Here is a 113,497-nt window from a genome sequence, read left to right as displayed (position 1 = left end):
CTTCAAATCAAACATTCCCTTATCTATAACCCATACTCTCAATTCATACAAATAATTTATTCAATTGAAATGCTAACAAAATGAAAGAAAAAACCTTTATTATATCATCACATACGAGATAATAAAATATAAAAATTCAGTTTCTTCATATAATATCAACTCAACAAATTTATTATGCCAAAATCAAGTTCAGGTTTGTTATTAATCGGTCTTATTTATTACTCATGTTAGCATGTTTGTGTGTGTGTGTGTGTGTTTTTTTTGGTTGCTTGGTGGTGTCATTTTTGTATTCAAATTAATCAAGTAGTAACTTCCTACTATACTTATCTCACTAACTAGCTTGCAACTTGTTCTCAAAGGTAATTAATGAGGAAAAGTTGGTTAATTATGGATTTATCCTGTTGTTCGTTTCCCCTCATAATGAATGGAATTTTAAGGATTGCATTGCATGGTCTAGGTATTTGCTAATTAATATAATAAGGGAAAAATGCATTTTTAGTTTTTGTGTTTTACCTTGCAATTAATTTTTGTCCTTGTGTTTTTAAAATTATCAATTTGGTCCGTGTGTTTATGTTTGCAAGCAATTTTAGTCCACCACCATCAATTATGGCGGCGAATTTGTGGTGGATTTTACCTATTATGCCCAATAGAGAGAGAAAGAAAGCTGATGGGGGGAGAGAGGGATAGAAGGAGGGTGAGGATGGTGATGGTGTGTCGCTGTCGGTAGTGAAAGGGAATAGAGAGATGTTTTTAGTGATGGTGGATTAAAATTGCTTACAAATATAAACACAAGGACCAAATTGACAATTTTAAAAATACAAAAACGAAAATTGATTACAAGGTAAAATACATAAACTAAAAATGCATTTTTCCCATATAATAATATGTATGTACCTACAAATATGAGTATGATACTATAACTAAAATGTTTCTTAATTAAAAGCAATAAGCAAAAATATTAGACCTTGTACATTCACATCGTTCATATAGGTAATATATAGTTTGCATTAAATTTAAAAAATACCCATCATAATTAATCTTAGTAGGGATTTGTAATTACTGAGGGCTAGGGGTTGTCAATTTGTAATTTCTCACCAACAACGCACCGACATGTCAACTTGTGCTACCTCCATTGACTTGTTGTCATGTGTAAAAATAATTTCCTTCTCTTCTTTGTCTGGATATCTTCTCTCTTTATTCGGAACCTTTCCACTACCCACTCTGGTTTGAATTTTCATGACAAAAAAGTAGGACTCTCTCTCCTTCAAGATTAGAATGAGAAGAACTAACCTGCAACCTGATGACACCAGCTGAATCCCCATCCCTCCCTACCTCTTTATCTCTCTCCTATCTCTCTTTCTCTCTCTCTTGCTTTCTTTCTCTATTTTTCTATTTCTCTCTTGAGATACCGCTATCCCCTAACACATTGATAGATAAGTTATTCTCGATCGGAATATATGATATTTTATATATACAGGGCCCTTCTAATTGAGGATTCATTTTATGAGATCTATACAAGTGGTTTTGTGTCGATGTGAATTATTCATTTTTTACATCTCTATTGATAAATTATGCTTGCAAAAATTTAGCCAAATTGAAAATTATTTGCATATCTAACTTTAATTAAACAAATAGACAATTTCATTGAAAATATTTGATTCATCTATTTGTTTGATGAAAGTTAGATAGACAAATAATTTCTGATTTAACTAATTTTTTGTAAGAATGATCTATTAATAAATATGTAAAAAATAAACGATTCGGATCGACACAAAATAATTCGTGTGGACCCTTATAAGAGATCCCTCATTTAGTGTTAAATGAGAAATTCCTCTTTGAAAAGCCCCTATTGATATATATATATATATATAATTTGACAAAGAGTGTTCTCTTTATTATAAATATAAGTATAATACAGAATGATCCTAATTAGAACAACACAGTTTTGATTAAAAGCACAATATTAGGAAAATATAAGCAGAGGACCTGAACTATCTAGTTTTTAAATGGCTGACGCATGAAACAATTTGTCCTTGTGAGACCCATTTGTAGAATTTCACTACAGATACATAATATTCATTATGTCCTAATCTAATAATCTTAAGATTATCTAAAAATTTTATATTCTTGCAATCAATGCTTTGTCCTTGGACAACATCGCTTCTATTTGAAATCGGTCCAATATGATGCATCTGGGTCAAATGAGCAAGCATTTCAAAATACTAACATCCTTGGGTATAAGTGTATAACTCAACCCAATCTCTGGCAGATTATGCAGAAATTATACTGCACCTAAAGAAGAACCTGTCCGCTGAGGCTTTTCCGGTAATTGTCATTGGAGGCTCTTATGGTGGAAGTAAGATATTATGGAAGTAAAAAATTAGCCAAATCGAAAATCATTTGTCTATTTAACTTTGATCAAACAAATAAACAGTTTTGTCAAAAATATTAGGTTTGTCCATTTGTTTGATCAAAATTAAATAGACAAATAATTTTCGATTTGGCTAATTTTTTACGATGATGATCTTTGAATAGAGATTTAAAGAATATATGGTTCGGATCGTTGAAATATTATATAGAGTGAACTCTATAAGAGATCATACAAATAAAATTATTTATGGAATCTCATACTTGAAGGGGGATGTAGGATAATTGGATATATATATAATAATTCTTTAATTAAAATGTCTTCATTTTGAGAAAAAAAAAAAAGGACTATGGTGTGTGAATCATCTTGCAATACAGTCTCCTAATCCAAATCATTTATTTCTTACTCTCTTTAAATATTATACCTATAAAAATTAGTCAAATCAACGAAATAGACGAAATCATCACTACTAGTACTAATTCTTTAGATTGATTAGAGTCAACCAACATAAAAGAAATTAAGTACTAGAAATTAACACCAATTAAATTACTCTCATAATTAACACCAATTAAGTACTAGAAATTAACATCAATTAAATTACTCTCATAATCTTCTTTGCCCAAAAAAAAAAAAAGGGTTAATTACATATATATACCTCAACTATACATCACTTATCAGTTGGGTACCTCTAGTTTAAAAACTTTCATTAGGGTACATCAATTTATGTTTTTTGTCAATTGAATACCTCCGTTAGTCTGACCGTTAGTCTGACCGTTAAATGCTTACGTGGCGCTGACATGGCACACGCGGACCCCACCATTAAATATTAATTTAACATTTAAAAATAACCACTAAACCAAAATTAATAAAAAAACAAAAAAAACCATTAAAATTATATAAAATTGAAAAAAAATAAAAATAAAAAGCCAACCCCCAGCACCCTCCCTCCCCTTCCTCCCCCACCCTTTCCCCACCCAGGCCACCGCCCCTCCCCTCCAAACCCAAGCCACCCCCCACCTCCCCCGCAAACCCAGGCCACCCCCTCCACCTCCCTCGCCCCTCCAGACCCTCACTGACCAGCACCGAACCTGAGCTCCACTCTCAGATTGTCGTACGGGTACACTTTCGGCGCAAATGGGATCTTCGACGCCGTGTCGTTCCACACGGCCAACAAGCCCAGCGATGCGAAGAAGCTCAAACCCCCGCAGAGCCAGGCCAAAGCCTCGTACTTTCCGACGGTGTCGGCGATGCGATCAATGCAGGGCTCCGGAAACGGCGTGCCGTTGTCCTAGACGAGCTCGTCGTTTACATGGAGGGGTCGGTCGGGGACGATGTGCTTGCCGACGGGTAGGCCCATGCCGGCACGGAACAGTAGAGAGGAGGCTGCGGAGCGCGAAACGACGCCGTTTCGGCCCGGGCTTCGACTTCCTGGGCTGCGCCGTCGACGGCCTCGGCGACTTCGTCTCCATCACTCTCGACCCGCAGGTCCTCCCGGGAGAGATCTCCATCTCCGAGATCTCCGGCAACCATTCCAAGAAGCTCAGCAAGAATCCGATCTGGAACTGCGCCGGCATCGCCGCCATCGAGGTCATGAAGATGCTTGGCGTGCGCTTCGTCGGCCTCTCCCTCTCTCTGGAAAAGGGCCTGCCACTGGGAAGTGGGCTGGGATCCAGTGGGTTGGAGAGTTCCTGCAGATAAGGCTTGAGAGAATGGATTGGGAGAGAATTGTTTAAGGGTTTGGGGGGGAGGGGCGAGGGAGGTGGAGGGGGTGGCCTGGGTTTGCGGGGGAGGTGGGTGGTGGCTTGGGTTTGGAGGGGAGGGGCGGTGGCCTGGGTGGGGAAAGGGTGGGGGAGGAAGGGGAGGGAGGGTGCTGGGGGTTAGCTTTTTTTTTTTTTTTTTTTTCAATTTTATATAATTTTAATGGTTTTTTTTTATTTTTTTATTAATTTTGGTTTAGTGGTTATTTTTAAATGCTAAATTAATATTTAATGGTGGGGTCCGCGTGTGCCACGTAAGCGCCACGTAAGCATTTAACGGTCAGACTAATGGTAAGACTAACGGAGGTATTCAATTGACAAAAAACATAAGTTGATGTACCCTAATGAAAGTTTTTAAACTAGAGGTACCCAACTGATAAGTGATGTATAGTTGAGGTATATATATGTAATTAACCCAAAAAAAAATTACTCTCATAATCTTATTCATACATCTAACACAAATTTGTGACTGTGAGATAAAGATTGAAATGTTGATCTGAAATGAAAGCAAGAAACTAACATATATATATATATATTAGGTAATAAAATCCCTAATTTAGGCCTCAACTTTAATTTTTGCACATGCCCCTCATGGGCCTCATAGATCGTAATTAGGACCGACATGGTCTAAGTTGACCTTTCCGGTTCTAATTTCTCACTTCTACAACCTTGTTTCAGTACACCAGTGGCCAGTTCTACTTTAAAATTGCTAGTCATTAATTATGGGATACCTCTCCACACACACACTCTTTACATTTCACGTACGAACTTGCCGACAAGTAGTTGTGCATGAAGTGTCAATCTTTAATTGCATGCCTCTTGGCTCTAGACTAGCTAGCCTCCAAATTTATCTCACCAACCCTCCCCTCTTCTTACTTTGATCAATTTTATATTTTAATAATGTTAATTATTTCACTTTTTTTTTTCACATTTGTATCACATCTGATGTGTCATTACTTTACTGAAAAGGTATTTCTTTTTTCTTTTTTAAGTTTTATTTTTTAATTTTTAGTGTACAATGTATGAATGTCATGTAAGATGGTATGAAATTGTGGTATAAAAATATGGTAAATATAGCATTACTGTTTATATTGTATAATGTGTACCCACCATTCTAGCCAATAGCTAGCTAGAACCACCACCTGTATATAAAAACCAGTATACTTTTGTTCATTATTAATTACTACATGCAAATTAATTAGATGGGCAGCAGTAGAGCTCCAATGATACAAGCAGCACTACTTGAGCTTCTATGGCTACTTATTATGCTTTTCCTCATTTCAACCACCACTTCTTCTTCTTCTTCTTCTCCCTTAAACAAGATACCAAGACTCCGCCGCCTGCCACGAAATATAGCCAACCAAAAGCTTAACCCTTCTTTTGTGGCTGATCATGTAGATGAGGATGTGAGGACATTCTATTACGATCAAACGCTGGACCACTTCAACTACCGGGCGGAGAGTTACGCCACGTTCCGGCAGCGATACATGGTGAGCTTCAAGCACTGGAGAGGCGCCCATGCAGCAGCTCCTATATTTGTGTACCTTGGCGCGGAGGAGTCCTTTGACGAAACTAGTATTGGTTTAGTAGGACTTGGAATTCTCACTGACAACGCGCCCAAATTTGGTGCTCTAACGCTCTACATAGAGGTCAGTAGTGGCCGCCAATTAAGGCTAGCTAGTAATTACTAACCAAAACTTAATTGGTTAACCATGGATTAATTTCGTTTCATAATTAATGCACTTTTAAGGTTTGCATTGCATGAATTAATTAATATCCTAGGTATTTGTTGATTAATACCTACATAGCTTCAACATGAACTGAGAAAATATTTAATGGGCAGTTGTGTCAAGTCAATTGGTGCGACCTTTCATTGACCTGTTGCTATGTACGTATGGTGTCAATTTTTTTTTTTTCACATAATATATCCAACTGTTTTCTCTTCTCTATTTGGTTATCGATCTATCTCCAAAAGGTAGGGGAAATTCAAACTCTCACCTTAAGTGTAGGGATAAATGTTCTTAACCATTAAATCGATCTACAAGACCCTATGTTATCTAGCTTCTCTCTTTCGTTCGAAATTGCAACTTGTCATCTCCACTACTCACTCTAATTTAAATTTTCAAGCAAATCTGAAAGCTTCTCTTCATCTTTTTCTCATTCTGCTTTTCTCTTATTCATTACACTGAATCGATCGGCCATATCTTATTTATAAACAAACTCAACTATAATTGTACCACAATCACTACTTATTTATTGAACCACAATCGATCTATTTTATTAGTTGTTTATTCAAAATTCTATCTATTTACGAACTTAATTGTGACTGTACGACAATCACACAATAAATTTTTTTCCCTCTTGTTATGTGAACAGGGTGTTGAATATTACTATAGAATACAGATATTATGACATAATCTAATAATCTTAAGACTATCGATCTAAAAGTTAATATAATTGTTACAAATATTAATGCCTCTAATATTGCATATGCTTGCTTTGCTTGATAATTTAAGGCGATTTACTTTATCACTTTGATTTTCCTTGGACATGCAGCATCGCTTCTATGGGAAATCAAATCCATTTGATGCATCAAAGGAGGAGCAAGCATTTCATCAAAATGTTAGCAGTACCCTTGGGTACTTCAACTCAGCCCAAGCTCTGGCAGATTATGCAGAAATTATACTGCACTTGAAGAAGAATTTATCCGCTGAGGCTTCTCCAGTAGTTGTCTTTGGAGCATCTTATGGTGGAAGTAAGATATTATATATTATAATAATTCTCTAATTATGAGAATGTCCTTGTTAAAAAAAAAAACTGTAAGTACATACCACATTATGTGATCCATCACGCAATATGATCTCATCACATCCAAACCGTTTATTTTTAATTTTTAATTTTTAATTTTTGAAATATTTTAAGTTAGTGATCAAACTAGAAACCCTTTAATAATTTAATTGTGGCGATCAACTAAACAAACCAACGTAGTATTTCTTATAAACACATAAATAATCATGATCCTAAATGACTAAGCGGCGCTGATCATGACATTGCGAGGTGCACGATCTAATTGTTGAGAGTAATGTGGAGCAATGTCCTACATCGAAAAACTAGAGCTTAGTATATGTATTTATAAGGTCTTGGGTCTTTCCACCCATTGCCAATTGATTTTGGATTGAATGCTCAAATTCTATCATGGTATTAGAGCTTGGTTATCTGCGTGTAAGGCCCAATGGCCACAAATGCTCCCACGTCACCCAATACAATTTGTCCACGTGTTAGACTCTAAATCTTGCCACACGTGTAGAGGCGTGTTGAGAGTGATGTGAAGTAATGTCCTACATCGAAAAACTAGAACTTAGTATATGTGCTTATAAGGACTTGAGCCTCTCCACCCATTACCAATTGATTTTGGATTGGATGCTCAAATTCTATTACTAGCAATGTGATTATTACTTTCTTAAATTGAGGATATCATTGTCAATTACGGATTAGAGATCCTCTCATTGCGAGGTGGACTCCAACAATATGATCTTCAATCACTTCTCTAATTATTTTTTTTTCAGTGCTCGCAGCGTGGTTTCGCCTTAAATATCCCCACATTGCCATTGGGGCATTAGCTTCTTCTGCCCCACTTCTTTACTTTGACAACATTACACCATCAGATGGGTATTATTCTGTGGTTACAAGAGATTTCAAGGTGAGTTAAATTAATTAATTTGGAGGCCTTGATGCAATGGAGTTTTTCTTAATTAGTTTAAGTTTCTGGGATTAAGGTCTAATTAATTAGTTTGTTGATTGATACAGGAAGCTAGTGAGAATTGTTACAATACCATCAAGCAGTCATGGTCTGAAATCGATAGAGTTGCTGCTCAAGCCAATGGCCTTGGCATCCTTAGCCAGAAATTTAAAACTTGCAAGTAATGATATATACCAAGTGTTTAATTTTATCTCTCTTTATGGTACGTCATTTTGGTATGCTTATCTCTCTCTACGTACTATTGCTTTTTTTTCTTCTGGCCATTAGACCTCTCCAGGATGCACAAGACTTGAAGGACTACTTAGAAAGAACCTATGAATATGCAGCTCAATATGATAGGATTGATAGCCCTTTCGTCAATGAGATCTGCAACAATATTGATAATGCAACATCCCAAGGAAATGATATCATTGATCGAATTGCCTCGGCAGTTGTCACGGTGACTACAGGAAACAATCAATGCTCCAATCTAAGCGAACCACATGTTGATTGGATGTGGGGCTGGCAGGTATTGCATTATTTTAAACCTGAAATTCTATTCATACCCACTCCCATTACTAACTACACCCCATTCAGCCTTTTCCCACCCAATTTCCAGTTTTACCCTTAAATAAAATTAAAAGGAAAAAAAAAAAATTAAAAAAAAAAAAAAATTATTGGCCTCCACATATATCGGATTGTTGGTAGTGGCATGATGTTATTGAGTACAATAACAATCATATTTTTAGAGTTTTAAGGTTGTTTTTTCTTTGGATTTGTGTATATTAGTTTGTTGTATTAGTGGATAATATTACACAAGAAACATATAAGAAATAAGTCATTTATATAACTACTATGTTGATGTAGTTATTTAATGCTACTCATCAGTAATGACGTTAAACATTCGAACACTTATAAAGAGTCTTTGAAAGCTCGACCTTACTTAAGTAAGGTTGGATTATCTACCAAATTATTATTTTTTATATTATTAAAAGGGAAAAAAATTGAGTTGTTAGCTTTAATTAAAGAAATAAGGGGCATAACGAGCAATTTTGGCCGTATGAGTAGAATTTTCCAAAAAAAAATTCTAAATAAATTTTTCAGCCACCACCTTTCATCATAAACTTATATTGTAAAATTACGTTGTTTTAATTAATTAGTATGAGATTAGCACATAAAAGATTAGTAGAGGATCCAAATCCATAAGATATTTATCGATCTTTTCCAACACTCTTCATAAATTTAGTCACTTTTTATCTTCTAAAATATTTTAGTAGCATTTAATAATTAATTACTTGAACTCTTTTTTGTGGGCTTAATTTGTAGACTTGCACGGAAATGGTTATACCAATCGGTGGTGGAACAAACGACACTATGTTTCCAGCTGCACCATTTGATATGAATTCATTCAGCGACCACTGCAAGCAGACATATGGAGTCCGCCCCAGATCACATTGGATCACAACATATTATGGTGGTCATGTATGTTAACAATAACTTCAATAATAATACTCTTAATTTGAATTATTAATTATTATGGAAAAAGAAAATATAATACATCATATCTTCTCCTTTTATTTTTTTTTTTTTAATTGCAGCATATAAAACTGATATTGGAGAGATTTGGCAGTAACATCATCTTCTCAAATGGCCTTCGTGATCCTTATAGTAGTGGCGGGTAACTTTATTGCAAATTACCTACATATGATCATCGTCTAGAATATGTTATATATATAGAATGAAATATTTATTTATAAGACGGTCTTATATGTTATATGTTGTTAAATTAATAATTTAAACCACACATTAAACAACAATTCATTTAATTAATATTCCAAATTGACAGTTCAATAAATTAATATTCTTGGTTTTTCATTTTCTTCCTGCCCAGTGGCTGAGCCACTTGTAACCCAGGGGTCATGATGCCCCAAAATATTTGGTCTTGTAAATAAAAACTTTCTAAATAAAATATTTACATTTTTATTGCAATTTATTATGAGTTGGGAGCTAGATGGATTTTTTGAAAAACTATTTAAATTAATACATAAACGTGAAAATGTTTAATATAAGTGATAATAATATAATCAAATAGACTATAAACATTAGAGAGATCATCTTAATTATTACTTTCTTTTCTTTTTCAAATATTTCACTAGATATATGATCAGAATTTTTGTATAATTGTGGATGATAATTGGAAAGTTGGACTGGTATAATTGATTTATCTTTCTGAAGCTTTTTATTTTCTTTTTGGTGATATAGATTATTATAGAAAAATAATTATTCTATATTTTAGTTATTCAAAAGAAATTAATTCATGCATAGTTTTATATTTAATTTTATTATTTTGGCCCCTCCAACATAAGTTTTCTTGCTCCACACTTATTAGTTTGTCTCTGGCATATATATCTAATTGTGGCATAAAATATGCTAATGAAAAAAAAGTCATGATACATTGATAGCTATTGTTTCTTACCACAGGGTATTGGAATCTATATCACCCAGTATAGTAGCCTTGCCTACAACTAGAGGTAATTCTCAATGATCTCAAGAAAACCAAATATTAATTATTAATATAAATGAAAAATTTTACTTGAATATTTGGGTTATTAATTTCCTGTGTAGGTTCTCATTGCTTGGACATATGGCCTGCTAGTAAAGACGACCCTGGATGGTTGGTTGCACAGAGAAACAGAGAAGTGCAGATTATCAGGGGGTGGATCCACAAGTACCATAGAGACTTGCGTATACATTATTCAGAGAAATAGTGTGTTTGAAATAAGGAAATTACATTGAAGTCCTTCAGTTGAACTTCCTGTTAAACTAAAGTGGGCCACAAAGAATAGGGAAAAGTGTAATTGCCACTGTAATGAATAAAAGTTTAATCACTATTTTAGAACTTTATTGATTATAGCTCAATTAGTTCCATCTGGACCAATTTCACCACAAGAACTATTTGGAAGTACTTGAATTAATCTCAGCTTTTGTTTTTTTGGCCAATGAATGATATTCTTATTAAAAGAAAACAGAAACCTTACAAAGAGAACAACCCAAGAGGAAAAAAAAAACACACAAAAAAAAAAAAGGTAACCAAAACCAAAAGAAAGAACAAACAAGACATAGCAAAACAGAGAACAAACTAACACTACTGACTATAGCAAACACTAAACAGAGCAAAAATAAAACCACATCCTTATCCAAAAGAAGACCATCTGCAACCATTACTACTACTACTTTCTTCAGATCGAATAAAGCCAACCAACATAAGAAAAATTATGTACATGGAATTAATTAACACAAAAAATACATAGTTTAATATTGTTATAGAAAACATAAAGTGCAAAACCAGGAACAAATTAATTAAAGAATTCACATTCATATGTACAAAATCAAAATTACAAATTAATTTAAAAATTCAAGTTCAGATGCAATAGCAAACTAATTAATACATCAATTAGATCCATTAATGAATTGGCCTAGTAAAAAGAATGACAATTTTGCTATATATCATCACTCATCAGAAGCCACTCTACTAATTAAACCCTGCTAGTCTGCAGCCACTCTACAATGCAACCTTGATGGTAAAGATGTGAACGTGGCATACGAGTAGCCTCCGAACCAACCACAATCTCCTCCATACAAACCGAACAGGTTGTCGTCGAAGTCTCAACTCTCACCCTCCGCAACTTCTCGATCGATGATATATTGACTCGCCGGAACAAATGTAGGCTCACCTTGATCAAAATTCGGCACGCCTGAGCCGACAACACAAACATGAATCATGGCCTCCATATGAAGAACTTTGTGGCTGTTTATAACGACTCGACCCAAATTTCACGAGAAATTTAAATCCTTAATCCTTATTTATAATGACCATTTAGAGGCGTGATGAAAAGTTGAATTGTGAGATCCTATATTTTTCTTCAAAGATTTATTTTAAATATTCAAAGAATTTATTTGGAGGAATAAAAGGCTTTAGATTTAGTTATTTTATTTATTTATTTAAGTTTTAAATTGGGTTTGACCAAAAAGGTTGACTTTTATTTAAACAGGCTTTTGATTTAGAATTTGGGCTTGTTAGGAAGGTCTCGAGTTCATGAGCACGTAGACACGAACCGTGCATCAAACGAAGTTTCGGTTTAAGAATTTCGGACGACTAAAGTAGAGGGCATTTTAGACTTTTTGATTTAAGGACTTTTAAAATCACTTAAAGTAAAAAAAAATTTAAAAAAATCAGAATTTGTTTTTCTCTCTAGAATTTTCTACAAACTTCTCTCTCCTCTCTTATATTTTTTCTTCTCTCCCTGCACCTCACTCACTTTCTTTCTCCTTCTTTTCCTCGAGCCCACTCTCCCCCTTTCTTCTCTCACCGGCGCGGCCAGCTCTGGCCAACTTCCTGGCGACGGGTCCCTCTCGTCGTCGCCGACACCCCCTCCAAATTCCCCAATTCTCTCTCTCTCTCTCTCTCTCTGTGACTCTCTCTTCACTCTCCTTCACTGTGTGCAACCAGCAGCCGCCAGCAGCACCGACTACCTCCCGCCGACCTCGACCACCGGCGACCTCCCCCTTTGGCCGACCAGCTCAGCCCGGCCTTCCTCCAACCAACCCAGCCCCCTGCACGCCGGTTCTGCTCAGAAAAGCCACACAGACCGCCGACCTTCCTCTCCATTTTCAGTCGAATTTTCACCTCAAATCTTTGAGATTTTTGGTGGGTAATCCTTCATTTGATGTAAGATTTCTTTTTCCTATTGAATTCATGTTTAAATTGAGTTTTGTAGAAATGAAAAATTGGGGGTTTGATGCCATTTCGGGTTATCTTGGGTTTTCGGATTTGAGGGGTTGTTATGGTGTTGTCTAGGACAAATTTCGTCCCTTGGAGACTCAATAATTGTCTAGGACTGATCGAGAAAATTTGTGGGTTTGGTTGAAATTAAATTAAATTGGTTGATATTGGATTGGAAACAGTCACCTCGAGCGGCACACGCGGTGACTTCGAACCCTCACTACCTTTTTGCTACTGTAGGTTTATTTTAGGACGACTTTAGAGTTGGTTATTGATCTTAGTTAGGATGTTTTTGGTTAGGATGAGCCGGGGAGATTCCGGAATGTTTACGTAGGAGTTTTGTGTCTATGAGTAGGTGTGGGGAATCGTCTAGTTAGATTGAGAGTTGGGTGTGACGTAAGTTGAGCACACATTTACATTTAAGTGTCTTGAGTCGGAACTAATTGTATTCTTTGATTTTTTATTCTATAGGCGACACGGCTGTGACTCGTGACGATTCGGCGGAGGATCGAAGCTAGGGCTATCTCTGTGAGTGGACTTTTATTTTTTCAAAATGTTTATGAAAGTTTATAATTTAATTTATACTTATTTTCTAGTTATTGTTTGAGAAATAAGAATCTTTGAGTTGATGGTTTAATTCTTGGTGAGTTATGAAAATCATATCATTTCAATTATTCTATAATGTCGAGTTTATTTGGGGATTTGATGTTTAGATTGGAAAATGTTTGGCTTTTAAAACCATATACAAGTGGTTGTTTTAGCATAATATTTATATGTGATTTTTCTTGAATGAGGGGTTCTTGACATTTATTTCCACTCATCTTTATTATGTTTATAACTCATTTTATTCTTGGGCCTTCTATGAGAAAGATGGAAATTGGGGTTTATATCGACCCATTATTTCATTTTGAAAAGTTTCGAAAAAGGTTTTGGAAGTTGACATTCTAAGGAAAAGCTATGTTATTTGTTGAGTTGTTATCTTTCAAAATCCACTCTTGCAGTACCCTCCAGAATATCAGATTGGATAGGTCTTTGGGACCCATCACGTCACACATTTAGGCTTTGGGCTGTGTGCCGGGATGCTTTTGCTCTTTGGGGGCCACTCTGCGTGCACGTACGACCAGGATTACTTGCACGTGTTGGATTTTACTCCACGCTTATGTATGGCCAGGATATTGCCTGTGTGATAGGAATTCCTCACAGGTGTATGGCCAGGTTATTCAGGGAATAAGCATGATGGTAATTAAATGGTTATCTTCAAAAATTGTTAATTATGAAAGTGAGGAATTCTGTCGAATTTTATCAAGATTGCGGTTATGATGCTTTTATGGTTATTTTATTTTATTTTAGAAAGTTGTAATCTTAAGAAATTATATATTGTTTTATTGAATTTCTTAAGTTTAAATAAACTTTGTGGTTTTTAAAACTGGAGGATTTCAAAGAGTGACGTGAGGTCTTAGAGCTAAACGTGGTTTTGAAGGATTTTCTGAAACATGAAGTTTACCTTTGTTTTCGTTTCCATAAATCTATCCACTCACTGAGTTATCTCACATTTTCTCTATTTTTGTCTAAATTTTTTCCCCAGGTAGTAGCTTAATTTGGTGGAGGTCGAGCCAATCACGTCGAAACATTTACGTCTATTTCCTTACTCGGACCTTGTAGGTGCCAATTTAACTTTGTAAAAATCCTTTGTAATAGAATAGTGGCTCTGATAACCACATTTAAATTTTAAGATGACTTTCTTTGTAATTGTTGGGTCTGAGACCCTTTTTGGTTGTGGTAAAGGTGTTGATGTTTTAGAAGTGCTTTTACTGGTTTTGAAATTTTTGGGTTAGTCCATTTTCAGGGGAGGTTCTGCCGAATTTTCAGTAGAATTTTCTTTGATTTTAGATCCCACAGGACCTCTCCGGGTTTCAGGGTGGCATCTGGGGACGGTCTTGTCACTACTGGCATTATGTCTTCTTGCTATGGAAAAGACATATTGTATCCGCCATGGATGGATGCAACTGGGGCGGGTCGTCCAGGCTAGAAAGCTTGTCGATAATGGCAGCCCTTGATGACGTGGCATCATCGATATCCATATATGGTAAATAGGTCAAGTTCGAGTTGGTCCTCATCATAACGCACGTAGCAGTTTTCATCTTCTAGCATCATACTGTTATCCTCTTCATCCTCCTTAGAGGGCAGAACTGTAATGTTGGTTTGGTTTTGGCATATATGTAACATGATTTTTTGATAAAAAGTAAAATGGGAAATATGCATATATATATATATATATATACACACACAATACTAGTAAAATACCCCTCGTTTGGCATGTTCTTATATTGTGAATTAAGACTCTAAATCCAGACATGATTTCACCTTATAATTAATGATTCTAATATATGGACTATAGTTGACTAATTTATAAAAATTTTATTAAATGAGATATTTTCTAGTATTTAAATGGAAATTTGATTAGGCAAGACTAAAATTATGGCCCTTTATTTACATGTGCTTAGCTTTCTCTTAAATCTTCTTGGCTTCCTTTTCAATCTCTATCCCAAACTTTGTTTTCTTATCATAATGGATTTGGGAACTAGGGTTTAAAGGTTTAGTCTAGAAATCTATTAAAACATTGAAAATAGAAGGTTGAGAATCTTGGTTTTACTTGTCACTGGCTTCCTCTTCAATCTCCTTCGATTCTCTTTCCATATTTGGGAATTTTGTAGACTTTGAAGCTTAGAGACAAGTTGAGATGCAGAGAGACGAACGAAGGAGAAGGAAAAATGATGTATAAGACAAGAATGTTTATTTTTTTTCTTGGGTTCGACAATCTGATCTTATGTGAATTATCATATCATATCATATTAATTTTATTATTTTATTACAAATTTACAATACAAATAAATAAAATAATAAAGAGGCCTATTAATCCCACCATTAATAGGCCTAATTTTTTTTTCTTACAAATAGAGAGACAATAAGCCCAAATTGCTTGAACATTATATAAAAAGTCTTTTTTTTTTTTTTTTTATTGAACTAATGGGTTAAATATCTTATAAGAGGCCCTATACTAGGCCTTCAAGGTAATTGCTATGCTTCTGGCTATTTGGGGCTTTGCCTCTTATATTTATCAGAACTACCTTGATGATTCTAAGGCAAGAAGAAGACAGGCAGATGTTAGCGAATCAAACCATGATTCTTTACTTTGATATATTATTTAAAAATGCAGTAACTTTTCTTCTTGGATTATTTTTCATCAGCTACTCTTTTCGGCATTAATCAATGGCATATCACATACACATGTAAGCCATATTGTTTATTATTATTATTATTTTTTTTGGTAAAATGGCGGGCCAAAGCCCAAAGCCATACTGTTTATAATTACATTGGTTGTAGAAGTATTCTTGCCTTTAAAATTAGACATTTTTTACATTTTAACCGCTTGAATTTTAGAGTTGATCTTATTTCATCATTTTAAAAAAAATTGTGTCAAATTATTAACTAAATTAAAAATTTTATTGCAATGATCACTTTTGGCTCATTTTGTCTAAACTTGTGTTAAAAAAAAAAAAAAAAAAAAGGTGTTTTGGTTTTTTTCAAGTTCTTTAGAAAAAAAAAAAAAAGATTTTTTTACACTTTATCCATTTTGATTCAATAGAAAACTAACTTGAAAAGACTAAAACACCCTTGTTTTCAACAAAAATTTAGCAAAATGAGCAAGAGGTGGTACATTGCAATAAAGTTTTAATTCATATGGTAAATTGACATAAATTTTTTTAGGTAGTGAAGTGAGATCTGCCTCAAAATTCAGGTGGATAAAATATAATAAAGTCTTGAAATTATATTAGCTTTTCATGGGGCTTATATGGTCTTTTGAAGGGTTTCTAAGGAAAAAATTGTGAGGGTGTTGTTTGTTTGGAAGAATAAAATGAACTCGAAAGAAAAACTAGATGGTTACACGAGTTGGAGGAGAAAGGATGAGGAAGTATTGAGTTATGTTTTAAATGAACTTAATTACACAATTGGGCCTAAATAATAAAATGAAGTTAGAAAACCCCTTTCCTTGGGATCACTACTCCAAGTGAGACACAGTTCGTTGATATGTAGTGAACAATTAGCGTTGTGCTTCTCAAGAGATGTAGGATATCTCTAAAGGTGTACAATGGGCCTATTCATGCTTCGTGTCATATTCGGATCAACCCATTTAATAATCAGGCTGGGCCGACCTGACTTAATTATGTTAAACCTTAAGCCCAGCCTAGCCTATGGTCCGATCTATAATGGCTCGTGCCGGGTCGACCCAATTATTTATTTTAAAATTTTAATAATTGTTCAATAAAAATTATTAATTAATTTTTTTTTTAAGTTGTGACATCTTTTCAATAGAATTATAGGGAAATTAATACTTCACTTATAACGATTAGTTGTACAATTGAAATATTGCCACATGAAAAAAATAATTTTATAAACAAACATTATGATAATATGTTTTTTTAAAAATTGGCAATTAATAATGAATACTAGCTTTGGAATAGAATAATGCTATTAAAACATTGAAAATAGAAGGTTGAGAATCAGGGTTTTACTTGTCATTGGCTTCCTCTTCAATCTCCTTCGATTCTCTTTCCATATTTGGGAATTTTGTAGACTTTGAAGCTTAGAGACAAGTTGAGATGCAGAGAGACGAACGAAGGAGATGGGAAAAGGACGTATAAGACAAGATTTTTTTTTTTTTTTCTTGGGTTCGAGAATCTGATCTTATGTGAATGATCATATCATATCAAATTAATTTTATTATTTTATTACAAATTTACAATACAACATATTAATTTTCCAAATTGCAAAAACTTCTTCTCATCTCTCCGTGATATTAATCTTTGTTGATTCAATGATTCTTCCTGTTTTGGCTATGTAGCCTTTAAACACACAATTCATTCTTAGCACACAATTATACAAAAAGGTATTCATATAATCAATTGGTCATATGTATGATCGCCTAGCTAAACTAGTGCCACTCATATAATCAATTGGTTCCAAGTAATTAATTTTGTAATGTAGCACGCTATTTATACACGTAGCTTCTCTAAGTTAATTTATAATGTGAATTCGACCAATAACTACGTTCAGTTCATGTACGTAAGTAACAAATGTCATCCCAAAGTGTAACATAAAAGGGACAGATAATCATTAACCAAACCATATGGGCAAGGGGCTCTTTGGATTCTTTGGTGTAGGATCCTCTGCATGGGGGGTTCCAGGGTACACTCACTGAGCTTTACCTCCATGATAAATATATAGGCCATTCCTCCCCTGCCCAGCTTATCTCATTTCAAAGCTAAGCTAGCTAGCCTTTTTTGTACCATCATCCCTCATCATACCAATCTAACGATTCTCTTTTCTTACCTTGAACCTCGGCCCCTGTCTTTGAATCCTGAAACTGCTTTTAATTCTGGCAGATAAGGAAGGAAAATAAAAACCTTTGGGAATTTGTAATTGTACCCAACACAAACAAATAGTATTAGTGTAATTGTAATACCCACTTAAAACCCTCTCTGTCCAAAATTCCAATCTTAATATAGTGGTGGTCACCGTTTAGTGCGTTCTACACTTAAAAATCTTCCCTTCAGTCACGCCTGCCTCAAACAACATGCCACCGCCAGGTCTCTTTCTCGCTCTTTTTCTCTCTCTTGCTCTCTGTTTTTGGGTTTTGTTGTGTTGAATTTTAGTGGTTAAAGGAGAAGATTAGATATGGGTTTTGTTTGTTTCGATCAATATGTTGTTGGGTTTTCATCAGAATAATAAAAAATCCCAGGCTCCGTTTGGTTGCTGAGAAACTGTATGTATGGGAAGAAAAGAATATGCAGTCTTAAAATTTTGGGCACTCAATTTCAATTCAGCTGGTTACAATCAATCACTGACTCACTTTGAATCTTTTCACACACATATTCTTTCTTTATAGTATTTAGTTCCTTTGGTGGTTAATTACTGTTGGAATTTGAAAGTTTCAATTGGATTGGGATTTCTAGATTCTGAATTTCAATTGTTAATTACTGTTGTTTATTTATTTATTTATGTGTTTTTGGTGAATATTAATGCTTTTGACTAGTTAGTTATGATGATTCACATTGATATGGTCCCATTGCTGAACCATTTCTAGTAAATTTAGGCATGAATTTGTGGACCAATCTTCAGCATCTTCGTTTCCGACTTACCTTTTTGTGCTGAATATTTCAGTAGGCTTGTCGTTGCTTCAATGTGTATTTGATTGAAAACTATGCTATATGGACTCTGAACCTTTTAAATGTTTGATTAATTAATGCTTGGCCTCCTCCTCCCTTTAATATTAGAAAGAGGTGTATGCTTAAAAGCACCTTTGTACCTGCAGGAGAAGATAATGAAATTCAAGGATGCAAAATGAAATTTTCAAGCATGCTATTGTTACTTCTAGATATTGGTATCGTAATGCTTATTCATGATATATTTAATTTGAAGCGTGCATGCTATAGTCTGTTACATATAGTCTGTTACATCAAGGGATCAAAGGCTCCTGGCATGACCCTTTCATAGTTCTTTGGTATATATATGTGTAAGAGCACAAAAGCAATGACCAAATAAAAAGGCCTTTTTTGTTCTGTTTTTTAAAAAGGCTTATTATGATTTTTGCCCCCTGAACTATGATCCCATTCCTAATGTGCCCCCTGACTTATTAATTTTATCAATTTACCCCCTAACAGTTACAACGTTAGTCTAATGTACCCCTTCGTCCAATTTCCGTCTCAACTTCCGTCTATTTTGCTGATGTGGCAGGGTAAATTGGTCATTTCGACCTCCCTGGGACCCACCCCTTTAATTTAATACAAAACTTAAAATTTAAAACAAAAAAAAAATTTTAAACTCTAATATTTAGAAAAAAAAATAATAATAAAACAAAATAAAAAACCAAACCCACCATCCCAACCTGTGCCCAGAAACTCACCCCGATCAGAAACTCACCCACACCACCCTCTCCTCCCGATCAGCCACCTACACCAGCCCCACCACCATTCCCAGCCAATGACCCCCCTCTTTCCCTCTCTCTCTCTCTCTCTCTCTCTCTCTCTCTCTCTCTCTCTCTCTCTCTCTCTCTCTCTCTCTCCCTCTATTTTCCCCTCTCTAGATCTGCAAATTCAGCTTTGTCTTCTTTGTTTGGGAAGGGCGGCGAGGACTGATGTCTGGGCTTTGGTGGGTGGCCGTCGGAGGGGATGATGAAGGTGACGGTGAAGTTGTGGTGGTGGACAAGAGAGTTGGTGGGTGGGTGCGACAGTGGGGCTGGGTGGGTGGGTGGGTGCGACGGGGTTGGGTGGGAGGGGGGGTGTGATGGGGCTGGGAGGTTGGGTTTGGGGGGAGGTGCGACGGGGCCGAGAGGGGCTAGGTTGGGGTGGTGGGGGGGGGGGGGGAGGGAATTGCAGAAGAAAAAGAAGAAATAAGGAAGAAGGAGAAGAAGAAGAAAAGGTAGGGTTCGTGGGTAGGGGGGAGGGTTTTATTTTATTTTTTCTTTCATTTGTTTATGGCTGGAGAACTGGAGTCCAAATCATCCCAGTGGAAAAGGTGGGTTCCACTTCTTTTGGGTCTATGTGGCAAAATGAAGGGTGCTGATTGGTTTAGAGAGGTCGAAATGACCAATATGCCCTGCCAGGTCAGCAAAGCTAACGGAAATTATGACGGAATTGAGTCGAAGGGGCACATTAGAATAACGTTGAAACTGTTAGGTGGTAAATTGATAGAATTAAAAAGTAAGGGGGCATATTAGGAATGGAATCATAGTTCAGGGGCAAAATTGATAATAAGCCTTTTAAAAACGAACATTTTCAAGGTTTTTCTGTTCTGCTTTGTTTTGGGACAACTTGATAAACGCTTGCATATGTGTTTGCGATTGCAAGTAAAGAGATACAGGAAAACATTGAATCATTAGTAATTTCTATCAAATATTATTGGAGATTTATTTTGACTATAGGTGTGAGGAAACGAGGGTGTATCTTTCTTGCCTTTCAACCAATAAATTCAATCTAATTGTGCCTCTGACATTTACCTGGTCTATAAAAAGACTTGAAATGTAGAGAAAAATATCTGTATAGATGTTGCATTTTGTGTGTGCATGTTTCATAATTCCCCATAAGTTCAAATGCTTTTGTAATCTATTGTTTGCGATCATTTGCTGAACCCATAAGAAAACTAATCTGTGTACATGTGTGTATATATATGACTACAGACAGCCAAGAATCGATCTTATCCAAAGATGAAACTGTGATGGACCAAACACTATTTGTCAAACTTGGCCGCTGGCAATGGTGGTTTTTGGTGGCACTCAACATATTCTTCCTCGTTGTGGGGCAGGCTACTGCTGTTTTACTTGGGAGATTTTATTATGACAAGGGTGGTAATAGTAAGTGGATGGCTACGCTTGTCCAAACTGCAGCCTTCCCAGTCCTTCTCATCCCACTTTATTTTCTTCCTTCATCCAAAGATCAATCAACTTCTTCGACCGCACCTTCAATTGCAGTTCTTGCCTTGGTTTACTTCTCTCTTGGAGTGCTCATAGCTGGTGACAACATGTTGTATTCTGTCGGACTCTTGTACCTATCTGCCTCTACTTACTCCCTCATTTGTGCAACTCAATTAGCTTTCAATGCAGTTTTCTCCTACTTCATCAACTCTCAGAAGTTCACGGCATTGATTCTTAATTCAGTGATCATCCTGTCATTTTCCGCAGCTCTAATTGCTGTTAATGATGACTCCGATGGACCAGAAGGAGTCTCAAAGTGGAAACATATCATTGGCCTCATTTGCACCCTTGGAGCTTCTGCACTTTACTCCCTTCTGCTTTCCCTAATGCAGCTTACATTCCAAAAGGTTCTGAAAAAGGAAACTTTCTCTGTAGTTTTGGAAATGCAAATCTATACATCACTGGTTGCCAGTTGTGCTTCAACTGTGGGTCTTTTTGCAAGTGGGGAATGGAGGAGTTTGCACGGCGAAATGGAAAATTTCAGTACAGGCAGAGTTTCTTATGTGATGACTTTAGTCTGGATAGCTGTGGCTTGGCAAGTTTGTTCTGTTGGTGTTGTGGGTTTAATTTTCGTGGTGTCTTCTCTCTTCTCCAACGTAATTAGTACCCTCTCTTTGGCTGTTACTCCTATAGCTGCTGTGATAATTTTCCATGACAAGATGAATGGTGTCAAGGTAATTGCTATGCTTCTGGCTATTTGGGGCTTTGCCTCTTATATTTATCAGAACTACCTTGATGATTCTAAGACAAGAAGACGACAGGCAGATGTTACCGAATCAAACCATGATTCTCTACTTTGATATATTATTTAAAAATGCACAGCAACTTTTTCTTGGATTGTTTTTCATCAGCTACTCTTTTCGGCATTAATCAATGTTATTTCACATACACATGTAAGCCATATTGTTTATTATTATTATTATTATTATTATTTTTTTTTTTTGGTAAAATGGCGGGCCAAAGCCCAAGCAACTATTTATAATTAATTACATTGGTTGTAGAAGTATTCTTGCCTTTAAAATTAGACATTTTTTACATTTTACCTACTTCAATTTTAGGGTTGATCTCATGTCACCATTTTAAAAAAAAAAATTGTGTCAAATTATTACCTAAATTAAATCTTTATTGCAATGTATCACTTTTGACTCATTTTGTCTAAACTTGTGTTAAAAAAAAAAAAAAAGGTGTTTTGATTTTTTTCAAGTTGTTTAGAAAAAAAAAAGAAGATTTTTTTACACTTTATCCGTTTTGATTCAATAGAAAACTAACTTGAAAAGACTAAAATACCCTTGTTTTCAACAAAAATTTAGACAAAATGAGCAAGAGGTGGTACATTGCAATAAAGTTTTAATTCAGATGGTAAATTGACACAATTTTTTTTAGGTAGTGAAGTGAGATCCGCCTCAAAATTCAGGTGAAAAAAATATAATAAAGTCTTGAAATTATATTAGCTTTCATGGGGCTTATATGGTCTTTTGAAGGGTTTCTAGGGAGAATATACTGAGGGTGTTGTTTGTTTGGAAGAATAAAATGAACTCGAAAGAAAAACTAGATGGTTACACGAGTTGGAGGAGAAAGGATGAGGAAGTATTGAGTTATGTTTTAAATGAACTTAATTATACAATTGGGCCTAAATAATAAAATGAAGTTAGAAAACCCCTTTCCTTGGCATCACTACTCCGAGTGAGACACAGTTCGCTGATATGTAGTGAACAATTAGCGTTGTGCTTCTCAAGAGATGTAGGATATCTCTAGAGGTGTACAATGGGCCCATTCATGCTTCGTGTCATGTTCGGATCAACCCATTTAATAATGAGGCTGGGCCGACCTGACTTAATTATCTTAAACCTTAAGCCCAGCCTAGCCTATGGTCCGATCTATAATAGCTTGTGCCGGGTCGACCCAATTATTTATTTTAAAATTTTAATAATTGTTCAATAAAAATTATTAATTAATCTTTTTTAAGTTGTGACATCTTTTCAATAGAATTATAGGGAAATTAATACTTCACTTATAACGATTAGTTGTACAATTGAAATATTGCCACATGAAAAAAATAATTTTATAAACAAACATTATGATAATATGTTTTTTAAAAAATTGGCAATTAATAATGAATACTAGCTTTGGAATAGAATAATGCTATTAAAACATTGAAAATAGAAGGTTGAGAATCAGGGTTTTACTTGTCATTGGCTTCCTCTTCAATCTCCTTCGATTCTCTTTCCATATTTGCGAATTTTGTAGACTTTGAAGCTTAGAGACAAGTTGAGATGCAGAGAGACGAGCGAAGGAGAAGGGAAAAGGACGTATAAGACAATAATGTTTTTTTTTTCTTGGGTTCGAGAATCTGATCTTATGTGAATTATCATATCATATCAAATTAATTTTATTATTTTATTACAAATTTACAATACAAATAAATAAAATAAATAAAATAATAAAGAGGCCTATTAATCCCACCATTAGGCCTAATTTTTTTTTTCTTACAAGTAGAGAGACAATAAGCCCAAATTGCTTGAACATTATATAAAAAGTCTTTTTTTATTTTTATTTTTATTGAACTAATGGGTTAAATATCTTATAAGAGGCCCTATACTAGGCCGGGCCCCAGGCAATCGCCCAACCTACCCACCTTCAGGGCCGGCTTCGAGTTTCCAAAATGCTCGTACAAAATATTAACGATTTATGTTCTTACCAATTTTTGTAAATTGTGTAGGATTACAGATACATTATACATATTGTATTTAGGATAATGTATCTACACGAGTAACACGACATACATGAATCAGTTTTTCTTCCACATAATTTCTTTTTTACATCGTTGACTAAATTTAATTTTTACATCTTTGCTAGATATCTTAGTTATTTGTGTTTTAATCTTGTATATATTTCAAACAATGGATATGAACCAATATATATAGTAACAATTATCTGCCAAACCATCTTTCCATTTATGCAACAACGGCCTGTTTTCACTTGGACTACCTCTTCACTCCAAAAAATATATCACCCTATAAAACCCTATTTTCCACTACCCAACACGCCGCCCCACCCAAAAACCTTAATCTTCATCACCAACCCTCACAGTATTCAATATACTCCTCTGCAACAACAACCACAACAACAACAATGGACTTTTCTTCGTTCTCTTATTCCTTCTCATCCCTATTTGGTCTACTTGGCCGTAACCCGGTCCAAGTGTCGCAGGAAGAGTTTAATCTCTTCCATACCATCGACCATAAACTCTATACCTGCTTGGTCCTCCACTTGCGACACGACCAGGCCGAGTCGGCCCAGGTCATGGGCATGCAGATGCATCTCGAGTGCATGGGTAAAGAGTCCACTTGGTGTACAGGACACTGGCGACTCTCTCTGACTGCATTCTTAGTGAGAGCCATTCGGCACCACAGTAATATGAACCTACCCGTGAATAACAGGTCGGCCATAGACGCAATCAACTGTGTAATATATATCCATTTGCCATGTGTTGTTTTTAATTTTTTTTTTTTTTGTCTCAATCCTAACTATGTAATATAAATCATTTTGTACAATTTCTCGATCAATAAGATGAGATCCATCTGTGTGGGTCTGATCTAGTGGTACACTATATATATAGTTTTATTTATGCTTAACTGTACACATCATGCATAATAACTTTTGTTCATATAATATGAATTAGTTTATGTTTTTTTACAGGAAATTTGGGGACATTATTGATGCTATCTATATGCAAGAAGTCCCTGCAGCGGAGCAACCTTTGTCTGCCCGGCTTGTTGTTCATTCAGATATGCTTCCACCATTCTGTTTGTGATTGATTATAAAAGTAAGGCAAAATAGGAAGCATATTTGGGCTAGGAAATACGTGTGTAAGCCTCCAAGAGAACTAAGTTCACCAAGGGATGCTGCAGTGATGTTGCAACTTAATCTTATTGATCATAGGTGTAATTGGGTTTAAGAACATATATTTCGTTCTCCATATAATAAGTTGTACCGTTTGACAGTTAATTTGTACTCTAGTCAGTTGTTTTTTTTTTATTTTTTATTAGGGGGTGGGAAATCGAATTTGAGTGCAAAGACTGCAAGGGCAGTAATTCTACGGCCCTTCCACCTAGTCTACTCCAACAACTGCTTAGTTGTTATTTGTTTAGATTATGATGATGGATAAATTTTGTACCCTCTTGATATCATATTGCAATATGAAACATGGAAATTAAATTATGATACCTTAGAGTGATGATTCAATATTTTTTATATTATTATGGCAATTTTTGGTACTTAAAGAACTTAGCACAAGTAGCTCCAAACATTGCTAGCATCCAAAATACATTATCTATAGCTTTCCTTCATTTATATCATATGGTAACCACCTTGCAACTTTTGAGCGATTTTGGAAACTCCTTGTAGAACAATTCAACTTGTCCCCGAAAATGAAATGCCTCTCCGGCCAATTCCCACAACCAATAGTAGTGCCACGAGCCACAGGGCTTACATGGGCACCACCAAACCGGAAATGAATGATTAATTAGTCAAGTCAATGACCGTACCACTCTAAGTCATCTACCAATATCTATTTGAAACCCCTTTATTTGTAAGAGTACATCTTCGATCTATAGATTATATTATGGCTGGAGCCCTACTCATGGCGACTCCGTCAAATTGGGAGAAGCTTGGTCAACCTTAACTTGACCAACAACTGTAATACTATGCAGACTCATCAAACAACGCTTTTTAATCTCATGCGTTACGCACCCGTTCGTCACTTTACTGTTTCTACCTCCTAGGAGAAATAAGCTACCATTAGAAATATCAATAACTCGTCGTTTTCACTTATGAAAAAAACAAAAATTCTATATTAATATTGATTTATGAAGCTCATGTTGGAAAGCAAACATGTGTAAGAACTAATCATGATACAAATCTGGGGTCTTCCTGGATGGATTGACTGCTACTGATTAGTGATAATTAAGAATTTTCTTGTTAAGACCCTATGAATCAATTATAATCTTATATTCATACTAGAACCATGATGATTTAATAAAACATTCTCAAAATGTCCCAAAAACCCGATTAGTCTAACAATGTGGATGAGATGTTCAATCCCTATTCGTTGGCGACGTTAGAGGTCTTCCATTGATATTTTTCTATTTAGGTAGTATAAAACGATCAATTATGTAGATGGAGATGGCAGTGGCTAAAAGGTTGGAGACTAAGAATGAATCAGCAGAGATTGTGAAAAGTGGGACAAGGTGCATGTGCATTGTTCGAGTTTGGAGTATAGTAAGACTGCTAAAGATACCAATTGGAGTGTGTCACGTCCCAAAAATCAGGTACATAACATCGGCACCTATCTTGAGAACACTCAGGACTATAACACATGAACCTTGAGTATTATAATCCTACATATTTCCAAAATAGGTTAAGCACTTTTGGTTAATTAGATAGGTTGGATCAGATATTTAAAACACAACGAAAGTATAGAGGAAAATGCTTTTATTAAAAAAACTCAACCTCCAAGGTTACAATTGTTCAGGGTAACCTTGAACACAATACAGGACTCGAAAGTCTATAGTCAGAATAAGGATTTCAAAACTTCACCAAATAGTTCTATAATAACAAGGAAGAAGACCGAGGATCGAATTGACAGGTCCAACAATTCTAGACTGCACGACCTTCGTCCAATTCTATCTCTTCTCCATATACAATGCCTACAAATAATCCAATAAAGCTAAACAAGATATATATATATATATATACATACATGGAGTAAGCATGGGCGAATCTACGTTATGGGCTGCCTGGGCTGCAGCCCAGGTGATTTTTTTCATTTTTTAAGCCTAGTACCTATTTTTAGACAAAAAAAAAAAAAGCTTAGTACCTATTTTTTATGTTTGTTGTGCATTAACCATCATTATAGTCTTGACTCTTGTAGACTTGTAGCCACGTGGGATGTGGAAAGATTAACCAAAAAATAAAATATTTGTTTTTTTATTTTCTGCTGAACATTAAATAAAGAATAAAGTTTCATAAAAAATTTGTTTCCTTCTTCCTTTCCAATTCCCCTAATCCCCAAAAGCCGAAAGGATCAAAATAGAAAAATTCAAAATATTTGATTCCATTGCTACATTATGTCAACTATAGTGGAAACAGGGTTGATAGAAAACTACCACTTAATTGTTAGATTGATTCATCTGGTATTGACTCTTATTGTTTCTACATTAAAGACAAAACGAGCATTTTCATCTATGAAGTTTATTAAAAATTGACTTCGAAACAAGATAAAGGATAAGTTTCTTGTTGATTATATAATCATCCATATTGAACGAGAATTTTCTAATAGTATCGATAATGAATCGATAATTGATGATTTTTACTCAGTGAAGAAACGTAGGGCCCAACTTAGATAGTCTTTATATAGTATTTGCATTACATGTTTAATTGTTATTATGTTATCTTTTTTTGTGTGGTTTTTTATATTTAGATATGCATTTTGATGGGTAAGGCTCATTACGTCCCTCCTAATTATGTGTAACTTTTATTTTATAACAAAAATATTTGGTAAGCTAAGTTTAGGCCGGTCTATTTAGAAATCCTAGATTAGCCCCTGAGAGTAAGTATCACTTATGATACTTACATACGTTCATTGCTTCCAGGGGACCCTATTCAGGGTTGATAGCATTTTAATAGTACGCATAGGAAAAGGTGTGTCTAGAGCAATAATGCACAAAAATACCTTTGATTGAATTCTTCAAGGACAAAAACATTTATTATGTTCACACAGCTTTCACAAAAGTTTATTCCAAAATAGAGCGCTCAAGAAATAGGCCAACTATCTTTATAAATAAACCCAACTTGGCAACTTGGTAAGGTAGCGAGAGTTTTCATTCTTGGTTAGTATTGTTTAGGTTAATTGCCCATACAACCACCTACAGAGGTCAAGAGGATTGAAACCCAAGGTCATTGATTACGTGACCCCTTACTCTCAAGTCATCCAAAATATCACAACAGATATCACAACCGCTCATATCATAATATTATAAAACCATACAACAAATTATTAACAAAAACAATACAACTTTTGCATGCAACAACATTTAATACATGCACAAAAGGGCGTTTAAACAGGTGTGAGATTCTCCCTACCTAGAGGTCAAAGAGGAGGGAAAATTGAAACTCTGACTTTGGGTGTAGGGGTACCTATATAATGAAAATAACCTAACTTTCATTATACATGTTCATTTACGTGAAAAACAGTTATATTATCCTAATGCAATGCAATTCAATTTTTTTAAATTAAGAATTGTAATGTCTCAACATTATAATGATGTATCTTTCTCACAAATACATTAATTAGCATGATGCAATATAATGCAGTTTCTGATTTTTGATAATGTATATGATAAAATAAAATAAAATGAGACAATGAAAACCTATACCCCTTCATTTTTTTTTTTTTGGTTGAGAGAGTACTGGGCAGAGGCTTATTTTCTATTAACTGATAGAGTCTGATCTGCCTTCCAAAAAAGGTACTCCTACTTCTTCCCAGATCCCATGTGTGTTGGTTTGTTACTTTCGATGATATCAAGGGCACCAAAATATCTTCCACCATGAAATTTTTCTTGAGGAATATGGTATCCACTCAGAATAGGCTTTATTCATTTATTTTTCGGTCTGAAACTTAGAATATGGTATGGACGGTAAGCTTCCTTTTACATATGAAAATAATAAGAAAAGTGCTTGGCTCCATGCAAGCTAGAGTCCCCTTATCCATAATCAAGAATACCTCATAAGTTGGGTGAAGAAATTTAGACACATACACAACGTATTCCGTGGCTTTCCGAAGACAAATTCAACTCAATTATACATGTGTTTTGAAAAGTAAGATGCTGCTCCACTACATTTCTGCGAATGCTATATAAATCGCAAAATGAATAATATGTTACACAGGCTTCGAATGACTGGTTTAGCTTTGAGACTTAAAAGAGTTTCAGTTTTTGTCATGTTGCCAATGCTACTTCCCGTGGGTGGTAGAGAGTGGATAATAAAAAACCTCACATATCTACTGGACCCCAAATATTTCTATCATCATTAGACTGTGAATCTCTTAAAAACGCTCCAAATTCTGGTCTTTCTGGCTGGTTTCTTCCGAGAGGGAAGTTCCAAAATGAATCAGATTTCTGGAAGAAGATGTAAAATGCAACAGCGGATGCCAAAAACAGTCCAAAAAGCAGCAGATAGATCTGCCACTCTGCAAATTTGGAACAAGAGTAAACAAAAATGTCACTGTCACATCACACATGTATACAAGAAAAAGCGGAGAGGGAGAGGGAGACGGAGAGGTACCTTTCCAATCTGCAGGGACATTTAACTTGGTCACCACAGCTCCCCATTCATTAGAAGTAGTAAGCACAACCCTGAACACAAATGGTTTGCAAGGACCGCAACCAAGGCACAAGTGAATATCAAAGAGCCAAAAGGGCAACCAATTGCATATCTACATGACTATAAAGGCTCATCTCAAAGTTGAATTTCATTAATGGATCTCTATAGTTGACATAATAGATTAATTTCATAAAATATTTTAATTTTTTTCTTACAAAAAACTATAATCAAATAACCACACTCACAACAGCAGCACTTGGTATTTTAGCATTCCCATGGAGAAAAAAAATTAAAAAGTTAAATTCCCTTCTTGAGCGGGACTCTAATTAATTGCTATTCAGTGAAGACCAAAAGCAGCATTAGAAAATTAAATGAAGAAATAAAAACATCATGCTTCTGATCCTAAAGACATTCAAGAGAATGAATACCCAGAAAATGACCTTTGAAGAAGCACAATGTTTTTAATTGTAATTCTAAATTTTTCATGGTAAAAAGAATACTATAAAAACACATAGGAGGAGAAACTGGTTATGTAAACAAGATCAGCTCTGATAACACAATAAAAACCTTCTCTATAACTCATGCATCAATTTATGATGCAAAACATATGCAAATTATCCAGCAAACCTATCTGTATTGCAAAATAAAGTCAAATTCAAATCTATTTAAATAATGGTCAAGGAATCCTTTGGTTTTTAAGCATCCATTAATCAATTATGGTATTTCAAAAGACTACAACATATGTCTGTACTCTGTACTAATTCACAGAACTATATTGGTTGAAAGGCCTTACCTTTCAGTGGGACAGAACTCTAGAGTTGCAATGCATGTACCCAGGTGTAGCCTCTTACTCCAGTGGCAAATCTCCATTTTCTTAACTTCAACCACACATACATCGCCATCTTTGCTTGCCCTACAATTTAAAAAATAAAAAGTTGCATATTAGCCAAATCAATATCATAAACAATGTCACAAGACGTGATACAACATTCAGAATCTTTGCCAGGTCATTAAGAACACTGTACCCTTATGTGGTGTGAGTCTGTGACTCATCATTCAACCAAGAAAGAACATAATGAACTGTAATTTATATATGTCTTTGTTTTAAGTAAATAACACAACACATTGCACATTTGGAAGACCTGTCCCCTCTTATGCATGTGTGTGTACAGTAAATACATAGATATATATATATATATATATGTATATGTTTATGTGTGTGCATGCACGCACATGAGCGCACAGCGGTGTGTGTGTGTGTGTATTAATGCAATTATGCCTTTATAAGTATCAACCAATCTTCCATAAAAATATATAATTACTGGCAACATTTAATTTTCAAATTGATGCACTAGAAGAGGAATTTGTTGTTTAACAAATTGTCATATAAAGTGTAGTGTATAAACAAAAGATCATGCAAAGTTCAGTACTTACAGAGCAAGATATTTCCCATCCTTGCTGACAGACATAACAGAAGCAGACTTTTTAAGTAGCCTCTTATGCCCAATTTTATTCCATGTACTTATGTCCCAAACTGCAGTCAAAGCTTTATCACCTGTTTGATTCATACAAGTACATTTAATTGTCTGACAAACAATGATAGAACGAAATATAGTTATTTACTTCAGAGAGGTAGACCTTTTTGGACAGTGCAAAATAGAAATGGTTTTGTCCCATCTTTAGAAAACCGACAGAGTTCAATCTTTTCATCCTGCATGAATCAAGCACTAAATATTACACCAAAATAGGAGAAAAAATGGAAAAATATTGCCAAAAGTTAAATAAATAAGACATACTGAGTTGCGAGTCAAAGTAGTCAAAGGAACACCATCTTCCGTCTTCCATATTCTTGCTGCGCCATCAGTAGATGTTGAAGCTAAGAACTCTGAGTCTAGGCTAGAGAATAATAAACATAGAAGGCCAAAATATTCAATATCTAGAATAAAAAAATGTGCAAATCTACTTAAAAGTTTTCAGTCCATAAAACAAATGAAAAAGAAAAGTCCATTAACACCTTTCTATTTTTATCATATAATCAAATCATATTTGTTTATACTAGATTCAGTCAAGACAGATGGTTCACCAATGAATTTTAGAGAATCTTTGATGACTAGAAGAAGTACTGCAAGAAAGCATAATGGTCTTCTCCTATGTAACTGCACTAACGTTTATTAAAAAGCACAACTCTTCTTACATGGTCATATGATTATGCCAATCCAACCAAATGTAGACAAATTTCTGACTTAGCATTTTTTATGAGTTATTGTCCTGTATTTAAAATCACAAGAGATATGGCTTTGCCAGGCCCACATTAATTTATTGTTAGCTATGGGCATCTGCACCTGCTTAACCAAAAAGGCACACAATACACAACCTAACAAGCTTGCTTCTCACCTGAAATCCATATCACGAACAGACTTGTGTGCTTTTGGTTCATCTAAAATTATGCGCAGGCTTGGCCACTCCAATATTCTCAAATGCCCATCCTATAGTTGATTAGGAAATAAGTAAACACATTTTTGAAATAAAAAAATTTAGAAATGCATAATGAAATGTCAAATGATAATATAGACGGTATTATAGAGTTTGCTTACCACACCACCAGTAGCCAATTTAGATCCATCAACACTAAAAGCTAGACACTTCTGTGGACCAACTCCTTGCAGAGGAGCTAATTCTTTTGCCAACAGCTTTGCATTTGATTCGTGGCCACATAACTCAAACGATCTACATAAATCCCGAAAAACATCATTCAATGTCAAATACTAGATGTAGCCAGACCTGAGGGACTACACAGTCTCCACTAAAATTTTAATAAACAGAGCAGCTAACACAGAAGGCGAAGAGGGTAAATTGGTCAATGAACAATGGCAAGTTGAACAAAAACTCATACAAGAAAGTATCGTCGTCATCCTTTTGTCTCTATCTTTCCCTTATCTATAAACCCCATCATGAATTTGTATGATATCTTGATACAAAAGTAATGTTCTTCAGATGAAAGTGAAATCAAAATGTGCAAACAAAAAATGGCAATACTAGGCCAATAAAGAATCTGGAAGAGCAAGGCCAACTTGACTTCTGGGTTCTAAATTTCAACTGGTTCAACAAAACCAAGATATTGAACCTTGCCACTGAAATAAAAGACCACTTCAAAGAGCAAATATTCCACAGATACATACTCTGAAAATCCTATCCAAGCCCTAATGATTACAGTTTTCTTATAACATTCAAGTAGTGAATCAGATGGTAAAGGGGTGGGATGGGTTGAGTTAAAGCCTTAGGTTCAATTTTTAGAAATCAAACAGAAAATTGCAGTTTCTGTTCCGACAACATCAAACAACATTTCCACGAGAAATTTGAGTCCCTACTTAGATTCCAAATTGGTTTGTAATACTGTAAAATGTGAATACTAGTCCATTTGGTAATGACACCAGGAGTGGATAGAGCCAGAAACCATGGTAAGCCTCTTAAGCTGTTACGCCTTGGTAGCAGGAGCATCACACCACATTAACAGATCAACTATCAAAAGATCCGATCCAGACACTTGGTTCATATTGATGGTCAACAACATATAGTGGTGCAACATAAGACAGATACTAATGTTTTACCCTTATACCATATTAGACATAATAAAAATTATTGGTGAATAGTATTCTCCAGAAACTTTCCTCTTCTACATTCATAGACAAACTCTTTGTATAAGACAACAGAGCTCAAGACCAAAAAGCTATAGCTACCATAATGATTCACCAAAGCTAAAGATTGTAAGGATACTAATTACTAATGACAGTACCAAATCTAAACTTCCCCTTAAGAAACACCGCCCCCCAAAAAAGAATATCTTTCCCTGAATAAATAACAATAAATAGTAAAAAAGTAAGAATTGAGAGAGAGAGAGAGAGAGCACAGTAAAAGAAACCTAATATTTGCACAGTAATGTTTCAGTTCAGAACACCATAAACATTACACAAAATGCAAACAAGGGCAGCTAATATGACAAAACAAGAGTTGTATACATTTAAAAAATTATAAAAATGAAGTCAACCAATAATTATGATTAGCATCAAATTGGGAAACAAAAGAAACCCGAACTAACTGTCATGAGGTTGATGTAAAAAATTGTTAAATAACAAAAAAAAAAAAAATATATAGAGAAGAGAAAGAAGGAGCTTACTTGCAGCCACCATTAGAGGTAGAGCAAACGATGTCGTCCCCGGTTGGGTGCACCGCAATCGAAACTGGATCACCTTCCACTTCTTCAAGCACATATGTGGCCTAAACACCAACCAACCAACCAACCAAAACATATGCACAAAAAACAAAAGTCAAACCCCAGCAAAAAAAAAATAAGTCAACTTGTTCTTCAAGCTATTTTGGGTCTTCAAAAAACAAAAAAACAAAAGTTCCCAATTGAACAGAGAGAGAGAGAGAGAGAGAGAGACCAGGGGAGAGGAAGAGAGAGAAGTGGTCTTGGGGTCGAAGGAGAAGATCTGGACCACTGAAGAAGGCGAAGAATCCTTAGGCCTGGACCTCCCATAAACCACCCAAGTGACGTTGTCGGGTCGTCGGATCCACGACCCGCACGTAACCGGACCCAGTTGTTCGGACCCACCGCCCTCCATACAATTCAATCGCAATCGGTGAGGAAAAGAAGAAGACAGAGAGAGAGAGAAGCAGATAGAATTGAATTGAGTCGCAAAACGGATATCGAGGTTTGGTTAGTGGGAGAAGCTTTGGACATTTATGTGTTTATAACCGCGAAATCCTAATGTAGCACGACAACTACAAGCATGGAGGAGCAAAGCATGTTCTCCTTCTGCTGGGTCCCACAGAAGACATAAGGTACGACGTCGATGATGTTGATGATATTGTTTTTGTTGTTGTTTAACGACGTCGTCAACTCTCAACACTCTCTTGCGAGTGTGTTGTTGATGGATATTCGCTGACAGATTCTATTCTCCGCGTTATTTATTTATCTACTTTATTTTTAGTCCTTTTAGTTTCGGTTAAATTTTATTTTCGTCTTTATATTCTCAATTGTTCTATTGCAATCTCAATCACTTCACTGAGGGTGTATTCAATTAAGATTTTAATGGACTTTTGTAGAGTTTTTAAAAGTCATTGACTTTATTAGAGTTGATAGATTTTTAATAACTTTCATAAACTCCACATAGATTTTGACAGAATTCTATTTAGAGTTTCTCTGACTTTTCTCATAGAATTTGAAGGATTTTTATAGACTTCTAATAACTTTGATATAATTTATTATTATTTATTTTAGGATTTCTCTAATATTTTTTTATTTTTTTGTCCTCCGTGAGTGAGTGGAATGGGGATGAGCTTCAAGACCGAGATTCATGTGTTATAAATTGTCCTAATATTGCAAACAATATAAAAAGTTGGGGCTAGAATTGTAGGGACCAAAATTATTTTGTTCCATAATTTATTATAAGTGTTCTGAATTTTATGTTTTTATGTTGTTAGACTATCAAATATTGTGTTTTAATGAGTTGTTAGAATTTGTCTAATTGAATAGACAGGTTAAGAACATTATATGATGTGGTGGTAACATTATTTCTCAAATTATGAATATATAATCTTGTGATTTGTTGAGTACTTAAAGACTGTGAAGTGGTTGGTTTGAATATCTTACTGTTACATTGCATTGTGGCAACGTTGTTAGTTCCAACCCAGGATGAGAAGTCAATTAAATATAAGAGCAAAAGAAAATTAATATAAGAGGATATAGTAATTAGAAAAAAAAAATTAAGAGGTGGGTGAAAAAATAAGATTAGGGGGTTTAGCATCACTCTTTAAAAAATAAATAAATACCACTTTTTTAATAGTTTTTTAATATTTGAAATCTGCAGGAAAACGCTGGAGAATTATTGACTTTGATATAACATAATTTACACTACAAAGTCCATGAAAGTTTTTTAAAATTTATCATTTAATAAAGTCAATGACTTTTTGAATACCATATCACTTTTATAGACTCTCTAAAAGTCTTAATTAAATATCATAGACTTTTTAAAAGTATTGATTGAATACCACAAGACTTTTATAAACTCTTTAAAAGTTTTGATTGAATACCACCATACTTTTTAATTCCACCAAAATCATTTAAAATTCTAATTGAATACACCCTCCTAAATTTTTCTTTGAATTGGTAACCGTTTGTAAAATATAAAACTAAAATCACAACAATTTGTAAAATAAAATATCAAATCTCAACTAGGAGTGGGCATTGGGTTGGAAAAATCCAACCAACACAAACACACCTGCAATTTTGGGCAATTCGGATAAAGGTAATTGAGAAATTAAGCAAATACAATCATAATTTTTTACCATAAGTTAGAATTTGGGTCAGCATTGGTTGAGAAATCTCTAACCCAAGCAACTCGAACAACTTATATTTATTTATTTATTTATTTGAATTATATATTATATATTATATAATATGTACTAACAAATTATAGTCTCACATATGTAGTAAATACATATATATCTATTGATTAAATTCCAAGTTTTAATATATTTGAACAATAAAAAGTATTTTGGAATTTTATTGTTACTTTTTTATCAAACATATTCAACATGTCATAATTTAGGCAACCTGAAAAGCTTGATAAACTAATTTAGACAAATATGAACAAACCTTCTATGGATTCCTTGAGTTGCACGGGCGAAATAAATTTGTAACTTGAACATATATGGTTAGACCTTCTAATTTGCCCATGTCCACTCCTAATCACAACTGTTTTTAAAGTAGAGGACAAAAAATGCAATAAATTTGACAATTTAATAGTCGGAAATTTTAATGTGTCATTAAATTACAACAATTTGTAAAGTACTTAACCAAATTCAGAACAATCAGAAGTAGAAGGACAAAAAACTTGACTTAAACTACATAAACCACAGTGGCCAAACAAAAAATACATAAGCCTATTTATTTGACCTAAAGTAAAATTGGGCCTATTTATTTGCTTAACACCTGTGTTTGGGCCCGTTGGCCCATGATAGACGAGCCCAACATTTATTTTTTTCATTTTTGTTTTTCAGTAAAACCTCTGCATCACTACGAGTCTGAAACTAAACCCTACCGTTTTCTTGGTTCTCCGTCCGTAAATTGCAACTCTTTTGCCCCAATTTTTCTCTTCCACCTGTATTCTGTGTATCTGTATTCGTCATAGACGCATTAGTAGGCTGAGCGTCCTCTCTCTCTCTCTCTCTCTCTCTCTCCCCAACAGCAGCAGCAGCACCTAAATCATAGTCATAAAGGTATGTCGTAATTCACTGAGTTTTGTATCATAAAATGCTCCAAAGATGCACACCATCTGTTCGATAATGTGTCTTCACGAAACAGTTTGTTTATCATTGTTACGAGTAATTTTCGTACTACTAGCACAAAGCATACTCCCTTTGTACCTTTTGTTTAGCTAATGCTTTCTGTACAATTTTCTAAAACTCGACTATCTCAAACTCAGTTCAATAATCATTTCTTAATCTATTTTTTGCTTACTTAGAGCTCGGTATTTGGTGGGTTTCTCTATGTTTGTTCCCAAAATTTACATTTTTTTCTAATTTTTCAGTCTATTTTTCACTATTCAACATTTGAATTGGGTTTGTTAATTTGTACGGGATGCATTGGGTGTGGCATTGGAAATGATTTGGGTTTTCAGTTGACCACGTTTTTTTTTTTTTTTTTTTTTTGAAAAGAAACAATATTTGAATATTTCAGTTGGATTGCATTACTCATCAAGTTTCTGTTCATTTTGTATTTCAAGGATACGCAGCTGGATTAAGCAAGATGCGTGCGAAACAAGATGATGGCACTATTCTGCCTCCAACCGAACTAGTACGCATCAATTCTCAATTTATTGTCTGTTGATTCTTTTCAATCTCATAGACGTTTGTTCTGATTTTGTATTGGGTTGAGATTTAAGATTGTTAATATATTGCCATTTTTGTTATTGTAGTTCTTTTACTGAGCCTGATGTTAAGGCCATTTCTTCTTTCCTGCTTGTGCAACTGTCTTTATTGTTTCCTGCTCTCAAACCACATTGGCCTTTTAGCTGTAACACTTGTCAAAATTGTTAAATTCTCATCGATTTTGTTCCTAGCTAAAATTCACAATATGCCTCATCATTTAGGCAATCTGAGCTGTAATCATGTCACCTTTTTGTGCATATTTCCACTATCTAATTCTCCAAAATGAGTGCTGAACAGTAGGCTCTTATGTGTATATTATACCTTTAAAAATGAGAGAGAGAGAGAGAGAGAGAGAGAGAGAGAGAGAGAGAGAGAAAAAAAATTGGTGTGGTTTTCTGTTAAAAAGTTATAGAAATAAATGGGAAATATCTTAATTTGCAGGAGAAGATCTCTGATGAGTTGGATATGAGAGTGAAGAAGTTTCTTAGAGGTGAAGAAGCTAATTTGGAGGTATGGCATTGGAAATTTGATTTCTCATGATACTTTTACTTGTTTATTTTTCACTGCATCTTAATTTTTCATGTTTGCAGGGCTTGCAAGATAAAAAATTGAAGGGTCAACTTGCTGTTAGAGAAGAATTATTTGGAAAATCTGCACAAGCTGCTGCCAAGGCTGAGAAGGTGAGTTTTTGTTTTATGTGATGTCAGTCTATTATAACCGTTAAAGGGGAGAAAAATCTCACATAGACTCATGCATAAGCAGTGCGTTGGGTTTTGATATATGGGTTCAGTTATGGTTTCAAATCTATTTTTAGCCTACTACTGCTTATTTTCCTTTAAGAATTTTGTCTGATTTACTGGGTTTAGTTGAATTTCATACAAGCTGATCTTTCACATGATATTTTACTTGTCCTTTTCTCTTAGTACATTGAATGATTTTTCATTTTTGATTAAATTATCAGTGGCTTCTGCCAAGTGAGGGAGGTTATTTGGAGGCTGAAGGTATAGAGAAGACATGGAATATCAAACAAGAATCAATTGCTCGTGAAGTAGATATCTTAAGCTCAAGGAGTCAATATGATATTGTCTTACCAGGTTGAAACCTGAATTTTTTTTATTGATTTCAAGTGATAATTTAGACAATAAGAATTTTTCGTTGAAACTTTACTGTTTTCCTTATTGAAGTTAAAAGTTTGCATACCCTATATTGCTGGTTGCGCGGCTTTCTCATATCAGTTATGCAAATGCTGGTTCAATTGGTCTAAGAAAAATTGGTTTTGGGATGATCTTTATTGACTAAGAAGAGAGAAGAAATTGGGATCTTCTAATTTACCATCAATATGGAAAGGAAAAGAAACTTGATATTCTCCTTTCTATTTACAGGGGTTTCAGATAACACCATTGATATATGGTGGAAAGAACAAAGCATAGGTTTCAGAATGAAAGTCATGTAGAGAATTACGTGGACTGAAAATAATGAACGAAGCGAGTTTGATAAGTTGAGAAAAAACATGGCTACTGTTTGATATTTTCTTTTTTGAAATTTACTTCATAGTTGTTAATTGTTATAATATCTTGTTAATGAACTTAGTTGCTCCATTTTATCTTCAAAGGATCATCTGCTATACTGCTAATAAGTGATGGGGGCTTTATATAACTCCATTTTAACTTGAAACTATTTTGAAGTTGGCCTCAAATAGTTCCTTACCTTTTATGTAAACATTAACAGGAGCTACCATTTTATGTTTTTTTACTCTCTGTGTGGTGATTGTTATGATGCCTCATTTAGTAACTGTACTCTCTGTGTGGTGATTGTTATGATGTCTAATTTAGTAACTGTACTCTCTTTGTGGTGATTGTTATGACGTCTCATTTACTTTATGCATTTGTAAATAACCGCTATTGTTATTTAATGTTAGCCCTTGCTTGCTTTTAGTTCGTAAAATTCTTAATCCACCAAGGATTGAGCTTAAATTATTCAGTAATATGTCTAGATGACTTTGACTATATTCTTCATTTCTGGCCTCAGGTCTGCCTAATCTTATTCTAATATTTACAACTGAATCTTAACTTTTATCTCCAGATTTTGGTCCATACACGCTGGATTTCACCTTAAGTGGCCGGTATATGGCAGTCGGTGGACGAAAAGGCCATTTGGCTATTTTAGACATGAAGAATATGAGCCTGATTAAAGAGTTTCAGGTATGCTATGCAGTATGAATGCAAAATAAAATAGCCAAATTATAGTTTTGATACTGAGTAGTGATACCTTTTTTGTCTGATATTATGACCTTATTTTACACAAATTTATATGCCTCTTGCTAATTAATTAGAGGTGCTTCTTGTAGCCATGTTCACATGTCCTGTTCTTCATACGTGAAGTTTGAATATACTAGTTATGAATTTAATGCACCAACTAAGATGGCGAATTTTGTAACAAAAATTAAGAATCTTTTTTGTTTGTTGAAGTAATTGACTTTGCTGTATATTGTTTAAACATTTTTTTGGGAGAATTGAAAGGCATCGTGCAATTGCATTTTACACAATTTAATCTTTGAACCTTGTTAAGTTGTGTGCTCCACCTTCTGCTTTTAAGGTTCCAGTGCATGACTTTCATTATGAAATCTTGATATGCATATAGTTTTGAGTCAAATTATTGTAGTTTTCCACTGTCCAAATATGTAGGTAATCCTATTAGATGGGTGAATGTTACTGTAGTCAATGCTGTAAATGGTGTCCTGGATGTACGTTTGGACCATTATTGGGAAACATTTTTTCTATGTATTTTAAATGATGTGCTGGAATGCTGGGTGCTTGTTTTATCTGTAGTTCAGGGTTTGACTGGAACATTGGACTGATTAACTAATTGTTGATTTGTTCAGGTTAGGGAAACAGTGCGTGATGTGGTGTTCTTGCACAATGAGTTGTTCTTTGCTGCAGCCCAGAAAAAGTATAAAACAGTTTGCTTTTCTTATGTTAGTGTTATCTATTTTGGTTAACTTTTGACATTTACAGGGTGGATTAGGCAATTGATTTGTTATTGTTGGAAATTGTCTTCTGTTGCATGTGACTGATATCGCTAAGCATCAATATCCCCATTTTACATATTTTGTTTGGACTTTTGGGAGAATGTTGATGTTACTTGACCCTGCTCAATCTACTTTAAACTGACTTCTTAATCCAACATGTTATAAATTTCTCTCACAACCACATTTTACTTATCCCTGGTGGTTGCATGGTGATAAATTTTGCTCCTATTTGATATACATTGACTTAGCACTTTGTCCTTGTTGTAGGAATCATATTGAGTTGTTTTTGCCCATGTTCTCCATAAAGCACCATTCTTCTTGCTAAATTATTAGCACTTAGCTCTTTTTCTTTGTTTTTTTTTTTTTTTTTTTTTTTCTGTTTCCTACTTAACTTAGTGCTACTATGTGACAGGTGCAATGCTTGGTTCTGTTGCGCAAAACTACTTTTGTCATTACAGTTATCTTTCTGCTTTCTGTTTCGAAACAAACTTTTCTTGGACTCATTGTTATGTTCTTATTTAGCCAGTATAATTTAAACTCATGTTTGTTGACAACCCATGGCCTTTTGGTTGTCTACAGATTTTTTTTTTCCTTGCAATGTGTCGAGAATATGTGACCACACTTGTTAAGTTGTTTACAAGAGTTAGCTTTATAAGCAACACTCTCATTTTGTGTTCTGCACTAGTTTATCTTCTGTTTAAGTTATCCCAAATATCTTTGTTTAATGATGTTATGCTACTTAAGAGTGATGTTTTATCTTATTTAGTATGGCTAACCATTTTAATTAACAACAGGTATTCATATATTTATAACCGGGATGGCACTGAACTTCACTGCTTAAAGGTTAGCATACTGCATTAAATGGACCATGTCATTGAGATTAACTGCATGGCTCATAATCCTGCCAACGTTCTAAAGGCTTTGCCCAACCATTAGTAACACATTACTAATTACTCTGATATGGCAAGCAAGTGTTTAATTTCTTTTCTCATGTTTATTTGTTTGAATTGTCTCATTACATTATGTATTATGAACCTGCTAATCAATTATTTCTTCATTTCCTGATGATTTCATATAAATGATGGAGCATAGTATTTAAAGCTCTCTGGATAGATTAGTGATGGTTTGGAAAAACAGCTGTATTTTAAGATTGCTTCATTTTTTCTTTTCTCATATTATAATCTGTGATTCCCTGGTCTTTTCATAAACAGATGATTAATCTTTGCTGGGCTTTTAGGTTCAGCATATAGGCAGTTCAGTTATTGCCAACAAAAACAGATAGAAATATATGTTTATAAACACAGCTCCATCAAAATCTTGTTAGTTAATCCTCTCTTTTTATCATGGTATTTCTGACAATGCCTTCCATTTCCACACCGATGCATGCCCTTGAATTGGCTGTCTTTTTTCCCTAATATGGTTCCGTACTTTCCAATATGGTTTCAAGATTTATAAAACCAATTTGAGTTTTACTGAAGTAATCTCATGCTGGAAGTGGCGTGGCTTCTTGTATGTACATATACATATACATATACCCTAGTGTCATGACAAGTGCATTGCATTTAATCCTTTTCTGATCAAGTTTTGAACCTATTCTGATTAAATATGTTAATAAATACTTAAACATTTGTTAACAAATATTTTACATTTCTATTTCAATTTGATTGAATTACTATATTTTTCTATATTATTGCCAAATTATAAGTTCAGACATCCAATTTATAAAAGTATTGATCTGGAATTAATTTCAATTGTGGATTCAGAATAATAGATCTTTTCTTCATTGTTTTCTAAACTACTGTATGATTTGTTGTGTCTACTGTTTCTTAGCCATTAGATCAGATTTGAACAGCTAAAATGTGTTGAAATGTTTCTCATTGACTGTGTATTTCAGTGGTCCATATGTGAACTAAAGGAGAGAATAGCTATATATATTCACAATTAAAAATCAATTTTCTGAAGTGTGATTTGCTGCCTGTAAATGAAAAGCCTGAACAATTTGGTTCGCCCATTAATTAAAGGTTTAGGTAAATGCTTAAGCAGGTCAAACATGTCGAAGAACACCAGATGGCACATCCATAAATGGGACAGAATATGTCAGTTACCTAGCCTTTATGTGTAATTTGTGCTCTAGGCTTTCAACTTTACGAATCCATGTTGTTCCTAGTATATGTGCAGCTCATTTTCATTGTTTGCTCCAATATTCTGGCAAGTCAAAGAGTTCCTTGTTCTTGTGTTATCGGTCTCTTTTAATAGTTGAGTAAATAGTTTTGAGATGCATCAATATAGACCTAAAATTATACTTCTTAACATGTAGGAACATGGCGCAGTTTTAAGGCTTCAATTTTTGAAAAACCACTTCCTCTTGGCATCAATAAACAAATTTGGGCAGCTTCTTTATCAGGATGTAACAATGGGTGCAATGGTAGGTAATTACAGGACTGGCTTAGGCCGTACTGATGTGATGCAGGTGAATCCCTACAATGGGGTTGTTGCTTTGGGTCATTCACTTGGTACAGTTTCAATGTGGAAGCCGACAAGCGCTGCTCCTCTTCTCAAGATGCTGTGTCACAAGGGACCCATCTCAGCAATGGCATTCCACCCTAATGGCCATCTCATGGCCACAGCTGGGAAAGAGAAGAAGATTAAGCTTTGGGACTTGAGGAAACTTCAGGATGAGCCACTCCAAACTATACCACGTCATGCACAGACGTTGGATTTCAGTCAGAAGGGTCTTCTTGCTCATGGAACTGGATCATCTGTTAGGATCCTGAAAGATTTATCTGGAACCCAGAACTACGACAAGTATATGAAACAGCGTATGGCTCATGGTTTCCAAATAGGAAAACTGTTGTTTCGACCTTATGAAGATGTTCTAGGCATAGGGCACTCCATGGGGTGGTCTAGTATTCTGATTCCTGGTTCTGGGGAACCCAACTTTGATTCTTGGGTGGCAAATCCATTTGAAACATCTAAACAGAGAAGAGAGAGGGAAGTACACTCTCTGCTTGATAAGCTCCCACCTGAGACAATCATATTGGATCCCACAAGGATTGGCACAGTGAAGCCTCTAAGAAGGAAAGAGAGGTCGACAAAAGAGGAGAAAGAGGCTGAGATGGAAGCAGCTCTTGAAGCTGTTAAGGGCATTGTCCCGAAGAATAAAACGAAGGGGAGGAATAAGCCAAGTAAGATGAAGAAGAAGAAGCAGGATATAATTGCGAATGCCAAGAAGCCTTTCTTGGAGCAACAAATGAAAGAAGAACAAGTGGCTAAAAAGAAGCAGAAAACAATTGAGCAAGTGGAGCTACCAACATCTTTGCAGCGGTTTGCACGCAAGAAAGCAGCTACATGATTGTGCTAATTTAGGTATCATTATTAACCCATTGTATTTTCTTTCAATGTCATTCATTTGTGATTTGTGTTTGTCTTAGAAGTAGAATATATTCTAAAATTTTGTTTGCTTTTTATCTATTGGTGAAAATACAAAGCCAAAGAGAGTGATTATCTTCTAATTTTCTGTAAGAAAGAAGAAAAACCTTTAAAATTATCCCAAAAGGCCAACATTAGAAAAGGGAAGGAAAATGCCAGTCTTGATATTGGATAAAATGAGCTAGTTTTTTAAATTTTCAACCTTTTTTACTATTGGCAACGACTCATGCAAGGGCCAGTCTAGATATTTTAATTTGTTGATAATGATTTGCTCTCTTATTATATATTTATAATTTCTACATTTAAATTTGCTGTAAATAAAATTGACTGTAGGTGTTTAGACCTTGAGAACATGTACTGGTAAAGTCCATCAATTCGATAGTTAGTGATCATTTCACAACCACCATAACAGAAGGGAAAAGAGAAACCTTAAAATTTATCCCACCAAAGGTTCAGCTTCAAACTAAGTTAACTGACCCATGGTAAAAAACTCATGAGAGAAGTATCACTAGTAGTTGGAAAGTACATATTTTAAAAAACATTAAGTTGGATATCGCAATGTTTTGAAAGTCTTAGACTGGGAATTTCACCCTAACAACATATATGTGCAAAGTGTAGTTATCCTTAGAAGGTATACAAGAAATTGGCGTAAATACAAAACTTTCACCTATGCCTTCATGATCCGACTGTGAGTGATTGTCCGAGCTCTGACTTCGAAAGAGGCGTCCTGAAATTGAAGGGATTGGTATTGACGGTGATGATGATGAGATTGCAGGCTTGCGGTCGAGACTTGGGTTGGTTTTGAAAACTCAGATTCTTTACACGTGGCACAATCCTATCTCTTGAATATTTTAAAGAGATAATTAGACTTAAGTCTTTTAGAAAAATAGTTTTTAGATAGAGATCGGAGGTGTTTTAAAATTTATAAGAAAATCATTTTAATTTATAATAAAATATTTTCCCGATTTGAAGGGTATTTCCCTCTATTTGAAGGATATTTCCCCTTCTAGGGTGTAAAGTGGGCTTTGTAGAGGCTGCATGTTAGTTTTAACTCTGAGATTTTGGACGAATCCCAAAATCTTGAAGTTAAAACCTAACATAAAGCCGTCAAAAAGAAAAATAAAAAGACTTAATTAAAAACCTTAAATCACTACCGGTCTTAGTCTAAGAAAAACTTATAAAATAGACTAAACTCTAAGTCTCCCTATTTTAAATGACTATGATTAAAAGCATGGTAATTTGGTAGAGAAAAACCTGGTAGAGGATCCAGTCCATCTCAACAATAATATAATATACCTTTCACTTTCAGAGACAAAAGTAGAGGTATCAAACGGGTCAGGCCGGCCCGAGCACGACACGGCATGACACAGTACAGTACGATTAAATGGGCCAAATCGGTTTGAATTTTTTAGCCCATCGAACACAACACGGGCACGAAATGGGCCCGAATTAGGCACGACTATTTTAACATTGTTTTTTACATTTTTAGAAAACTTTTTAACAAAAATATTCAATTTTTATGTAAAATAATGTTAATATTCAATTATAAATAATAAAAATATCATAAGATTAATTTTATTATTATAAACAATAAAAATAAAAAATGTCTATGAGCCGGCCCGTTTAAGACATGATATAAGCACGAATGGCTCGCGGGCCATGAGCCGTGTCGGATTTAAGTCTTAACTATATAGACCGGTTCGAGCACGACACGAAAGCACCAGGGCTCAACTTAAATAGACTGGGACGTGCTTTCGTGCCGGCCGGCCGGGCCCGTTTCAAACAAAAGTGGGAAAGGTTAAAAAAGAATGAAAGAAAGCTGTCTGTCAAACTGAATAATGCACAGTACTAAGTAGCTCAGCTCTCGCTATCACTCTCATTATGACGATCCTCTCCCTCTCTCTCTTATCCTTCGCCCCTACCACTCCCTCTCGCCACCTCATCACCCTCTCTATCGTACGCCACTGCCACCTCTCCCCCCGCTCTATCGTACGCCACCGTCGCCGCCACCTCAACTCCTCACCTCCTCCGCTTCGTCGTCTCCAGATCCTCAACCGTCCACCTCCGCATGCAGCAGCAGCTCATCCTCCTCCCCCACGCGCCTCCCTCTCCACTCGCGCCCTACCCTCCGGCGCCGAATACCTCCTCCAGGATGCCGGAGCCACCGCGCTCGTACTTGTCGGCGCCTACGCCCTCGTACTCGCCTTCGACAATCTCACGCAGCGAAACCTCCTCCAACAGGTCTCGTCTCGTCTCTCTGTTGAGAAATTCTCATCAGTCCTCTCCGATAATCTCTTTTCATTTTTTTTGGTACACGTTCTTTTCAACCTTTTCATTTCTCGTACTCTTTTGAATGTTTTTTTTTTTTTTGGTCAAATGTACTCTTTTGATTTTTTTTCTTTGGGTCAAATTTACTCTTTTCCTTTTTTGGTAAATGTTAACTGGTAAGTAACTAACATCTACTGTGTTTTGTCTATCTTTGGTAAGTACTAAGTAGCATGTAATGTTCATCAAACAAAAAAGAAATCATTCATGTCAAAAAAAAAGCATGTAATGCTTATCACAAAGAACAATGCAATACATCTAATTTTGATGACATTTGAATATTAATGAATTCACTTTTTTACTATTAAGGTATAGATTTCTATCATTAGATGTTGTTGTATGTACGGTGACTATACCAAAAACGAACTTTTGAAATGAATTTTGGTGTCTCTAATGCTAAAACTTGCCCATAAATTCAGTAGCATGTGATTTTTTTTTTTCTTTGTTTTTTGGGAAAGTAGGAATGTAATGTTATTCGCAATTCATCTTTACTTACCCAATAATTTATAGCAGAGTTTAAGCAGAAAATTGGTGCATATATTGTCTGGGCTGCTCTTCATGCTTTCCTGGCCAATTTTCAGGTAACCCTTTTGCTCTTTTCACTCAAAATCTCTCCCGCTTGTGAATTGTTCATTCTTTTCTATCCCAGTTAGCAGTGCCACAAGTTTGCTTGACTTGTTGAGTCTCATACAGTCATACTCTCATGATCATTTTAATCCTAGAATAGCATCTCAACAGAGGCTCGCTACTTTGCCTCTGTGGTCCCCCTTGTCAATTGCTTGAGGCTTCTTCTTCATGGCCTCTCCTTGGTCACCAATGAAGGACTAGTCAAATCTGTCACTCGAGAAGGAAACCCAGAGTAATTTCTTTTAATAAACCTTATATATATATATATGCAGCTTGCTATCTATGTCAATTTTTTCTAGCTCAAATAATTACACCTTTTCTGTAGTTTGGGCCAAGTTCCACTAAAATCTTGTAGTTTCAATCTTCCATTTTGCCTTGTAGTTTACTAACAATTGCAATTCGAAGACATCCTTTATTCTGTCAATATGGTTGGCGGAACTAGATGTGATGTGCATGATTCTGGGTATTTTAGACATTGACAATAAAGCTAAACAAGCCAAAACCTCAAATACTCTCACTCGTGCGGAGTTATTGTTGTCAAGCCAATTGACGAAATTAAGGGTATGCCCACGATTGCAACCATTAGAAAACTACATGAGCAAAAATTGGCAAAATTGAAACTACGCCTTTAGTAAAACCTGGCCCAAAATACATGTACCAAAAATGTAATTTGGCCTTTTTTCTAAACTTAGAGTGATTTAGCTTCCGTTTTTCACATCTGCGCGCAGGGAGTTGCTTAGAGGCCCTTTGTATTATGTTCTGATATTGATCTTATGTGCTATTGTGTTTTGGCGTGAGTCTCCAGTTGGAGTGATCTCCTTGGCAATGATGTGTGGTGGGGATGGTAACTCCTCCTCTACTTTCTCCAACCAAATTCAGCTGTCTCTCACTCCCTGCAATCATAACCTTTTCGGTTTGGTGGTTTATAGGTGTTGCTGATATCATGGGCAGAAAATTTGGGTCCACAAAGATCCCTTATAATCAAAAAAAGAGTTGGGCTGGTAGCATATCCATGTTACTTTTTGGGTTCTTGGTTTCCATTGGGATGCTTTACTATTACTCATATCTGGGATATTTTCAGCTGAATTGGGTCCAAACAGTGGAAAAGGTGGCATTGGTTTCTTTGGTGGCAACAGTTGTGGAGTCCCTTCCAATTACAGAGGTAGTAGATGACAATATATCTGTCCCATTGGCAAGCATGGTAGCAGCATATCTGAGTTTCTCTTTGTAGCTTTCTCATCCTCCACTTTTACTCCCCAATTCCATATAGTTACTGCATATTCTGTTTCTGAGTTACAAGATCAATTCTGGCTTCACTTTAGATTGTTGAGAATCATTGCTTTAGCTGAAGATAATTTGCTCCTTCTGTGGCAATGTTTTCATCTATCATGGCATTCCTAATGTTCATGATTTTTTCTGGGTTTTTGGGGAAAAATGGAAACTAGCAAGAAAAAAAAAAAAGGTTGGAGGGGAGAAGGGGATGAATCCCAACAGTACGTATAAGCACAAAGTTGAGACATGAAGTTGTAAATGGATCAACAGGTGTAGTATGCAAAGCACTGTGGTAACTGGGAATGTATGCAGAGTCCAAAGGCCAATCCATTGAGCTCTGTGACAGAGATAGAGCACAGCAGAAAAGAGAAAAGCAACCAACTTGGAAATCAATAAGAACAGCCAACAGCAGTCCCTATCTTTCAGACCTAACAAGGCTGTAGTGTCTTTAGGTGATTTTCATGTCTTGTGTCCCTCAAAGATAATGGGAATACTACTTTGTAATAAGATGCTTGTCCTAAATTTTAATGACTTATTTTACATCTTAAATTTTTGTTTTTTTTTGTTTTTATTTTTTTGAAGCTTCACTTCAAGTGAAGGGCTAATACGCAAAAAGACAAATTTCTCGCTCCAGATGAGTCTCAAGAAAACTCAAATAGTACCCACGATATCATTTTCCATTTTCAAAATCATATTTGGTAGCACAATTCGTATTGTACCAATTTTTGTACTCTCATTTCTTTCCATTGAGATGATTTTTTGTTAGTGCTTCTATTTGCACATTCCATTTCCTCTCACTACACACGCCTTTTTCACTACACATCTTTCTAACTTTTAAAAATTTTTAATTTCTCATAACATACCTCTCACAATACCAAAATACCCTTATTTCATTCCTCTCACCAAATTCCCACTACACACCCACCCAACACTTCCAAATACTACACACCCCACCCCCCCCCCCCCCCCAAACAATTCCAAACACCACACACCCCACCCCCCTCAACACTACCAAACCTCTACTAGCAACACAACAACACACGCCTTGCTAGTTCTTTCCTGTCGTCTTTCGAAGCCATCAACACACGCCTTAAAATTTTTTGATTCAAATGTAATCTAAGGTTTTTCTATCTAATTTCAATTGTTTAATCCATCCCAACACTTTTTTTTTGTTTAAGATGATTTAGAACCATTTGGCCCTGGTTTGCCGAACGAATCGTGATAAAAAATGAAAGAACACGAAATTTATAAAAAAAAAAAAAAAACCTCAAAAATTTACTAACATATCTCATTTGAAGATGTATAAGGGACATATAGAGGCTTCATTCATCAAAACTAATGTATTTTTTTACAATATTATTACCTACATAGAATAAAGAGAAGGTTTAGGGTTTAGTGGATGAAAGATGAATAAATGGGGAATGGGGTTATGACTTATGAGAGGAGAGAGTGTGCCTCAAAGGTCGGGGTTGGGGAGTGTTAGGTTTGGGGTGCGTAAACTGTAAAGAGAATTTTTTTTTTTTTTTTTCCAAATAATATGGGTTGTCCTTTAGGGTCTTTTCACTTTGTGTCAATTAGGTCAAGTCACAAATTAAGTGTGGGGGGTGTGTAATGAGAGGAAAGAGTGAGGTTATGTCGACTACCCTCAGTTGCTGAGTTGATCAGCCTAACATATTTTGTCCAACTTTCCTATTTTACCCTTTATTGCAAAAACATGATAAAATTATCCAGATCCATTCGATGGTTATCTACCAAAACATCCACCAATATTCGGCAGATAAGTGTCAAATAAACACAAACATTTCGGTAGATAACTGTGAATGCTTTTTTCATTTCTATTTGGTAGTTATCCACCGAATAATTCACCAATGTTCAGTAGATAACTGTCGAATAACCATAAATATTTCGGTAGATAACTGTCAAATGAACCGACGAACAAAATTGAAATTTTTTGTTTTAAGGGTGAAGTTGAAATTTTGAAATAGGGTGGTCAACTCAGTAGTTTAGGGTAGTCGGAATAGCACCGGCGGAGAGGAAATTGGGTGTGCAAATAACAACCCTCTTTTTTTTTTTTTACTTGGGCTATCAAAATTGGAAATGGAACTTCCAATTTGGTACCATGGATATACTCTTTACTTAACCAGTTTTTTTATTTTTGGCCAGGGGCTCTTACTTAACCAGTTAACTCCAATCATAGCTCACATAAATTGAGAATTTGGGCCACACAGCCTGACACCACATCTGAGCCCAAAAATCTTTTCTGCCTAATATCAAGAAGGGCGTGCTGGGCTTGTTTCCTGAGCCTGCTTAGCCCATATTAATGATAATATTTGAAAGCTAGGGTGAGCACTGAGCAGGTACTTGGTTGGTCATGCTGAAAATACAACTTTAATTTTAATGGATAATTGTTGTCATGGAATCTTACCTTACACCTTCTGCATAGTATATTCGTTTTTTTTTTTTCTTGTGTAAGGGCCAACAAATAACAATGGTGGTATTCTAAATCATATATATATATATATATATATATATGGAAATTAAACCCAACAGTGCTGAAAAATGAAACTCTTGAAATGGGTATGGTTACTCATTGTGCCATCCCTAGCCATAAGCATCCTATTCCGATTATCATTGTACAAATTAAATGTATTTTAAAGACACTGTTTTTGAAGACAATATTTATATAATTACTTAAGTAATGTACCGGAGATGGCCAGTAGTGACCTGCATGCATGTGGGATTTATCAAATAACCATCTTTTCAAGATCATATATACCTTGTCAATTAAAGATACCCATAAAGGAAATTACATAATATAAGAATAAAAAATGTCTTGGAATGTTTGTATATCCTTTTAGCATAAAAAGGAAAGCAAGTTGAACTTTGTGAGATGGAATCTGCACAAATTTATGTGGTGAAAGAAGATGCTGAGAAGAGAGAGCCACTAATGACAGTTATATATGTATAGCATGTTGACTATTGAGTATTGAGCCATGCAAGTTCTCTATTTTTTATATCAATTAATGGTTTCAAGCCAATGGTTTTTGCACCAAGTCAGGCCTACTGCTCTGGTGAGGCCATGATACTCTTTGGTCTTTTTCATGAGGAGTTGTATTCATCTATGAAAAGAGTAAAAGTGCAAAAGAGAAAGAGAAAAAGAGAAAAAGAGAAGTGGAAAATGCACCAGGCTGAGATAGTGTTTATGTAATTATGTGCCACCAAATTTGACGATAATAATTGGAAGGTTTATCTTGGGCCACAAGTTACTGAACAACGTGCCAAAACTGACTATATATATATGAGCTCCATGGGATGGGGCTTGGGAGTTGGGACCAACCACATGCGTGACTGCGTCATATAGTGTTAACAACTTCCCACCATGGCAACAACCCCACATTTCAAATTATACCACTGGCCCAACATTGGGGCTCCCTGGAAATATACGAGAAAAATGCTTGACTCCATCCCCCGATGGAAGAACTCCCTATGTCATTTTTGTCTTTTTATTCTAAATAAACAAAAAATCAATTCATATATAAGATAAAAAGATAAAAAAATGATATGATTTTATGAGATGGGAATAGGGAGTTCCTTTGTCTGGGAATGGAGCTAAGCATTTTCCAATATGAGCTGTATTAGGGATTTCAAATTTAAATCTCAAAATAATGTATCAGTATTTTGATTAATTTATATATACATAATTCATATTAAAGATTATTTATTTCACAATAAGTAAAACACTGACAGGTGTAATGACACATCATTTAAGATCTAAATTTGAGATATAAATTTAAAATCTCTAACATTATTGTTCCAATATATATATAATAGGTTATCTCAAACTTTTGAGCTGGAAAGCTTATCCTAACAAATACTGAATAATTAATTTGGGCCGATAATCCATAATCCCAGTCCAAATTCATTCAAATGACCAAACATGGGATTAGGTTAAAAGTTTTTCAATCCTTGCTGGCTTTATCCACATCAAACGCCCCTAAGAGAGAAGGCTAGATATGAAATTTGAAATTTGAAATTTGAAATTTGACATGCTTAAATTCATAGCTCGCCCATGCAAATTAATAACACCTATATTATAATTACATAAAGCCACCACTTGTATAAATGAAGCCTAACACTTGTATAAATGATAAATTGTTAATTGAAAATATGAGATCAGTTATAAAAGTGACCGAAATATAATTTTTGCGATGAGGAAAAGCACCATTCAGTTTCATTAAGGTTGCATTTGCTTTACTGGCCGGAAAGCTAGAGAAAAAACATTATGATAAAACTGAGGCTTGGTTTGGTTCGCGATTGAAAAATTCGTTTTAGGATATTTTTTTTATCTATAAATATCATAAATAAAATAAAAAACAATGTTACGAAAAAAAAGGGTAAACGGTCCCTAAACTTCAACTGACATGTTACGTATACTTAATTTAGTTGACAAAGTTTGTAAAGGGTCTTTTAATTAGAAACACAAAATGATAAAAAAAAGTTGAATCAAACTTTAACCGGTTGAAAATTTAAGTAGAAATTTAAAGGGTTTATTTCATATTTAGTACATAAACTTTGACCCTTATCTTAATGTGGTACCTAAACTTTTATTTGTCCCAATTGAGTACCTAAATTTTTATTTTGTGTCTAATAGGTACCAAAATGAATTTCTGTTAAAATTGTCAACAAAAGTTAGGGGCAATATAGTTAAAGTATATTTTAATTATTTTCTTTATATGTTTAAAATTATTATTAAAAAAAAAACACAACAACCAAAAAAAATAAAAAATTATAATTAAAATATAAATTTTTTGAAGTGACTATATTGCCCCTAATTTTTGTTGACAATTTTAACAGAAATTCATTTTGGTACCTATTAGACACAAAATAAAAGTTTAGGTACTCAATTGGGACAAATAAAAGTTTAGGTACCACATTAAGACAATGATCAAAGTTTAGGTACTAAATATGAAAAAAACCCAAATTTAAATTGTCCACTGAGTGTTCGACAAATTTACTGAGCGCTCGGCGGCTTACAAATACACTCGCATCTACAAGCAAAAAAGATGCATATGTATGCACTGAGCTCTTGGTAGGCTGTCGAGCGATCAGTAGTGTAGTTTTTCCGCTCCGTATTCGCGTACACGGATAAATTAAGTTGAAACTTAATTTTTTATTTGGCTGTGATTTAGTTAAAAATCTAGAGAGAAGACCTTCATTACTGATTGGTGTTTCTAGATTATAATTGAATGGACTTTGTTAATGACTTTTAGTAAGGATGATTCTTAAAAAATAACTTAAAGAATGAACTGTTCTATAAAATTATAATGCAAACTAACCGAATGAAGGATGTTTACACTTTTCTTAAAATCTGAACATCCTATTTTGGTCGTGCCTTAAGAGATGATGTTACATTTAATTAGTACATCAATTTGTAACCTAACATTATTGCTTTTAAATTTTGTCGACTTTAAAAAGGCATTCAAAATTAAAGCCTTAAAGGCCACGTTTGAAGCAAGTGCATCTATATATGCAAGAGTGTGTTTTAAAGCATCTCGAGCTCCACGAAATTTACACAGACTTTGACTATGAGGGTGCCTAACGTCGACCTTCTATCGAAGTATCCACAAAGTGATCTTTTATTAATTGCTTGGTAATAAAGAAGCTACTTTACTCTACTCTAGTCTCTACTCCAGCTGAGTATGTACGTAGCCCCAAATCAATTATCAACACCTTTTTTTTTTTTTTTTTTTGCCTCAATTATCAACACCTTTAAATTAAGAAGGCCACATCAATTTAATTGCTAGCTTCTCCATTGCATGTCAATCATCAATCAATATTTATGTTTAAAATTAAAACATTTGCTTGATATAAGTAATTTTTTTACTAGAAAACAGTCACATGGTGTTAATCCGCATATATTATAACACGTTTACATTTATTAATATTATATTTTAAAAATATAAATTGAACGTTCATTCATATTAGAGATAATTAGTCTTAAGTCTTTTAGAAAAACAATTTTTAGGTGAAAATCAAGGGTGTTTTAAAATTTATAAGAAAATCATTTTAATTTATAATAATTTATAAGAAAATTCTTTTAATTCATAATAAAGTCCTTTTAATTTATAAAAAAAAAATATTTTTAATTCATAATAAAGTCCTTCCCCGATTTAAAGGGTATTTCCCCTCTTAGGGTGTAGAGTGGGCTTTGTAGAGGCTGCATGTTAGATTTTAACTCCGATATTTTGGGCAAAGAAGAAAAATAAAATGAATTAATTAAAAAACCTAAATCACTACCAGTTTTAGTCTAAGAAATACTCATAAAATAGACTGGACTCTAAATCTCCCTTCATATTATAACACATAAATTAATAAGATCACCTAATCATATTAAACACCTTCTCCAATAAAAGGGATTTTATATCTTATTCACATATATGGTTTTTGCACCTTTTAGTCTATATAGCTAGGTTTTGTACGTGGAATCAGAATTTAATAATTCTAAACTCATTTGTCAAAATGGAGTTGTTAGAAATTGATGAGTCCAACATTCTTGTTCCAAGTGGTTGGAAATACTGGAAATATAAATATTTTGTTATGATATGGATGAAACTTTTTATTTGTAATTGGATGCATAAATATAAGAATATGTAAGTATTAGCCTTACATTGGAAGAACTGAGCCCTCTAATAAGGTCATAAATACTTAATGGTCAGTCTAATGCCTTCAATTTTTGGTACTTAATTAACTTTAACTTATCCCAATTTAGTACCTAAATTAAAGAAAAAATATCAATTATAATTCTATTCCATTAACCAATAATAATTCATTTAAGAACTAAGATTAGTGTAATATATACACATTACCTCACTTTCTATCTATACTGTGCTTACCTACTCATGACTTTTTCAGTTTTTCTTCCATACTTTGTTTTGGTCTTCCTACTATTATTTTCATCACACAATATACACGTTAGTACGTTACTAAGATTACTGGTATATGATGCTACTTCTAGTCTTCTAGTATCAAATACAACAAGAAGACAGTGACCAAAAAAAAAATACAAGAAGAAGACAAGAGAAAGTTGACAAAGAGTTGTATGGAATTTCCTCGATGTGAAATGCATATATGTGAACAGATAGTGTTATTGATTTTTGAATCACCATCACATACTATGATTTCCTTATGTCCTTATCCAAACTGAAACTTCCAACTCAAGGCCAAATGAGAAAAGAATAAACTTTCGCAGTTTCCATACACTATCCCACAAAACTCCAAAAAGAAAAACGGATATTAGTGGGGCCTTGGGAATCTTTTTTGTTTGTTTTTTTTTTGCTACCGGGGCCTTGGGAATCTTAGATCAGGGCCATATATACAATATATTGGGATAGGCTTAAAATCGTTTTACCCTTAAAATTACAACCATGACTCACTTTATCCCCTAAAACATTTTTTTTTTCATTTTATCACTCACAACTTTTTTGTGTGTCCCATTTAATCATTTTCCGTCAACTATGTGAGCCAGTCCATCAATTTTGATGACATGACAGAGATTTTTCGTCTTTTTACCTTAGTTTTGTCCACTTGGACCCTAAATAGCCACCTAAACCATATGTAAACTGCCATATGTAAAAAAAATAATAAATATTTTAAAAAACCGAATCATTTTTTTAAAAAAATCTCTATGTTCTTCTTCCCTTCCCTCCCCCACCCGAGCACCCCCACCCTAAACCACCATCTTCTTCATTGTCAGTGGGAGGGAGGGAGGGAGGGAGGAGAGGTAGAGAGAAAGAGAAGAAAGAAAAAGTGGGTCGAGGCTGGGAAGGGGGGGTGGGGCGGGGTTGGGCGAGGGGAATGGGGGAGGGAGGTGGGTCGAAGCTGGGTAGGAGAATGGGTGTGGAGGCGGGGGTGGGTGGGGGGGGGGGGAAGTGGAGAGATTTAATTTCTCTTATTTTTTTCAAATTTTAATATTTTCTTTTAATTTTTTAAGTTTTTAATTTTGTATTTGTTTAAATAGATGAAAAGACAAAAATGCCCATGCCAAGTGACCAATTTTAATGAATTGATAGATGGAGTTGACAGAAAAGAATTAAATGGGACGCGGAAATGAGTTGTGGGTAGCAAAGTGAGGAAAAAAAAATTTCAGGGGGTAAAACAGATTTTAAGCCTATTGAGTTATGTTCATAACTTGAGGAAGTTTCATTTGAGCCAATTTTAGGCATATCCTACGCGCAACTTGTTCATATCATTAAAACTTTTTGACATAACTAAAGGCAAGAGTACCCACTCCCTGAGATTGAATTATAAAAAAGCAAACTTGAATCAAATTGTACAACATTATCCTTTCATACTAAATTTGAAGGAATTTTTGGTTTCTTTTCAAAGAATCCAATCACCCCAAATAATTGTAGGCAAAACGATAGGAAGTGGCCGGCCAGAGAGTGGGTTGCTTTTGATTAGGCTTTGGACCATAAACGCCCCCAAGTCTAAAATGTATTCATTCATAGGCTGTTTTAAAAAAGAAAAAAAATAAAAAATAAAAACTAAGAGAAAGTGTAAGTGTAAGTGTGTAACTCCAATGAGCAAAGTAAACACATTAATTGAGTTGAGTTAGTCAAACCCTTGCTTAGTTGAGTTTTGAATAAAATTAAAGCAATTTAAAATTGTGCAGCAAACCCATCTTAGATTTAAGTACCAGTCAACCGCACCCCAAATACTCCTTCCTTATATTCCTTTTGTTTTTTGGCCATTCGATCGCCTTCAAACCAATTGCTGTATTAATTAGCGGGAGAAGACAACTTTATTGTAACCATTAATATACATTTTTTTGGCGACCATCAATATATATCGAAAGGTTTAATTATAGCAACACCCCCTGGCCCTTAACTTTGGTTTCTAAGTTTTAAATTGCATGGAGATGCCTCTTGAATTTCAAATCAAGTTGCAATGTGGGGTTTACTGTTACTCCTATCGAGTGGCAGACCCATAAATTTTTATGGAAAATTTTTAGCAAAATGATTAAATAATTTCACTTATATTCTATTTCGTAGTTGAGGATGCTACTTTTACTTTGTTCTAATTAAAAACTCTAAATTATTATTTATCTCAATTAAAGATTTTTCATCAAATTTGTTAAAACATTTGTTAAAAATCAATCACATGATCAACTTTTAGGGGCAAAATTTGTTATCTCGATTACCAATTAAAACTAACTCTAAAAATAATTTTAAAAAAATTAAAGGAATTAAAGAGAAAAAAAAAAAAGCAGGGAGGATGCAAAACCCTCCCCACGCCCCAGCCTCTCCGGCCACTACCAACCCCTCCCTCTGCGCCGACAACTCCCTTCCCGCGCCAGCAACTTTTAATGGGTCTGTTCCTGCTTCCATCAAACTAATTTTCCGTCAAAATTTATTACATTAGTGCATATAATTTGTTTCGCATTAATTTTGACAGAAAATTAGACCAAAATAAACACCCACTTAAGTTGCAACTCGATTTGAAGTTGGAAGGACATTTTTTTGCAATTGAAAATTCGTAGACCAAACTTAGATAGGAGTCTAATCCATAAGGTATTGTATATGGTGGCAATTTAAATAAGGAACTGCAGATCGAGCATGCATAATTGCTAGCAAGGTCTGTATATATTTTATAGATTGACCATGTTTCTAGCAAATTCTAGGCTAGTGGTCAATTTGCCTCTTTTGTAATAATATGCCCAATGACCATTGACCTTATATTTACAAGCTTCTATATATTTACATATATGCTTTACTTTCTCATAGCGATGGACCATTGACCTTTTTTTTATAGTGGTTTCAATCAAATGTTGAGCCCATACCAGATTGCGAATACTGAATAGTCCGACTATTACCTTTTGTGATGATTTTTATCAAATGCATTGGTTCCTATATTTTCTGTCACTATCACATCTTGTTCCTATCACATGAATTGGGTTTTTAATGCATGGACCAAGTAGTTATCATATGTGTATGGTTTTGAAATGAAAAATCGATAGATATTTTAGAAGAGCAATGCTATATATATATATTATATGTGACATTTACTAATTAAGTAATAAAACCACAATTTTTTTCTTTTATGCTCAAACCATATTAAGGAAAAGGAATTTGATTAAACTCGAGATCTTGAGTGTAGAAAATATTTTTAACTGCTAGAGCTATAAGTCTTATAAGTCGCATCTTTAATAGAGGTAAATCTCACTCTCTTTGAATATGTAATAGTAAGAAAATATGTCAAAATAATTCTATTTCTTTGGAAATAAAAAATAAAATAATCAATTAACTTATAGGGAAAAATACGAAATCTTACAAATTGTCAATGGTGGTTGATGACCATTGTATCGCAAAGTCTTTGAGACGTTTATCAAACAATTCACATTTGATATATAATTGGGATATTTTTCTTTTTGATGAAAATTCAGATATAAATACGCAATCTAGCTTACATGAAAGGGCATCATTTAAACATCTTTATACTCTTTCAAATAATTGGGTCTAAAAGATCAAAACTTGCCCATTTAGGACTTAGATGAATTAAACCTAAAATGTAAGTCCTAAACAATGTTCTAACATCTAACTATGCAAAGAATAATAAATCATGTCAAAAGTTAGAAGGAAACTTCAAAAGAACAAACATCTCACACAACACAACATTGAGTGGCTAGGAACGAATTATGACAAAATAATGAGAATTAATAAAAGAGAAAAGGCAAAAAAAGACAAGACAAGACGTTTATTATTTTTTCCACGAGGACCATGACTCCATGGTGACACTTTCTAAAATTCCAAGTCAATAGATAAAGAGCAAGGTCCTAGTGTCCTACCAAAGTTGTAATTGCATTGAGTGAGAAATTGCATCGAGTGAGAGTCACCATTGTCTTCTTCCACTTCCAAATCACATGTCGTTTTAGACACTCTCTGGCCTCTGCCATCACTTAAGAGGTGAGAGAAAACAGATAAAGAGCCACAAAAGTGTCTACTCATCATTTTTTATTCTTTCCTAACAGTGCTTACTAATATTATCCATTAAGGACAATTTTGCAATTAGTTATATGGAAAGAAATCGAATTTTAATCTATTTTAATTCTTACTTTATCCATTATTATTCAAAAGTTTACAACACAAATAATTTCTTAATCTTAAATTTTGACAAAGCCAGCTTTCTATTAATACGAATATACGGATATATACTTTTAACATTAAATATATTTATTTGTCATATAAATATTGTCCCAAAGACGAACTCTATTCTTTATAGGTGAACATTTGCATGTGGTGGATATTGGATTAGAAAAATTCAACCAACCGAATCCAACACCGCATGAAAAGTCGAATTTGACATTGCAAAAGAAATTTTTGATTTTCAAATCATACACAAAAGCCAAATGAATATTTAATTACCATCTGATTATTATTTAACAATCAACCTGCTTGTGAATAAGAAATTCCACTATTGGTGTATAAAGTATGACTTCCGACTTTTTTCTCTGTCTTTCCTTATTTTTGGCTTCCTTAGCAGCAAAGAAAATGAAGTTCTCATAATTCAAGGGTCAAACTCTTGTTGATAGAAACGAAGTGCGCTATTAATTTCAAAGTGCCCTCGAGTTTATATTGAATAGGGAATATATGAGATTCAACTCAAGGGATACACACAATTAATAAAGTATTGTCCACACAATTAATAAAGTATGATCCACACAATTAATAAAGTATTGTCCACACAATTAATAAAGTATTATCCACACAATTAATAAAGTATTATCCACTAAGCGTTGATTCAAATTGTGCTCTAGTTCATTCCTTAATTCACAGTCCAATCTTATTATAAGTCTTTGATTTGTCTGACATGATCCTAAACAGGGATAAAGATCAGACATAAAGAATGTATATATATCTGTATCATCCTAAACAGGGATGAGGGACAGACACAAAAAAATTATATATACCTATAAATTTTTTTTCCTGCAATAAAATTTAGGGTGATTTCTATATTAGTCCATTAAATTGTTTTTTTTAGAGTTTAACAACATTATTTTTCTTTTATGAATGGCTGAAAAAAAAAGCACCCTTTATGGTTTGGTATATATATGTATCTTTTTCAGACCATGATTAAGTCAAATAATTAACCTACAACTTAGATTTGTCTGTAGGTTCATTATAAATTTATAATGTAGGTGTTTTAATTCATATAGCCATATAGGTTCTTTAATTAATTTGTTTAGGTTATTTATCACTAACAAATAATTGTATGTAGATTCATTAGTTGTTGTAGGTAATTTATTTGTTAATGATTTAGTTCATTAGAATTTTGTATATGTTCATTATATTTATATAGAAATTTTTTTAGGTTCATTATTTATTATTAGAATTATTTGTAGGTTATTTATTTATTAGAATTATTAATATAATAAAAAAAACTCATATATGGACATTCATGATTGACATTCGAAAAAATGTCCAACAATGAATCATTAGCATTTAAAGCACAAAAAATTGTAAGAGTAAAAACACAAACGTTACCAAAAATAAAAAGTCAACAAAGGAAAAAAAGTTTTAGATAAGATTAAGGGCATATGAGAAATTTACAAAGTTTAAAATTTAAGAAATACGCATTAAAAATCTAAAAATAGAAAGAATGAAGAGTTGGCAAAACACACGAAAAAAATAATGACAGGTTTTAGTATAGAAATTATGAATTTAAAGGGGATTTTTCTAAGTTACAAATTTATAGATATAACTTCAAATATTAAAAAATAATACCTACGGGGTTTAGTAATGTTAATCTTCCCGTGATTCAAAAATTTGGATAGACTTAAACTTCACTACAAATCTCATGACTTAGAATTTGACACTTATTTGGTCTTTTATTCGTGGGATGTCATTTATAATCTTGTAATGCAACATTGAGTGTAACGGATTTGGATCCTCTCCTATCTCCCTAATCTCCTAACTTAACTAATTTTTAATTAAAAAATGACAAGTGTTTTATAATAGATCCTATGGCTGAAATTATTTTGAGTGTTTTTTTTTTTAATCTTTTCAATTTGTAAACGTGTTTGTTAAAATAATACCCTTATCCCATTTTATTAAACCAAAATATGAAGGAAAAATTATTTGACCATTCGAAATCTCTTCCCCACCCTTCTCCATCTTTGTCCATGCTATGACATAGATCTGCAAACATGGCTCCCTTGTTGAACTTAATGGCTCTCTTTATTACTGTCTTATTTTATTATGTACCATATGAGATTAGGGCTTCTAAAATTAGATGAAGTTTCAAGCTAGAATAAAAATCAGATTAATTGTTATGACAAATTTGTGAATGAGGGAAATTGATCCAATAGCCAAAAACTAATGCTATCGCAAGCTTTTTGGGTTGCGCACGATTTTGCAATCTGGGTATTCTTCATATAATCTAGTTTATTGGGTTTATCGAAGTTGATGACTGGATTCTTCAAAAAGTTTTTGTTACTCTAGTCTATAGGAGAGATAATTTCCATATTTTTTTTTGTTTCTCAAACAATAAGCCATGGCAAACAAAGATTTTGGAGGAGACGAAGTCATGGTGTAGAGAAAAAGTCAAAATTTATTATGATATCTAATTCCATTACAATGTGAGGATAAAGCCTAGAGCTTTTCAACTATATGAGAGACAGAGAGACAAAGACCTTACAGAGAAAATAAAAATTATGGCAACTAACAGTTGACTATGCAGCCAAGGGTGAGGAGACGGAGAATAAAAGGCCAAGCCAAATTGTTAAACTCATGTTTTTTATTTTGAAAAAAAAAAAAAGTTATAATCTCCCTAAATTATTATAGACCATATGATTTTATAATGGACACTTATCATTTATTAGTTAAAAGATTAATTAGGTTAGGAGATTAGGGAGGTTAGGAGAAGATCCAAATCCGAATGTAACAAAGGACGATTATCTGTTGTGACATAATACATACATATATAATTAAAAAATACGAATTAAGAAAAAGAAAGAAAGAGAGAGACCAACTAGAAAATGATCATAATATATAGCTAGTGGCTTTGGTTTATACCATAAGCCAAACTATCATCAATTTTCCTGCATCCCAAAAGAAATTTTCGTTTTGAAAGTGATTAGCATTGTGCGGAGTCTTCTATGTATAAAATTGCAACTTGTTGGATTAAACATGTTGGCCCTATAATATTCTAAAATTCGATTTGAACTACCATCGACAAAGTCAAGAAAGCTAAAAGTTAAGTCCTTTCATCAATTCTGTTCTTTTCCTCTTAAGTCTTAACTTTCTTTGTTTATTAATTTCTCCCATTTTCTCTTCCAATAATGGGGAAACAAAATGCGACCTAGAAATTGTCAAGAGCTAGCACATACAGACCATTTTATATTCTATAATCAATATGAGTAATACTCGGTTTTAAATTTGTTTAAATAATATATATATACAAAAATGTTCTAAAACTAACTAGTTAGTAAGTTAATACAAAACTAACCATCCTGTTGGGTCCACTGCACAATGTAATTTCAAAATCCGAACCATTTATTTTTTAGGCCCTACTTCAAAGATCATTCCTGTAAAAAAATCTTTAAAATCGGAAGTCATTTAGCCATTTGATTATAATAACAACTATTTCTATGCTTTTATCGAAAATACTGATCGTCTATTTATTTGATCTCAATTAGATGATTACATGATTTTTGATTTAGTTGATTTTTTGCAATGATGATCTTTGAAGTAGGGCCTAAATAATTGATGGTATGAGATTAGTGATATGGTGGGCCCAAAAACATGGTTAGCTTCGTATTAACTTGCTAACTGGTTAGCTTTAGAGCACTCATATATATATATTTATATATATATATAATAACTACAATAAATGTGAGTAAAACTCATCCTTATTGGTGGCATAGAATGATGTGACAATTGGATAATAGGGACTGAAGTGCTTTAATTTTAACAAAAATTAGTGGCAATTAGGCAATAGGAACTAAAGTTTCCAATTGCCACCCTATTTTGTGCCACCAATAAGGGGTGTGTTTTGCTCACATTTCTTGTAGTGAAGTCAGTATACTATTTCTTAGAAATAAATAAGGGTTACAAATAGATGTCCTAACTTTCCAAGTTCAAATCATTTTTCTCTCTCAGACAAAAAAAAAATTATGAATAAATTCAAATTAAACAAATGAAAAATAGTCACATTATTTGATTAGTGTAATAGTACGCGCTTTATATTGGACAAGATACATGCCTATATCAACATTCGAATGCTCCTCTAAAACAAGCCCTCCCCCTAAATATTACTTGCTCCAAAAGAAATATTCGTTTTGAAAGTGATTAGCATTATGCGTAATCTTCTATATATGTATAAAATTGCAACTTGGATGAACATGTTGGCCCTATAATATTCTAAATTTCGATTTGAACTACCATTTACAAAGTCATGAAAGCTAAAAGCTAAAGTCCTTTCATCAATTCTTTTCCTCTTACGTTATTTGTTTATTAAATTCTCCCATTTTCTCTTCCAATAATGGGGAAACAAAATGCGACCTAGAAATTGTCAAGAGCTAGCACATACAGACCATTTTATATTGATATATTCTATAATCTATATGAGTAATACTAATACTAGGTTTATTAAATTTGTTTAAATAATATAAATATATATATATATATATACAAGTCTATATATTATTTCTTAGAAATAAATAAGGGTTACGAATAGATGTTCCAAGTTCAAATCATTTGTCTCTTTCAGACAAAAATAAAATATGAATAGATTTAAATGGAACAAACAAAAAAACAGTCACAAAGCAAGCCATATATGCATGCGTGGGAAGCCGGCCTGCAAATTAAGTACTCTTCATGAGTAAACAAGCCATTTCAACGTTGTGGCAAAAAGAAAAAAACAACCATTTCCACGTTGACTTTGTTATTTTGTCAAGAAGACATGCAAACTGCATGAATTGTGAATGCCTACCAGTAGTCCAAAAGTACTGAAAGGTGTTCCCAGTTAAACCCCCCTCTCCGATAAGCTTTTAGATCGTATTATATTATATTATAAGGAAGGATAGAAGACGAGAGTGAAACTTCTACCGTAAATGTGAAGGTAAAATACTCTCTCACTAAAAATGGTAGTTCGGAATTGTCATTCTCATCCCCGCCTCATTCAAAATTAGACCCTATTATCATCCCTATAAGCCTAGCTCCAAACCAAACGTTGAATATATTTTGGTGCAAATTAACATGAATGGAGTCAAAATAATAATAATGGTTTCTTCAAACTTTTGTAATCAATTAATTTATACCGAACTTTGTGGACTTCTGTAGAAAGTTAATTAAGTGATGTGGAAAATTTAAAAAAGTGATGTAGAAAATAGTTCATAAAGATCGTAATGATTTGTGGATACTATGACATCTTATTTGAATCTGCCCTTCTATCCTTGAAGCTATATATATACAAAGAAGCCTTAATTGATAAGAAATCAACTGCTTCATAATTATCTTTACTCATGAAATATTATCATAGCTTTCCCTCCTCGATCATCTTAACAAAAAACAAAACTCCATAAAATAGAAATATGCATTTTATTAAATAGTGTGATAAGAATTATTGCATATTTATCTATAAATACTCGAAATTTGTGCTATTAACTCTATCAAAATGGAAATTTGCATGTGCTATTTTCTAAAAGTACTTACTTAAAAAGGCACTGGCTAGATAATCAATAGATTCAATACTTACCCAAAAAAAAGACCGCACCCAATTGTAAATAACTATTTAAATAGGTAAAAAAAAAAAGCTATTTAAATGGAAAATAAAACAGAAACAAAGCTAAATAGGGGGAAAAGGGAAATCAATTCCTTAGGGCCCGTTTGGTTCACAAAATTGATTTCTTGGGAAATCAATTCCTTTGCATTTTCCGGGGGAAGGGAATGTGAAATTTCCTTTCCTGTGTTTGGTAATCTTGGAAAAATAAACCAGAAATTATTTTTTTATTTTCATTCTCATGTTTGGGTTGTGCAGGAATTGGAAATGAAAAGTGTTAGTTTTCCAATTATATCCTAATTTATTATTTATTTAAGGAATGAAAATAGAGATGACATTTTAAAATAATAGCAGTGTTAGTTTTGTAAAAAAAAAAAAAGCAATAAATGCTTTCACAAGAGGGGAAAATACAAAACCCAAGTGAGAGCAAGAGTTTCATTTTCCCCACAATAAGAGCATCAGATTTCCTTGGGCCAGATTGATTTCCCGTCCCTGTATTTACCAAATATGGGAAATGTAATTGACTTTTCATTCTCAAACCTCCAAAACTTGAACCAAACGAGCCCTTATAGTTAAAACAAAAAGGGTGTTTCATAGGCTGGTCCAATTTTCTCTTTGCTCTCAGACTAATACCTTAATGCTTTTTTATTTTTAACTGAGGTCCAAAAATATTGTTTAAATGTTTTTAATTTTAAAAATATCTAATATTATCCTAAAATTAATTATATTTAAATCTCAATATTATAATATTATCATAATATGATATTATCATATTATCCTAAAATGAATTGTGGGATTTAAATTATATAAATCTAATAAAAATGCATCAGCCCACAAAATAGAAAATAATCAAACAAGAAAAACAAATTCTTTATGGGTACATTTTAATTGTACCAATAAATCGATGGTTTGTCTAACGCCTCCACCAAGCTCATTCTATACCTTAGGAGGGGATGAGGTGAAAAGATGAGGATTTACCCTCAAAACTCGGGGAAGGAAGCAGCATGGCCGAGCGATTAGCGGTGGGAACCGAACATTTGGATCAGGTATGCATGTTCATTGGTGCGCACCTGATCAAATATGTGTGTATATATACCAACCCATGTATTGGTATAATTGAAATATACTTATATATATTTTTTTCTTATTTGTTTGATTATTTTTCATTTTGTGGATTAATGCATTTTTTTAATATTTGTATAATTTAAACGGATATTATTTTTTATTATTTTAAATTATAAAACATAAAAACTAGATAATCTTGAATTTTTTAATTAAAAAATATAAAAATTAAAAATGTCCTAACGGATTATCTTTCATAATTTTTAAAATTAATTTATATTAATTATCTTAATTTTAAGAAATAATATGAGTTAAAATAATAAAAAATTCCATTTTTTAGATCTTAACCTAAAAAATTGGATTTACATACAAATTTAAATTCTTATATAATTTTATTTTGAATGACCCTTCAAAATTTGACTTACTTTCAATTAATAAAACAAAAATGACTGTCCGTTTGAGTAACAAAATCTTTTTGTCAGACCCTTTACCGACCCTCTATATTATGAATTAATAAATATAATGTTTGATAAAATATTTAAATTCTATAACTGAGCAGAATTAAAAAATGTACTGAAAATGATAAAATAAGTAAAGTGGGATATGGACAGAATCAATCTTATTTAATAGGGAGTGAATCGGCGAACCACTCTATATATATATATATTCTGAAAAAACATAGATTTACACAGACACACATCGATGTACAGTTATAAACAGTGTACACGCTCATTCATGTTATACTCATCATTTCAAATATATCGTAACGCTCTCTATTTGTAAAACAACTAAAAACCTCGTTCCGTCACCTTTTTTCCACACCCAAAAACCTAAACCGCAGAGAGGTGCAAAAAAAAAAACAAAAAAGCAAAAAAACAAAAGCGCTTAATAATCAATCAATTGCAAAATGCTGGTGGTGGTGGCCGTACGGCCTCGTTTTCTGCGACGGTGACACGTCATCCGGAGTTGGGTTTTCCGTTTTCGGTGATGGGTTCGAGTTCGGGTGCGGTAGGCGGCGGTGGGGTTGGTACTAATTGCGGTGGCGGTGGCGGTGGTGGTGGTGGTGGTGTCGCTGCTGGGGTTTGTACCAATGGTACAAGCAATAACAGCCACAGCTGCTGCAACATGAGCCTCAAGTGCAGGTGCAGATGGCGTTGCTTAATGTCTTCGGGCTTCATCTTCTTTCTGGGTTGCTTCTTGTTGTTCGGATCAGTCGCCACGCTCTACGTCTGGTTGGCTTTCACGCCCTATGTTCGTGCCGGCATGGGCATGTCCTCCTCTTCCTCTGTGCTTGGTTGTCAGGAGGACAATGAAGGTTCATGGTCTGTTGGTGTTTTATTCGGTGACTCCCCCTTTTCCCTCAAACCCATTGAGGATGTAAGATTTTTTATTTTATTTTATATTTTTTTTACTGTTTGTGTGTGTTTTTTGTGTTTCTGTGATTTTGTGATTTTTTAAAAGTTTTTGGGGTTCGGTTTTTGTTTGCTGAGGTGAGCTTTTGATTTTGACATGTTGAAATTGGCTATGCTGAAAGAGTGGATTGAAATTGTAAATTCCTTATATTATAGTCTTAAATTTCTTTTATTTTTTTTTGGAGGAAAATTTTTTGTTTAAGCATTAATTTATGTTTCTCTTATCTTGGTATGTTCTTTTATTTTTTTGATTTTGGGTTTTGACTTTTTTTTTTAATTGTTCTGAGGTGGGTACCTGTTAAATTATTGATTTTGGGTGATTTGAATTTTGAAAATGGGATGTAATTTGTTGTAGATGAATACATGGAGGGACAAGAGTGCGGCTTGGCCCGTGGCCAACCCTGTTGTGACTTGTGCTTCAGTTTCTGATGCTGGTTTCCCAAGTAATTTTGTTGCTGATCCTTTCCTCTATGTACAGGTAACTGTTCTGGTCTTTGTTCAAATATGTTAGTTTTTGCAGTTCCGATATATGATTGCGTGTCAATTGAGTTTGTCACTGATTTTCAGAATTCAAGGAACAATTTACTGTACTAAATCAAGGAATTTGTATGTTTATAACCTTGAGGACTAAATGGTTGCTGTTCAAATGGATGTAGTAGGGTTACCGTGTTCCCTCGGGGTGGGAGGTAGAGGGCTGGGGCTGGTATTCAATAGACTTGCAGTTTTAAGGTCATATGCTGCTGTTCGTATGTGCAGCAAACAGTGGTAATAAGTTTAAGTGAATTTAAGCAAGATAATGATAATATCATACATAATTTAGTTGGGATACCTAATCAAATTGGACTCAATTGGCACAATAATGAGTTTTCTGACAAAGTTGTTATATAATAGGACCTATAGAGTTTTATTCTGTTGTCTTCTTTACTCGCCGTGCTTTGAATTGATTATTCGCATTAACTTCACTTATGCTTTCATAGAAGGCAATGCTTGTGAAAGGCAATTCGGATGATTTTGATTTACGTGGGTTGCGTCCTACTGTTCTGATGGCCAATAGCAGGTCTTCTAATTTTTTATGTGAATATAGAAAATGGAGAGGTCTAGAGCCTTACACTTTGTGTGTGGTGGTTATTAATTGAAAAGATTTTGTTGATTTAATAGTTGAGTTCTAGGATTTTGTTGTTGTTGTTGTTGTTTTGATGAAGTCACATGGTTCTATGTGAGAAGGGATCAACCTGTATTAATGCTTTGTCTCGATGACAGAGATAATATGCAATTTATATGAATCTGGAAAAAACATGGATACAATGATGAGGGTACACTAGTAAATGTTATATTCTTGATACATTGTTCTACCATATAACAATCTAATTTTTCCAAGTATTCTCACTTCAAAGTTATCCATACTAGATATTATAAGCCTTTCTCATGTTTAAACTATAGTTATAATTATTCTCTATGCTAGAAGTGGCTGTGTGTTTGCATTTGAGGTTTATCCAATGTGTACTATGTATCTTACACATTTTCAAGTTTAACAACTTTGTTCTAATACATTTACAAAGTATCGGATACAATACTGAGGAGTTTTTGGTATTGATATCTGATAAGTTTTTAATGTGTAATATAGATTATTACATAGATTAAGAAGCCTCAGTAAGTTGACAAATTTGCTCTAAAAGCTAACGATGATTTGATGTTGGTTTAGATTTTTGGCCCTTGAGGGTGGAGCCTTGGACATTTTCCATATGTGGAATTTAAATAATACACCATTGTATGGAAATTGTTGATGGAAGTTTGCATTGCAACAGATGACGCTTGGATGCTATGTGCTATTGATTTTTTGGGAAACTGGTAGTTCGCAGATTATGCATTGGATGCTATAAGCTTAGAAAAGTGAAAATGTAACCTTTTCTTGGATACTTATCAACTTTCATTGGTCAAGTATTCAAGAAGGGATACATGGATGTCAAAAAGCTTGACAATTGTAGTTTAAAAAAGATTTAGTTGTATAACTAACAAAAATCAGGCTTTAATTGCATATGAAAACTAATTTACAGTTTTATACGTTTTGAAATTCTGGACTATAATGAAATTTAATTTTGAAACAGTGAAATATTTTGTAAGCACTTTCAAAATAATTTATCCACTCATCTATACAATATCAGACACATCCATGCTTGCTATCTAAGAGGACATTTGTTATGAAATATTTAAAGGGCAGAAATTGAAATTGTGGGAGAATATCTGAAAATAGTGGTAAAACTTGGTGTGTGTGTGTGTGTGTGTTTTTTTTTTTTTTTTTTTTGGGGGGGGGGGGGGGGGTTGGTGGAGGATCTTTCCTGATTGTGTTACTTGTCTGCAGAAATTATCGTTATGTGCAGGTGTCAGTGTGTATATAGTAACTATCACCCCCTTTTCATTCCTGGTTGGTCGCAATTATATTGAACTTTGTGGATACCATTGCTCTCAGTCAAAACACCATGTTGTTCGGTGCTCGCTAGATTTGGGTTATCACTTTGTCCTTCTGCAAGCTTGTGTCATAGGCACTTGAGGCAGGATGATAGTTTCTCTTGTCATTTATTGTTCTTAAAGGACCTACTTTTCTTTACCATCTCTGTCTTCAAACTATTGGTGTGTTGTAGACTGTTTTTACATCCCTCCATAGCTGTTCCCAGTGGGAGCATTTGTTGTGCATTTGAGGCAAATTTTATTTTTTCTTTTCATATATTAGTTCTTATTTTTTCTTTTCATATATTAGTTCTTGTTAGTAAACTGTTTGTTGACAGTATTGTTGCCTACTCTCCTGTGTAGGAGATTAGGTGCATGATGGATGTGGTTCCTTATTGTTAATTTGTGTCAAACTTCATTCATGCACCATTTGACATTGTGTTATTGGTATGCTTGGTTGATTAGCATGATTTTGGTTAAGACCCATTGGATAGTGGGAAGTAATCCTTCTCTGTTGCTAACATGGTACTCCTTTTCTTCACTGGATTGTTGTGGTGAGAACTTGTCTTAGATTTTTGCTCCATAGATTGTTTTAATAGTGGCTTTACATGACTTTACTGGTTGCTGGTCCATGTTGGATACAGATGCATCCAGGAACTTGATATTGTAATACTGTGTGTGGATTCTGATAGTGCTTAGTCAGGGACCACCACTAGTTGAAAACATTGCTCAAATTATTAGGGTGGTGCTGTTTTTTTATCACATAGAATGCAGTTGTCATGAAAGGGACTAACATTATAAGTTCTCAAACATCATTCTTGTTGGTTTGTGAATTATCCTATATATTTTCAAATTTCACTCAAAATTGTGGATGTCTTTCTACGTGATTATACTAAGGCTCCATTTGTTTGGCCAACAGTCTTATTGGCTCTGCATGTGTGTGTATATGTGTGTGCATGCTCGTTTGAATGAATGCTTGTATACGTATATTCTTATATATCTGTCTGCACCGCATGTCTTAAAGTGTCAACTGCTATGATTTTGCTTAGAATTACTTAATCACACCATTTGATTATTTTGGCATCTTGTTTCAGGGAGATACTTTATACTTGTTCTATGAAACCAAAAATTCAATCACTATGCAAGGAGATATTGGGGTTTCAAAAAGCACTGATAAGGGAGCAACATGGCAGCAATTGGGCATTGCCTTGGACGAAGAGTGGCATCTTTCTTACCCATATGTCTTCAACTACCTCGGCCAAGTAAGATTTAATTTCTTTTACATGCATAACAACCCATTTGATTCAACCACCAAGGCATCTATTTCTTGAGTGGAAGTAAGGAAAAGTAAAAAATTATCTCCACTCAATTGTTGATGCTATCTTTGGTCAAGTTGCAGTGTTTAGGGACATATGTATAGGTGTATTGCGTAAGCAAAAACGGCCATCATCTAATTTTCTGAGGGAAATTTTTTATTACTGTTGCATAATTTCATTCTTATTTTTTCCTTCAGATATATATGATGCCTGAGAGTGGTGACAAAGGGGAACTTCGTCTGTACCGAGCACTAAATTTTCCCTTGCAATGGACTCTGGAAAAAGTGATCATGAAAAAGCCTCTTGTTGATTCATTCATAATCAATTACAGTGGAATGTATTGGCTTTTTGGTTCAGATCACAGTGGATTTGGCACCAGAAAGAATGGACAATTGGAAATCTGGTATAGCAGCTCGCCTCTTGGTCCTTGGAAACCACACAAGAAGAACCCTATATATAATGTTGACAAGAGCTTTGGGGCTCGTAATGGAGGCAGACCATTTTTCTACAACGGAAATCTTTATCGTTTTGGTCAAGATTGTGGTGAAACGTATGGGAGAAGGGTGCGCACCTTTAAGGTGGAAGTTCTTTCCAAAGATGAATATAAAGAAGTTGAAGTCTCCTTAGGCTTAACAGAGCCAAGTAAGGGTCGCAATGCGTGGAATGGTGCTCGCTACCATCATCTTGATGTACAGCAACTAAATACTGGCGAGTGGATTGCAGTAATGGATGGAGACCGGGTGCCTTCGGGAGATTCAGTTCAGAGGTTAATTCTTGGTAGTGCTTCAGTTGCCATTGTTGCTATACTTGTTATATTACTGGGTGTACTACTTGGAGTTGTGAAGTGCTTGATTCCCCTCAATTGGTGCACTCCCAGCTCAGCTAAGAGAAGTGATGCATTCTTGTCCTGGGAAAGGTCATATTTGTTTTCTTCCAAAATGAGACGGTTTTGCTGCCGCTTGAACAGAGAAGTTTCACTCCTCAGATGTAGGATTAAACCTAATACCTGTGCTGGAAGACTGGTTCTTGCTATACTTTTGGCATTCGGAGTTGCAGCTATGTGCACAGGGGTTAAATATATCTATGGTGGCAACGGGGCAGAGGAAGGTTACGCATGGAAAGGTCACTACTCGCAGTTCACCATGTTAACAATGACCTATGATGCTCGTCTCTGGAATTTGAAAATGTATGTGAAACACTATTCTAGATGTTCCTCGGTGCGCGAAATTGTTGTGGTGTGGAACAAGGGAATACCTCCTGAAGTGAGTGATTTTGACTCAGCAGTGCCAGTTAGGATCAGAGTAGAGAAACAAAACTCACTGAATAATCGGTTCAAGTTGGATTCTTTGATAAAGACCCGGGCTGTTCTGGAGCTTGATGATGACATTATGATGACTTGCAATGATATCGAGCGGGGATTCAGGATATGGCGTCAACACCCTGATCGTATTGTAGGTTTCTACCCCCGGCTCATTGCCGGAACCCCATTGAAGTATAGAGGTGAGAAATATGCCCGGACTCATAATGGTTACAACATGATTCTCACAGGGGCAGCATTCCTTGATGGTCAGGTAGCTTTTGAGAGGTATTGGGGTGTAGAAGCTAGGCAAGGGAGGGAACTGGTGGACAAGTTTTTTAACTGTGAGGACGTGCTGATGAATTTCTTGTATGCAAATTCTAGCTCATTTCAGACTGTGGAGTATGTGAGGCCAGCATGGGCTATAGATACGTCAAAGTTATCTGGTGCTGCGATTAGCCGAAATACGAAAGTTCACTACCATATAAGGAGCAACTGCCTCCTGAAATTTTCTGAGAAATATGGAAGTTTGGCTGGGCGCAAGTGGGAATTCGATGGGCGGAAGGATGGTTGGGATGTATAGCCAGGGAGGTACATTAGCTAGTCACTTACCAACTCTTGAGTTTGTTAATCCTTCTTCTCTTCCTTTCAGTAAATTTTAAATAATTTCTCTCTTCCTCCCTCCCCCCTGTGAATTTTGTGTTGGGGAATTCAGTTTATGAATAGATTTGAAATTTCATCAGTAACATGTACATTGCTTTTGGCATTTTTTTTTTGTGTTGCTTGCCTGAAATTGATCTAGTGTGGGTGGTTATTCGTCTCGAGTTTGGACCTCCCATGGAAATGTGATCATTTTGTTGCCTCTGTAGTGGGCGCAATTTGCATCTTGACTTGCCTCAGTGCATAAGGGTAAATACAATTTTTTTTTTTTGAGGATAGTGTCCTAGTGAATTGGTAGTTGTCATGCTGTGAATTCAGAGTCAGATAATGTAGCATATCAGACTATTTGTTTAGAGAAAATTATTGAGCATTTTTTTCACTTTTGATTTCTACATGTTTCAGTTTGCTTTTTGCTTTTTGCGTTGCAAAGGAAAAAAAAGGTTGTCACTTTGAGGAAAACAATGTAGTTTGAGTGGGATCCAAATAAACAGAAGCTTTCCTAGCTCCCATAAATCAATGATAACAAGGACGATGAGAAAAACACATCCTTTCCTGAGTAACAACCAAAACAAAATCCATAGCATGATGTTTAACCCTAGTGTTTCAAGCCATTCCTTATATGTGAGAGATGAATACTAATAGTGATGCGCCATTGTTGAGTTTCTGCAAATGTTGGATTGTGGACGCTTTAGACTTTGAGATAAGGTTGAAGGTTTTATTCCTCCTGATAGGTTAGGATTCGTTTGGCATCCGTTCCGGGTATTGTTTTTTGTTTTCATCTATGATATTTATATACCATAGATGAAATAAGGGAAAAAAAAAAATGTTTTTGGATCGCGAATCAAATGGGGCCTTAGTGCTTTGTATGTTTGTGTGTTTGAGTATATGTTGAATGTAATTTGGTCGATGAAATGCCTATGTGAATCAATGTTTAAAAAGCAAGGTGTAGAGGCGAGACATAAGCCTTTTGGATATAGAATTATTCTATACAAAATAATCATAACACATTTTTAATAATCATTAAAGCATAATAATCAACCCTCAAACCATTTTTATCTTTTCTACCTCTTGTGCAACTTCTTGTGATAACTTCTAGTCCTTGTACACCTAGTTCAAATAGATTAAAAAGCATGGAGGTGGGAAAGATTCAAAGACAGACAACGAGAGAGGCATGGAGGTGGGAGGCTCGGTGGTCCATATCTATTGGGAGGAGAAATAGGGGTTAAGAACCTAATGAGATGGGAAGACATGAAACACACTGCTTCATTAAAAGACCCACCGTTTTAAAAAATAAAAATAGGTCGTCTTTTTTGCGAATTAGGGTTAAGCTATGCTTTGAACTCTGCAAATCGCGTTGCCTCAAGCCAAATGTGTACGCCTTTCTACGTCTCAAGCCAAACACATATGCTTTTCGTGCACATTTCGAAACAGCAGTACACCTGAGGCATATCGCTGCCGCCTCACCTAGAAGTGCGCCTTCTCTTTGCTTTTTTAAATTTTGATGTGAATGAATGCATTTTGTGGATGTACAAATATTGGCTGTGAATTCTTTTTATATGATTTGAAGATGACTAATGAGAAAAAGAGCAAATGGATGGTAAATGGACTATCCATACTAAAATGGATGAGAAATTGGCTTGGAGCCAAGTTGAAATGGCAGAGAAATGTCATGTATCATGCATGTGCAAAGGGTTGAATAATATTGGTGATTGTTGATCATCTTGTATGGTTGATAATTATAACGGTGTTGGTTATGTACAATAGGCTAGAAAATGATTTTGGCGGCAAAATTTTGTATTGGTTAGTAGTTTTGTTTCATAATAAAGGGAATTCATTAAAGTTGTAGGGCAGTCATGAAATATGAACAAAATTGAAGTTTATGTGGTTTAAAAGCCAACTAATAGTGGTAGAGAGTTTTTTTTCGCTTAAATCCATAGTCCGAAGATCAAAACACATCGCAAAATCAACAAGAGGAAAAATATCAAGCAAGACCAACAACAGGCACACAAAACATCATATTCAATGTTGTCTAACTTAAATTAGATGACAATCCAAATTTATTAAACCATAACTTAGAAGATTATTAATATTAGGGAGATCACATTTGAATACCACATATGTATTATCTCTCTTAGAGAGATAATGCCTACTTGTATTAATCGGTCACACTTCTATTAGAGATGTGGTATTCAAAATGTAGTCTCCATAATTACTTTGTTAGAATGATTAACAGTCATAGGGGCAATTTTGTCAATTCATGAATGATCTACCCATCATCTATTCATCTCCTTCCCAACCTCTCTCCAATTTACCCCTAAGACTGTTAATTTAACTAGTAGTGTGAATTAAATCACTACATTTGAAATCCCGAATGTGTCCTTGAATGAATACTCTCTTACTAAACATTATTTTTCAAAAAGAGAGAGAATTCATAAGCCTTCACCTCCTCCAACACTAGCAAAATCCCATATGTGATATGCCTATGACATGAACTCCCAAGAACTATGGGTCCATGCTTATGGCAGACTCAAATCTTGCAAATCAATAAGCACAACACAGCTCAAACAATTCCATGCATTTCTCATCAAAACAAGGCCTCTCCCTCTCACTCTGCCAACCCAACAACACCTCATATATCCCAAATTCTCCATTTCTTCAACTTCTCAAAAAAACCTCACTAATTACATTCTCTCCTTCTTAAACCACTTGGAAAAGCCAGACCTCTGCCTCAGCCTCTACAATGCCATCATCCAAGGCCTTCCTTCAAACCCCAAAAACAAAACAAACCCACTTCTCATAGCATTCGAATTGCTTCGACATATGCTTGTCAATGGCTTTCTTCCTGACAACTACACTGTACCCTCTGTTCTCAAGGCCTGTGCACAGTCTCGGGCACTCAGAGAAGGCCAGCAAATTCACTCCTATGCTATCAAAACCGGGCTTGTTTTATCCAATGTGTACGTGAAGAACACTCTCATGAGGCTTTATGCCGTTTGTGGGGTTATAGATTATGTCCAAATGTTGTTTGACGAAGGTCCTCAGAGGGACTTGGTGTCATGGACTACGCTAATTCAGGGTTATGTTAAAATGGGGTTTGCCAGAGAAGGCGTGGAAGCCTTCTTTGAGATGTGTGATGCTAAATTGAGGGCAGATGAGATGACATTGGTCATTGTCCTCTCTGCTTGCTCTAAATTGGGAGACTTGAGCTTGGGTAGGAAGATAAATGAGTACATATATGATAATGGGGTCTGTCCAGATGTTTTTATAGGCAATGCATTGGTTGATATGTACTTGAAGTGCGGGGAGGCGGAATCTGCACGTAAAGTGTTTAGTGAGATGCCTGTGAGGAATGTGGTTTCTTGGAATTCGATGATATCGGGTTTGGCACATCAAGGGAAGTTTAAGGAAGCGTTGGACGTGTTCCGGGAGATGCAAAGAGTAGGTCTTGAGCCGGATGATGTCACTTTAGTTGGTGTTTTGAATTCATGCGCGAATCTTGGAGTACTTGAGCTGGGGAAGTGGGTACATGCTTATGTTGAGAGAAATCAGATTGCGGCAGATGGGTTTATAGGGAATGCACTTGTGGATATGTATGCTAAGTGTGGAAGCATAGACCGAGCCTTTAGGGTGTTTCAAAGCATGAAACGCAGAGATGTATATTCATATACCACCATGATTGTTGGATTAGCTATGCATGGGGAAGCAGAGATGGCGTTGGATATATTTTCTGAGATGCCTAGAAAGGGCATTGAACCAGATGAGGTGACATTTATAGGAATCCTTGCAGCGTGTAGTCATGGAGGACTTGTGGCAGAGGGTCAGAAGTATTTTAGGGACATGTCAAGTGTGTACAAGCTTAGGCCTCAGACAGAGCATTACGGTTGCATGGTAGACCTTTTAGGCCGTTCCGGGTTAATAAAAGAGGCAGAGGAGCTTGTTGAAAACATGCCAATTGAGCCTGATGCCTTCGTCTGGGGTGCCCTATTGGGAGCCTGTAGGATCCATGGGAAAGTAGAGCTTGCCGAAAGTGTGGTGGAAAAACTACTGGAGGTGGAGCCAGAGAGGGATGGCGCTTATGTACTTATGTCAAACATATATTCCTCTGCAAATAGATGGAGGGACGCAGTGAAGTTGAGAAGGGCAATGAAAGGAAAGAACATGAAGAAAACTCCTGGGTGTAGTTCAATAGAACTGGATGGTGTGGTTCATGAATTCAGAAAGGGTGACAAATCACACAAAAGAAGTAAAGACATATACAAATTGCTGGAAGAGATTATGAGCCACATAATGAATTTTGAGCTTTTGGCATACACAAGTACATTCTTTTGATAATTAAGGCATATCAACAGAAGATTGTTCCAATAGTTTGAGAAAGAAAAGGGTTGGCATGTTGCGGCTGGCATGATCAACTTGATCCCATTGTTCAACATCATGGGCTTTGGGTGTGAGGATATATTGCAGCATCTGAGAGGTAAGCAAGAAGATCAGATTTGATTGTTCATTTTTGTCAACCAAGTGGTAAGTTCATGTAAATATTTATCTTTTAATTTATTAACTGCACTCTGCACTCCACTTCAAGAACTATCTCGTAATAGATTTACTTGTATTTCTCAAAATAAATTATTTTAGTTAATTAGTCTACTGTGCCTTATTATAATCTAGGTTTGCTCATGCATAAGCTGCTTTTTTGTCTTCTATGTACGTAATAGAACAGCAAACCGGATGCCGATTTTGTCTTGTTTTGACAATCATCTCGGCATCTAGGTTTTTCAAATTGTATGTACAGTGTTGGTCTGGAATTTTATATTTTGCAAGGGTGTGTTTCAATTTGGTTGCCTTCTTTTTAGGGTTCAAACACTTTTGTTTGATAGTCTACTGCTTAAGTTTTTTGGATTACTTTTTGTGCCACCAAGTGCTTGTGGTAACTCTAGGTACATTTCCAGGTTGATGATTACTGGCTGCCACATCTTAATTTCAAGTGAAAAATAGAAATTCCTTGAAACTATAACAAGGAAAAAAAAGTTCATTGATATGATAAATTACTTTGAAGGTATACATCCTATATATCTCAATCAAAATTTGCTGCTTCCTTTGAACATTTGCAAACCTTATTGTCTCATGATGTAGAGCATAGGCTGCAACAATATTTCTGGAGTCCATGGTCCTGAGTTCTTGGGCTAATTCTACCAAAAACACCATGAAGTTGATGAACCAAGCTTCAGCTTTCCCATAAGTACAGAAAAGCTAGCTACAGAAGGTAATGGGTTGCTATTTGCACCCAAAAAACTTGATCACCACAGCCAACTCTCACAATCCCAATTTTACCCTTTTTCATTTAAATTGTTGGGTGTGAATAACAACACCCAAGTAGTAAGCCCTTGCCCCTTGGATTTTGGACAGGTACAAAAGGGTCCAATTTTTAATTGGTTGTTTATGCAGTTGGATGACCTACACGTATGTCCCTAGTTGCTAAGACAGAAGACAGTGGAAGAAGGCAATCAAAGAACCACACAACTAGCTTGCCTCCTAGAAAGAGTATAGTTTGATGCCTGCAGAATTGGGTTTAATTGGACATTATTATCAACTTATCCGACATTACCATATCAAAGAAATGTGTTTCAGTGCCATAAGCTTTGGAAACTATAATTATTATATCACAGTTCTCTGTGACTACACAGCCAAAAACCTGCCCATTTCATTCCCTTTCGTTAACAAACATCCACTTCATTTACTAACAGAGCTAATCTTAATAGTCTAGTAGTCTTTTTCAATCAAACTTTGTGTTCTAGTTTTCATGGACAGAGAGGCCTTTTGCAACTCCAACTCAAATACTCAATGCTCAGAATTTGGATTTCTTAGCCTTTGTAACCGTTACATATAGAAAAGTTTCTCTTGTTTTACCCATGTCTTGATTGTTGGATGCTAAAGTGAAGATATCTTATTTAGTGCTGATGTGTAAGTGGGATATGGAAAACGTCATAATTTCTAAAGTCAGTGGATGCTTACCAAAATTAGCTTGATATCGATATTGTTGGTCAATTTTCTAACAACTTAAACTTTTGAGGTTCAGTTATTGTTTAATGGGTATTAGAGTTTTAGTTACAAGGGAAGTTGTGAAATTGAATTTGACGCAAGTTTTTGAGGTTAGTGGTTGTCTAACAATTAGTTATGGCATTTAACGATCTAGTGGAGTTTGGGCTGTATACAAAACATGTTTATGCATTGTGCTCTTATTATCAAATGGAATAGACTGGAGTAGCCAAATCTTCATTAATCAATCCCAGAGTTACCGGGAATCACCAAGATTGAAGCTGCAAAACAAATAAGCATTAAACTTAAATCCCACATGCATGAAGTACTTACCCTAACTTGGATTCTCTGCATTTTGGTTTTCAAACAAGTACTTTATTTTGGGAGAAAAAAAATAAAAGTACTTCATTTTGAGGACTAAATAATAAATTCTTTTTCTTTCCATGACAAAAGAAATTGAAGAAAGAAATTTTGGTCATTTTCCAAAAAATGAAGGTTTGGACAGTTGGACAGTTGGACCAGTAATGATACGGTCAAGATATGAAGTATGCTATGGGTTTCAGAGAGGGAGGACTGAGTCATCAGCACCTGTCCCTCAACATTTTTGCTTTTGCAGTTTTGGCTTGTACTATTCTTAGCAAAACATACAGACTACAGTACAACTTTCCAGGGAAGCAGGCTTGCTCCACAAAATAAAAAATGAATGAAAAAAGAAATAAAAAATTCTGCTGATAATCAATTAATAATGGAGCTGGTATTTAATTCTATAATGTGAAAACAAATCTACTATCAATTTGACACCTTAAACATTTAAGGCAATCTCTGCAGATATTAATTAATACCTTATTTTACCAAATTTTTTAAAGAAATTTTTGAGTGGGACGATAATACGTGATGTTATTAATTAACGTCTTATAATATGAATGAACGACAAATTTATAATTTTAGAATATAATATTAATGAATATCCACGTATTATAAATATATAAGTAGATTTAATAACACCATATAACGGTATGACAATTACACCAAAAAGTTACTTATTTTTTTTTTATTTGGATAACAATTTGACACACGAACCATACTTGATGGGGGTAAAATGACTACTAAGTCATAAATAACTGAAAGTTTAAGTATATATACTACCATATTAGTCGGTATCTAAATGTTGAGATATCAAAGTATCTAACATATTGTTGTTAATTTCAATTCCCTCATATACTATTAGTTATTAGTTATTAATTTATGCATATGAAAGAAAAATTTAAAATTCATCTTCTTGTTGAACGCTAAACGGTTAGAATGGTTAGTTTGGGGTGGCGGTTTGCATGGAGAGGTGAGAAGTGGGGTCCACAGAAACTCTGTAACTAACTACCAGTGGATTAAAAATACAGCTCCTACCTAAACTCACTCCAAGGAGAATAATCACAATTTGCGTGAATTTGCATACTGCAATCCCATACCCTCCCGTAACTGCCAGTGTTACGCCCGGTGACACAAATAATGGTACACCTACCCATAAGAAAAAAGATTGGGTGTACCATCTCTCCACTCATGCTTTGTACTATCCTCTCTAATAGAGTTGTGATTCATACGTGGACCCCATTTCTATTAAACATATGGTACAAGACATGATCAACTAAGACGTTACAAAAATAGCACTACTATATGTAGAATGTCAGGACCAATATGCATAATGTCTCTCTGAAGTAGGGTTTGGAGGAGGAGAAATAATTATAGTTTTATTTCACTTTTGATCCCTATAATTTAATTCAAGTACTCTCATCCCTAGAGTTTTAATTGTTCTAATTTTAGTTATGTATTGTTTACAAACCATGACAATTGAAGAACATGTTAGCATTTTTATCCATTATTTTTTGGTCCATATAATTTGAGTAAAATATAGGTCCTATTTATTTATTTATATATTTGTATAAAGTGACTTATTAAGTCTTAATCTAATGTGTCATGCATATCTATGCACATTTTTACACTCTCTTCATTATCACAATCACATAGTGGTATAGTTTACCTTTAGCCTTAAGTATTACTAGCTTCTTGGCCGGCATGGGCTCCGCACATGTTAATTGACATTTTTACTATATTTGTTTTCTTTTTGTATTATGTTCTCATTGTTTATAACTTCTTATCATTTTCTCTACGTTTTAAGGTGGTGGGGTGTCTTTTTTTTTTTTTTTTTTTTTAATGGTTGTATTTTACAACTATACCCTCATTTATATATAGATCGTTTTTATGTGATTGTTTTGTTGAATGAAAGGTATTTTAGGCAATCATATTTTGAGTGAAGCCTATAACACCAAACCCTTCTTCTAGCTTTATAATAGTAAAGATATTCTTTTAACCAACTAGTTTGTGGTTTAGTGGTAATTAATTTCTCAATGTTGGAAGATGTTTCAAGTTCAAATCCCCATTTCTCAAAATTTAAAAATAAATTTATTTTTATTTCTTTTTGGGTTAAAAAGTTTAAAATATTTGTGTGGTTGGAAAAATTATTGGATATAACCGATATACTGCCACGTAGTGTAACAAATCCAACTTGTAAGGAAATTGTTGGACGACATATGTATAATAATAGAGTATAATATTAATAACATCTATCCATATTATGACACATAAGTCGGTTCTACTACGTGGCAGTGTATCGGTTATACAAAATAATTTATCGTGTGGTTACGGGTGGTCAAAGGTTTGATTCTCTCCGATATAAAAAAAAAAAAAAAACCTAAATTGCTTTAGTCAAGGAAAAATTGAGTACCTTAGAATTATAATAGGTTAAAGATTTGATTCCCTTCATTATAACTTATAAAAAGCATGAACTTGCTTGGTCGGTTTTTGGCTCGTGTGTTAATTCTCGAGTTAGCATGATTTGGATAGATCTTGGGTTGTGGGTCATATGGGTTGTATTTTTTTCTTTCTGAAATTGGGTTGTTTCAGTTTCTACCGTTAATATTATTTTATAACATTGGCATAATTAATATTAGTTAGTGAATCAAGATGGTTAAACGATTTCAATGGTATGATGATGTTCACGTTGGAAATGATGGGTAAATTATGCAGTTCTTGAAATTATATACTTTTTTTGAATGAATTGATTACTGACATTAATATGGAATGTTGAATGCATGAATTGTGTGAATGAAATACAATCATTTCACATTGGATAAATGATTGTGCAAAAAATGTTGATGGAGTTTTAAAAGAAGAAAAAAGAAAATATAAACCTGTAACTAATAATGCAGAGGAAAAGTAGTATATTAATGATACAATCATTTCACGTATATTCTCAGTCGCCATTCATTTACTTTCACATTTTGTCAATCTCATTTTCAAATTTCAACATGGTTATTATTTTAAGGTATATGATTGTCTGGTGAGTTAAAATTTAAATTATAAATGATGAACAAGTGCTGATAGATTTACTGGAGTTTCAGTTTTTAAATAAGAGAAGGAAAATCATGAGTTTTCTGGCCTTTCATGCCAAACCGAAAGGGTTACAGTTATGTGTGCAAATTTGCCCAGTAGGATGCTCTAATATGGAAAAAAAAAATGTGTACAACATGATAGGGAGTTTGAGGTCTTTTTCTTTATTCCATGGTTGATGGGTGTTTTTTTTTTTAATTGAAATGGGGCTTAAAGGTTGGCAAGGAATGAAGATTAGGATCAAAATTCTATTGTTATGCCCCTATAGACTATGGTCATGGACTCATGGTCAATGAGACAGTGTTTTGTTCAGGCCTCACGGATAAATTATGTCTTGCCCAAGACTTGAAAAAGTGAATGTTATTCATGATTATTGAAGTTTCTCTTGTGAAGTTAATTTCTTTAGACATTCGCCAAACATTTTCCTTTCAAGTAAAACGGACCATGACCAAGTCAGTAATTTCAAGAGAATGTTCACATAGTAATTTTTTTAATTTCTGGTATTAGATAGACCCTAATCTCAAGTATAATTTTGGTTACATTGAAGGAAATCAAACTCTAAATTTAGTTTAAATGTTATTATAACTCCACTTAACTCCACTTATTTTCATTACTTGGGTTAACCCCAAAGACTTCATCTTTAAGAAAGTTATTCGTAAATTACATTTACTAATATAATAAAATTTCGAGTATTTTACGAATACGTTTTAACACAAATTATCCGAATTCATAATTTCTTATATTAAAGAACTAGATAATGGATTAAAAATAAAACTATTTGTATTACATTTTTGTCGGCACATATGTACCGCATCTTTAGTTAATAGAGGTGACACCCATTTCTATAGATGAGCTTCATGCCTTCATCTCTACTAAAATGTTGGTACACATCTGATACAAAAAGAGGGCTGCTATTTGCACACCCCTTTTTTTCTTTTTGCACACCCTTTTTCTCTTTTTTTCTCCTACACACCCCACACACTTACCTCAAATTCAAAACCTCTCAACACACACCCAACCCATTACCAAAATACCCTCATTTCATTACACACCCTCCCCTCTTTCCCTCTCTTTTTTCTCTCGTTCACACCCCCTTCCCCTGTTTTTTTTTTTTTTTTTTTCCTTCTTCTTCTCCAACCCTCCCCCAGCCAGTCCCACCACCCAACCCACCCAACCCACCCAGCCCCTCAACCCCTTCCCTCTCCGACCAACCTCCCTGCATGCAGCACCGGCCACCCTCCTCAATCCCTCTCTCTCCTCCCCGCATGCAGCAGCACCACCTCACTCCCTCCCCCCGTTTCACCCGACCCACCCAGCCCATCTCTCCCGCACCCTCCCTGCACCACCTTCCTCCCTCTCTCTTCCCTGGCAGCACCACCTCCCCGTCACATTCTCTCTCCTAGCTCCCTTTCTCTCTCTCGCGACTCCACCTCCCCGCAACACCACCTCTCCTGCAAGCTCCGCGAAGCCCAACTGCCGGCTCCAACTCCTTCCAGCCACCTTGTGCAGCACTGAGCTCAAACACCCGCCCGCCCAACTGCCTGGTCGCATCGTCGATGGAGCAGCTGGGCACTTCTCCGGGGTGGAAGCTCAACTGTGCGACGCGGGAGTGGCGTTGGCAGCAGCTTGGCTCTGTTAGAGACAAGACAGAGAAATGGAGAGAGGAGAGAAAATGAGGAGGTGACCGGTGGTGGTCTCACCTCTCGCCCAAGCAGAAAAAAAAAAAAAAAGGTGGCAGTGGTTCGGCAGACCAGTGCCGAACCCGTCTGTTTCGTTCGACAGGTAACTGCCGAACGAACCTAGTTTGTTCGGCGGTTACCTGTCGAACGAAACCGACGGGTTCGGCACTGGTCTGCCGAACCACCTGCCACCCTCCTTTTTTTTTTCTATTTGCTTGGGCGAGAGAGAGAGAGAGAGAGAGAGAGAGAGAGAGAGAGAGAGAGAAGAAGAAGAAGAATGTGGTAGTGGTGGTGGCTGTTTTGGTGGTGCAGGGGCTGGGGGGGTTGGTGCAGGGGCTGGAGGCCTAGGTGGGTTGGGTGGAGGGGGGAGGGGGAGGGGGAGGGGGAGGGGGAGGGAGGGAGGGGTGGGTCGGGTGAGGGGTTGAGGGGCTAGGTGGGTTGGGTGGAGGGGCTGGCTGGGGGAAGGTTGGAGAAGAAGAAAAAGAAAAAAAAAACAGGAGAAGGGGGGTGTGAACAAGAGAAAAAAGAGAGGGAAAGAAGGGAGGGGGTTTATTGTCTGTTTTTTTTTTTGAGTTTTTTTTTTCTAATAGGGGTGTGCAAAAATAAAAAAAAGGGTGTGCAAATAGTAGCTCTCTACAAAAAATGTGGCACACCTAACATTAATTAAGGAATAATAGGAGGACGAAAGTGCAATATCAAGAATTTCAGAATATGGAGATTGTGAGTGGGCCCCAATGATGGGAATCTCAGTAACAAACTCCCAGCTGTGCTGCTGTGGAAAACTGGAAATCCCTCAGTGAGAGAGAGAAACAAATAAAAGAATTTGCAGTTTCAGTCCCTTCTCCTACCCCCACTCTCTCTCTCTCTCTCTCTCTCTCTCTCTCTCTCTCTCTCTCTCTCTCACATATAAATTCCATCTCCTCCTCCACTTCCTGATTTTGTGAACAAAGCTCTTTTGCTTTGCGGCTACCAATTTCCCAATTCTGATACAAACGGTTGAGTAAAGGTCATTTAAGGCTTATGATATTTGTGTATATGTGACTAATTTTGATGCTTTTCATATATTCATGTGCTTGTGTTTAATCTCTTTTGGTGTATGTGAATTAATGGTGCAGAGACAAAAAGACCCATAAAAGCTAAAAGGCAGAGGGAGACAGAGTCCAAAAATGTACGAAGACACTGCAAGTGGCTGCAACTTTGATCCCAATAACTCCATGACAGAGTCAGCAGAAACTGTCATCAACATCAACCCTTCTCTGCCCCCACCACAACTCAAGCCACAGACACCCCAAAACCACAACAACAACAACAGCAACAGCTTTGTTCATGTTGAGGAGGAAATGAGGTTTTCCATGGAAGAGCTCTCTTACCATCACCACCATGGCCAGCACCACAACAACAACAACCACCCTCATCAAGAAGATCAAAATGCCTTGGAAATTGAGCTTCAGAATGAGCTGGGGTTCACTATGGACCACCACATCTCATACAACAATACTGACAATAACAACAACAACAATACTAGCCATTTTGTGTCCTATGAGCAACAACTTCCCAGTTGGGACATTCATGAGATGCAACAACAGCATCAATTGCAAGACACTACTGCTGCTGCTGCTACTCCCTACCTTCCAACAACACCTGACCTTCTCAACCTTCTCCACTTGCCCAGATGCTCACCCTCCTCTGTCCTCCCAAACTCCTCCATCTCCTTCACAAACCCCCACTCCAAAACTGCGAATTTCGCCAACTCCTTGGGGTTTCTCGGAGACCTTCCCCCCTCCGGAGTGGACTCCCCGGCGGGGACAGCGTCTTCGGTTCTCTATGATCCGCTCTTCCATCTGAACCTGCCTCCACAGCCACCACTTTTCAGGGAATTGCTTCAGTCTTTGCCACATGGGTACAGTTTGCAAGGGTCAAGAAGTGGGTCCTTGTTTAGTAATGGTGTGGATGAGAGGGAGGGGAGTGGAGGGGTTTACCCAGATGGGAATGGAGTGTTGGAGTTCTCCAGGGAAATGGGTTTAAAGGGAGGAAGGAATGGCAAAGGGACCAAACACTTTACCACTGAGCGCCATAGGAGAATGGAGTTGAATGAGAAGTACACTGCCTTGAGGAATTTGGTTCCAAACCCAACCAAGGTATATATAGATCTCAATCATTGCAAAATATGGTACTGAATCTGATTAGTTTCATCAACAAACCACTTTCATTCATTGTTTCACAGTTTTTATTGGGTACCCATTTTGGTTTCTTGAATCACAAGTCATGTAATTGGGTTCAATTTTGGTACGCCCGTACCTTTCGTATCTCTCTTTTTTTCCTTTTTTGGGTTCAATTTTGTTTATTATATGGTACTGAATTTGGTTAATTTCATCATGAAACCACTTTCATTCATTGTGTTGCAGTTTTAATTGGTACCCATTTGGTTTCTTGAATCACAAGTCATGTAATTGGGTCTTGATACGCCATGTTTGGTAGTCTCATAATTTTTTCTCTCTTTTTTTGGGTTTAATAATCATTTTGCTGATTAATTTTTTTATTTATTCGGGTAACAATTGGAGCAAAGACTGATAGAGCATCTATTGTGGGAGATGCCATTAATTACATAGAGGAGCTTCGGAGGACAGTGAATGAGCTGAAACTGCTGGTGGAGAAGAAAAGATGTGGGAGAGAGAGGAGCAAGAGGCACAAGACTGAAGAGGGTGCCGGCGCTGGAGACGATGAGAGCTGCAACATGAAGCCTCTTGGTGATGATCATGACCAGTCCTACAACAATGGGTCTCTGAGGAGCTCATGGCTTCAGAGGAAATCCAAAGACACAGAGGTCGATGTCCGCATCATTGATGATGAAGTTACCATCAAACTGGTCCAGAAGAGGAAGATCAATCTGCTGCTGTATGTGTCCAAGCTTCTTGATGAGCTGCAGCTGGATCTTCACCATGTTGCTGGTGGCCACATTGGCAATTCCTACAGCTTCTTGTTCAACACCAAGGTTGGTGCTAATATTATGGATTTTATTGCTCAATTAGTCTTAATTAGTTGGTTATTTTTTCAAACATGTGGTGAACTGGTTTTTAATTATATATGGCTTTGCTTTTAATGTTGCAGATGTTTGAAGGGTCTTGTTTGTATGCAAACGCTATAGCCAGCAAGCTGATTGAGGTTCTGGACAGACAATATGCAGCAATTCCACCACCTACCACTAGTTATTAGGAAGGCATGAGATATCATGTTTCCTTGGACGTACTAATACCTAGTCTTTTAATTTCTTTCTTATATATGTTGGTTTAATACTTTAATATATATGATGCTGATGAATACTAATTAAAGTAGTAGACAATAACCTTGGTGTGAAAGAATCATGAAATTATAGAATTATATATTATATCTATATGACTCATTTCTGGGTTTAATTATATGGTTTTGGTTACTTTTAATTACTAATGTTAAAGGTGCAATTAGAAAGATGCCACTTCAATTCAAACTACCTTGACACAATTAATTAATCACTCATTATATATAAGAAACAATTTTTTTTTCGGTCAAAATATCAGAAACCATTTCAAATGTGAATTTATTCACCACCTTTGTGCCTTCAAAAGTTTCAAATTGAAGACATGCTATATATACCACTACGTACAAGAAATAACATCAATACTAGAAGAAATTTTCCACTGTGAAAGTCTGAAACCTATATTACCGGTGGATGTTCACCGGTGGAGTGACGGTTGTTATGTATCGTCGTTTATCATAGTAATTACATTTATATATGAAAAGAGTGGCACTATGCCCACCCCTCCTTATTTCTTCACCCCTCACCAAATTTGAAAAAAATATAAATCTACTGATTTCACTCCCTTTTATTCCTAAACTACCCCTTCCCCTTCCTTTATCTCAATTATAATTTTAAATCTAATTAAGAAAGAGAAATATTGCTACCCATGATAACAATGTCATGACAGCGCCCCATCTGATGAAATCTACAATGTTCATTATAGTTAGAATGAGGTTGCTCGTTTATCATTGTATCTCAATTCTCACCAATGTACAATTTTAATTTTCCAACACTAAAAACTAATAGTACGCTATTTGAGAAGCATCTCATGAAATGCAATCATAGTTTTTATTTTGATCTAACATGGTAATATTAAAATCAGTAGATGATGAGGACATATAAGGTGGCTAATTGGCCGGGGTGTTGGATGTGCAACGGCCATGAAGGAAGATGAGTTCCATGGCTGCCAGGCTTCTTTGTTTTTTGTTTTTTGTTTTTTTTCCATGTGTCCGGCCTTCTTGGTCATTTTACGAAAAAGAACAATCATAATTAAATATTTTTTAAAAAAGGGGTGGGGAAATAGTGTCACTCATATGAAAATTAGGATAAGTACTATATTCTTGCAAAAGCTTGAGCTACCTCTTAATTTGGTTAAGTTCTTAATGTGATTGTTTTTACATGCATATACTTTACTATTTAAAATTACATCCAAGTTATGAAGAACAAACTTAAATGTCTCATCATATATATATATATATATGTACAGAAAGCCATCTGTAATGTTTTCTTTTACTATATATAGCAAGTGTTACTGTTTGAGAGGTTTTCACTGCTATTTCCATGCTTTACAGAACTAGCTGCTCTCTTTGAGTGATGTTTTCTTCTTTAAATTTCTTTAATTAATTACAAATTATAAATCATTTCTACAAATTTAATTGTGGGATTTACTCAAAACACAATCATGCATACATGCAATGACCAATACTCTGTCATCTTAAGAAGGGTTACTTCCGAACATTAATATTTTAGTAAAAAAACATATTTCTCCTTGGGAAAAATTAACAAATTAAAAACGTGTGAGTCTGCCTTTAATACATTAGTAGAAAAATTATAGATAATCAATGACATAAGAAAGTACATTTTCAACATAGAAACCTGGAAAGTTCATCGATCAATTAATTTCTGTTAATTAACAAGTGTCAAGTAAATTCATATATTTTTCAAATTAACTTTTGCCATTCTATTTACTATTTAGGCTGAGGCATTAATTGGACCTGGATCCCCTGGAACCAATTAAAGCAATACGATCGAAGGATTGATAATTAAGCTCGAGTTGGGGGTGGGCCAAATTGTTGATAGGAGAATGTGTATGCCATGGTCTCTCTCAACAATGTGGTTCAGTTATACAACTAAATTTAAAGTTTAAAAGGTATTGTCAAATTGTGAATTTAAACTATTTTGACAAATTCTGGTAACATAAACATTTACGTGGCAGAATTATGTGATTAGGGAATATTTCTAAAACCTTTGTAAGTCTCAAACTCCTATTGTAGTCCTAGGATATACACAATTCAACTGCCTTTGTATGTAATAATAGAGAGGTGGTAGTACTACAAACTACTTTTTTGGCCAAGGGTACTACAAAGTACAAACTACTTTTTTTGGCCACGAGTACTTCAAACTACTTTGAATGCAAATAATAACAAAACTTGCCCTCGTTTGATATTTTCTTAGCAAAAAGATTTTTGTTAACTTAATATTTGAGTAGGATAGTAACTTAATGATTCTGAGTGTTGCAGTGGTTTCAATCACACATCAAAATGATTGTCCTATGTCCTAACAAGGAATGACATGGCAGAGGGCCAGAGGATGTATTTCCACACCTACTTCCCTTTACCGATATGACAGGGCTGTAAATGGATTTAGCTGATTTGGTCCAACTATGTTTGACTCCACCAAAGATGGCTTTGTCCAAAAGAGACCCCTTTAATCCCACCAAAAAGAAAGGAAGCTAGAGTAAAAGTAAAACAAAGTAAAAGGAAGTTATCACCTCATTCTCACTCTATCACTTAAATAAAAACTGGTGTCAATTTACCGTATAAATTAAAAATTTGTTATAATATATCACTTATAATTCATTTTGTTTAAATTTTTATTATAAATAAAAGTGTTTTGGTCTTTTTCAAATTCTTATTGTGAGAAATTTTTTTTTTTTTTTACACTTTATTTACTTTAACACAATAAAAAACTGACTTAAAAAGACCAAAACACTCTTATTTTTAACAAAAATTTAGACAAAATAAACTATATGTGGTAAATTACAACAAATTTTTAATTCATGTGGTAAATTAACACAATTTTTTATTTAGGTGCATGATAAAGTAAAATTGAACTCAAAATCCAGATGGGTAAAATGCAAAAAAACCAAGTCTTTTTTGTTCTTTTTGGTTAAAACCCTGCAAATTTACTTCAAATGAATAATGCTCAAACGTTTGAAATGATTTCTAATATAACCAAAACCAAAACCAAAACCAATAGACCATAGTAATTAAAGTGACCAAAATTATGCATCTTCTCTAATTAATCCCAGTAATGAGTCATATATATTTCTATAATTTCATGCTAATTCTGTCACACCAAGACTATTGTCTACTTTTAATTAGTATTCATCAGCATCATATATATTAAAAAACATATAGTATTAAACCAACATATATAAGAAAGAAATTAAAAGACTTGGTATTAGTGCAAAGAAAGAAACATGATATCTAGCCTTTCTTCCTAGTAACTATTGGTAGGTGGTGGAATTGCTGCATCCTGTCTGTCCAGAACCTCAATGAACTTGCTGGCTACAGCACTTGCATACAAACAAGACCCTTCATACATCTGCAACATTAAAAGCAAACCCATATATAGAATTAAAAACCAGACAATCACCACCTTTATGAGAAAATGAACCAATTAAAAATCTATATAAAGTTTAGCACCAATACCTTGGTGTTGAACAGAAAGCTGTAGGAATTGCCAATGTGGCCACCAGCAACATGGTGAATATCAAGCTGCAGCTCTTCAAGAAGCTTGGAGACAAACAGCAACAGATTGATCTTCTTCTTCTGGACCAGTTTGATGGTAACTTCATCATCAATGATGCGGACATCGACCTCTGTGTCTTTGGATTTCCTCTGAAGCCATGAGCTCCTCAGAGACCCATTGTTGTAGGACTGGTCATGATCATCACCAAGAGGCTTCATGTTGCAGCTCTCATCGTCTCCAGCGCGGGCACCCTCTTCAGCCTTGTGCCTCTTGCTCCTCTCTCTCCCACATCTTTTCTTCTCCACCAGCAGTTTCAGCTCGTCCACTGTCCTCCGAAGCTCTTTGATGTAATCAATGGCATCTCCCACAATAGATGCTTTATCAGGCTTTATCCAGAAAAAACATTGATTAGCAAAATGATTAATATCCCAAAAAAGATAAAACAGAGAAAACTTGTGAAACTACCAAACTGCAGGCATAACAAAATTGAACCCAATATTTACATGACTTGTCATTCAAGAAACCAAAATGAGTACCCAATTAAAACTGTAAAACAATGATTGAAAGGGTTTTCATGGTGAAATTAATCAAATTCAGTACCATATTTTGCAGTGATTGAGATCTATATATATATATATATACCTTATTTGGGTTTGGAACCAAATTCCTCAGGGCTGTGAAATTGCCATTCAACTGGATTCTCCTGTCTTTCTCAGTGGTAGAGTGTTTGGTCCCTATGGCTTTGCCACCCCTTCCTCTCCTTGTAGAACCCATTTCCCTGGAGAACTCCAACACTCCACTCCCCTCTCTCTCATCCCCACCATTACTAAACCAGGACCCATGTGGCAAAGACTGAAGCATTAATTCCCTCAACAATGGTGACTGTGGAGGCAGGTTCAGATGGAACAGCGGGTCATAGAGAACCGAAGACACTGTTCCCTCCGGAGTGTCCACCCCGGTGGTGGGGAGGTCTCCGAGAAACCCCAAAGAGTTGGCGAAATTCGCGGTTTTGGGGTTGGGGACGTTTGTGAAGGTGATGGATGAATTTGGGAGCACAGAGGAGGGTGAGCATCTGGGCAAGTGCAAAAGGTTGAGAAGGTCAGGTGTTGGTGGAGGGTAAGCATCTGGACATTCATGGACTACACCATGAATGTCCCAGTTGGGGGTTTGCTCATAGGACACCAAATGGGTAGTATTGTTGTTGTTACTGTCACTGCAGGTGTTGTATGAGTTGTGGTCCATATTGAAACCCAGCTCATTCTGAAGCTCAATTTCAATGGCAGTATTATCTTCTTGATGAGGGTTGTTGTTGTTGTTGTGGTGCTGGCCATGGTGGTGTTGGTAAGAGAGCTCCTCCATGAAAAGCCTCAAGTTCTCCTCAACATGAGCCAAGCTGTTGTTGTTGTGGGTTGTCTCTGGCATGAGTTGTTGTGGTGGTGGGGGCAGAGGAGAGTTGATGTTGAGCACAGTTTCTGCTGATTCTGGCATGGAGGTGTTATTGGGATCAAAGCTGCAGCCACTTGCAGTGTCTTCTTCGTACATTTTTACCTTTTGGTTTTTATGGGTCTCTTTTTGTCTCTGCACCATTAATTTACAGAAACCAAAAAAGATTAAACACAGGCACATGGAGATGTGAAAAGCACAAAACATATTAGTCCCCTACAAAAAATATATTCATATATAATAAGCCTTACAGCCCTTAACCTTTTGTATCAGAATTGATAGAGCCCCAAATCAGAAGAACTTCTTTGTTCACAAAATCAAGAACTGGAGGAAGAGATGGTATTTATAGGAGAGAGAGAGAGAGAGAGTGGTGGTAGGAGAAGGAATGAAACTGCAAATTCATTCTTTGTTTGTTCTTTCTTTCTTTCTCTCTCAGTGAGGGATTTCCAATTTGCCTTGAGGCCCTTGACACAGCAGCACAGCTGGAAGTTTGTTACTGAGATTCCCATCATTGGGGCCCACTCACAATCTCCGTATTCTGAAATTCTCGATTCTGCCCAACTGATTTTACACTTTTGTCCTCCAATTTCTTAATTCATTATTGCTTTTCTTATTTCTTTTGGATATTTTTTTGGGTCTGAACTCTGAAGGATTGTCTAGTTCTTTAATAGAAGAAAACTGTGTAAAAGGGTTTCATATCTTCAAATGTAATATAAAATGTTTTGGTCATTGTCCGTTTCACTTGAAAGGAAAATGTTTTGGAGGACTAATGTTGTATCACTCATATGTTTAAATGAATTAATTTCTTGAGAGACACTTCAATAATTATGAATAATCACATTTACTTTTCCTCATCTTAGTCAAGACAAAATTGATCCGTGAGACCAAAGCAAAATAACAAATTAACAAAAGGATTTTGACTCTCCATTTCTTTCTCATTTCAATAAATAAAAAATGAAAAACCATCATCCATGGAATAAACAAAAAGAGCTCAAAACTAGGCTCCTAATTTGGGTGAGTTAAAACTCAATGTAGATGGTTCTTTTAATCCGTTGACTGGGAGCGTTGGTGCCGGTGCTATTGTCCGCGGGTTATAGCTCGGTTCATCCAGAATAATAGAACGGGCTTCATTACTTTATTAGAATTTTTAACTTTTTTAAATGAAATGAAACAGACCTCTCTAAACTTTTACCATTGTTTCCCTTTGTAACATGGAAAACCTCCACGAACAACGATAGAAAGGCTTAATGTAAATTCTTGATAATTCATCATCTCAAATATCAAGTAAATTCATATGTTTTTCAAATTAAATTTTGTCATTTTATTTACTATTTAGACTGAGGCATTTGATTTTGGATCCCCTGGGCTCCAATCAGAGCAATAGGAAGGGATGACAATGAACTGATTAAGTTCGAGGTGGGGTGGGCAAAGATTTTTATACAAGTCTGTAAGGAAAATAATATTGGACTACAATAAGTCAAACTAATAAATGATAATCCTAAATTAATAGACAACAAAATTTCCATTTTTTTCATTTCGCTACAACTTCACATTTCGTGCATAAACATTTGATAACACACTTTCAGTTTGTCGATCTTCGTATGAAGGAGAGCAAATGAGCTGGTGACAAATTTCTCCATTTCCTGCAACATTAACCAGAGGAGAGATTGAGAAGTGAGAACACACAGAAAAGGCCTGCATCATTTTGCACAAGAAACAATTATAACATAATGCTCTTTTACATGAAAAGATAAAAGCAGAGCAGAAATTTGGACCAAGTCATTAAAAAATTGGTTCCATTACACAACCTAACAATAGAAACATCAAAGTTTGGTATCTACATGTCAGCTACCAACACTGGTAGCTATAGGAGATAAAGAAATCCATGAAGAAGTTTATAGTTTATACAAATCATTAGCAAAATAAATTGAAGCTAATATTCTAATACAAGGAAATGTAACTCAAATATCCAAGTACATGGGTCGATTTGGTTCCATTGGAGATTATCATAGTACATAACTCTTAACAGTAGTTCAGCAAACAACAAGTGAACAAACAAACAATAGCATCAGACCAGACCACATAAAATTTAGGGTGTGTTTTAATTTGCAGCCCAAAATGAGAAACAATCTTAAGCCCAAAACTCTGCTTAAAATAGGCCTGCTTCCATTGCGATTAAAGTCGTCGTTTTCCTTCACCTGCAAATTGCAAACCTCTGTATCACGAGAGCGGAAGCTTCTCCCTCTTCACCAAAGTCTAGCTCTGCAATATATAGATTTCTTCCTCTGTTCACCAAAGTCTAGCTCGCAATTAGATCGATCTGATCTTCTTTTCTGAATCGAGGACCAGGTCGGGAATTTCATTTTCAATCGAGGAATAAGGTCAGGTTTTTCAGTGAAATTTCAATTTTAATGGTTGCATTTGAGAAATTGAGCTTGCGCACACACACACATTTGTCTAAGATGTTGAATTCATGCTGCTTTCAATTCGGAGTCGTTGTTTCTTATGTTATTCATATAATTAGACATTTACATTAATTCTGAACTTTTAAATACTGTGATTCAAGTTGTTTGGTGATTTGGGTCTGACTAGTTATAACCTATTTACAAAAAAATAGGTATGTAAATACTGTAACTTTAGTCTCTTTTCTAACATGAATTAGCAATGCGTACGTAGGATGAATTGCAAACTGCATATGAAAACTTATAAATAAATTAAAATTCCTACATCTGCATATGTAAAATGCATCTGCATCTCCATCCGTGAGCTGCATCTGCAGATGTATATGTCTTTACATTTCTAAAAGTTTTTTTTTTTTTTTTTTAAGAAAAATTTTTAGACGACATCAAGAAATCAAAGCAGATGTGCATCTCCAACAATAATTGTTTTATTATTATTTTTTTAAGACAAAGATCCACAGGACATCAAGGAGAATCATCTGCATCTACAGGATATGCAAGGTACAAAAGCTTTGGTAAACAAGTAATGATGATGTGGTGATAATTCTTCATGGAATGAAACTGATTGCTTATCATGTGCAAGCAGGGAAGCTTGAAGTTTTAAGCAAGGATACGTGAGGTATCTTTCATAGTAATTGGCCAATTGAACATATGCTCTGCGTTTTGTATTGATAGTTCTCCTGTATATCCATTTGATCAAACATCCCTTGAGCAGTCATAATTGTAATACTAGTGAACTTCAACACAATGGCAAGTACAGAAACAAAGCAACTCCCAGACCAGGCTCCCAAAGCCACAAGAGGAAGCTTTTTGACGCAGCAGGGTTGCTGGGAAGACTAGCTCTTGGGCTAGGGACGGTTCTCTTTGACACACAAAGAGGAAGAGAGGATACTCTCAGAATGTGGAACAAGTTATCTTCAATATTCATCCCTTCTCATGCATTTGTCCTACATCAGTCCCTCCCTCTTGAAAAGAACTCGACCCCGAGTTCTCCATGGGCAAGAATTGATACTCTGGGGTGTGATACTCAAATAAATCTTTCACATTGAAGGTTTTGGAGATATTGTACTCACTTGGTAGGTCCACCACATAAGCATTGTCATTAACCTTTTGTAGGATTTGAAATGGGCCAATCTTCTTCTGCTTAAGTTTGTTGTACGTGCCAACAGGAAACCGTTCTTTCCGCAAATGAACCATTACCATGTCTCCAACATCAAAGAGCTTCTCACGGCGGTGTTTGTCTGCATCCTCTTTATATTTGATAGCTGATTTTTCCAGCTTTTCTTTTACCTCCGCATGAACTGTTGCAAACTTCTCAATCATGTGTTCTGCCACAATGTTCATTCCTGGCAATTTTGGTAGTGGAACTAGATCAAGAGTGTGAGAAGGACGACGACCGTACACAATCTCAAATGGTGTCTTGCCAGTGGAACGATTCGGCATGTTGTTGAAGGCGAATTCTGCTTGAGACAATGTAACATCCCATTGCTTCAGTTTCTCTCTTGTGAGGCTCCTTAAGATGTTCCCCAATGTTCGGTTTACCACTTCAGTTTGGCCGTCGGTTTGGGGATGGCATGTAGTGCTATACTTCAAAGAAGTATCCAATCGTTTCCATAAATCACGCCAAAAGTGGCTAAGGAATTTGCTATCACGATCCGAGACAATTGTCTTAGGTAATCCGTGCAAACGAACCACTTCTCGGAAGAATAATTGGGCAATGTGACTTGCGTCTGATGTCTTCTTGCAAGGTATGAAATGTACCATTTTTGAAAATCTATCAACAACAACAAAGATAGAATCCATACCATGTTGAGTTCGCGGAAGACCCAAGACGAAGTCCATGGACAAATCCTCCCAAGGAGCTTCTGGGATTGGGAGTGGCGTGTATAATCCAGTATTTTGAGCTACACCCTTGGCAGTTTGGCAAGAGTAGCAACGCCGAACATACTTGTCTACTTCGCGCTTCAACTGAGGCCAATAATATCGTTCCTCCACCATAGAAATGCTTTTATCTCTGCCCATATGTCCCCCCAGACCTCCACCATGAACTTCCCTGATGATATGCTCACGTAAGGAACCTCTTGGAATGCAGAGGCGTGCATCCATGAAGAGATACCCTTCTTGAATCTGAAATTGCCCATTGGTTGGTCCTCCCGAATTGCATTGCTCCCATTTTTCCTTGAAATCTTCATCATCTGCATATAAGCCTTTCAAGTACTCAAAACCAATTACCTCATTGCGCACGGTGGTAAGTAACAAGGCTCGACGACTCAAGGCATCCGCCACTTTGTTGAGTTTTCCGGATTTATGTTTCAAGGAGAAGGTAAACCGTTGAATGTAGGCAACCCACCGAGCATGCATACGGTTTAACTTTGTGGTATTGTTGAGGTATTTAAGGGCTTCATGGTCGGTGTTCAACACAAACTCCCTTTGAATCAAGTATTGCTCCCAATGATGTAGGGTCTGAACCACTGCATACAACTCAAGCTCATAAGTTGTCCATTTCTGTCGAGATTCACTAAGCTTTTCGCTAAAGTAAGCCACAGGTCTGCCTTCTTGGGATAGAACAGCCCCAATGCCCACAATAGATGCATCACAATCAACTTCAAACACCTTGTCAAAGCTGGGCAGAATTAAGACTGGTGCAGTTGTCAATTTCTCCTTGATGTCAGAGAAGCTCCGTTCAGCGGCTTTACTCCACTGGAGCTGTTTTTGTTTCAAGCAATCAGTGAGAGGGGCAGCCACAATGCTAAAATTCCTCACAAACCTTCGGTAGAAGGTGGCAAGGCCATGAAAACTTCGAACATCACTAATTGTTTTCGGTGTGGGCCATTCTCGGATTGCCTTTACTTTGGATTCATCAACTTTAATGCCTTCAGCACTTATCACATAACCCAAAAAGATTAGGCTATCTGTTAAGAAGGTGCACTTCTTCATGTTAGCAAACAGGCTGTTTTGCCTTAATGCCATAAACACCTCTCTCAAATGATGTAGGTGATCGGCTTCATGGTGGCTGTAAATCAAGATATCATCAAAATAGACAACAACAAATTTTCCAATAAAGGGCTTAAATACCTGATTCATAAGCCTCATGAACGTATTTGGTGCGTTAGATAATCCGAAAGGCATGACTAGCCACTCAAAGAGCCCATCTCTTGTTTTGAAAGCCGTCTTCCACTCATCACCCGGTCGAATACGAATTTGGTGATAGCCACTCTTGAGATCAATCTTGGAAAATACTTTGGAACCAGCCAATTGATCCAACATATCATCTAGCCGTGGTATAGGGAACCTATACTTCACCGTAATTTTGTTGATAGCTCGGCTGTCAACACACATACGCCAACTACCATCTTTCTTTGGAGTGAGTAAGGCGGGCACGGCGCATGGGCTCATGCTCTCCCGAATTAGTCATTTCTTTAACAAGTCGTCTACTTGTCCTTGCAAGATCTCGAACTCTTTTGGACACATTCGGTAATGGGGAAGGTTTGGCAAGCTCGCTCCCGGTATGAGGTCAATATGGTGCTGGATGTCGCGCATGGGTGGTAGCTCATCCGGCAAGTCTTTTGGCACCAAATCCATGAATTCAGCTAACAATGGCTTCACCTCATCTGGAATCTCGAGTCCTCCACCTGGAACCTCCATTTCTCCTTTTACTACTACAGCAAAGACTTGCTTGGACTCTCCCATCTCCTTAGCAATATCCGGGACCACCAAGAAGGAATTGCCCTCTGATTGTGGTGGTAAAGGGCGACTTCCTGCTCTCACAGGAGCAAGGACAATCTTTGTAATACCTTGGTAAAAGGTATATGTGTTATCTCTGCCCCTATGAAGAGTATTTTTGTCAAATTGCCATGGCCTCCCAAGTAACATATGGCAAGCATCCATATCCACTACATCACAAATCACAACATCTTGATAATTTTTACCAATGGAAAAGGAGATGTCACATTGTTCAGTTACCTCTGTTTTGCCAACCTCCTTAATCCACCCGATGCTATAGGGGTACTTGTGCTTCTTTGTACTTAGGCCCAATTTCTCCACCATAGTCTTTGAGACTATGTTTTCACTACTCCCACCATCGATGATCACGTCACAAACTCGCCCATTGACGGTACATCGAGTTTTGAAGATGCTGTGACGCTGAGTATCAGCCTCCTTCCGCGGGGTGTATAATAAGTGCCTAACCACAAGGGATAGGCCCTCATCTCCAAAAGTCCATGTTGATGGATCTTCCTCCTGCGTGTGTTCATCTTCTGGGTAGTAATCTTCGGTGTTGCCATCTCCATTTTCATGGGTGGCTATGTTAACAGCACGGTTGGGACAACGGTTAGAGTAATGGCCAGGTTGACCACACCTAAAACAAGTGTTTCCTCTAGGGACTGCATAGGGGTTGGTGTTGTTAGGCTTGTAGTTGGAAGAACTTGCATCTTGCTTAGCACCAACAGGGTTACGAGTGGGGGCTCGGTTTTGTGATTGGCTTGACTCTGGAGCTCGGGTTGCCGTCTTACTCTTATCTTGCTCTAGATTAGAAAGTGGGGAAGGTGGAGCATTATACGTCCTTCCAGGGGGTGGAACACGAGGAGAGCGCCGACTCAACTGTAACTCAGCCCTCTTTGCTAACTGAACTGCCATATTCAAAGTAGAAACAGGGTGCAAAGAGACCAAGTCTTGCACATCTCGCCTCAACCCTCCAATGAATCGGGAAACCAACTGACCTTCTGTTTCTGTCAATGCGTTACGAACCGACAAACGGTTGAACTCAAAATCATAATCTTGTACAGATCGATTACCTTGCTGACAACTCTGATATTGCTGGAATAGGATTTGGTCATAGTCAAGGGGAAGAAATCGGCCTCTCATTAGTTGTTTCATCCGGTGCCAAGACCGTATTCGAGCTTTTTGTTGTCGAGTTCGCATCATTTGCAGTTGTTCCCACCAGGCTGATGCTCCTCCCTTAAGTTTGTATAAGACAAACTTAACTTTCTTCTCTTCTGGAACTTCCATGTATTCAAAGAAACTTTCAACCTCAACTAACCAATCAAGGAATTCTTCAACCCCCAGTCTGCCATTGAAAGATGGAAGGTCCATCTTCATTCGAAAATCACCATGGTTGTTCCCTCGGGGTGGCACTTCGTTAAAGAGTGCATCTTCAATCTCTTCGTCGGTAGAGTCACCATTATCTTCTTGATGAGGGGCATTCACTACCCTTGGACCACGTTCGCTCTCACGTGGTGGTGGTGGCAGGAGGCGCTCCATGGTGGTCGTTAATCGTTCAAGTCGTCGCTCGATTCTCTGCTCCAACGTCTCGAACAATTGTGTGATCACAACTCGGGTCTCCTTGGGTAAATCCGCGAGGTTAGCCAAATCGGGATTGTCGCCGGCGGCCATCGATGCAAGGGTAGTCCTCGCTCTGATACCACTTTTGACGCAGCAGGGTTGTTGGGAAGACTAGCTCTTGGGCTAGGGACGGTTCTCTTTGACACACAAAGAGGAAGAGAGGATACTCTCAGAATGTGGAACAAGTTATCTTCAATATTCATCCCTTCTCATGCATTTGTCCTACATCACTTTTCAAGTTCTTCTTATAATATCTTTTAACAAAAAGAAGCCACGTACAAATCCGTTTATCAGATGCATCAAGTTTAGTTTAGAAACTACAGGAGTAAAATAATGGGAATAATTATTCATTAACTAGACGATAATTCTTCTCCATAAAAAGACTGCTTATGATTGATTATATATGCATCTTCTCCGTCAAAAAGTTGCAGATGCATCTTCTCCATCAAAGAAGGAACAAAGGGTGGTTTAGGGTTTTAACTTCTAAATCAGTTACACACCAACAAATACCAAATCAAAGCCACACAAACACGAACCTAGAGAATTTGATAACTAGAAACAGGAAAATGGAACAAATAAGAAACTAAGTAAAATGCTAGCTGAATGAGAGATTTACCTTTCCGATCTTTGTTCTCAGAATCAAGAACGGCCTCGGTAGTGCCTTACTTGTCTGACACAGAGATGCAACCCAAGTCCAAGCAGCCATGGCCTATGGCAAACCTTTAAGAAGCACTAGGCTCGAGAATCGAAGCAGACAAGGGAAATCTGAGATTTGAGAATTGGTAATTGACAAAAAAATGTGAACCAAAAGGTTTGACCCTTGAAACCCTAGAATTGACCGGCCTGCACAACTAGTACTAAAACCCTAGGTTACTTGATTAAATGGAGAATAGGTTGAACCCTAGGTAAGGTGTAATGATAATCATGGCTTAAGAGAGGTTGAGTGTATTTTCAGTTAAATGAAAATAAAATGGCCGGAAAATCTAATGATATATGGTTTTTAATTAAGTGAATTAAAATAAAGAAAGACCTTGGATTGGTTAATGGACCGTTAATCATAGTCCAATAGGCTAATTATTCAGTTAAGTAGACCTTAAGGGATTGGCCAGCCAACCAAAGTCCTCTTAGGAAACTTAAAGCCTGACCAGCCACTTCATTAACCTTTTCCCACGCCAAAAACAGACACATGAAGAAGTGATTTTTCAGTTTCCCTCCAACGGCTACAACTCATTCTCTATAAACCAACCTCCAATTAAACAAACCCCTTCCACAATTAATTTTTTAATAGAGAAAAGAGAAAGAGAGACAATGAAAGAAAGACTTGGGAAAAAAATTCAAGAAAGAACAAGAATTCAAGAGAAGAGGAAGGAGGAGTGCAGCCAACACTGCCTTCGAAGGAAATTCTAGTAAGGAATATAAAAAAAAACCTCTCAAGTTCTTTAATATCAATTATAGGATTAGAATGATGGTTGAATGGTTAGAATAAGTTGCATTTCGAAACTCCAAAGGTTTTCATGTTTTAAAACCCTTGTTTGATTATTTTCAACCTCTGACCTTACTGCCTTTTTTTTAATGTTTGCAATAACCCACTTGGATTTTTATGAAACTGTTTTAGGGTGTGAAACTAGACATCATAATCTTTCTTTAGAATCAAGAATCACTCAAATCCAACCTGTTATGGATTTATAGTGAATTTTACATTGTACTGCCATTTTCTGCATATTTTCATAAATAAAAACATTAAGTTTTCATGCACGAATTTCTCTATGTTTAGAATTTTGATTTGAAATTGTTACAGTAGTTTTTAAACAAATAATGTGTAAAAATTATCGTAGGTTAGCATGCTTGCAAGGCCCCATCCTGTCTCCTGCCATCTCGTATACTTGTTTAGTTTAATAAATGTAAACAAATATACTACTACATCATATATCTTTGTAATTATATTTCAGTTTTGAGTTTAGTCTTTGTTTGTCTTTATAATATTATGTGTACCAACTAGCTATATATTGATTTAGTGATATTTCTCTTTATGTGGAGAGGGGATCTTGTATTTTCTACCAAGTCTCATGAAGAAAATTAGAGCATCTAACCCAAATCAATGACAATGGATGGAGAGGCCCAACACTTTATAAATCTCTAAGAAATCATATTGGGTCGTGACAGACACCATGTCAGCAATCTGACATGACATCCCAATGACAGGGAAGTTATTCTCTAAAACTTGTCATTTGTCAACTAAAAGGCAAAATGGGAAGTAAAAATAAATAAAGAAAGACAGTAAATATAGAAATTAAGCCAATGTGTTATGGCTAAAACTGCATCAAGATTGAAAAAAAAAAAAAAAAAAAAAAGGTGCTTTAGAGGCCGGTCCATTTATGTCTACCTAGACTAATATCACATTAGATTTTCAAAATTGACTGAGGTCCAAAAATATTGTCCAGCTGCCACGTTGTCATTTTCTATTCCAAAATTGCCCTTAATATTAACCTAAAAGTAATAAGATTTTAATCTCATAAATTTAAATCTTACAATTTAAGGGATTTAACATATTTAAATCGTACCTGTTAGAACTTAATTTCTGCAGAATAATCGCACAAAGTAAGAAGTTCAACTTTATAAGAGGAATTAATAGGTAGATGACACTCATTGATGTTGTACTAGTAGCTGTCTACCTACAAATTCATCGTAACATCACTATCCATGTGCATTATAAGTTCAATGATTCAAGGCTTTTGCACTCAAAATGTGCAGCACACTTTTGCTCTCAAAGTGTGCAGCACACATTTGCTTCTTATGCAAGTGTCATCTTCTAGTCTTTCTCACACTGTTGTGCTAGCTGCACACATTGTCACTATGTTTCATTTATTATGTTCTTCATATGCCACCCACCCGTATGAAATAACCTAAGAGCATTTCTAACAGACTTTTTAAATTTGATTTTTCAAATCTTACTTTGCTGACCCATGTGGCAATTCAAAGAGCCAAATTTCTTACTTAAAAATTGTGAATTCCAACAAACTCTTCAATTTCATTAATTATTAATTATTTATATTTTTATTGTTTAGACAATTTAAAATTTCATTCAATTTTAACATTATAATAATATTTTAATATTTGAAGAGCCAAGTTCACTCAAATTGAAGAGCTAACTTTGGGTCCCTATTTTGAAGAGGTCATTTGCATAGGTTGTTGGAGATGATTTATCCAACGTGGCACAGTTAATTAAGCAACTAAAGACATTAATTTGCTGAATCTGTTGTAGATGCTCTAAGCTCTTCAAAGTTCAAACACACACACCATGCATTAACTCTCTCTCTCTCTCTCTCTCATCATTAATTCCTCATGCACCGTATTGATAGCAGGCTAGCAGCTAGCTAGCCAAATTGATCGTAAAATCACTATCCATGCCAGGTGCATTATAAGTTGAATGATTAAAGGCTTTTGCACTCAAACTAATCGACACCCCAATAGTTCAAGTTTTAATTCACTATTACGAATGGAAAAATTCCCGTAGAGTACTATATAGAGTCAAGACTGGTACCACTTGCAGGTATAAAAATTCCCGTAGGGATGGAAAATTCCTGTACAGCAGTTATTGGTTCCACTTGCCTACCTATAGAGTCGATCAAGATTGCAAGGTTGGCTAGCTAGCTACTAGCCTCCGGAGGTGCATGAGGAATTAATGAGAGAGAGAGAGAGAGAGAGAGAGAGAGAGAGAGAGAGAGAGAGAGAGAGAGTTAGTTAGTGCATGGTGTGTGTTTGAACTTTGAATAGCTTAGGTTATTAATTCAAACGAGTGGGTGGCAAGAGAAGAAAATAATAAATCTAACATAATGACAGTGTTTGTAGCTAGCACAACCCTCTCACAAAAGAAAAAAAAAAAAGTGTGGTGCACACTTTGAGTGCAAAAGCCTTGAATCATTCAACTTATAATGCACTTGGATAGTGATGTTACGATCAATTTGTAGGTCGACTGGTAGAGTCAAGTTTGGAGGCCTTAATCATCCTTCAATTTGTAGGTAGACAGGTAATAGAATGCAGTTTCATGGAATTTAGCTAGATAGAGAAGATAGAGCTCTGTACGAGTACGACATCAATGAGTGCCAACTATCTATGAATTTCTCTTATAAAGTGGGACTTCTTACTTTGTGCGATTACTATGCAGAAATTAAGTTCCAACAGTTGCTCAACCTAGAGCTTTTTAGGGACAACAACTGTATGATTCATTATTTTTACGCTCACTCATATGTAACCACTTCATGCAACTACAAAGGGCTATAAATTAAGAGTTATGATTAATAAGGTCCTGACTAATCCACTTTTAACATACTAATTACCTCGCATAGGGAAATTTTTGAACTTTAACGACATCAATTAATCATGCCAATAGATTAGAGCTTTATGTGATCGATTTACACCATCAATGGACACGTACGTACTGCACTATAGTTCCACTTTTTTTTCTTCACATAAATGGATAAAACCCAAATACATGCATCTTGACTTTGGATTACACCCGGCCCACATTTATTTTTGAGATAATTAGGCCTAAGTACTCCAATTTTAGAACGTCACTCAGACTAAAACCATAAAGGTTTTAGATTAATTTGTACTCAAATCCACTTTTGTAGAATGAGGTCCAAAAACCCATGACACATCAGTAATAAATGATACAGAGAAGGGAAATATGAGATTTGAGAATTGGTAATTGACAAAAGAATGTGAACCAAAAGGTTTGACCCTTGAAACCCTAGAATCAACTAGTACTAAAATTCTAGGTTACTTGATTAAATAGTGGATAGGTTGAACCCTAGGTAAGGTGTAATGATAATCATGGCTTAAGAGAGATTGAGTGTATTTTCAGTTAAATGAAAATAAAAGGGCCGGAAAATCTAATGATATATGGTTTTTAATTAAGTGAATTAAAACAAGGAAATGCCTTGGATTGGTTAATGGACTGTTAATCATAGTCCAATAGGCTAATTATTCACTTAAGTAGACCTTAAGGGATTGGCCAGCTAACCAAAGCTTTCTTGGGAAACATAAAGCCTGACCAGCCACTTCATTAACCTTTTTCCACGCCAAAAACAGACACATGAAGAAGTGACTCTTCAGTTTCCCTCCAACGGCTACAACTCATTCTCTATAAACCAACCTCCAATTAGACAAACCTCTTCTACAATTAATTTTTTAACAGAGAAAAGAGAAAGAGAGACAAAGAAAGAAAGACTTGGGAAAAAAATTCAAGAAAGAATAAGAATTCAAGAGAAGAGGAAGGAGGAGTGCAACCAACACTGCCTTCGAAGGAAATTCTAGTAAGGAATATAAAAAAAAAAACCACTCAAGTTCTTTAATATCAATTATAGGATTAGAATGATGGTTGAATGGTTAGGATAAGTTGCATTTCGAAACTCCAAAGGTTTTCATGTCTTAAAACCCTTGTTTGATTATTTTCAACCTCTGACCTTACTGCCTTTTTTTTAATGTTTGCATTATCCTACTTGGATTTTTATGAAACTGTTTTAGGGTGTGAAACTATGACAAACAACGTGTTTAGGGTTTAATAATTTCAGCATATTTCATTAATCACATAAAAAAGGTATTTATACCTGTACAAGTGAGGGTCTAAATAGCAAATACATCTATTCCTATAATTACAAGAAAACCCATATAAACTAGGAATTTAACACTCCCCCTCAAGTTGGTGCATAAACATCACACATGCCCAACTTGATAAGTGAACAATCAAATATCCTACTCGACACAGCCTTGGTAAGAACATCAGCCAGCTGGTCTTCAGATTTCACAAAAGGGAACTCAACAATCTTAGCCTCTAATTTCTCCTTAATGAAATGACGATCAATTTCCACGTGCTTCGTACGATCGTGTTGAACCGGATTATGAGCAATCTCAATCGCAGATTTATTATCACAAAATAACTTCATAGCGACCTTGGGTTTACACCCCAAATCTATCAACAACCTCCTTAGCCACAGGAGCTCACAAATACCATTTGCCATACCTCGGTACTCCGCTTCGGCACTGGATCTAGACACCACCTGTTGTTTCTTACTTCGCCAAGTAACTAAATTACCACCAACAAAGGTGAAATACCCAGCTGTAGACCTCCTATCATCTGCTGATCCTGCCCAATCAGCATCTGTAAATCCAATAACATCCAAATGGTCATGTTTACTAAATAACAACCCTTTACCTGGTGCGGATTTCAGATACCTCAAGATACGTTCAACTCCATCCATATGCAATTTCCGTGGGTCATGCATGAACTGACTCACCACATTAACAGCATAGGCAATGTCCGGTCGAGTGTGAGCTAGATAAATTAGTCTCCCCACAAGTCTTTGATATCTTCCTCTGTCAGTCGGAGCAGAATTGTAGCTTTCAAACAACTTATGGTTCTGCTCAATAGGAGTTGCAGCAGGCTTACAAGCCAGCATACCTGTTTCTGTCAAGAGATCAAGAACATACTTTCTCTGGGACAAAAAAATCCCATGTGAAGATCTCGCTACTTCAATCCCAAGGAAATACTTCAGGTTACCTAATTCTTTCATCTCAAACTCAGAAGCCAGGTAAGTTTGTAGCGAGGCCATCTCCTCCTGATCATCTCCTGTCAAAACCATATCATCCACATATATAATGAGTACAGTACGCTTGTTACCTCTTCGTTTAATGAATAGTGTATGGTCTGAATTACTTTGTTTATAGCCTGCAGCTTTCATTGACTTGGAGAACCGTCCAAACCAGGCTCTAGGTGATTGCTTTAGGCCATACAATGCCTTTCTTAGTCTGCACACCATACCAGACTGTTCTAGTTCAGGAATTCCAGGAGGAGGATCCATATAGACCTCTTCTTCAAGATCGCCATGCAAGAATGCATTCTTGACATCAAACTGAAGAAGAGGCCACTCCAGATTAGCAGCTAGAGACAACAACACCCTCACAGTATTCAACTTTGCTACTGGAGCAAATGTCTCCTGATAGTCAATTCCATAAGACTGAGTGTACCCCTTGGCAACCAACCGAGCTTTATATCTCTCTATGGAACCATCAGCTCTATGTTTAACCGCATAGACCCATCTGCATCCCACAGGTTTCTTCCCTTTAGGTAACTGAACCAACTCCCAAGTTCTATTTTTCACCAATGCCTCCATTTCTTCTGCCATTGCCTTAGTCCATCTTGAATCTGCTAAAGCATCCTGCAAATTTCTTGGGACAGATACAGAAGATAATTGATGCACAAATGACTTATATGACTCGGATAGCCTATGCGTAGACACATGACTATTTATAGAGTATTTGGCTTTGGCATTAGGATCTGGTTCATAAGATGTAGGTGGAATACCTCGGGTTGACCTATGTGGAAGCTTATACCTAGAGGTGTCAGGCTCAGACTCAGATTGGATACTCAAATCACCAGAAAAAGAAGGGGAAATAGGATGTACCTCATGAGACGCTTCTGGAGAAGATTGTATCAGTGGTGAAGTATGAGGACTGAGAGTTGTACTATCATCAAACAAACCTCCAAACACTGAAGAGTCAGAACGATCACTGTCACACTGCACCGCCGAGTCTGTAGGTAAGCAAGATTGATCTACCAGAGGAGGTATTTCACCCACCATACCCACTGAGCGCTCGATACTACATTGCTCGTCCTTTTTGTCCTGTAACCTGAAACCATTGAAAAACTCCATATCTATGGCATTCGACCCTTCACCAACGTTCTCCCCCTGAAGGGAAGATGCGGAACACTCATAAAAAAATTGTTCCTCATGAAATGTAACATCCATAGAGACATAGAACCGACGAGATGGAGGATGATAGCACTTGTATCCTTTTGTAGCACGACCATAGCCAACAAATACACATTTCAAAGCTCGGGGCTCCAATTTGGTACGTTGATGCCCATGTAAATGGACATACACAACGCAGCCAAACACTCGAGGTTCCAAATGCAAAATAGACGGAAGCTCACAAGAGTCAGCAAGGACATCCAATGGGCGCCGAAAATCGAGAACACTAGATGGAGTGCGGTTAATTAAGTACACGGCTGAGCTAAGGGCATCGCCCCATAAGAAGGTCGGTACCCGACCGCCAATCAACAATGATCGAGCAACCTCTAGTAAGTGTCTATTCTTCCGTTCAGCCACCCCATTCTGTTGGGGAGAATAAGAACAAGATGTCTGATGGATAATGCCATGTAAACCAAAGTAATCTGTCAGTCCTTGGTTAACATATTCACCACCATTATCCGAGCGGAGAATACGAATCGAATGATTGAACTGAGTTTTCACCATTTTATGGAACAATTGGAATACTTCACATACATCACTTTTATGATGAAGAAAATAAATCCAGGTCATACGCGTGCAATCATCTATGAACGTGACAAACCATCGAACGCCATTACAAGTAGCAAGAGGGGCAGGTCCCCAAACATCAGAGTGAACCAAACCAAAAGGAATTCCACATTTATTATCATTAGAAGGAAACACTATTCGGTGACTCTTAGCCAACACACAAGTTTCACATTGGAAATCCTGGAAATTACAACCACGAAACAACGAGGGAAATAACCTCCTTAGATAACTAAACGAAGGATGACCCAACCGCTGATGCCAGAGCCAGATCTTCTTCTTATTCGCAACTAACTGAGTACCACTAACATGATGAGCCTTACTTACACCATCCAGACCCAAAGTATCACCATCCAGATAGTACAAGTCCCCATCTCTCCTACCACTGCCAATCCTCTCCTTGGTATGAATATCCTGAAAAATACAGTGAGTAGGAAAGAAAACAACAACACAACCACGAGATGCAGTTAGTTGACTAACAGACAATAAATTGCAGTTTAAGGACGGAACAAACAAGGTATTACACAAGGTAAGAGACGAAACAGACACAGTTCCAATGCCAAGGACTGGAGAAGACACACCATTGGCATTAGTAATGAATGGTTTAGGACTACTAGATGACAAGGATTGGAATGCATATCTATCACAAGTCATATGATCGGTGGCACCTGTGTCAATTATCCATGTATTTGTACAAGAATTAACAGGAGTACGCAAAGCACAATAAGATATACCTGACTTAGCAGCAAAAATAGAAGTATTGACCAAATTTCCCTTACTCAATTCAGCCTTCTTGCCATCAGTCTTGGAAGAGTCAGCCATGATACCAAATAGCAATTCAACTATGGCAAATACCAATTCTAATACCAAATAGCAAATAGCAAATATGGCAGCGGAACCAAATAGCAAATATGGCAGCGGAACCAAAAAGAAAACTAATACCAAAGACTGATTTATAGCAGCGGAACAAGTCAGAATGTACCAGCCGTCGTTCAGTCAACAAACTGATTCAAACAAGTCAAAAAACTGATTCAAATACGGTGGTACCAGCCGTCGTTCAGTCAACGTCGCAAGAAGCAGTGCACAGTAGTCGCACAGCGGGTTGGCGTCGTCGAGCAAGCGGGCTGACGGCGGGTTAAGTCGCTGGCGTCGCGCACGGTGGTCGCACAGCAGGTTGGCGTCGTCGGGCAAGCGGCTGGCGTCGCGCACGGTGGTCGCACAGCAGGTTGGCGTCGTCGGGCAAGCGGGCTGACGGGGCGTCGCTGCTGGTTGACTGGGCGTCGTCGGGCAAGCGGGCTGGCGGCGGGTTAAGTTGCTGGCGTCGCTGCTGGTTGACTGGAGCAGCAGAGGACGGTCGGCGCACAGAGAAACAGTCGGCGTCGACGTCGTCTGGGCTCAGTAATCTTTCGTCTGCCAGCAGCAAGCTACCGTACTGGGCTGATGAAGATAGGTACAGGAAAAAAAACTGATAGTTGTTTTTCCCTCAGCAAGCAGGTGGATACCAAAGTCACGCAAGGAACAAACAATAGAGCAAGATTAATCCCAAGCACACAGCAATAAGGATTTACACAGAGATTCCCACGTAAGGAACAAGAAAACAGATCAAGATCAACCCTAACACACCACCAAAAACCTAAGTCTGACGAATAGGAGTTTGGGTGGCTCTGATACCATGACAAACAACGTGTTTAGGGTTTAATAATTTCAGCATATTTCATTAATCACATAAAAAAGGTATTTATACCTGTACAAGTGAGGGTCTAAATAGCAAATACATCTATTCCTATAATTACAAGAAAACCCATATAAACTAGGAATTTAACAGACATCATAATCTTTCTTTAGAATTAAGAATCACTCAAATCCAACCTGTTATGGATTTATAGTGAATTTTACATTGTACTGCCATTTTCTGCATGTTTTCAGAAAGAAAAACCTTAAGTTTTCATGCACGAATTTCTCTATGCTTAGAATTTTGATTTGAAATTGTTACAGTAGTTTTTAAACAAATAATGTGTAAAAATTCTCGTAGGTTAGCATGCCTACAAGGCCCCATCCTGTCTCCTGCCATCTCGTATACTTGTTTAGTTTAATAAATGTAAGCAAATATATTACTACATCATATATCTTTGTAATTATATTTCAGTTTTGAGTTTAGTCTTTGTTTGTCTTTATAATATGATGTGTACCAACTAGCTATATATTGATTTAGTGATATTTCTCTTTATGTGGAGAGAGGATCTTGTATTTTCTACCAAGTCTCAAGAAGAAAATTGGAGCATCTAACCCAAATCAATGACAATGGATGGAGAGGCCCAACACTTTATAAATCTCTAAGAAATCATATTGGGTCGTGACAGACACCATGTCAGCAAGTTGACCTGACATCCCAATGACAGGGAAGTTATTCTCTAAAACTTGTCATTTGTCAACTAAAAGGCAAAATGGGAAGTAAAAATAAATAAAGAAAGACAATAAATATAGAAATTAAGCCAATGTGTTATGGCTAAAACTGCATCTAGATTGGGAAAAAAAAAAAGGGTGCTTTAGAGGCCGGTCCATTTATGTCTACCTAGACTAATATCACATTAGTTTTTAAAAATTGACTGAGGTCCAAAAATATTGTCCAGCTGCCACGTTGTCATTTTCTATTCCAAAATTGCCCTTAATATTAACCTAAAAGTAATAAGATTTTAATCTCATAAATTTAAATCTTACAATTTAGGAGATTTAACATATTTAAATCATACATAACTGTTAGAACTTAATTTCTGCAGAATAATCGCACAAAGTAAGAAGTTCAACTTTATAAGAGGAATTAATAGGTAGATGACACTCATTGATGTTGTACTAGTAGCTGTCTACCTACAAATTCATCGTAACATCACTATCCATGTGCATTATAAGTTCAATGATTCAAGGCTTTTGCACTCAAAATGTGCAGCACACTTTTGCCCAAAGTGTGCAGCACACTTTTGCTCTCAAAGTGTGCAGCACACATTTGCTTCTTATGCAAGTGTCATCTTCTAGTCCTTCTCACACTGTTGTGCTAGCTGCACACATTGTCACTATGTTTCATTTATTATGTTCTTCATATGCCACCCACCCGTATGAAATAACCTAAGAGCATTTCTAACAGACTTTTTAAATTTGACTTTTGAAATCTTACTTTGCTGACCCATGTGGCAATTTAAAGAGCCAAATTTCTTACTTAAAAATTGTGAATTCCAACAACTCTTCAATTTCATTAATTATTAATTTTTTATATTTTTATTGTTTAGACAAAATTTAAAATTTCATTCAATTTTAATATTATAATAATATTTTAATATTTGAAGAGCCAAGTTCACTCAAATTGAAGAGCTAACTTTGGGTCTCTATTTTGAAGAGCTCATTTGCATAGGTTGTTGGAGATGATTTATCCAACGTGGCACAGTTAATTGAGCAACTAAAGACATTAATTTGCTGAATCTGTTGTAGATGCTCTAAGCTCTTCAAAGTTCAAACACACACACCATGCATTAACTCTCTCTCTCTCTCTCTCTCTCATCATTAATTCCTCATGCACCATATTGATAGCAGGCTAGCAGCTAGCTAGCCAAATTGATTGTAAAATCACTATGCATGCCAGGTGCATTATAAGTTAAATGATTAAAGGCTTTTGCACTCAAACTAATCGACACCCCAATAGTTCAAGTTTTTATTCACTATTACGAATGGAAAAATTCCCGTAGAGTACTATACAGAGTCAAGATTGGTACCACTTGCAGGTATAAAAATTCCCGTAGGGATGGAAAATTCCTGTATAGTAGTTATTGGTTCCACTTGCCTACCTATAGAGTCGATCATGATTGCAGGGTTGGCTAGCTAGCTACTAGCCTCCGGAGGTGCATGAGGAATTAATGAGAGAGAGAGAGAGAGAGAGAGAGAGAGAGAGAGAGAGAGAGAGAGAGAGAGAGAGAGAGAGAGAGAGAGTTAGTTAGTGCATGGTGTGTGTTTGAACTTTGAATAGCTTAGGTAATTAGTTCAAATGGGTGGGTGGCAAGTGAAGAAAATTATGAATCTAACATAATGACTGTTTGCAGCTAGCACAACCCTCTCACCAAAAAAAAAAAAGTGTGGTGCACACTTTGAGTGCAAAAGCCTTGAATCATTCAACTTATAATGCACTTGGATAGTGATGTTACGATCAATTTGTAGGTAGACAGGTAGAGTCAAGTTTGGAGGCCTTAATCATCCTTCAATTTGTAGGTAGACAGGTAATAGAATGCAGTTTCATGGAATTTAGCTAGCTAGAGAAGATAGAGCTCTGTACGAGTACGACATCAATGAGTGCCAACTATCTATGAATTTCTCTTATAAAGTGGGACTTCTTAATTTGTGCGATTACTATGCAGAAATTAAGTTCCAACAGTTGCTCTACCTAGAGCTTTTTAGGGACAGCAACTGTATGATTCATTATTTTTACTCTCACTCATATGTAACCACTTCATGCAACTACGAAGTGCTATAAATTAAGAGTTATGATTAATAAGGTCCTGACTAATACACTTTAACATACTAATTACCTCGCATAGAGAAATTTTTGAACTTTAACGACATCAGTTAATCATGCCAATAGATTAGACCTTTATGTGATCGATTTACACCATCAATGGGCACGTACTGCACTACAGTTCCACTTTTTTTTTCTTCACATAAATGGATAAAAACCCAAATACATGCATCTTGACTTTGGATTACACCCTGCCCACATTTATTTTTGAGATAATTAGGCCTAAG

General features: G+C 35.8%; 8 protein-coding genes and 1 pseudogene across 9 annotated transcripts; 7 read left to right on the top strand and 2 right to left on the bottom strand.

The window, feature by feature from the left end:
• The first annotated feature begins 5,327 nt into the window (after window positions 1-5,327).
• LOC147291204 (uncharacterized) lies at window positions 5,328-10,632 on the top strand. The gene is made up of 9 exons (XM_086235895.1): window positions 5,328-5,774; window positions 6,682-6,880; window positions 7,692-7,825; window positions 7,933-8,045; window positions 8,153-8,393; window positions 9,191-9,346; window positions 9,463-9,542; window positions 10,346-10,395; window positions 10,490-10,632. Exons 1-9 carry the CDS (start codon window positions 5,328-5,330, stop codon window positions 10,630-10,632), a joined length of 1,563 nt encoding a protein of 520 aa, XP_086092021.1.
• Window positions 10,633-17,878: 7,246 nt separating this feature from the next.
• Window positions 17,879-21,977, top strand: LOC147291203 (putative purine permease 11). Its single transcript, XM_086237593.1, has 2 exons — window positions 17,879-18,295; window positions 20,884-21,977. Exons 1-2 carry the CDS (start codon window positions 18,283-18,285, stop codon window positions 21,975-21,977), a joined length of 1,107 nt encoding a protein of 368 aa, XP_086093719.1. The 5' UTR covers window positions 17,879-18,282.
• A 6,834-nt stretch (window positions 21,978-28,811) lies between these two features.
• Window positions 28,812-34,365, bottom strand: PHF1 (phosphate transporter traffic facilitator1). The gene is made up of 10 exons (XM_086236324.1): window positions 34,002-34,365; window positions 33,734-33,834; window positions 32,154-32,286; window positions 31,954-32,045; window positions 31,356-31,455; window positions 31,198-31,270; window positions 30,994-31,114; window positions 30,353-30,472; window positions 29,521-29,591; window positions 28,812-29,425 (listed from the first exon to the last, which is right to left on the bottom strand). The coding sequence occupies exons 1-10, from the start codon at window positions 34,179-34,181 to the stop codon at window positions 29,229-29,231; spliced, it is 1,188 nt and encodes a 395-aa protein (XP_086092450.1). The 5' UTR covers window positions 34,182-34,365; the 3' UTR covers window positions 28,812-29,228.
• Window positions 34,366-36,669: 2,304 nt separating this feature from the next.
• Window positions 36,670-44,031, top strand: LOC147291201 (putative U3 small nucleolar RNA-associated protein 7). 2 transcript variants are annotated; one of them, XM_086237208.1, is made up of 9 exons: window positions 36,670-36,840; window positions 37,356-37,417; window positions 37,933-38,001; window positions 38,082-38,171; window positions 38,453-38,585; window positions 39,574-39,692; window positions 40,373-40,440; window positions 41,314-41,362; window positions 42,837-44,031. In XM_086237208.1, the coding sequence occupies exons 2-9, from the start codon at window positions 37,370-37,372 to the stop codon at window positions 43,869-43,871; spliced, it is 1,611 nt and encodes a 536-aa protein (XP_086093334.1). In that variant the 5' UTR covers window positions 36,670-36,840; window positions 37,356-37,369; the 3' UTR covers window positions 43,872-44,031. The 2 variants fall into 2 exon arrangements, with proteins under 2 accessions (XP_086093334.1, XP_086093333.1); XM_086237207.1 differs by having other exon boundaries at window positions 37,347-37,417.
• A 1,726-nt stretch (window positions 44,032-45,757) lies between these two features.
• On the top strand, window positions 45,758-48,722 carry VTE5 (phytol kinase 1 VTE5). The gene is made up of 5 exons (XM_086236626.1): window positions 45,758-46,189; window positions 46,787-46,854; window positions 47,001-47,132; window positions 47,629-47,744; window positions 47,830-48,722. The coding sequence occupies exons 1-5, from the start codon at window positions 45,830-45,832 to the stop codon at window positions 48,129-48,131; spliced, it is 978 nt and encodes a 325-aa protein (XP_086092752.1). The 5' UTR covers window positions 45,758-45,829; the 3' UTR covers window positions 48,132-48,722.
• Window positions 48,723-66,740: 18,018 nt separating this feature from the next.
• On the top strand, window positions 66,741-73,222 carry LOC147291199 (glycosyltransferase family protein 47). The gene is made up of 4 exons (XM_086237117.1): window positions 66,741-67,387; window positions 67,778-67,900; window positions 70,962-71,129; window positions 71,381-73,222. Exons 1-4 carry the CDS (start codon window positions 66,998-67,000, stop codon window positions 73,061-73,063), a joined length of 2,364 nt encoding a protein of 787 aa, XP_086093243.1. The 5' UTR covers window positions 66,741-66,997; the 3' UTR covers window positions 73,064-73,222.
• Window positions 73,223-75,551: 2,329 nt separating this feature from the next.
• On the top strand, window positions 75,552-77,911 carry LOC147291198 (pentatricopeptide repeat-containing protein At1g08070, chloroplastic pseudogene; annotated as a pseudogene).
• Window positions 77,912-85,456: 7,545 nt separating this feature from the next.
• Window positions 85,457-87,823, top strand: LOC147291197 (transcription factor bHLH91-like). Its single transcript, XM_086238010.1, has 3 exons — window positions 85,457-86,428; window positions 86,857-87,282; window positions 87,399-87,823. The coding sequence occupies exons 1-3, from the start codon at window positions 85,457-85,459 to the stop codon at window positions 87,501-87,503; spliced, it is 1,503 nt and encodes a 500-aa protein (XP_086094136.1). The 3' UTR covers window positions 87,504-87,823.
• Window positions 87,824-90,846: 3,023 nt separating this feature from the next.
• On the bottom strand, window positions 90,847-92,640 carry LOC147291196 (transcription factor bHLH91-like). Its single transcript, XM_086238071.1, has 3 exons — window positions 91,741-92,640; window positions 91,059-91,484; window positions 90,847-90,951 (listed from the first exon to the last, which is right to left on the bottom strand). The coding sequence occupies exons 1-3, from the start codon at window positions 92,638-92,640 to the stop codon at window positions 90,847-90,849; spliced, it is 1,431 nt and encodes a 476-aa protein (XP_086094197.1).
• Between the last annotated feature and the right edge of the window lie 20,857 nt (window positions 92,641-113,497).

The sequence above is a fragment of the Dryas octopetala genome, chromosome 3 (genome assembly GCF_963921425.1).
Source record: "Dryas octopetala chromosome 3, drDryOcto1.1, whole genome shotgun sequence".
Classification (NCBI taxonomy): domain Eukaryota; kingdom Viridiplantae; phylum Streptophyta; class Magnoliopsida; order Rosales; family Rosaceae; genus Dryas; species Dryas octopetala.
Note: the sequence above shows the minus strand (reverse complement) of the source record. Positions and strands in the feature narration are given on the sequence as shown.

Bases quoted from the DNA above. Each gene is read 5' to 3' on its own strand.
- LOC147291196 (XM_086238071.1), bottom strand. From the start codon at position 92,640: ATGTACGAAGAAGACACTGCAAGTGGCTGCAGCTTTGATCCCAATAAC. The intron at 91,485-91,740 runs GTATATATATAT...TTCTGGATAAAG, and splicing joins TGGTTCCAAACCCAAATAAG to CCTGATAAAGCATCTATTGT. The intron at 90,952-91,058 runs GTATTGGTGCTA...TTAATGTTGCAG, and splicing joins GCTTTCTGTTCAACACCAAG to ATGTATGAAGGGTCTTGTTT.
- LOC147291197 (XM_086238010.1), top strand. From the start codon at position 85,457: ATGTACGAAGACACTGCAAGTGGCTGCAACTTTGATCCCAATAACTCC. The intron at 86,429-86,856 runs GTATATATAGAT...ATTGGAGCAAAG, and splicing joins TGGTTCCAAACCCAACCAAG to ACTGATAGAGCATCTATTGT. The intron at 87,283-87,398 runs GTTGGTGCTAAT...TTAATGTTGCAG, and splicing joins GCTTCTTGTTCAACACCAAG to ATGTTTGAAGGGTCTTGTTT.
- LOC147291201 (XM_086237208.1), top strand. From the start codon at position 37,370: ATGCGTGCGAAACAAGATGATGGCACTATTCTGCCTCCAACCGAACTA. The intron at 38,586-39,573 runs GTTGAAACCTGA...TTTTATCTCCAG, and splicing joins ATATGATATTGTCTTACCAG to ATTTTGGTCCATACACGCTG. The intron at 41,363-42,836 runs GTTAGCATACTG...CTTAACATGTAG, and splicing joins CTGAACTTCACTGCTTAAAG to GAACATGGCGCAGTTTTAAG.
- VTE5 (XM_086236626.1), top strand. From the start codon at position 45,830: ATGACGATCCTCTCCCTCTCTCTCTTATCCTTCGCCCCTACCACTCCC. The intron at 46,190-46,786 runs GTCTCGTCTCGT...AATTTATAGCAG, and splicing joins AGCGAAACCTCCTCCAACAG to AGTTTAAGCAGAAAATTGGT. The intron at 47,745-47,829 runs GTAACTCCTCCT...GGTGGTTTATAG, and splicing joins AATGATGTGTGGTGGGGATG to GTGTTGCTGATATCATGGGC.
- PHF1 (XM_086236324.1), bottom strand. From the start codon at position 34,181: ATGGAGGGCGGTGGGTCCGAACAACTGGGTCCGGTTACGTGCGGGTCG. The intron at 30,473-30,993 runs GTAAGTACTGAA...TTTAAATTGTAG, and splicing joins GATGGGAAATATCTTGCTCT to GGCAAGCAAAGATGGCGATG. The intron at 29,426-29,520 runs GTACCTCTCCGT...CCAAATTTGCAG, and splicing joins TGTCCCTGCAGATTGGAAAG to AGTGGCAGATCTATCTGCTG.
- LOC147291204 (XM_086235895.1), top strand. From the start codon at position 5,328: ATGGGCAGCAGTAGAGCTCCAATGATACAAGCAGCACTACTTGAGCTT. The intron at 6,881-7,691 runs GTAAGATATTAT...TTTTTTTTTCAG, and splicing joins TGGAGCATCTTATGGTGGAA to TGCTCGCAGCGTGGTTTCGC. The intron at 10,396-10,489 runs GTAATTCTCAAT...TTTCCTGTGTAG, and splicing joins AGCCTTGCCTACAACTAGAG to GTTCTCATTGCTTGGACATA.
- LOC147291199 (XM_086237117.1), top strand. From the start codon at position 66,998: ATGGGTTCGAGTTCGGGTGCGGTAGGCGGCGGTGGGGTTGGTACTAAT. The intron at 67,901-70,961 runs GTAACTGTTCTG...ATCTTGTTTCAG, and splicing joins ATCCTTTCCTCTATGTACAG to GGAGATACTTTATACTTGTT. The intron at 71,130-71,380 runs GTAAGATTTAAT...TTTTTCCTTCAG, and splicing joins TCTTCAACTACCTCGGCCAA to ATATATATGATGCCTGAGAG.